This window comes from Rattus norvegicus, chromosome 2 (assembly GCF_036323735.1).
Source record: "Rattus norvegicus strain BN/NHsdMcwi chromosome 2, GRCr8, whole genome shotgun sequence".
NCBI lineage: Eukaryota > Metazoa > Chordata > Mammalia > Rodentia > Muridae > Rattus > Rattus norvegicus.
The window spans coordinates 118,208,092-118,352,270 of record NC_086020.1 but is presented as its reverse complement, the minus strand read 5'-3'; the positions used below and the strand labels follow the sequence as shown (position 1 = coordinate 118,352,270).

Sequence of the window (144,179 nt, the reverse complement as noted above, 5' to 3'; positions counted from 1 at the left end):
TGACGCCTAATGGGAAAGTCCTTTAAGCAACTGGATACAGAGCAGGAATGGCCTTGGAAATAGGGGTTTAGGAATCTTGGCGTCATAACTACAGCAATGTCATAGGAGCTGTTACTAGGGGAGCCTATCATCCTCCAGAGTTGTTGAGATCAAAAGGAAAATAAGCTTGGCTTTCTTGTCTGTGTGTCAACATCGTTCCTAAGATAGAGCCACCAATGCTGCCAATCTAGGATACATAGCCTGCAGTTAGGGTAGCATTTTAAAACATGAGTACCAATGATATGCAATGTTCTAGGTTATAGAAGGTCAGAGTTCACTGAGTAGAAGTATAGCAGAATGTGTTCTTTTATTATAGGACTTATTAATGCTTTACTGAATTCTTACTTGTCTCTTGCTTCTTCTGGGGATGATGATGACAGGAGGGAGGCTCTGTGGGAAATGCTGAGAAATCTTATCATAATCTGGATATAAGGGAATTCTGATAAAATCCCCCAGTAAACAAGGGATTGGGCAGCTCCTGTCACCAGGCCTACTATACAGCCCAGCTCCTCCCCTGGCTGTAGAGTCCCAAACTCTCTCTTTCTTCCTCCTAGATTTCTATATTCTTGGCTGGAAATTGTTATGTATGGAGTAACCCCTCAATGACTACCACAGCCTCAAAGAAACTGTCATTGGTATCTTGATATGGGAAGAGTAGGGAGTCTCTCCATTTCTTTCTCTTTCACCATGGCAGGCCAGATACCCCGATAGCCACCTGGGAAAGGTGGCCTCCATTTCCCCATTCCCAAGTAACCCAATGTCAGAACCAGATGTGAGGGTCTTTCAAACATTCTTTTTGAAGGGTCGTACCCTTGGTCACATCAAGATGGGCTTCTGAGTGTTATGGTATTGCCCCTGAATATGGGCTATCTATCTTCTCTTCTCTTCAGAACTGACTGTGTAAGAACCTGCTGGTTTTTAAGACAGCCAACAAACCCCTTACTTCTGTGAACCCAAGTGCCCGGTCTTTCTCCTACCCTGTCTTCCTACTGCTAAGTCCTTTCATAAGGGGATTTTTCTTATAAAACCAGACAAGCTTTTGACAATGTAAATTACTTTTGTTCACTCTGCTGCTCAGAATTGTCCCTCAGTGTAGTCTGCTTCCTCATCATGGTCCTTGGACATCTGACCTGCCCCTGCATAATTTCTCTGGTCCATTTTTTTGTTCCTTTCCTTAAACTCATTCTTCTCTTTTCCCTTCTTTGAATATACCGGGCATGCTCCTTTCTGTGTGTCTAGAATATTCTCTTCTAAGCACACATCATCTTCCCTCACTGGGGAATCACCTCTTTGGACCACTGTTTCTGAAATGGTACTTCAGTGGTCAGCTCTGGTTTTTAATATTTGAAGTTCCACCCATTTGTTTTTGTACTTGAATTTAACATGAATATGAAGGATTCTCTCTGGTTGGCTGGTTAATGCATCCATCTTCTTAGTTTACATGTTCATGAGATGGTAGGATCACAATGCTTATGACTACTTAATACAGGTTTCAGGTGGCCTAGAGAAAAGTCTGAGATACAAAATAGACTGCAGGGCACATTCTTATTGATTATATTTAATGATTATATAGTTGGGTGATTAAAAGTTATGATGAATTTGTTCTAGGCTTCCTATACAATCGTTTTTACTCTAACATCCTTCACAAAAAATGACCTTCAACTTTGTCTTCATTGGAAACATTTAAAATCATGAGTGTTGGTAATGTGTGTGCACATGTATACATATGTATGTGTCACATCAAGACAAAGCTTGCTCTCTCCCTTCATTCTCTTCTTCCTTCTTCTCCCTGTCTTCCTTCCCTCCCTCCCTTCTTCCTTCTTTTATCACTATCATTGGTGAGTAGCATTATAAACCAGGTCTGTTTCAGGTAACCTTCACACATTCTTGCACGAGTATTATTCTCATGTTACAGATGGGAAATATTAGGCTGCTAAAGACAGGTTGCTGCAGGATCCTTCCTGGGGGCAAATCTGACTGTTCCAAAACTTCTGTGCTAATGTCTTTTCAACTCAATAAGCTCAAGGGTAACTTTTGTCTATTTCTCGTATCAGCTTTATTTGGTTCAATTATTCATGGAGGTATAATATGGACACAGTAAAGCACAGAAACACTAAGTGTTTAGTTCAGTGAACTCATTCATTGTTGCTCATCTGGACAACTACCACCACCTGGGAAGCTGCCGAAAATTCTCAGTGCTTCAGGTGGATTCTTTTAAGGGGAAAGAATTTTTATTCACAGCTGGACAGTAAGGACTGGTTATTTTTTTTATTAAAATCAAGAGAAAATTATTTACAAACTCCTTGTATTTGCAGTTCTTATAATCACTAAAACACAGATTTAGTGTTAATGTAAATAAAACTGAAATTAAAAAAAAATCAATTAGTATAAATCCAGACAAAGTTTTCATAAAGCCAATCTTGACTTACTGTGTGCCATATTGATCCCATAAATCATATCTTTGCAGCCATTCTGGCTTTGTTGTCATGTATCACCTTCCCATTTGAATTTCTTTAGCATCTTTACTTACCAATTGCTTTCTAGTGGCATGTAGTCATTGTTGGTTGAATATACCATTTATATTTTCAATCAAATTTTCTTTGTTCTCAATAATTAAAGTAGTTGGTGCCATTATGTTCACATAATCCACAAATGCAGTAGGGAACTGAAATTTTTTATTTGTTCTTAGTAGTCATTTGGACATCTAGATAAGGTAATTCACAGTCCCCCGCCCTTCCCCCACACAAACATTTGCTTATATAGTCAAATGAATGAAATCATAGGATGTGCTATTCTATGAGTGGAGTACTGAAGCTATGTCAGTGGAGATTCCGTGTGTGCTGCATGATCCAGGCATACCCCAGTTTCTGAGCTTCATATTCGGTAAGTCCTTTTTATGCAGAAGACATTGCTGACACCATCACATGCTCTCTGTTCTTGCTATTGCTGTTCTTACTGTTGTGGCCTTAACTTTCCAGAAAACTTTTCTCAGAGTCACCACCCATCTAATGCTGAGCATTCTTACAGTCCCAAGCATGATGACTTTAATTAAGGAAACTGTTGTGTGTGGTTTTGCTTTACCTGCCTTTGCCCTGGGAACTGGGACCATGCTACTAGCCCCATCTAGCTGCCCTTGAATTCTTGAATAAAAGATACACACACACACACACACACACACACACACACACACACACAGTTGTTCACTTTCATCTTGACTTCTTGGCACAATTTCTGGGAGCTACTATCTCCCACTACCCCCTGTCAAACATTCCTGACCACCTGCTTGTAGTAGTGTCCACAGGCCCCAGCTTCTCCTGAGACCTCACATGGCTGATGGGGTCTTCTCTCTCAAAACATCTCCTCTCCTTCCTTGCATCTCCCTTTCCTCCAGGGACCCAGAAGTCCTGCCTGTATCTTTGGCCAAGCAATTGGCCCGGCCCATGGCTTTCTTTACTGACAGATCAAGAACCAATTGGGGAACAGGACCTTAGGATCAAAAACCACCCTTTCAAGGAACTATAGTTATGAGCTTTGCAACCTGCAGCCAGGCTGAAGTGTGCTCATATTTAAAAGCTGCTTTGAATATTCAGAGTAAGCACTTTGCTAAGAAAACCTCTAGTGACCTTAATGACAGACATTTATTCTGTGCTGAAGAAGAGTGTGTTTGTAGCTGCCTGAAGACATTTTAGGAATTCAGAGAGCTGACAGGACATTAAATTCTTAATCAATCCTTACTCTGTGATGCAGAAGGTAAGAAAAAAAAAAGCAGAAAATGGTCAGCAAGATGGCAGGTAAAGGTGACTGCTGCAAGTCTGATGACCTGAATTTGACTGGGGTATGACCAGATCCCACCCATGGAATAAAAGGAATGATTGCCACAAGTTCTCCTCTGACTCCCCATGCCATGGCACATGTATAACCACCTTCTTACAACCCCACATTTCCCACCACCTACACATAATAAATAAATTCTTGTATAAAATGCTTACAGATGAAATTTTGTAGAACTCAAGTAGTAAAGAAACCATGATGTTAAGAGCAAAATACTTGACCCGCGGTTCCCGGCCCGCAGCAGCTCTCTGCCCCCAGACCCTGTGAGAGAGAGACCCAACCGCCTGGTCAGGTGGGCACTCCTGAGGCTGCAGAGCAGAAGAGACCACCAACACTGCTCACCCCTGCCCACATCCCTGGCCCAAGAGGAAACTGTATAAGGCCTCTGGGCTCCCGTGGGGGAGGGCCCAGGAGCGGCAGGACCCCTGTGCCTGAGACACCACCAGAACCAGAAGGAAACAGACCAGATAAACAGTTCTCTGCACCCAAATCCCGTGGGAGGGAGAGCTGAACCTTCAGAGAGGCAGACAAGCCTGGGAAACCAGAAGAGACTGCTCTCTGCACACACATCTCTGACGCCAGAGGAAAAAGCCAAAGACCATCTGGAACCCTGGTGCACTGAAGCTCCTGGAAACGGCGGCACAGGTCTTCCTGGTTGCTGCCGCTGCAGAGAGCCCCTGGGCAGCACCCCACGAGCAAACCTGAGCCTCGGGACCACAGGTAAGACCAACTTTTCTGCTGCAAGAAAGCTGCCTGGTGAGCTTGGGACACACGGAAGCAGAACTCCTGTAGAACCGGGCACGTTCTGTGTTTACCGGAAGTCCCACACCCGCGGATCCCGGCCCGCAGCAGCTCTCTGCCCCCAGACCCTGTGAGAGAGAGACCCAACCGCCTGGTCAGGTGGGCACTCCTGAGGCTGCAGAGCGGAAGAGACCACCAACACTGCTCACCCCTGCCCACATCCCTGGTCCAAGAGGAAACTGTATAAGGCCTCTGGGCTCCCGTGGGGGAGGGCCCAGGAGCAGCAGGACACCTGCCTGAGACACCTCTGGAACCTGAAAGAAACAGACCGGATAAACAGTTCTCTGCACCCAAATCCCGTGGGAGGGAGAGCTAAACCTTCAGAGAGGCAGACAAGCCTGGGAAACCAGAAGAGACTGCTCCCTGCACACACATCTCAGACGCCAGAGGAAAAAGCAGACCCTAAGAGAACACAAATGCCAGCCCAGGTTACTGTATCCAGCAAAACTCTCAATTAACATTGATGGAGAAACCAAGATATTCCATGACAAAACCAAATTTACACAATATCTTTCTACAAATCCAGCACTACAAAGGATAATAAATGGTAAAGCCCAACATAAGGAGGCAAGCTATACCCTAGAAGAAGCAAGAAACTAATCGTCTTGGCAACAAAACAAAGAGAATGAAAGCACACAAACATAACCTCACATCCAAATATGAATATAACGGGAAGCAATAATCACTATTCCTTAATATCTCTCAATATCAATGGCCTCAACTCCCCAATAAAAAGACATAGATTAACAAACTGGATACGCAACGAGGACCCTGCATTCTGCTGCCTACAGGAAACACACCTCAGAGACAAAGACAGACACTACCTCAGAGTGAAAGGCTGGAAAACAACTTTCCAAGCAAATGGTCAGAAGAAGCAAGCTGGAGTAGCCATTCTAATATCAAATAAAATCAATTTCCAACTAAAAGTCATCAAAAAAGATAAGGAAGGACACTTCATATTCATCAAAGGAAAAATCCACCAAGATGAACTCTCAATCCTAAATATCTATGCCCCAAATACAAGGGCACCTACATACGTAAAAGAAACCTTACTAAAGCTCAAAGCACACATTGCACCTCACACAATAATAGTGGGAGATTTCAACACCCCACTCTCATCAATGGACAGATCATGGAAACAGAAATTAAACAGTGATGTCGACAGACTAAGAGAAGTCATGAGCCAAATGGACCTAACGGATATTTATAGAACATTCTATCCTAAAGCAAAAGGATATACCTTCTTCTCAGCTCCTCATGGTACTTTCTCCAAAATTGACCATATAATTGGTCAAAAAAACGGGCCTCAACAGGTACAGAAAGATAGAAATAATCCCATGCGTGCTATCGGACCACCACGGCCTAAAACTGGTCTTCAATAACAATAAGGGAAGAATGCCCACATATACATGGAAATTGAACAATGCTCTACTCAATGATAACCTGGTCAAGGAAGAAATAAAGAAAGAAATTAAAAACTTTTTAGAATTTAATGAAAATGAAGATACAACATACTCAAACTTATGGGACACAATGAAAGCTGTGCTAAGAGGAAAACTCATAGCGCTGAGTGCCTGCAGAAAGAAACAGGAAAGAGCATATGTCAGCAGCTTGACAGCACACCTAAAAGCTCTAGAACAAAAAGAAGCAAATACACCCAGGAGGAGTAGAAGGCAGGAAATAATCAAACTCAGAGCTGAAATCAACCAAGTAGAAACAAAAAGGACCATAGAAAGAATCAACAGAACCAAAAGTTGGTTCTTTGAGAAAATCAACAAGATAGATAAACCCTTAGCCAGACTAACGAGAGGACACAGAGAGTGCGTCCAAATTAACAAAATCAGAAATGAAAAGGGAGACATAACTACAGATTCAGAGGAAATTCAAAAAATCATCAGATCTTACTATAAAAACCTATATTCAACAAAACTTGAAAATCTTCAGGAAATGGACAATTTCCTAGACAGATACCAGGTATCGATTAAATCAGGAACAGATAAACCAGTTAAACAACCCCATAACTCCTAAGGTAATAGAAGCAGTCATTAAAGGTCTCCCAACCAAAAAGAGCCCAGGTCCAGACGGGTTTAGTGCAGAATTCTATCAAACCTTCATAGAAGACCTCATACCAATATTATCCAAACTATTCCACAAAATTGAAACAGATGGAGCACTACCGAATTCCTTCTACGAAGCCACAATTACTCTTATACCTAAACCACACAAAGACACAACAAAGAAAGAGAACTTCAGACCAATTTCCCTTATGAATATCGACGCAAAAATACTCAATAAAATTCTGGCAAACCGAATTCAAGAGCACATCAAAACAATCATCCACCATGATCAAGTAGGCTTCATCCCAGGCATGCAGGGATGGTTTAATATACGGAAAACCATCAACGTGATCCATTATATAAACAAACTGAAAGAACAGAACCACATGATCATTTCATTAGATGCTGAGAAAGCATTTGACAAAATTCAACACCCCTTCATGATAAAAGTCCTGGAAAGAATAGGAATTCAAGGCCCATACCTAAACATAGTAAAAGCCATATACAGCAAACCAGTTGCTAACATTCAACTAAATGGAGAGAAACTTGAAGCAATCCCACTAAAATCAGGGACTAGACAAGGCTGCCCACTCTCTCCCTACTTATTCAATATAGTTCTTGAAGTTCTAGCCAGAGCAATCAGACAACAAAAGGAGATCAAGGGGATACAGATCGGAAAAGAAGAGGTCAAAATATCACTATTTGCAGATGACATGATAGTATATTTAAGTGATCCCAAAAGTTCCACCAGAGAACTACTAAAGCTGATAAACAACTTCAGCAAAGTGGCTGGGTATAAAATTAACTCAAATAAATCAGTTGCCTTCCTCTATACAAAAGAGAAACAAGCCGAGAAAGAAATTAGGGAAACGACACCCTTCATAATAGACCCAAATAATATAAAGTACCTCGGTGTGACTTTAACCAAGCAAGTAAAAGATCTGTACAATAAGAACTTCAAGACACTGAGGAAAGAAATTGAAGAAGACCTCAGAAGATGGAAAGATCTCCCATGCTCATGGATTGGCAGGATTAATATAGTAAAAATGGCCATTTTACCAAAAGCAATCTACAGATTCAATGCAATCCCCATCAAAATACCAATCCAATTCTTCAAAGAGTTAGACAGAACAATTTGCAAATTCATCTGGAATAACAAAAAACCCAGGATAGCTAAAGCTATCCTCAACAATAAAAGGACTTCAGGGGGAATCACTATCCCTGAACTCAAGCAGTATTACAGAGCAATAGTGATAAAAACTGCATGGTATTGGTACAGAGACAGATAGATAGACCAATGGAATAGAATTGAAGACCCAGAAATGAACCCACACACCTATGGTCACTTGATTTTTGACAAAGGAGCCAAAACCATCCAATGGTAAAAAGATAGCATTTTCAGCAAATGGTGCTGGTTCAACTGGAGGGCAACATGTAGAAGAATGCAGATCGATCCATGCTTATCACCCTGTACAAAGCTTAAGTCCAAGTGGATCAAGGACCTCCACATCAAACCAGACACACTCAAACTAATAGAAGAAAAACTAGGGAAGCATCTGGAACACATGGGCACTAGAAAAAATTTCCTAAACAAAACACCAATGGCTTACGCTCTAAGATCAAGAATCGACAAATGGGATCTCATAAAACTGCAAAGCTTCTGTAAGGCAAAGGACACTGTGGTTAGGACAAAACGGCAACCAACAGATTGGGAAAAGATCTTTACCAATCCTACAACAGATAGAGGCCTTATATCCAAAATATACAAAGAACTCAAGAAGTTAGACCGCAGGGAATCAAATAACCCTATTAAAAATGGGGTTCAGAGCTAAACAAAGAATTCACAGCCGAGGAATGCCGAATGGCTGAGAAACACCTAAAGAAATGTTCAACATCTTTAGTCATAAGGGAAATGCAAATCAAAACAACCCTGAGATTTCACCTCACACCAGTGAGAATGGCTAAGATCAAAAACTCAGGTGATAGCAGATGCTGGCGAGGATGTGGAGAAAGAGGAACACTCCTCCATTGTTGGTGGGATTGCAGACTGGTAAAACCATTCTGGAAATCAGTCTGGAGGTTCCTCAGAAAATTGGACATTGAACTGCCTGAGGATCCAGCTATACCTCTCTTGGGCATATACCCAAAAGATGCCTCAACATATAAAAGAGACACGTGCTCCACTATGTTCATCGCAGCCTTATTTATAATAGCCAGAAAATGGAAAGAACCCAGACGCCCTTCAACAGAGGAATGGATACAGAAAATGTGGTACATCTACACAATGGAATATTACTCAGCTATCAAAAACAACGAGTTTATGAAATTCGTAGGCAAATGGTTGGAACTGGAAAATATCATCCTGAGTGAGCTAACCCAATCACAGAAAGACATACATGGTATGCACTCATTGATAAGTGGCTATTAGCCCAAATGCTTGAATTACCCTAGATCCCTAGAACAAATGAAACTCAAGACGGATGATCAAAATGTGAATGCTTCACTCCTTCTTTAAATGAGGAAAAAGAATACCCTTGGCTGGGAAGGGAGAGGCAAAGATTAAAACAGAGACTGAAGGAACACCCATTCAGAGCCTGCCCCACAGGTGGCCCATACATATACAGCCACCCAGTTGGACAAGATGGATGAAGCAAAGAAGTGCAGACCGACAGGAGCCGGATGTAGATCGCTCCTGAGAGACACAGCCAGAATACAGCAAATACAGAGGCGAATGCCAGGAGTAAACCACTGAACTGAGAATAGGTCCCCCGTTGAAGGAATCAGAGAAAGAACTGGAAGAGCTTGAAGGGGCCTGAGACCCCAAAAGTACAACAATGTCAAGCAACCAGAGCTTCCAGGGACTAAGCCACTACCTAAATACTATACATGGACTGACCCTGGACTCTGACCCCATAGGTAGCAATGAATATCCTAGTAAGAGCACCAGTGGAAGGGGAAGCCCTGGGTCCTGCTAAGACTGAACCCCCCAGTGAACTAGACTATGGGGGGAGGGCGGCAATGGGGGGAGGGTTGGGTGGGGGACACCCATAAGGAAGGGGAGGGGGGAGGGGGATGTTTGCCCGGAAACCGGGAAAGGGAATAACACTTGAAATGTATATAAGAAATACTCAAGTTAATAAAAAAAATAAATAAATAAAAAAATAAAAAAAAAATAAAAAAATATTATCATTAAATATATTTTAAAATATATTTAAATATGTCACTATAGATGAGACACATTATCTTTATATTTTTAAGGTATCCCTCTGTAACCCAGGCTTGGCCTGGAATTCCCTATGTAGCCCAGGCTGGCCTCAAAATTTTAGAATTCTTCCTGCCTCAGCCTCCCAAGGGCTGAGATTCCAGTTGTGAACCACTAAATCCAATATATACTTACTGTTTTAAATATATATCTCATTCTATGCTTAAAAAAAGAGCAAAATACTCATTAATTATATGATTGTACCATAATTGGAAATCCATACTACTCATGTTCTACCAAACACTCAGGAGACATAAATTTTTGGAAGAAAACAGTGGTATTCAAGATTAGCCCCAGGGGAGGCTTACCACTCCTGTTTCTATTTCAGGGACTTGGCAGGGGCCACAGTGATATAGTGGGCTAGATGGGGATCTTTCTTTCCATCTATATCCAGAGGTCAGTCCTATTTTTCTAATCTTCCATTTAGAATTCAATTTCCTGGGGCCAGAACCTCCATTTTTCATCTTAGAGAAAAGCATCTCCTTTCTGTAAGTCAACTCATATGACCAGAAGACAGAGGATACCTTGAGAAGGATGACTGTCTAAAAGACCAGCCAAAGATGGCTGGTGAGTAGGAGGTTAACATTAAGTGGGAGAGGGTCTTGAGACGTGTGTACAGATCATGGAAAACCTGATGAAGCAGAAGACCTGGAGGTGGGACTATCACTGTAGAATTTGATCCTTTGTGTTCTACAACTGAATTAGGGAGTAGCTTCTTTTCAGCAAAAAGGAAGAGGTTGATCATCAAGATACAGGGGAGGGGTAGAAGAACAACAATTAGTCTGACTAAAGCCTTGTTATCTGGTTGTGGATAACAGGAGGGGGCAGAAAGGTGTTGAAGGGCATCTTGCAAACCTGGAAGGAAAGCAGGAAAGATCCTGAATTTTTAGACAGTAGGGACATAGAGATACATTTAGCTGAGACATTGAAACCAGTAATATACAGGACATCACGTCTGACATCAGCAGATCATTAGTGGAAAAGATGTGTTTTTTAACTAGCAAATAAGGAAGGAGGCACTATTAACATGTTGGGCCTTAAGAAGTTCCATGCTGATGCACAAAACAGGTAATGATGGGAGGGGTCTTGACTTGTTAAGACAGCATAGAATAATTATCAGGAGATTCTGATGAGGGAGTAGTTGGAGTTCAGATGGACTGATGTCAAGTCCAAATGAATCCAGGACCTCCATCTAAAACCAGATACACTTAAACTAATAGAAGAAAAAGTGGGGAAGAGCAGAACACCAATAGCTTATGCTCTAAGATCAAGAATCAACAAATGGGACCTCATAAAACTGCAAAGCTTCTGTAAAGCAAAGGGCACTGTCATTAGGGCAAAACAGCAACCAATAGATTGGGAAAAGATACTTACCAATCCAATATCCAGTAGAGGGTTAATATCCAATATATGCAAAGAACTCAAGAAGTTAGACTCCAGAGAATCAATAACCCTATTAAAATAGGGTACAGAGCTAAACAAAGAATTCTTCACTGAGGAATACCAAATGGCTGTGAAGAACCTAAAGACATGTTCAACATCCTTAGTCATCAGGGAAATGCAAATCAAAACAACCCTGAGATTCCACCTCACAACTGTCAGAATGGCTAAGATCAAACACTCAGGTGACAGCAGATGCTGGTGAGGATGTGGAGAAAGAGGAATACTCCTCTATTGCTTGTGGGGTTGCAATCAGGTACAACTACTCTGGAAATCAGTCTGGAGGTTCCTCAGAAAATTAGAAATAGTTCTACCTGAGGCTTGAGCTATACATCTCCTTGGCATACACTGAAAAGATGCTCCAACGTATAACAAGGACACATGCTCTGCTGTGTTCATAGCAGTCTCATTTATAATAGCCAGAAGCTGGAAAGAACCCAGATATCCTTCAACAGAGGAACAGATACAGGAAATGTGGTACATTTACATAATGGAGTACTACTCAGCTATTAAAACAATGATTTCATGAAATTCTTAGGCAAATAGATGGAACTAGAAAAATATCACCCTGAGTGAGGTAACCCAATCACAAAAGAGCACACATGATACGTACTCACTAATAAGTGGATATTAGTCCAAAAGCTCAGAATACCCATGATACAGTTTACAGACCACATGAAGCTCAAGAAAAAGGAAGACCAAAGTGTGGATGTTTCAGTCCTTCTTAGAAGGGGGAACAAAATACACACAAGAGGAAATATGGAGGCAAAGTGTGGAGCAGAGACTGAAGGAAATGCCATCCAGAGACTGCCACACATGGGGATCCATCCCACATATAGTCACCAAGTCCAGACACTATTGGGGATGCCAAGAAGTGCATGCTGACAGGAGCCCGATGTAGTTGTCTACTGAGAGCCTGACAAATATAGATATGGATGCTCATAGCCAACCATTGGACTGAGAATGGGTTCCCCAATGGAGGAGTTAGAGAAAGGACTGAAGGAGCTGAAGGGGTTTGCAACCCCATAAGAATAAGAAAAACAATATCAACCAACCAGACACCCTAGAGCTCCAGGAGACTAAACCACCAACTAAAGAGTACACACGGAGAGACTGATGGCTCCAGCTGCATATGTAGCCAAACTGTCTGGATTTAGTATTTTCTCTCCCTTTCCCTCTCCCTCTCCCTCTCTTCTCTGTCTGTATGTCTCTGAAGGCATATTTCTGAGATGCATTTAGAAAGGAAACATTAATATTAGGGTGAGGATACATCCATTATGGCTGACACTGTAACACCCATATTAGGTCCCAAGGTGATGGCTAAAAGTTTTAAATTACATAAAACAGGACAAACAGGAAAGATGTTTCTTGTTAATGTCTGAAGCAAGCCATAAAGGATTGGGGTGATGGTGTCTGTTCTATAAGGTCCTGGTGCACAGAGGGCCTTCTTTGTGGCTTTTCTACATAGATATTATGTTAGGTTTTCAACTCTGCAACAGCTGAAAAAAAATAAAAGAAAAAGGTTTTGTTTTTGTTTTTCACTTGTGTCAACATTTCAGTAAAATGTCAGTCTTTGATGCACTCTTCCCATGAGGCTTTGAGGCTCAGAAAGAAACTCTCAGAACATGAGCTTTTGGGGGAACATTTCAATTTTAAACCACAAGAGACATCGTACTCAGTGTCACCTCAGGACCCAGTATGGGTGTGTGCATTTCAGGCCTCAGGCAGGTGGACAGCAGAAGGGCCCACCTCAACAAAAAAAGTTACTTCTATCCCCTTTGATTAGATTTAGTCAGAGAGCTACATCTAACTGTCATGACAGTAAGAAGGGCAAACTTTATATAGATATGTTTACAGCTAATATTTCAAGGTTTTTTAGCAAACAAAGAGAAGACTGATATATTTGGGGCAGCACTGACTTTGATTAACTTTTTTGGGTATATATTTAAGATAAGCAGAAAAACAAGGTGACAGTTTGTAGGTGGAAAAATCTTACATTAACAGGCGATAGGGAAAGAGCTGAATTAGCTCCTTGATTTGTTTTAAATGTCCTCTCTATAGAATGTCTAAGCTAGAGGACGAGAATGCTAATGGGGATACGCCCCACATAGAGCACAACTTGAAGCTGCATAATTATAATTTCTTGGAAACCTTGTTGAAGACCTTCTCACAGGCTGACATGCATTTTCTGCCCTCAGCCTTCAATCTCATTGCATGCATGCTTGTGTGCCATTTGTGTGCATACCCAAGTAGACCTGAAGAAGGCATTAGATGCCTGGAACTGTAGTTGAGCATCACTGTGACCTGCCCCGTGGGTGCTCAAACCAAACACCTCCTCTAAAAGAACGGGTGCTCTTAACTACTGAGCTATTTCTCCTGCTTTGCATTTCTCTTAATTCTCTGTGATTTATAAGGCTGAGTTCTTCCCTTACCTCCTTAAGTCTCCCCCGTGCCTTTTGAGTTTGTGGTACCCAAGTTGTTCTTGTTTTCAGGACACTAAACATATTAATCTTTGTGTATACATGCTTTTTTGCTTAGTGAATCACAGACAGCCTTTTAAAGCCAGCTCATCTATATCTATCTTTTATAAATGACACCCCTAGAACAAATACACTGCAGTCTTCTTAGTGCTGCTGTACATATGTAAGTGTGAGACAATTTACTAAAGCATGGGTATCTTCTCAGGGCCCACATCCCGAAGAAAATGCCTTTCCCTTCCCAGCAATCATCAATTACCAATACCTCCTCCATGCTATATTTTATCTGGATGATGTGTCCTGGGTCTTGTGCATGAAGTCACTGCCATTGTGACTTCCTGTGTGTAATGTCTGGAAAACACTGTTTCATTGCAGTCATTCATTGCATGTAGATGTGACAATCTTTTTACCTCCTCTTCCAATATGACTCCTGAGCCTCGGTGGGAAGAGTGTGGTACTGGTGTCCCATTTAGGGTTAGGTATCCCATAGTCTTTTATTTTATCTGTACTTATTATTATCAACTAGGAAAGGCTTCTTTGGTGAGGGTTGAGCAATGTACTAGTGTATGAGTGTAATGATCAGCCCCGGATGGCAGTTTAATACCATGTCCACTTAGTAGAATAATTGTAATAGTTTCTCCCATTAGGCATATCACCTACATAGGCACAGTTTATGCTCAATTTCTGGTACTGGATACGAGTTCTGCCTTGTGGAGATTGCAAAGGAACTAAAGATGAGGGAATGTAAGGTAGATTTGATCAAAGCACACCATATGTGTGTGTATGAAGTTAAGAAACAAACAAAAGCAGTTCAAAGATGATTGTTTCTCTTGTTATGAAGTAAATAAATATGCATTTATTTATATAATCTCTGTCTTTGCTGAGCTTTGAGTTTCCAAAAGGAAATAATTTTGACCATATTGCTTAACACTTAGTGAACGTTCAACATGTTTGTTGACTGATTGAGAAGACATGCAGATGGTCTACTTTAATTCAAGTCTTTAGGGTCAATTAAAATATACATGTTATAACAATACTAAATTCCATTTGTGATTTTAAGGCTATTGTTGGGTATCTGGAAGGGATTTTGGGTTACTGATGCTGGTTATAGGCATTTCCCTCACTTCTTTTCCCTCACTTTTTTCTTTTTCTTTTTTAAGGGTAATAGAAAATTTTACTAGAATTGCTTGATTGAAGGGCTTCATATTTTCACAGAAATTCACATTATTAAACCTCATAATGTTACATTGAAAATATTTCAAGTAGAAATAGAAACACAATTTCCCTTTCTTTCTTTCCTCTAGCTCCTGTCAGCTACCTTCTCTCAACCCCCCTTATGCCCCACACTCTGGAGTAGGAGTAGATAGCATACTTTTCTTTGATTAATATATTAATATATATTAATATTATTAATTAATTAATATAATTAATATATATTAATACAATAGATTAATATATATTTATACATATATGTTTATTATTACATATGTGTGTGTATGTGTGCATGTATAGATATATTTAAAGCTGAGTCTTCTTTTGTTAGTGGTATGTATATGGTTTCAAGGCTGAGTACTCTGCACTGGACATGGTACTGGAAATCTAGTGAGTTTCTCAGTGCTATTGAGCTCATAGACCTTACAAAAAATCTGCTACAGTAACTTTGCTAGACCAGCATAATTCCTTACTACATTCTAAATCTTATCCTAATACCTACAGATAAGTGCATCTCACCCCTCATCATATGGATACCATCAGATAAAACTACAACTGGGTACAATGCAGAGATCAACAGGCTGTGGGGATCCTAGCTCCAGCAGATACATCTATATCACAGCCCCTGCATCTCCTGATCAAGAATCATTGTGGTAAGAGTCTGGAACAACTTTAAGAGAATGGTAACATAGAGGGAAGAAAATCTTGAGAGTCTCACCTCCGGATAAAGAACTGCAGGGTACTAATGCCTCCTGGGAAAAGGAGAATTGTCCTATCCCAGGGATGAGCCTTATATTGATTGTCCTAATGTTTAGAATGGGTGCAAAAACACATCAGAGAAATCACAGACTCAAGTTTGGGTCCTGCATAAACACAGGAGAGTATCACACAGTTTGTAGGATGTTAGGAAAATAATACTGAAGGTGCATTTCCGTGGGTCTCTTTTACTTCTACCTACTTTTAGGAAGGATCAGTAACAAGTGTTGACTTCTTAGAAATTAGAGTTTTACAGAAGAGAAGTAAAGTTATGTGAAAAATTTCCCTCATTTTCCTTGAAACTTTCTGAACGAGGATCATGGCCATGTGCTCTATAAGACTTTGGTGGTTTCTTCTGTGTGCTCTCTATAGTGGCTTCATGAGGGCCACACTATATCCTTAAGTATTGCAAGGTATAGAATTCTATGATGGGCTTTCCATGACTTCAGTTGTCTGTGTGTTCATGATTTTTTCCATATTTGTCCATCCTCTGAATTTTTATACACTTATATTTATAGATTTTACTTAAATGAAATTAGCCTCACTCTAAGGTAAGAGAAAAGCCACAGCTCTGTAATGTTCCTGGCAAGTATTTCTAATATACATTATCATGAATGCATAATTATGATAAAATGCTATTCTATTATCATCTTGCATGAAACTACTCTATAAACTTAGCTTTGCATGCTATAATTGTTGTGGAAAACAAGAGACATTTGGGATAATTCAAAATACCAATGCAATTTTTATCTATTACACTCTTGCTTGGTACACAATGAGGATTGATTAATGGAAGTATAACTAGCAGGAGGGCCATAATCTTGTTTTGATATGCCTGCCATTTTCATGAGTGACCTAAAGACATAGAAGGTGAAGGTGCTTGATGTGACTTCACCTCATCTGGCAGCGACCGGATGATGGAACTGATTCAGATTAATTTTGACAGGCTTGTGTTACATGAAGAAAACAGAAACAGGATAGAAATTAGTGTAGAGGATGCACAATTAAGTAAACAGGTGTTTAAATATAGAAGGGATGCCCTGATACAAAGAAGATTCCATTGACTGCAAATTCATTAGGAGCAACAGCTTAGCGCCTTTGTTAGGCATGACATGCAAAGTTGAGTTCCAGGTGATACCCTCAACACACAGCAGTTTGAAGTCACACGCAATTAAGAGAATCAACTGGTCTTCTGTTAATTAGGCTCATCAGTCTGCCTCTGAAAAGTTGTATTCATGTCTAGAATGTCATCATCTTCGTTCCTGTTGTGTGAAAGACAACTAGACAGAGTGGGAATGTGGAATCTAAGGAACATAATTACAAGGCAGGTTTATTGTTGGTTTTGCATGTGTAGGAATGAAGGCATTTTTAGCCTTTGTATCACTGAACTGAGTAAAGGTCTCCCTTACCCCACCGTGTGTGTGTGTGTGTGTGTGTGTGTGTGTGTGTGTTGAATCTGCTGAGATTGTGAATAGAACAAGCTGATATGACATGGATTTTCCTTCAGCTTGACAGGGACCATCCATCCTCTGCCCTCAGCATCAGTGCTTCTGGTTCTCAGATTTTTAGGGACAGAAGGAACTTCACGCATTACTGATATTCCTAGTTCTACAGCTTTTAGAAAAACAAGTTTCCCAAAACACACAGGTACACAGACACACTGACACACAGACAAACAGACAAACACACATAAAGATGTGCACTCACACTAACACAAATGCGTGCATGCATGTGTGCATGCACACACACAATAGTTATATATAATATATAAGGTATATTTACTTTTTCACACCCAGGAAACATATGCATATATTTTGTGATGCTGTTTTTCTGGAGAACCCTAATGTTTCATTGTTTGCTCTTTGGAAACTTCAAAACACACACACACACACATACACACACACACACACACACACACACACACAGAGTATACATTGTATATAATGTATTCTAACTACTCTTATCACTACCCTCTCTGACCTCCCTTTCACTCCATATTCCTACAGGTCTGTTTTCCACACTCATGGTTTTTTGTTTGTTTGGTTTTGTGACCCATAGATTTTAACTAAGGTCTCTGAGACCATAGGTTTGGAGCTATCATTGAACTTAGGTTTACTGTGTATAAATAAAAGACAGTGACTGTTTCCTACATAGTCCACCAGTGGCCAATAGTTCAGTGACAGCTGTAGCTCCATGAGCTGCTCTCTGATCTGATGGGCCAAGCGGTGTATGGATCCAGGGCAGGCAATCACACCTTCTGTGGGATCATGTTTTCTGTGACTGTATCAAGCTCAGAAAATGGCATTTCTTGGCCTGTCCTACTTTGTAGTTCTTAAATTGTTTTCTGCCCTTAATCTTTAGTGTGCCCTAAGCCTCAGAAGGGGTGGTTAAATGTTCTATACTGGGATGATTGTTCAACTTGCACATATTCTTATTTTCTTAAGCAACCAAGTCTTTGTGTTCACTGCCATTTACTAAAAGAGACACTTTTCTGATCAAGGCTGAAAATAGCATTTGTCTATGAATAAAACCATAAATATTTGGAAGACAGTTTGGTACTGTGATGATGTAGTTGAACAAGAGAAGTAAGTTAAGGCTTATGACCTCTCCAACCATGGGTTTTGTTAATCAGGTATATAGTACTAAGCATGTATTTCCTCTTATAGAGTAGGACTCAGATGTAAGTTGACAGTAGTTGGTTATCCCCTGATAGTTGTGACACTATTGCACATAATACTTGATTGGCAGATTGGTATTGCAGTTTACAAGCCTAACATGATACCTTTTACCATTGATACCTTTTACCCTCAGCAGCCTGCTTATCCTGTGATACCATGAAAGCTAGTTGGCAGAGCAGAAATTTTCTGCTCAGTTCAATCTCGATTTCTCTATATTTTGTAATGCAGGTTTGTGACATCTTTACTAATAGGGTGTTGTCATCCAGTCCTGGTGAACAACCAGTGGGAATGGCAAACACTTTCTACTTTGTGAATTGGCTTACAGTGTAGTAGATTTCTATCTGTTTTTTTCCAAACATCCTTAGTTTTGGAGAACCTTAATTGATATACACTGTGACAAAACACTGTTTTCAAACACTATCTGAAAACCTATCAATGGAGAAGATATTTTTTCTGTATTGTCTTAAGAAGGAGACTTATTATAACGGTTAAAAGTATGGAAAAAGATCATCCAGCCAGGATTGTTGTATGATGGTGCTTAGTATGTGTGAAGTTGGTAATCAAAGAATCCTTTACCCTTATTTGTGTGAGTTTAATTTTTATACCAATAACATGTCATCAGAAAAGATAGCTTGTTTCTGTTAAAAAGCAAACCTTTAGACTATATGGGGGAAAATGTTTGCTTCAGACAAGACACATGTTTTCAACTCATTCCATGGGTTTTTGTTTTTTGTTTTTGGTATTTTTTTTGAGTCTGAATTTTTCTTCCAGTTTATTAAGGTAATATTTCTGCCATATATTGTTGGGAAGAATAAATTATTGTTATAAATGGGGATTCAAGACACAACAGGTCATCAACATGTATAGTTTTCCTTGACATGTGCTCTTGAATTCACTATTGAATACAAGTGGTAGAAAGGAGCAGAGGGATATAAAGATACAGCAAAGGTTACCTGGGGTGAGGGGAGAAGTCAAGGTAGAATATGGGGAAGGAGAATCAGCATTAAAGACTTTTAAAAATACTACATTGAAACCTAATATTGTATACATGTAAAAGGGGAACCTAATATTGTATACATATAAAAGGAGTTTAAATGGAGTTACTCTATTACAGGACACAATGTCTCCTTCAAACACCATGGACTATCAAATAAATATCCTGGTACTGGTTATGGGTTACTTTGTTTAGAACTGGTAGTCAGCAAGGTCTCATAGACTCTTCTAAACAATACAGGCATTACCACTGTTCTTGGTCACTTTCAAGAACTTGATGATAAGAAGTGATTGTTGAAGAACCATATGTAGCACGAAATATTAAAAAAAAACAAATCTATGCTAATGTTGGTTATTTTCTGGTCCTGGTGGTTTTGTCACCTCTATGGCTCGCTCCATGTGGTGGCTCCCCAACTCATGGTTTGTTTGTTGTGGAACCTGTTCACATTTCTAGCCATCTGACACCTGTGGTTAGCTGTCACAAATCCCTGCAACCCAGTGAAATTAAAACTCTAGAGGCTTGTAATTTATCAGTCAGATTTATGTTAGTAAATTCTCAACCCACACAATGCCCACACAATGAACTCAGAGCCAACTGATATTGATAGAAGCTGTCCACCTAGAATGGACAAATCATCCCATATTATTTCATCCCTTTAATGATATTCATAGCTATTTGTGACTAACACCATGTGGATTGGATTTGTCCTCTCTTTCCTCCATCTTCTCTCCTCTGTTGTGTTCTCTCTGCTTCTATCTCTTCTGTCTCTAAAACTCTCAGCCTGCCTTCATTTTTCATTGTCCAATCATAGGCTCTAGCCTTACCTTGTGCCTGCCCTCATCTATATATAGACAACAATCTGCAACCATATACTTAGGTTATAGGATAGGCTGGTACTAACCTAAAAGATTCATTCCTACAAGGTAGCCTTCATGGTACTCGAAGGTTCTATGTATGCTGCCTGGAGTGAAATGTAGTCAACTGTGAATCATGTTAACTACAATAACAACTATCCTAGCAAGATGTATTCACTATAGAAGTTAGGTCTGGTTCTTTCTCCCAGCTCCATGTTCTCAGAAATAAAACCAGACTCAAAATATATTTACAATTACTTTGGCCATATAGATAAGTGTAACAGTTACTATGAACTGTACAAAGATATGTGGTTAGCTAGATCATAGGCTCTAGGGGAGAACATACTACTAGGTTTTTGCTAAATGGATATAGTAATAAAATGCCCCCTAAGTTCTTATCTTTAGCATCTTAGTGCATCTCTCAGCCCTCCTCAGGGGAGTTTCTTTGTGCAGTAGATGGTAGTGAATTCAGAGAATCACAACTGGTCAAAGTTCAGAGAATGAGACTATGGAGGACCCAGCTAAACAGAGAAACAAAATGGAAGTGTGGGTGTGAGCTGAATTCACTCTATGGAACAGGCAAAAATCTGGCTGTCCATGGGAAACACAGAAGCAGCAGAAAGAGAGAAGGGTAGTCAGAGTAAGCAAAGGACATATAGCTTAATGAAACAGGCTGTTATCTACCATCAGATGGGAGAGGAAAGCATTTGTTGAGAGTCTACTCAGGGATAGGAATTTTGTAAGACCTCTGGGACCTCCTATTTTTCTTTTTCCTTCCTTTCTTTTCCTTTTTTAAAAATACTATCTTGCCAAAATGTTTGCACAGGAACAGGCCTTTTTATCTATGATGCTTTTTTCATGAGAAAGGATGCAGCTATCTTAGGAAGCCCATTCCTATCTCCTTTCTTTGTGTTTCTCTAATTTTCTAAAAAAAACTGTTATCAGCATTGTATTTATGTAAGGATTAGGGATAATCATCAAAGATTGAGAGAGAGAGAGAGAGAGAGAGAGAGAGAGAGAGAGAGAGAGAGAGAATATAGAAGCAAACTGTTTGCTGGATTTGACAGCATAGTTGAACACATGATCTCATTATGGGTGTGACAATTGCATGAACAAGGTTTGCACAAGATCAAGCCAGTCCAAATCCCAGGATGCATGAGAAAGGAGCCTATGAAGTCCCATTCCTATCTAAGGAGATATTAGCAATTGTGGGCATCTGGAAGAGGGAGAGTTATTTGGATCCTGAGAGGATACACACCTTTATAGATCGTCCCATATACATGTACATTCAGGCAGTACAAAATGAACTTAATGGGTATTATGGAGAAAAATAGAGCATAGACATTTAGGACAGGAAACAGTGAGGTGATAGAAGATAGAATAAGAATTGGATTGGGGACTATGGAAGTAAATTTAATCAAAACACATCATATACATGTATACATATTTTTAAAAATCAATAAAAAGTAATATATTCAACCTTAATGTTGTTTATTTTCTGGGAGATGGTTCTACTATACAGGCTAGGCTGGCCTGCAGCTTCTGGCTCCAGATTCTTCTGCATTACTCTCCTTGGCATCTGGGCCACAAGTGCATAGACCCACAGCTAGCCAACTAAAGTTTGGATCTCTGCCTGCTCTGCCTTAACTTGCAATTTAAAAGTTTTACAATATGGAAAAAGTAATATGGAAAAAAACTCCTAAGGCCTGTATTTTTTGGGTCACCATCTGATACCCTAACAGCTAATTTATATTATAATCTCCACAGGTGAGTCAAATTTTTATTGCTTGTCTTAATGGCCAACCATTGAGCAGTAAAATTGTGGACTACATGGCCTATTCGGTTTAATTGCAAATGGATAAAATGATCAGATCATCCATTTCATGGCTCTGTTAATTGAGTTTTCATGATAATTAGATTAGACAGTTGTTTAATGATCCAATTATCTGCTCCACAAATTGACCCTCAAATCACTTTGGAGTTTTTACCTAAGTAAACACACTTGGAGCTTTAGGGCAGTTTAGTACAATGATGTCAACTATGGAAGAAATATTTGGTCACACCATGCTGATATGCTGATTTCTTCATGTAGAATGAGGCCATGTTATGAGGCTGTGCTATCCTATATCTTTCTATAAATCTAGAATTAATACTAGGGTTATTGCATTCTTTGCATTTACCAAAACAAAATTTATAGGCTATGTGGACAGATATTCTTCTGAGAAGCAGCCATCTTACCAACCCTTTATTGTTCCTAATACTAGATCTTGTCTGAGGTGGTAATATATTTTCTTCTCTATGAAAAGGCTCAGATAACTCATCAGGAATAATTTTTGGCTCTGATAAGATCTATTTCTCATGGGCATGGTCATGCATGCATTCACTCTCAAGCTCTTAGGAGGCAGGGGCAGACAGAGACCAGCATGAATGAGAGGTCAGCCTGGTCTATACAGTGACTTCTAGATCATCTAGGGCTATATAGTGAGACCCTGTCTCAAAAGAAAGAAAATTATTCCATTTCAACCTTATTATACAATTAAGGGAATTTTATATGTCTTTTATCAATACTTATTAGATTTATTCTCCTTTGATCACTTAGGAGATGCAGATAACTACATGTCCACAGAAGATATTAAACCAGACATATCTAGTTTCTTTTTGCCTATGTAGGCCTATGCTCTAGTCCTTGTAAACTAGGTAGAGTCCTTGCTGTTGTGTTTTCTATACTCATTTTAACCATCATCCACATACTTCACATTTCCAAGTAACAAAGGCATCTGTTCTGACCACTTAATGGCCATCTGGTACCTGATCTTTTTATAGTAACTGGCATTCGAGGCAAGCAATTGAAACTTCTCTTTATTATCCTTGGACAAATAGTTTCTACCTCCTAATAATTAGCTCTAATACTCTTTGAAACTTACTCGAAGACAAATTCCTAAATGAAAGGCCTGGTAGCATAAAGCGAATGGAAGGTTTTGAGTGTATTAGTATCTTCCTGGGCCCAGTTGTACAGTGACCTACTGACCTAGAGTGCCAGACACTCAGGATCACCGAAGGTTGACCTGAAACAATGGCAGCAACTTTCTTGTTTCATGTACGTGAAGATTAAAGATGTGGACAGTCATGGTATTATGTGAAGTGGAAACAAGATTTGTTAAGGAAAAGTGAGAGTAACTTCTAGGCAGGAGAAGGCTCTCCATTAGAGGGGAAAGATGTGGAACTTCCTTGTCTGGGCTTTTAGAGTGCAATGGCAGACACTGGACAAATACTGGGGTAATTGTGATGGGACTGATCACCTTATCCTGCATGTCCTGGGTTCCGAAACCCTGACTAGGGGCAGTGAGGAAATAGAGAAAAGACAGACACAAAGAAACACATACAGTGAAGCTGCAGTTCTGCTAATGTTCCCAGCACAACTCAGAACCCCAGGAGGAGGTCTCTGTAGGCCAGCAGTCTTAGACTATAAACATCTGGGAGGTGGAGGCCATATTTGCTAGACTTTGCACAATTGCTAGACTGAGCAATTGTTCAGTAACACATTTGGACTACCACAGAAATCCTCATCATTCCTCTTGAGCCTGGTTCTTATGGGAAACAGCTTTGGTAAACTATCCCATGGGTTAGTGGCCTTGTAGCCTTCAGCAGACCAAGCCTAAGTCCAAACAGACATCCACTTAGAACACCACTCATTCTTCTTCCACTTCTTATAATTTGTTATCTCTCTGGACTATCATGGATGCCAATGGACAGCTTATACACCTGATGCATCTCTCCCTGGGCCAAATCATAAATAATTCATGCAATGCACACCCACTTAGGGGTGATCGAACTCCCTGTGTTCATCTCTGACTCTCGGTTGGTTATGTAGTTAGGTACTGATTTGCCTGTAGCAGTTAGTCCCTCTCTTTCATTGTGCTATGAATTATCCTAAGCTCTCTTTGCTCTTACTCACTTACCTCGTATTTAACTCTCTGTTCACAGGAAGGCCTAGGAGCCTGTTTACTGAAATAGGTGGAGACTTTCTTAGGAGCTATTATTACCTAGTTTGCTATAATTAGCTTTGCTGGGAGCAAGACTATATAAAAAGGCAATAGTGCTCAGTTGATGTCCCCATCTGTGTCCCTAAGGTGGGTCACAGAAAGCCAGTCAGAAATCTAGGCAGGCAGGCAACCCTAGTCTTTCTTCTCAGTACCTGTCTCTAACTGTCTTCTCTTTGCTGGCTTATAAAAAATTATAACTTCTTTGTTCTCATTCCAAGTGTTTTTGCTCTCACTGTTTTAAACATGACTGTGCTGGTTAGTTTTTTGTCAACTTGACATGGGCTAAGTCATCTGGAAGAGTATTGAGAAAAAAATACCTCAGTTGAGAAAAATATCTCCATCAGATTAGCCTGTAGGCAAGTCTGTGGTGTATTTGCTTGTTTAATGATTGATTTTGGAATACCCAGCTCTCTGTGGTTGGTGTCATTCATGAATAGGTAGCCTTTTATAAGAAAGCAGTTGAACAAGCCAGTAAGTCATGTTCCTCACTGGTCTTTGCTTCAGTTCTGATATCTAGGTTGCTGCCTAGCATTCTATCCTGTCCGCCTTTCAATGGTAGACTGTGGTTAAGAGATGTAAGCCAAGTCAAGCCTTTACTTCTCAAGCAGAATTTGGTCTGTTGTTTATCACAGTAACAGAGAACAAACTAAGAGAATAACATTTTTCTTAATCTTTTTAAATCTTTTAAAATATTAAATGGCTTTTATTTTTTCCATTTTTATTAAATTGGATATTTATATTTTAAATGTTATTCCCTTTCCCAGTTTCCCATCCATCAGCCCCCTCACCCCTCCCTCTCCCCTTCTATATGGGTATTCACCTCCCCATCCACCCCCCATTACTGTCCCACCCCCAACAATCTGGGGGTCAAACCTTGGCAGGACCAAGGGCTTCCCCTTCCACTGGTGCCCCAACAAGGCTATTCTCTGCTACATATGCAGTTGGAGCCCTGAGTCAGTCCATGTATAGCCTTTCAGTAGTGGTTTAGTCCCTGGAAGCTCTGGTTGCTTGGCACTGTTGTTCTTATGGGGTCGTGAGTTCTTTCAGCTTTTTCAGTCCTTTCTCTAATTCCTCCAATGGGGGTCCTGTTCTCAGTTCAGTGGTTTGTTGCTAGCATTTGCCTCAGTATTTGACATGTTCTGGCTGGGTCTCTCAGAAGACATCTATATCCAGTTCCTGTCAGCAGGCATTTCTTAGCTTCATCCATCTTATCTAGTTTTGGTGGCTGTATATATATGGGCCATATGTGGGGCAGACTCTGAATGGCCATTCCTTCAGTCTCTGGTCTAAACTTTGGCTCCCTATCACTTCCTATGGATATGTTTCCCCTTTTAAGAAGGAATGGGAGATTCTGCATTTTGGTCATCCTCCTTCTTGAGCTTCCTGTGCTCTGTGGCTTGCATCTTGGGTAATGCGAACTTTTGGACTAATATAAACCTATCAATGAGTGCATACCATGTGTGTTTTACTGTGATTGGGTTACCTCACTCAGGATGATAATTTCTAGTTTCATTCATTTGCCTATGAATTTCATGAAGTCATTGTTATTGATAGCTAAGTAGTACTCCATTGAGTAGATGTACCACATTTTCTGTATACATTCCTCTGTTGAAAGGCATCTGGGTCCGTTCCAGCTTCTGGCTGTTACAAATAAGGCTACTATGAATATAGTGGAGCATGTGTCTTTGTTGTATGTTGGGGAATCTTTTGGGTATATGCCCAAGAGAGGTATAGCTGGGTCCTCAGGTGGTGCAATGTCCAATTTTCTGAGGAACCACCCGACTGATTTCCAGAATGGTTGTACCAGTCTGCAATCCCACCAACAATGGAAGAGTGTTTGTCTTTCTACACATCCTTGCCAGAATCTGTTGTCACATGAGATTTTGATTTTAGCCATTCTCACTGGTGTGAGGTGAAATCTCAGGGTTGTTTTGATTTGCATTTCCCTGATGACTAAGGATGTTAAACATTTCTTTAGGTTCTTCTCAGCCATTTGATATTCCTCAGCTGAGAATTCTTTGTTTAGCTCTGTACCCCATTTTTAATAGGGTTATTTGGCTCTCTGGAGTCTAACTTTGTGAGGTCTTTGTATATTTTGGAAATAAGCCCTCTAGGGGTTTGGTAAAGATCTTTCCCAATCTGTTGGTTGCCCTTTTGTCCTAATGACAGTGTACTTTGCCTTACTTTGCAGCTTTATAAGATCCCATTTGTCAATTCTTGATCTTAGAGCATAAGCCATTGGTATTTTGTTCAGGAAATTTTCGCCAGTGCCCATGTGTTCGAGACTCTTTCCCACTTTTTCTTCTCTTTGAGTGTATCTGGTTTGATGTGGAAGTCCTTGATCTGACTGGACTTAAGTTTGTACAGGGCAATAAAGATGGATCGATTTGCATTCTTCTACATGCTGACCTCCAGTTGGACCAACACCATGTGTTGGAAATGTTATCTTTTTGTCATTGAATGGTTTTGACTCCTTTGTCAAAAATCAAGTGACCATAAGTGTGTGGGTTCATTTCTCTGTCTTCAATTCTATCCCACTGGCCTATCTGCCTGTTTCTGTACCAAACCATACAGTTTTTATCCTATTGCTCTGTAATACTACTTGAGGTCAGGGATGGTGATTCTCCTGTTTGGTTGTGTTTTCCTGTCGTTCTTTAAGGGATTTTGTGTTTCCTCTTTAAGGGTTTTTAGTTGTTTACTTGTGTTGTCCTGTATTTCCTTAAGGGAGTTATTTCTGACCTTAAAGTCCTCCATCATCATGATAAAATGTGATTTTAAATCTAGATTTTGTTTTTCTGGTTTGTTTGTATATCCAGTGTTTGCTTGGTGGGAGAACTGGGCTCTGATGATGCCAAGTCGGTTTGGTTTCTGTTGCTTGCATTTCTGTGCTTGTCTCTAACCATCAGGTTATCTCTGGTGTTAGCTTGTCTTGCTCTTTCTGATGGTGGCTTGACCCTCCTCTGAGCCTGTGTATCAGCATTTCTGGAGACCTGTTTTCCTGTTTTCTTTCAGTCAGTTATGGGAACAGAGTGTTCTGCTCTCAGGCATGTAGTTTCTCTGGAGGCTGGCTTTCAGCTCTTGTCGAGGCAGCAACCGGAAGTGTCCTGTCCCTACTGCTCTTAGGTCTCTGTGCACAGGGGCACAGATGGCAGTAGGTGTTTTCCTCTTGAGTTGGAACTGTGGGCAGAGTGTAGTCTCCTCTGGTTTCACAGGAGTGTCCGCACTTCTGAGGGTCTAGCTGCTCCCCCCAACCCCCACAACGGGATTTGGGTGTTGGGAGCTGTTTGACCAGTTAAGTTCAAATCTGGGAGCTGACTGCTCCTGTATTCCTGTGTCCAGAGGCATTATGGGCTTTCCTCTTGGGCCAGGGATGTGGGCAAAGGTGGGCAGAAGTGGCAGTCTGTCCTTTCCTGAAGTCTCAGGATTGCCTGCACTTCTGTGTGTTCAGCTCTCTGTCCCACCGAATTTGGGAGCAGGGAGCTGTGAGCCAGGATCAGAGAAGTTCTGGCCACAGTCAGAAACTGGAAGTGCTGGGTCCCAATGGACTTCAGACCTTTGTGTGTCCTGAGTCCTTGGAGAAGAAAAGTTGGCCTTACCTCTGCTCTCAGGCATGTAGTCACTCCTTGTGGTTGTCTTTCAGCTCTCTGTGAGGGCAGCCCATTTTTCTTAATCTTAATGTCCATTCTCACTGTAGCATTTATGAGCAACTCATTTTTATGATGGTTCTCTCCCCTTACTATTTACAGAAATCTAGCTCTGGCCTCAATAAGACAAATAATTATAGCACATATATAGAGCTTTAAGTCACTAGACTTTCTGTTGATAGGATATCACTATCCTAATGTATGCTTTTGTGTTTCTTTCTGTGTGAGGCCAACAGTCTGCTCAGGGAGGGTTCATTTCAGGCCAGCTCATTTGGCTTGGGAGTTTCTACTGTGGAAGAGGACATGGCATCTGAGTCTTACTTCAGAACAACAAAATTAAGACAAACCACTCGTTCCTTCTAAATACGATGTCATGGTAGACTAGTATCTAATGAACTTTTGACTATACAAACTATGGTATCATTCATTGAAAAGACAAAACAAAGCAGACTCAGCCTAGCTATCAAGATATTGATACATCCAGTTATCAGAAAGCCTGGCTTCCAATTTTTGCTTGTATAGAGTGTGGGGTGTTAATTATCGATGCTTGTTGAGCACAACTTTAATACACATCTATGCAAAACTGCATGTAAATGTTTTAACATGCACATACATGTTCATAACTATACATGTACAGATACATATACATGTATGTATTTACCTAAGATTCTGTAGGCAATTCCCAGACTTAATTACTTCTTAACATCAATCATTCATCTCTAATAAACTAAAAAACTTAAGTTTAATGAATTTTAGAGGGATCAATGAAAAAGAGCTCAGATAATCACATTATCATGCAACCCATGTCCTCCCAGAATACATCTTCATTCTGACATTCAGTATGAAAAGTGATTATGCTGTTACCTAGATAATGTGCCATCAGATTTAGTAATGGCTGCTGGCACTGCTGTTGTAGGAAAACAGGCTTAAATCAAGAGGATTCATTAGGATTTCTAAGTTCAGATGCTCATCTTCTGCCTCCGTGACTTTGCCATTGCCTCTCTCTATATATTATATGATGTAGATTATATTGAGCAATTGAGATATAAGAGCATAGTTTATTACAAGAGCGTATGGACAACAGCCTCAACTACAATGTATTTTGTTATCATTAATCCCTTGGTTTGCCACAGATCCACAAAAGTCTGCAATTGAAGCTTTTTCTAGCAGCAGCTTCCTTCTTTGAGTAGCTTTGTGTCTGCCTTGTTTATTTCAGTAGTTAGGTGGGTGCCTTAGCAACAGATGGCTCATTGGTCCTTTCTCTTCCCCAGACTACTTCCAGTGAACTTAAAATATTGTCTATGCCTTGCATTCTTCTGTTATTTTCCTTTGATGCATGCTAATAATGAACTGTAAAACATGTTCCTTTCTTCTAAAAACCAGACACATTAGGTAGAAATAGGCCACAGAGACAATGCTAGTCTTCCTTCATGGATTTCTTAGTTTATGTCTTAATCTTCATTTTCTTTGCAATCTAGAAAATGTATGCATGTTGCCAAAGATGGGTTATAGTAATTCACAGTAATTTCAGCAATGAAAACAGAGAACATTTGCTTGGAATTGCTGACTTTAACCATGCCTATTTATTTAGCTTTTTTGAAAGATAGTTTTACTCCATAGCCAAAACTAGCCTAGAATTTACTGTGCAGCCCAGTCTGGTCTTAAAGTCATGGTGAGCCCTGTATGGCACCAGGCCTTGTTGATAGTTCTTTTAGTGGTAAGGCTGTAGGTAGGCAGAGGAGAGGAAAAAGTGATGGTGAGTGTGTTGGCCCAGCACTAAGCCCATTTACTAAAGCTGTTTGTTTAGCACTTGGAAAATGTTGTAGAAAGGAACCTTGCACATGTATATTAAAGCATTCACAAAAAGTGGATATGCAAGCTGCCTTATCTATGTTCTGTTGAACAGACACCTAAGTGACCTCAATACACTAAGGTCCCTGAGTATATGCCACACTGGTGTGTGTGTGTGTGTGTGTGTGTGTGTGTGTGTTTATATATGTATGTATTTGTCTTGTTTGTTTTTACTTTACTTTCACTCTTTTATTGAAAATAGATTACTTTTTCATACAATATCTCTTGATAATAGTTTCTTCTCTGACTTCTTCCAGTTTCTCCCTATTCCCTCCCCTTTGGATCCACTCCTTTTCTGTCTCTTATTAGAAAAGAACAGGCCCATGTTAGTTTACTCTGTAGTCTTCTTGTACCCTTGACCCCTCTAGCTTCCTCAATCCCTCCCCACACACTTTTATAAGACTCGATGAGCTTTGCTCGCTTGGCTGTGGGTCTCTGCATGTTTCCGGGCTGGATGAAGCCTCTCAGAAAACAATTATGCTAGGGTCCTGTTAACATAGCAGAGTATCTTTAATATTGTCAAAGTTGGCTCTCTTCAATGGGGTGAGTCTCAAGTTGGGGCAGTCATTGGTTGATCTTTCACTCAGTCTCTGCTTCATCTTTATCCTTGCACATCTTGTAAGCTGGGCAAATTTTTTGTTCAAAGGTTTTGTAGGTGGGTTGGTATTGCCCTCCCTCCTTCTGGAAATCCTGCCTGGCTACAGGAGGTGGCCAATTACAGTTCCCAATTCCCTGCAGCAAGGGTCACCCCTATAGCCTCCCAGGAGCCTCCCCTGCCTAGGTCTCTAGCTTATACCCCCCTCCCCCAGATTTCTCTCTCCCAGCATTCCCTGCTCCACCAATCACTACCTCCAACTCCCCCCCCCACTCCTCTTCCCCAGTTTCCTTTCTCCATCCACTTCCATTGTCTATTTCAGTTCCCCTCTGACTGAAATTTGAGCATTTTCTCTTGGGCCCTCCTTACTTAGCTTTTATGGTCTGTGGCTTGTAGCATGATTATCCTGTACTTTTTGGCTAATATCCATTTACAAGTAAGTATGTACCTTGCATATCTTTCTGGGTCTGTGATACCTCACTCAGGATGTTATTTTCTAATTCCATTCATTTGCCTGAAAATTTCATGAAGTCTTTGTTTCAATTCCAGATGGGAATCTTTTGAGGATTCTTTATTCAGAATCAAGATTTTTTTTTGTCTTTTTCCTATCACCTCCAATCTAGCATTAAAATTTTTAGTCTTTTCTGTCTTTAAGTCTGCTTTACTCTGATCCTTCTTTAAAAGAGTATATAAAATTGTAATTATTACTGACAAACCAATTATTTGTATGCTGATAAGTGACACAATATCATATGGGATCTAGATGCATCGTAGCAGAGTGTTTTCCATTTTTTTAAACACAGAAAGTATTTTCTTTTTAATCTCCCTAACTCTCTCCTTCCTTTGGAGTCTTTATTATTTTCAAACTAAGCATTTTCTTCTCTTGCATTGTTTCCAAAGTTATATGTTACCAGTCTGGAAATTTGAGGCTTTTCAGGCATACTACAGCTCTGGTGAAGTGTTTCTTCTGCCCTTGTGTGCAGGCTCCTTCTGCCAGTATGTGTCTATGGTGAGTGTCTGTGTCCCTTTCTGAGGCTTCCCTAGCCAATTTTGGGGCTGTGGCCACTGTTCACCCTTCTGTGAGAGCCCCCTGTCCCAAGGGTATTGGCTGGGAGCCACAGCTCTAGGAAGTTGTTCACTCACAGGGTCCTGTACTGAGACTCATGATCTCCACTTGCTATCTGCTGCTCACAGACCTCTGCTTAATCTTTCTAGTATGCATTCTAACTTTTCTCTGGAGCTATGTAGCACTTGGGAGAAGTTGTGGCTACTGTGCCCTAAGGCTCTGGTAGAAGTGCCAGCTTTCCTATTCTGCAGGGGCTTAAAAAAAGACCCCCCCAATGTTTCTGTGTGGTCTTCTGTTCCTTGGCTATTAAACAACCTTCTGCTCAGTAGTTCTCAGGCTCTAAGCCTGGATTCTAAAAGCTCCACATTGGGCATCATTTGTAACCATGGGCTTTTCCACCTGTGCCCCAGTTCCCAAATAATGGCCTAGAGGCTGATTTATTTATGAATAAGTGCTTAGGCCATAAGCTTTGGCTCATTCTCTGACTAGGTCAGAAGTTATATAATACATTTAAACTATTCTGTGTCTAACACAAGGCTAGTTACTTCTCCTTGGTTTCACACATCTGTCTGACTTCCTCAGAGTTTGGGGTGAACTTCCTGCACTTGACAATTTTCCAGAGTTCCAAACTTTCTATAGGAACTCTCGGTTTCTACTTGCCCGCCTTTTGCTAATAGACTATTCAACTTTTTATTGACAGGAGACACTTCTACACAGTCTACAAGAAATTATTCCTACAGGAGTGTACTGTCAAATAGTTCTGGAGGCATCGGCAGGGTTGGTTCCTTCTGAGGACACTACAGGGATGGGTGTGGCTTGAGCCTTTCTCTTGACTCCAGAGGCTTTCTGACAGGAATTCTATTCCATCTGCCTTGGTCTCTGCTATATCACTCTTCTTGGCCCTCATCTTTATCCAAACTTTTCTTGTTGCTAGTTTTCTCTTTATCAAAATATGATTCAATTGGCAAAAGATTTATGGAACTTAATGTGACCTCATGGGAAGAACATTGAACAGCAAGTTTAAAAAAAAATGGCGATTCTAGTTTAGATGAAACAGTAAGAAATTTTTGAAGTGATAATTGTTTATTATGGACAGCCCATCAGAGTACAACAATGGCATAGAACAATTTTACATTTACATCATGTGTAGTTAGCAGAGAAAGGGTCCCCATGGCTTTCTTCTTTTGTCTACTTCATCTCCTTTTGATTTTTCGCTCTTGATATACTACTGCTGACTTTCTGGCAGGGTGGTTTTTCCCACAGGTAAGGTCCTGGAAATGCTTTAACTGAAGTAAGCTTCAGTCTTCCATGTGATTCTAAATCCAGTCAAGTAGACAATGAATCTCAACCATCACAGCATTCTGAAGATGAGCAACTATGAGCCTGGGGTAGAAGCTCACTCTACTTAACTATTGTTTAGCACTTGTTCCGGAACATCACTGTCAATAGAATATCTTCTGCTCCAAATTCCCGGTAGTCCCTCCTCATTCTGAAACTTCACTTACCCTTTTTACAGTCAGCCAAGAATTACACATTTATCAAAAACTAATTAAAAAGTCTTCTCTATGACTAGACATGCCACCTGAATAAAATACTTGCCAATCACAGGTTTCCGCCATGTTTCCTCTGTCAAACATAGTCTTAACTGTTTTCTGAAAATGCAAACTTCCAAAACAAGCGATGGGTTTCCTTGCATGTTTATGAGTAGGTTGGTAGTTTATATTTTGTTATTCTCATTTTAGACTTGAGTTTTCTTTTGATAACTCAGCGTTTGCAATGTGTTGGAATGAAAATGGCTCCCAGTCAATGAACTGCTTAGGAGGATTAAGAGGTATATCCTTGTTGGAGAAGGTGTGCCCTTATTGGAGGAAGTGTGTCACCAGGGTGTGCTTTGAGGTTTCAAATGCCCATACTAGGCCCAGTATCTTGCTCTCTGTCTACTGCCTGTGTGTGGAACAGGATGTAAAGCTCTCTGCTACTGAACCTGCTTCTCACCGTAATGATAATGAATTAACTTTCTGAAACTGTAAGCAAACCTCTCCTTCCCTCATCAAATCATCAGAGTTTCCTTGGCCATGCTGTCTCTTCACAGCAGACCAAGATGCAATGGATGTTAGATGAAAAGAAAAACTTTAGTAATTTTGTGTAAAGCTAATGTGGGAAAAACAAGTAGGAAGAGGCCAGTATTTAAGGTTTATAATCATGGTTAATAATCCAGTCATCATTTATAAGTGCTTTTTAAGTATTATTTTGGTGATGGCAGAGTGTCTTCAAATATGGAGCATCTAGCTTTGACTTCTGGATTCAACTATAAGGTGTAGGGCAAGTTTCTTAATAATGTAATCACTTATGGAGCACTTATTCTAAAGGTGCTCTGATAAGATTCCTCTGTGGATGATTTCATCCAGTACAAGAGGGTGGAATTGTTGTCAAACTGATTTAGATCCATTAGGAACAGAAAGTAATGTGTCCATTATATACCCAACAACTCTCACATTAGCAAATCAAGTGTTGCTAATAGCATATAGAACAAAATGTTGGAAACAATTACATGAGATAGAGCACATAAAATATAAATGCTTATTATTATTATTAATCTGTTAGTGTTACAAGGTACAGGTAATGGTCTACAAACAACTTCATCTGACCTTAAAGAAAAAAATATTGTGCTATTGGAAAGCATTAATGGCCCAGTACTGTTTCAAATCCAAGATATTAGAACTACACGAAAAAGGATTGTGGACTCTCTTTGAACCTGAGCTCTCTTCACTTGAAGTCTTGTCAAGGAAAAAAAGGCATGGATCAGTTCTGTTGGGAGACAACTGTGGAACGGGAGTTCACTACAAGAATGAGGGTGGGACACAGGTTAGGAGAAATCTCCATGCTCCAAAATTGTTCCACTTGAAGGGCCAACATTTAAAAGCTGAGATGGTGGCGTGCCTTATATGCCACCCTACTTTTGCCATAACATCTGAAATTCTAGCAAGGTACATATGAATGTTCTGGAGAATCGGGGGGAAATAGTGGACTCTATACATAGATGATCGGAATACAAGTTATATAAGTTGTCTTCTCAGCGAAGTAATATGGAAAGAGTTGAAGCACTGCTGGGAATTGAACAATTCAGTAGAGGTGGGAGGAATGCTGGAGGCATTTTCAGAAGCTTAGGAGGCTTCTGCAGAGAAAGCAATTGAGCCAGGGATACAGGAGAGGGAGAAATGAATATTTTAAAAAACAACTCCAATTCGTGCTTACCTCATTTTCTTAAACTCCAATTTTAGAAATATCCAGAAAAGAACAATGATTTAATTTACCTAATCTCTATTGATTAGTTAATAAAAGCACTCTGAGTGTAAGCATTTTGAAACCAAGGAGGATTTCAAAGCAAGTGGGAAAGTACTGGAATGTTGGGAGCCAGTGAAGGAAGTGCCCAGGTTCCTGCGGACCACACACTCTGTAGTCGTTCTCCATTCAATCTCTGATTGCAGTTATGTCTGCAACTAAGGGAAGTGATTATTTTTCTTTGGTCCCTAGAGAATCAAGAAGCTCATGTTTGCTCACGTGTCACACTTACACATTAAAAAATACCAATAACACTGGAACGAGTCACATGAACCTGAAGGAATTTCCAGCTGGCAAAGTGTTTTGTCTTTGTAGCATAAGAAAGAGCATAATGACATTACAACATAATGAAGCATAAGTTGCTTCACAGTCAGTGGTTTCCAGGCAGACCAATGTGTGGCCATTCATGGATGCACTGTTCAAACTGTTTACTGAGGAAATAAAAACACCCCTTTCTCTGCGCCCTACTGTCCTTACAGGCATGCGGAAACCATTCCTTAGGTTCATGAGGGGAGTTGGAGAGAGTACTACTCTTAGAACTTTTTTACTTTGTTGCATGTTTCTTTTTGAACAATTGAAGCCAACAAACTAAGCTTGCCCTTGAAAAGCATTTAATTAATTTTTAAAGATGCTCATTTACACTGGCAACTTCTTACATAAGAAGTTTTATGAATGTGAAGCCTTCGCTGTAGGCAACAGACCTGTGTTTCTTGAGGCATCGGGTCTTACCTAAGTGTGACGCAGCTGTTTCTTTTTTCTTTTTTTCTTTTTTTCTTTTTTTTATTAACTTGAGTATTTCTTATATACATTTCGAGTGTTATTCCCTTTCCCGGTATCCGGGCAAACATCCCCTCCCCCCTCCCCTTCCTTATGGGTGTTCCCCTCCCAACCCTCCCCCCATTGCCGCCCTCCCCCCAAAAATCACGTTCACTGGGGGTTCAGTCTTAGCAGGACCCAGGGCTTCCCCTTCCACTGGTGCTCTTACTAGGATATTCATTGCTACCTATGAGGTCAGAGTCCAGGGTCAGTCCATGTATAGTCTTTAGGTAGTGGCTTAGTCCCTGGAAGCTCTGGTTGCTTGGCATTGTTGTACATATGGGGTCTCGAGGCCCTTCAAGCTCTTCCAGTTCTTTCTCTGATTCCTTCAACGGGGGTCCTATTCTCAGTTCAGTGGTTTGCTGCTGGCATTCGCCTCTGTATTTGCTGTATTCTGGCTGTGTCTCTCAGGAGCGATCTACATCCGGCTCCTGTCAGTCTGCACTTCTTTGCTTCATCCATCTTGTCTAATTGGGTGGCTGTATATGTATGGGCCACATGTGGGGCAGGCTCTGAATGGGTGTTCCTTCAGTCTCTGTTTTAATCTTTGCCTCTCTCTTGCCTGCCAAGGGTATTCTTGTTCCCTTTTAAAGAAGGAGTGAAGCATTCACATTTTGATCATCCGTCTTGAGTTTCATTTGTTCTAGGCATCTAGGGTAATTCAAGCATTTGGGCTAATAGCCACTTATCAATGAGTGCATACCATGTATGTCTTTCTGTGATTGGGTTAGCTCACTCAGGATGATATTTTCCAGTTCCAACCATTTGCCTACGAATTTCATAAAGTCGTTGTTTTTGATAGCTGAGTAATATTCCATTGTGTAGATGTACCACATTTTCTGTATCCATTCCTCTGTAGAAGGGCATCTGGGTTCTTTCCAGCTTCTGGCTATTATAAATAAGGCTGCAATGAACATAGTGGAGCACGTGTCTTTTTTATATGTTGGGGCAGCTTTTGGGTATATGCCCAAGAGAGGTATAGCTGGATCCTCAGGCAGTTCAATGTCCAATTTTCTGAGGATCCTCCAGACTGATTTCCAGAATGGTTGTACCAGTCTGCAATCCCACCAACAATGGAGGACTGTTCCTCTTTCTCCACATCCTCGCCAGCATCTGCTGTCCCCTGAGTTTTTGATCTTAGCCATTCTCACTGGTGTGAGGTGAAATCTCAGGGTTGTTTTGATTTGCATTTCCCTTATGACTAAAGATGTTGAACATTTCTTTAGGTGTTTCTCAGCCATTCGGCATTCCTCAGCTGTGAATTCTTTGTTTAGCTCTGAACCCCATTTTTTAATAGGGTTATTTGTTTCCCTGCGGTCTAACTTCTTGAGTTCTTTGTATATTTTGGATATAAGGCCTCTATCTGTTGTAGCATTGGTAAAGATCTTTTCCCAATCTGTTGGTTGCCGTTTTGTCCTAACCACAGTGCCCTTTGCCTTACAGAAGCTTTGCAGTTTTATGAGATCCCATTTGTCGATTCTTGATCTTAGAGCGTAAGCCATTGGTGTTTTGTTTAGGAAATTTTTTCCAGTGCCCATGTGTTCCAGATGCTTCCCTAGTTTTTCTTCTATTAGTTTGAGTGTGTCTGGTTTGATGTGGAGGTCCTTGATCCACTTGGACTTAAGCTTTGTACAGGGTGATAAGCATGGATCGATCTGCATTCTTCTACATGTTGACCTCCAGTTGAACCAGCACCATTTGGTGAAAATGCTATCTTTTTTCCATTTGATGGTTTTGGCTCCTTTGTCAAAAATCAAGTGACCATAGGTGTGTGGGTTCATTTCTGGGTCTTCGATTCTATTCCATTGGTCTATCTGTCTGTCTCTGTACCAATACCATGCAGTTTTTATCACTATTGCTCTGTAATACTGCTTGAGTTCAGGGATAGTGATTCCCCCTGAAGTCCTTTTATTGTTGAGGATAGCTTAAGCTATCCTGGGTTTTTTGTTATTCCAGATGAATTTGCAAATTGTTCTGTCTAACTCTTTGAAGAATTGGATTGGTATTTTGATGGGGATTGCATTGAATCTGTAGATTGCTTTTGGTAAAATGGCCATTTTTACTATATTAATCCTGCCAATCCATGAGCATGGGAGATCTTTCCATCTTCTGAGGTCTTCTTCAATTTCTTTCCTCAGTGTCTTGAAGTTCTTATTGTACAGATCTTTTACTTGCTTGGTTAAAGTCACACCGAGGTACTTTATATTATTTGGGTCTATTATGAAGGGTGTCGTTTCCCTAATTTCTTTCTCGGCTTGTTTCTCTTTTGTATAGAGGAAGGCAACTGATTTATTTGAGTTAATTTTATACCCAGCCACTTTGCTGAAGTTGTTTATCAGCTTTAGTAGTTCTCTGGTGGAACTTTTGGGATCACTTAAATATACTATCATGTCATCTGCAAATAGTGATATTTTGACCTCTTCTTTTCCAATCTGTATCCCCTTGATCTCCTTTTGTTGTCTGATTGCTCTGGCCAGAACTTCAAGAACTATATTGAATAAGTAGGGAGAGAGTGGGCAGCCTTGTCTAGTCCCTGATTTTAGTGGGATTGCTTCAAGTTTCTCTCCATTTAGTTTAATGTTAGCAACTGGTTTGCTGTATATGGCTTTTACTCTCTTTAGGTATGGGCCTTGAATTCCTATTCTTTCCAGGACTTTTATCATGAAGGGGTGTTGAATTTTCTCAAATGCTTTCTCAGCATCTAATGAAATGGTCATGTGGTTTTGTTCTTTAAGTTTGTTTATATAATGGATCACGCTGATGGTTTTCCGTATACTAAACCATCCCTGCATGCCTGGGATGAAGCCTACTTGATCATGGTGGATCATTGTTTTGATGTGCTCTTGGATTCGGTTTGCCAGAATTTTATTAAGTATTTTTGCATCGATATTCATAAGGGAAATTGGTCTGAAGTTCTCTTTCTTTGTTGGGTCTTTGTGTGGTTTAGATACAAGAGTAATTGTGGCTTCGTAGAAGGAATTCGGTAGTGCTCCATCTGTTTCAATTTTGTGGAATAGTTTGGATAATATTGGTATGAGGTCTTCTATGAAGGTCTGATAGAATTCTGCACTAAACCCGTCTGGACCCGGGCTCTTTTTGGTTGGGAGACCTTTAATGACTGCTTCCATTTCCTTAGGAGTTATGGGGTTGTTTAAGTGGTTTATCTGTTCCTGATTTAACTTCGGTACCTGGTATCTGTCTAGGAAATTGTCCATTTCCTGCAGATTTTCAAGTTTTGTTGAATATAGGCTTTTATAGTAAGATCTGATGATGTTTTGAGTTTCCTCTGAATCTGTAGTTATGTCTCCCTTTTCATTTCTGATTTTGTTAATTTGGATACAGTCTCTGTGTCCTCTCGTTAGTCTGGCTAAGGGTTTATCTATCTTGTTGATTTTCTCAAAGAACCAACTTTTGGTTCTGTTGATTCTTTCTATGGTCCTTTTTGTTTCTACTTGGTTGATTTCAGCTCTGAGTTTGATTATTTCCTGCCTTCTACTCCTCCTGGGTGTATTTGCTTCTTTTTTTTCTAGAGCTTTTAGGTGTGCTGTCAAGCTGCTGACATATGCTCTTTCCTGTTTCTTTCTGCAGGCACTCAGCGCTAAGAGTTTTCCTCTTAGCACAGCTTTCATTGTGTCCCATAAGTTTGAGTATGTTGTACCTTCATTTTCATTAAATTCTAAAAAGTTTTTAATTTCTTTCTTTATTTCTTCCTTGACCAGGTTATCATTGAGTAGAGCATTGTTCAATTTCCAAGTATATGTGGGCATTCTTCCTTGATTGTTATTGAAGACCAGTTTTAGGCCGTGGTGGTCCGATAGCATGCATGGGATTATTTCTATCTTTCTGTACCTGTTGAGGCCCGTTTTTTGACCAATTATATGGTCAATTTTGGAGAAAGTACCATGAGGAGCTGAGAAGAAGGTATATCCTTTTGCTTTAGGATAGAATGTTCTATAAATATCCGTTAAGTCCATTTGGCTCATGACTTCTCTTAGTCTGTCTACATCTCTGTTTAATTTGTTTCCATGATCTGTCCTTTGATGAGAGTGGGGTGTTGTGTGAGGTGCAATGTGTGTTTTGAGCTTTAGTAAGGTTTCTTTTACATATGTAGGTGCCCTTGTATTTGGGGCATAGATATTTAGGATTGAGAGTTCATCTTGGTGGATTTTTCCTTTGATGAATATGAAGTGTCCTTCCTTATCTTTTTTTGATGACTTTTAGTTGAAAATTGATTTTATTTGATATTAGAATGGCTACTCCAGCTTGCTTCTTCTGACCATTTGCTTGGAAAATTGTTTTACAGCCTTTCACTCTGAGGTAATGTCTGTCTTTGTCTCTGAGGTGTGTTTCCTGTAGGCAGCAGAATGCAGGGTCCTCGTTGCATATCCAGTTTGTTAATCTATGTCTTTTTATTGGGGAGTTGAGGCCATTGATGTTGAGAGATATTAAGGAATAGTGATTATTGCTTCCCGTTATATTCATATTTGGATGTGAGGTTATGTTTGTGTGCTTTCCTTCTCTTTGTTTTGTTGCCAAGATGATTAGTTTCTTGCTTCTTCTAGGGTATAGCTTGCCTCCTTATGTTGGGCTTTACCATTTATTATCCTTTGTAGTGCTGGATTTGTAGAAAGATATTGTGTAAATTTGGTTTTGTCATGGAATATCTTGGTTTCTCCATCTATGTTAATTGAGAGTTTTTCAGGATACAGTAACCTGGGCTGGCATTTGTGTTCTCTTAGGGTCTGTATGACATCAGTCCAGGATCTTCTGGCCTTCATAGTTTCTGGCGAGAAGTCTGGTGTGATTCTGATAGGTCTTCCTTTATATGTTACTTGACCTTTTTCCCTTACTGCTTTTAATATTCTTTCTTTATTTTGTGCATTTGGTGTTTTGACTATTATGTGTCGGGAGGTGTTTCTTTTCTGGTCCAATCTATTTGGAGTTCTGTAGGCTTCTTGTATGCCTATGGGTATCTCTTTTTTTAGGTTAGGGAAGTTTTTTTCTATGATTTTGTTGAAGATATTTACTGGTCCTTTGAGCTGGGAGTCTTCACTCTCTTCTATACCTATTATCCTTGGGTTTGATCTTCTCATTGAGTCCTGGATTTCCTGTATGTTTTGGACCAGTAGCTTTTTCTGCTTTACATTATCTTTGACAGTTGAGTCAATGATTTCTATGGAATCTTCTGCTCCTGAGATTCTCTCTTCCATCTCTTGTATTCTGTTGGTTAAGCTTGTATCTACAGCTCCTTGTCTCTTCTTTTGGTTTTCTATATCCAGGGTTGTTTCCATGTGTTCTTTCTTGATTGCTTCTATTTCCATTTTTAATTCCTTCAACTGTTTGATTGTGTTTTCCTGGAATTCTTTCAGGGATTTTTGTGACTCCTCTCTATGGACTTCTACTTGTTTATTTATGATTTCCTGATATTCTTTCAGGGATTTTTGTGTCTCCTCTCTATGGGCTTCTACTTGTTTATTTATGTTTTCCTGGAATTCTTTCAGGCATTTTTGCGATTCCTCTCTGTAGGCTTCTACTCACGTCTTTCTTGAAGTCCTCCAGCATCATGATCAAATATGATTTTGAAACTAGATCTTGCTTTTCTGGTGTGTTTGGACATTCCATGTTTGTTTTGGTGGGAGAATTGGGCTCTGATGATGCCATGTAGTCTTGGTTTCTGTTGCTTGGGTTCCTGTGCTTGCCTCTCGCCATCAGATTATCTCTAGTGTTACTTTGTTCTGCTATTTCTGACAGTGGCTAGACTGTCCTATAAGCCTGTGTGTCAGGAGTGCTGTAGACCTGTTTTACTGTTTTCTTTCAGCCAGTTATGGGGACAGAGTGTTCTGCTTTCGTGGTGTAGTTTTTCCTCTGTACAGGTCTTCAGCTTTTCCTGTGGGCCTGTGTCTTGAGTTCACCAGGCAGGTCACTTGCAGCATACAAGTTGGTCTTACCTGTGGTCCCGAGGCTCAAGTTCGCTCGCGGGGTACTGCCCACCGGCTCTCTGCGGCGGCAGCAACCAGGAAGACCTGCGCCGCCCCTTCTGGGAGCTTCAGTGCACCAGGGTTCCAGATCGCCTTTGGTGTTTTCCTCTGGCGTCCGAGATGTGTGTGCAGAGAGCAGTCTCTTCTGGTTTCCCAGGCTTGTCTGCCTCTCTGAAGGTTTAGCTCTCCCTCCCACGGGATTTGGGTGCAGAGAACTGTTTATCCGGTCTGTTTCCTTCAGGTTCCGGCGGTGTCTCAGGCAGGGGTCCTGCCGCTCCTGGGCCCTCCCCCCCCCCCCCGGGAGCCCAGAGGCCTTATACAGTTTCCTCTTGGGCCAGGGATGTGGGCAGGGGTGGGCAGTGTTGGTGGTCTCTTCCGCTCTGCAGCCTCAGGAGTGCCCACCTGACCAGGCGGTGAGGTCTCTTTCCCACGGGCGACGCTGCTGTTTCTTGTCACTCAATGTGACAAGGCACACTAGGGTCTCAGAAGCAACGTCAAGGATTGAATAAAAAAGTGGAAAGGAAGAAAGAGAAAGAAGGAAAGAAAGAAGAAAGAAAGAAAGAAAAGAAAGAAAGAAAGAAAGAAAGGAAGGAAGGAAGGAAGAGAAGAAAGAAAGAAAGAAAAGAAAGAGAGAGAGAAAGAAAGAAAGAAAGAAAGAGAAGAAAGAAAGAAAGAAATGAAAGAGAGAGAGAGAAAGAAAGAAAGAAAGAAAGAAAGAAAGAAAGAAAGAAAGAAAGAAAGAGAGAAAGAAAGGCAGGCAGGCCAGGAAATTCACAGCTTGAAGCAAATAAATTGTTGGTGAAGTCCCAGGAAGAGATGGTGAGTGCTGAGGTTTCTGAGTAACAGAAAGTTACAGGGAGAAGCTGCATCCACAGTAGAAGGTTTCCCTATAACTTTTCAGAAATGCTCTGGTGTTCCTTCTTCTACACTGCCCCCAGATAGATACCCCACCCTAAGTTAACTCTTCCTGTTTCATTAGTCCCCATTAGCCCTTTACGTGATTGCGTTTGATCTCTCCTCTGCTGAAAACTCATCCCTATGACCTACCATCAATTTCCTGACCTCTGTGAGTATTCCCAGTGAAATGCACATACCTGAAGATTTAAAGCTAGTATCTGAACTGAGAGAAAATGTACATTTGTCTTTCTGGGTCTGAGTCACCTCATTCTGAAAGATTATTTCCAGCTCTACCTATTTGAGAATTTGATAAATTTCTTTTTTCTTGACAGTTGAATCATGTTCTATTGTGTAAATTTATCACATTTTCATTATCACTCATTGACTGATGGTCACCTAGGCTGTTCCCATTTCCTGGTTATTGTGACTAGAGCAACATGAGTGAACAAATATCTTTGTAGTAGAATAGCAGAGTCTTGGCTGCATGACCCTGAATGGATTAGATGGATGATGAGCTAGATTTCTTTCTGCCTATTTTAGGACTCTCCGCATTGATTTTTTTTTTTTTTGTAATGGTTTCACCAGTTTGCACTTCCACCAGCTTGCAGGACTGAGAAGAAATCTCAAAGTCATTTGAATTTGAATTTCCTGATAGCTAAGGAGGTTGCTCAGTGATTCTTGGCCATTTTTACTTCATCTGTTGAGATCTGTCTGTTTAGTTCCATGCCCCCTTTTTAGTAGTGTTGTTTGTTTTATTCATTTTTAGGTTTCTTTAGTTCTTTCTATGTTCTAGATACTAGCCCCTGCCAAATGTATATTTGGTAAAGACTTTTTTAATTTAGAAGGCTGTCTCTTCCCTTGAATGATGGTGTACTTTGCTCTACAGAGCCCTTTAGCTTCATGAAGTCCCATTTATTAATTGCTGGTTTTAATGCCTACACTAATAGGATCCTGTTCAATGAGTTTAAACATATTATCTACTTTCTCATTCTCCTTCTCCTCCTTCATCTTCATCATCATCGTCGTCGTCATCATTGTCAGATTCAGGTTATCAGGTCTTACATTGACGTTCTTTGAACGATTTATTTAGGGTTGAGTTTTGTGCAATGTAAAAAACAAGATTCTGTTTTATTTTTCTATATGTAACCATCATATTTGACCAGTACTATATATAGAAGCTTCATATATCTATATTGACATATAATTAAAATGTAGTTACCCTATAACAGTTGTCCCTACTAGATACTACAGGATAACAAATTAAAAGATTGGTACCAGGAATGGATGATTCCTCTTAAAGTTGTTGGCCTAGGTGCTATAGAATTCCCAATTACAGGCTATTATAAATGCCTTTGGTTACTCTCCAAAACTGACATTGCTCAATACACATTTGAGTTAAAGAACTTGGAGAAATCAAGCTGGTGCTAACGTGAAGAATCCATCCCTACTTATCTTTTGTAGTGTTGGAAGGCACTATGAAGTTTACCAGCAGAGAAAAGTAATTGGTCTTACTCAGATATGAACCCTGTGAGCTTAAAATAGCGACTGTCTGGCAAAGCATGCCTCCTCGTGTAGTAGTGGCATGAATGGTATGGGGAGACCTAGCTATTTTTTTAAATTTGGATTTAAGTCCCATTCTACAAGAAGTAACCCATATTTAGCATCATTAGTTGGCCAAATATTTGTTGCTGATTGGGTCATCGGGCCTAGGGAAGAAACTGCTACTAGTATTTTGATAGATGGACATGGTATTAAATTGATTCCTGATGACTTACTACATTCATGGAATAATGTACCTCTCAACCCTCATCAGAGAAGCTTCTAATAGTAGATGGCAAATGACACAGAGACCTAAAACTAGCTAAGGTATAGAGAATGAAACACTGTGGAACTCCCAGTCCTAACTGGGCCATTCATATCACAATCCCTCTCCCTGATCAGGGATCATTATAGAAGAGGATGAAAAGTTTGTCAAAGCCAGAGGTGGTTAACGACAGGGCAGTTGCACATATGAACTGACAAAGGTTGTGACAGTATGCATAAGACCTTGGCAAACTCAAGCAAGATAAACTTCTAGCACAGAAAGGGGTTGTGGGTATGAAGTCCCACCCCTACCTGAGGTGCTATCAGCCATTAATGTCTGCTGGGAGAAGGAGAGGTGGATTCCTTTAAGGGTATAAACTCTGGTAGGTTAACCACTCTCTGGTGGAAGGTCTTTGGAATAGAGAGGAGGAGAAAATTTGCAGATGAGCACAAGGCTAACTATAACAATAGAAGATCTAATGGGGAAGGCTGAGTAGTGGAGGGAACTCTTCGTCTGGCCTCATACAGTGGAAAGTCTCCATGTGTTCAGTACGACAGCAAGGCTTCTTGGGGTGGGGGGGTCAGAGGCTTAGAGAATTTTGGTTTTGTCTTTCTCCAGACCTAGTAATACTGACAGCAAAGATTAATGTGAAGCAAGACCTTTCCTGTGTTTATGATCTGCTTGCACTCATACATTAATTATCTCCACGTTAATAAACATAATCCAAGGGTCCTTTATATTACATTTGTATACTAACAGATAAAGTGAAGAAAACTGGTCTTGTCATGAAGAAGCTAAAGACTTGTGAAAATACAATGCCATGTATTTGTTTGGATCAGCTCGCCACATGGCTTTAAGAAAGTAGCACACAGAAAACCTGAAAACAAAACCAAAAGCAAAACAAGAAACAGGGAAAATGTTTCCCCTCTGGGATGCTTGAGGAGTTTTATATTAAAATTGACTAGGGGCTAATGCAATGTGTTATAATAGGCCATTAGAGCCAACTTTATTCATTTTATTCAGAATCTATTTTTGCTGTACAAGATTTTTCAATCCTAGAATTCATACAGCCTAAGGGGAGAGTGTCCTGGGAGCAGATCATCTGTTCTGTTCTGCAGTGTGACTGCAGAAGCCCCAAGGGTTGGAATACAAGTTTGCTTAAGCTCTTTGCAACGTCTCCTCACCAGGAGCCTTTCTGGATTGTTGTGACTGCTCCCCATCCTCTGTCCTTAGGGGAACACTCCAGGCATCTGTTAGTGGTGAGTGTACACAAATTCAAAGTAGATGATTTTTTTTTCTGTTATTAGAGCAAAATTCCAGTGTTCTAGCTTTGTCTGAGTGTGATAGACTGGTGGGGTTGGTACAGAATAGCTATGTTTTCCCAGGTAAAATGGAAGGCTGGTCAAAGTAAATACAGTGCTTCCAGACTCAAAGACTAGGCAGTATTAATAACCTTAAGATGACAGAAGCTTTTGCCATAACTGCCTCTCCAATGTACCCACCAATTCATTTTAAACTTTGTATGTTCTGTAGAGCCATTACTTTCTTTCTTCAGTAAAGCTATGAAACTACTTCTTCATTGGAGCATGGAATTTGGAACAAACAAAATCTGTATTCCTGGACCCTAATCACTCAGCCTGGGTCCCGAATAAACCATCTCTTAGTATCTTTAGTGTTGACAGTGCTAACGTTGTTTCTACAGGGGAAGAAAATCTTCTGGGGAAGCAAAGTATTTTTTTTCCAAACATCTGAGGTTAACATGCAGAGAAAACAGACAAAGCTGCTTCTTCAGCTCCAGGAAAGGAGTGAGGCTGCTGTGCTCTGAATGTGTCTGCCAATGTCCAGGTGTGGGGAATCTGATTTCAGCACAACAGCTCCAAGAGCTGAGACCTACTGTAAGAGGGGATTGGATCACGGGACAGACAGTCTCTGAGTGGACTGATGAGGTATTATCATGGGAATGGGTCAGTCGTAAAACCAATAAAAGACTTGAATTCTTTCTCTCACCAATTTACATTCATTGTTCTCCCTGCTTGATGCTATCTTTTGACCTGGCAAGGAGGCCCCATGTTACAGCTATGAACTGTTTTTATGGATAACTTATTTGGTCTATAGTATTTTACTAACTAAGGCAGAAAGTGGACTAAGTCAGGGGAGTAATAGGAAACAGATTTATGCTGAACCTGTAGAAGAGCCAGTGGCTATGTGGGAGAGGGATACTCCGGACAAAGAACAGCTATAAGAAATGTCTTTGCCAAGCAAGTGAAAGATGTGTATGACAAGAACTTCAAGACTCTGAAGAAAGAAATTGAAGAAGATCTCAGAAGATGGAAAGATCTCCCATGCTCATGGATCGGCAGGATTAATATAGTAAAAATGGCCATTTTACCAAAAAAGATCTATAGATTCAATACAATCCCCATCAAAATACCAATCCAATTCTTCAAAGATTTAGACAGAACAATTTGCAAATTCATCTGGAATAACAAAAAACCCAGGAAAGCTAAAACTATCCTCAACAATAAAAGGACTTCAGGGGGAATCACTATCCCTGAACTCAAGCAGTATTACAGAGCAATAATGATAAAAACTGCATGGTATTGGTACAGAGACAGACAGATAGACCAGTGGAATAGAACTGAAGACCCAGAAATGAACCCACACACCTATGGTCACTTGATTTTTGACAAAGGAGCCAAAACCATCCAATGGAAAAAAGATAGCATTTTCACCAAATGGTGCTGGTTCAAGTGGAGGTCTGCATGTAGAAGAATGCAGATTGATCCATGCTTATCACCCTGTACAAAGCTTAAGTCCAAGTGGATCAAGGACCTCCACATCAAACCAGATACACTCAAACTAATAGAAGAAAAGGTGGGCAAGCATCTCGAACACATGGGCACTGGAGAAAATTTCCTGAACAAAGCAGCCATGGCCTATGCTCTAAGATCAAGAATCGACAAATGGGATCTCATAAAACTGCAAAGCTTCTAAGGCAAAGGACACTGTGGTTAGGACAAAACGGCAACCAACAGATTGAAAAAAGATCTTTACCAATCCTACAACAGATAGAGGGCTTATTTCCAAAATATACAAAGAACTCAAGAAATTAGACCGCAGGGAGACAAATAATCCTATTAAAAAATGGGGTTCAGAGCTAAGCAAAGAATTCACAGCTGAGGAATGCCGAATGGCTGAGAAACACCTAAAGAAATGTTCAACATCTTTAGTCATAAGGGAAATGCAAATCAAAACAACCCTTAGACTTTACCTCACACCAGTGAGAATGGCTAAGATCAAAAACTCAGGTGACAGCAAATGCTGGCCAGAATGTGGAAAAAGAGGAACAGTCCTCCATTGTTGGTGGGATTGCAGACTGGTACAACCATTCTGGAAATCAGTCTGGAGGTTCCTCAGAAATTGGACATTGACCTACCTGAGAACCCAGCTATACCTCTCTTGGGCATATACCCAAAAGATGCCCCAACATATAACAAAGACACATGCTCCACTATGTTCAAAGCAGCCTTATTTATAATAGCCAGAAGCTGGAAAGAACCCAGATGCCCTTAATGGAGGAATGGATACAGAAAATGTGGTACATCTACACAATGGAATATTACTCAGTTATCAAAAACAATGACTTTATGAAATTCGTAGGCAAATGGTTGGAACTGGAAAATATTATCCTGAGTGAGGTAACCCAATCACAGAAAAACACACATGGTATGTACTCATTGGTAAGTGGATATTAGCCCAAATGCTAGAATTACCCTAGTTGCACAGAGCACATGAAAATCAAGAAGGATGACCAAAATGCAAATGCTTCACTCCTTCTTTAAAAGGGGAACAAGAATACCCTTGGGAGGGAATAGGGAGGCAAAGTTTAGAACAGAGGCAGAAGGAACACCCATTCAGAGCCTGCCCCACATGTGGCCCATACATATACAGCCACCAAACTAAATAAGATGGATGAAGCAAAGAAGTGCATGCCGACAGGAACCAGATGTAGATTGCTCCTGAGAGACACAGCCAGAATACAGCAAATACATAGGCGAATGCCTTCATTAAACCACTGAACTGAGAATGGGAAGGAATCTTAGAAAGGAGCTTGCAGGGGCTTGAGACCCCATATGAACAAGAATGCCAAGCAACCAGAGCTTCCAGGGACTAAGCCACTACCCAAAGACTATACATGGACTGACCCTGGACTCTAACCTCATAGGTAGCAATGAACAGCCTAGTAAGAGCACCAGTGGAAGGGGAAGTCCTTGGTCCTGCCAAGACTGAACCCCCAGTGAAAGTGATTGTTGTGGGGAGGGTGGTAATGGGAGGAGTATGGGGAGGGGAACGCCCATATAAAAGGGGAGGGGGAAGGGTTAGGGGGATGTTGGCCCAGAAACTGGGAAAGGGAATAACAATCGAAATGTAAATAAGAAATACCCAAGTTAATAATGATGAAGAAAAAGAAAAAAAGAAATGTCTTTGCTGTGAAGGTGTTGCTGATGTGTTCAATGGGAAGCAAACCTGAGTAGGGGAGTGTGTGTGGGTGTGGGCAGGTGTTGGGTAGCATGAGTGAAGATACAGAATCTGTGGATGCTGTCAGAACCATAGCTTGTACTCTCAAGGGAGAGTGTGAAGGAAGAGAGCATGTAGCTGACGATTAAAAGGTTTATTTGGAGCACTGTTTTAAAAGAAAATACTAAGCAATAAGAAACACTGGCCAGTGCAGCAATCTATAGAGGTGATGAGAGAAACTAAACCTTCTTGGTATTGAGAAAGAAAATAAAATGAGTAATTAGATTCTCAAACTATTTTTTAGGTAGATCCAATACAATTTTCTAATGCACTGGAAATTGGATTGGGATGTGGGATCTAGGAAAGGGGCATTAAAACTGGCTGTGAAGTTTTAAGATTCAGCAATCTCCAAAACTGGGATTAGCATGCAGTGGAACTTGCCTTGGGTCATGTTACATTCCCTGTATCCACTGGACCTCCGAGTGCAGAGTGCCCAGTGCAGGTAGATTTTTGCCCTCTGCTTCCTTCACACTAGTGTTTTCATTGTGCAGATGAGCATTTACCTGCAAATACATTTCAATAAGTTGCAGCCCTACAACTAAGGTATAGTCCATAGATGAAGGATGTCCCACAGACTCCTTTTCATCCTTCCTATTCTTTCTCTGTTTACATTTTCCCAGAACATGAAGCCACACTGAGGACTGACAACCTATACACAGCGGGGCAATGAAAGGGCTTTGCTTTCCAAACTAAGATTGTGAACTGGCCTCAGTTTTTGCTCTCACAAAACTTTTGGTTTCTTTTCTTTTTTCTTTCCTTTTTTCCCTTTCTCACTTTCTCGCTTTCTCCCTTTCTCCCTTTCTCTCTTTCTCTCCCTTCTCTTGATTTCTCTCCCACACCCACCTTCTTGTGCTGAAAAGTTCCATGACTGATGTCTTTGCTCTGATTCTTTTTGTGCTTCTCAAATTTCTCATCAGTCTCCTAGAAGACTAGCATTTGGTTGTTACTGACTCTCTTTTATCTGAATTGCTTGCCTCCTTGGAATCTTAGTACTTCAGGTGGTAATCTTTATCACTGATTTCCAAAACCTGTGGCCTTAAGTCCCAGTTTTCCAACATCCTGAAACAACTCTCTACTTGGCTATCAGCTCTCCTGATGACTCACATTTAGCAGGTTGAAATTTGAATCCATATTTCATTCAAATGAGACTGTCTTCTGGTGCTCTGTATTGATGACATCATTATCTCCCCTGTCACACGCAGTTTAGAATTGTCTTTTTATTTTCCAATAATTTATTTTTATTTACTTTATATTTCAATCACACCCCCTGTTCTCCTCCCAGTCCCATCCTTAAAAGTCCCTCTTTCCATTGCCCTTCCCCTTTCTCTTCAAGGAAGGTGGAGTCCCCTTGGATACCACTCCACCCTGGGACATCTGGTTCCAGCAGGACTGGGCACATCCTTTCCTGATGAGCCCCAAGAGGCAGTCCAGGTAGGGAGAAGGGATCCAATGGCAGGGAACGGAGATCAAAACAACCCCTACTCTACTTGTTAGGAGACCTACATGAAGACCAAGCTGCACACTTGCAACAAATGTGTGGATGGGCTAGTTCCAGCCCATGCATGTTCCCTGGTTGGTTGCCTAGTCTCTGTGAGGCCCAATGGGCCCAGTTTAGGTGACTCTGGAAGTCTTCTTATGATATCCTTGTGTCTTAGTTAGAGTCTTAATGCTAGGAACAGACACCATGACCAATTTAAATTTTATAAAGGACAACATTTAATTGGGTCTGGCTTACAGGTTCGGAGATTCAGCCCATTATCATCAAGGTGGGAGCATGGCAGCGTCTAGGCAGGCATGGTGCAGGGGGAGCTGAGTTCTACATCTTCACCTGAAGGAAGGCAGAAACAGACTGAGCATCCCCAGGCAGCTAGGAGGAGGGTCTCCAAGCCCACCCCCACAGTGACACACTACCTCCAACAAGGCCACACCTTCTAATACTGCCACTCCCTGGGCCAAGCATATGCAAACCGTCACACCTTGGCACCTCCAACTTCTTCACTTCTGCCTCCAACTCTTCCACAGGACTCCCGAACTCCACCTGATGTTTGGCTGTGGGGCTCTGTATCTGCCGCCATCTACTATTAGATGAAGCCTCTCCGGAGACAGTTATGTTAGTTTTCTGTCTGCAAACATAGCGGAGTATCATTAATAGTGTCAGGGTTGGCTCTTTCACATGGGATGGATCTCAAGTTGGGCTAGTCATTGGTTGGCTGTTCCCTCAGTCTCTGCTCCACCTTTCTTCCTGCACATCTTGTAGGTAAGGCAAATTTGGGGTTGAATGATTTGTGGGTGGATTGATGTCCCCCTACCTCCTCTAGAAGTCCTGCCTGGCTACAGGAGGTGGCCATTTTAGTCTCTATATACCCCTGTGATAGGAATCTCAGACTCACCCCCATACCCTCCCGGTATCCCTCACCTGTCCTAGGCTTCCAGCTGGTTATCAGAGATGCCCTACACTGATTTCCATTCTCACTCCCAGCCCTCTCATGCTTCTTTCCCATACCTGAACAATATCCCCATCTCTACCCCCCACCCAGTTCCCTCACTCCATCCATCTCCAATCACTATTTGTTTCCTCTTCTGAATGAGATTCATGCATGCCCCCTTGGGACCTCCTATTTACAATGTATTTGGGTCTATGGATTGTAGCATGCTTACCCTGAACTTTATGGCTAGCGTCTACTTATAAGGGAGTACTACTATATATATTGTTCCTGTACTGGGTTGCCTCATTTAGGATGACATTCTCAAGTTCTATTCATTTGCCTGCAAAATTCATGATGTATTTGTTTTTAATAGCTGACTGCTATTCTATTGTATAGATGTACCACCTTTATTCATTCTTCAGTTGAGGGTCATCTAGGTTGTCCATAGTTTCTGGTTATTATGAATAAAGCTACTGTGAACATAGTTTAGCAAGTGTCCTTATGGTAGGATGGAGCATCTTTTGGGTATATGATCAGAAGTGTATAGCTGGGTCTTGGGTTAGAACTATTCCAAGTTTTCTGAGAAACTGCCAAATTGATGTTTAAAGTGGTTGTATCAGTTGGCACTCACACCAGCAATGGAGGAGTGTTCCCCTTGTTCCACATCCTTACTGGCATATGCTATCTCTTGAGTTTTTGATGTTAGCCATTCTGACAGGTATAAGATAGAATCTAATGGTCATATTTATTTGCATTTCCCTGATGACTAATGATATTGAACACTTTTTAAATTATTCTTAGCCATTAGAGAGCTCTTTGTTGGGAATTCTCTATTTAGCTTTATGCCCCATTTTTAAATTGGGTTAATTGGTTTGTTGGTGTTTTTGAGTTCTTTATGTATCGTGAATATTAGCCTTCTGTCAGATAAAGGTTTCTAAAGATCTTTTTCTAATCTGTAGGATCTCATTTTGTTCTATGGACAGTGTTCTTGCCTTACAGAAGCTTCTCGGTTTCATGAGGTCCCATTTGTCAATTGTCGGACTTAGAGCCAGAAGTATTGATGTTCTGTTCAGGAAGGATTTCCTGAACCAACTCTTCTATTACATTTAGTGTTTTCAGTTTTATATTTAAGTCTTTGAGTTTTTGGTAGGATAATGAATATGGATCTATTTGCATTCTTCTACACGAAGACATCCGGTTAGACCTGTACCATTTGTTTAAGATGCTCTCTTTTTTTTCCGTTGTATGGTTTTGGCTTCTTTGTCAAAATTCGTATGTCTATAGGTATGTGAGTTTATTCAAACCTAATGGAGGTCAATCCAGCAGAGACCAAACAATAGAGCTCTAGGGAGAGTCCACAGCTGGCTGAGGGCAGCTGGGCATAACTTTGTATTGTCTTTTTCTTTCTCTGTCTTGCCTATTGTTGACATTTTAACTGCCCATTGAAGATGAAAATTCTAGCATTCAAAACACCTGAAATTCCTTCACCTAAATTGACCACTTAGTGGCTGGTTTCAGGGTACCTCTGGGAAACCCATTAAATAATGTAGGAAGTTCATTGGCAACTCTATTACATTCCTTTGTATGGACTATGGGTTTCCAGTCCTGCTGCGTCTGTTCTAGTATCATTCCTGACTAACACTTGCGTGCCCTTTCTGCTCATAGGTTCTAGCATGACTTTCATAAACCCTTCATTATCTGCCCATTTCTCTTTTGATGATGACTGATTACTCCCTTTTTCTATTTGTCTCTAGACATACTGCCACTCTTGCTCCCAGATCTCACCTCACCATGATCACTACTACAAAGTGATTGGATGCCCACACTCTGAACAATTTAAGAGTAAGGAACCATTTACTGAAGTGTGGTTTGGAGAACAATTAATATGTCCACTAACTCTGGCTCAACTCTTGGGTCAGAACTTGAAGTCTGATTGTGAGTAGGTTGTCAATGTCAACCGGAAAATGCTGGAGACTAGAGAGTTGTAGTTTTAAGATATATTTTTATACTTTGTAATATTTGTATATAAACAGTGAGATATTTTGGGCATTAACTCTGTCTAAACTTGAAACTCATTTGAGTTTCAAACAGTGTGTAAAGATAATTTTATGCAATATTTATAGCACACCTATCTTTCAACTGTGGCCAAGGTCAGATGAATTTTTTACTTGTCAATATTATGATGAAATTCAAAGAGCTTAGAATTAGAAGCAATTCTGAATTGGGATTTTAGGTTAGTGCTACTCCATGAATGTCAGCTTTCCTGTCCCTCATTTGTGTCCTGGCACTGGTGAATTTATTCTCATGCTTCATTCTATGTTAACCCTGAGCTCCAACAGACCTTAGGCAAAACAATTTTCATCTATACCTCTTTTGAAATGCCCCTCTTTTGAAACAGCATTGTTTAAGAACTCTGGTCACCATGGCAGCATGCTTTGCAGAGCAGTGCTTCCACCTTTTCTACATTTTCTACACAGCAATCTTGAGGTACTATTGCCTTCATTTTGAGAGCAAAGAAAAGTCTTTCTCTGTGGCTGTTATTGGTAAAAACTAAATAAGCACTCTTACTATGCTTCCTTGTAGCTAGCTAACTTAAATCTATAATACTGGTAGTTACAAAGTTGGGCAGCATGTAAACATCCCCAAAACTTCAGGACACATAAAACCCCTGCCACATGGGTCATCCAGAAACCTCAGTGTTGTGGATTTGGTTTATTGCTTTTATTATGTTAATTGGGTTCCCAAAATTACAGAAGAATTTACATGTCTGCATGTAGGACAATGAGGGTCCCTGCACCCAGTTGGCTTTGAATGGTAAATAAAGTTGCTGGTAGCTAATGAATGAGCAGAGAAACAAAGCCAGGACTTTTGGGATTTCTAGGTAAGAAACATAGGAGAGAGAGAGAGAAGGCGCCATGCAGGGGAAGAAGAAGGTCCAGGCCTGAGGAGTGTAGAACAGAGAGACAGAGGGATTGCCAACATGTAAGGGTCTGAGATCATGGCCCAGGCAGGCTGCAGGCTGGGTCTGGATTGGCCAAGATGGAATATAGGTTTTAGTAAGTAATAATCCAGGATATTAGAGGGGAGAGTGTGTTAGTTGCGAGGTGGCTTGGAAGGGCCTAGCCATTGAGCTGTTTAAAGCATATTAAACATAAGTGTGTGCATGTGCACATGTGTTTCATTTGAAAATCTAGAGCATTGTGATGGGTAGCAAGGAATGCATGCTACTGCCAATTGGGAGTAGAGTGGATTGATAAACTACCACTATACCTAAAGGTCACTGTTGCTGAAATGGCTGCCTCTTTCTACAGGCTGGTAGATGTCTAGTGGGAAAATGAAATGGGATGAAAATCCTTGTCTCTATCTTCATAACACGCCTGTCTCCTTAGCTGCTTTGGCCTTCAGTATAAATTCTACTCAACTCTATACAAAGACATTGATCATTAGGGGAGAGTTTTATTCCATTAGAATAACACATTAGAGAAATGTGCTACTCCAAATTATATGACTAGGATTAGCTTGACCCACATGCCTTTCTCTCTCTTGCTTCTCATCTTTAAGATTAAAAACATGGAGCCATCATGACTAGAAACCCTAAGTCATGAAAGAAATATAAGGTCATGACACCAAGCTCTACAATTCTTCTCTGGAAAGATTGGATTATTCCTCTCCTTTATTGGCCTGTCTCTTTCTCTGTTTCCTATCTTGTGTCTATAACTTTAGATCCTGATGTACAGTCACTGACATCATAACAAGGCTTCCTCTCCCTATTCCTTGGCCATTGAGCTTCTTTTATCTCCAACACTTGTCTTTCAGACATTGGTTTTGTCTAGGCATGAGTTTCTGGACCGATGTCTGCTAACAGACTTTCCTCCCATAAACCTCAAATTGTTCCTGTTTTCTTACACATTAACACATAGTTAAGATTTAAGTTCCTTTTTCACTTACTGACTGCTCTCCCTTCCTTGGTGTGTTATCATTTCTAAGGATATTTCTTCTGTAAAATACTTAGAAATGTCTAAGTCCTTTGTCTGCTAGTCAAAACTTAGTTTTGAGGCATGCAACTCCCTTTAAGTTTTCTTGCCTATCAAGACTCAGCAGCAGTTACCTGCCATGAGATTTTGGTGCATAAATTCTTTTCCAGTGAGGACAATCTTCACCCAATCATCTATTTACTTTTGCTAAGCTGGAGACCCCAGAGCTTCTCATAAATGCTTGATAAGCATTCATCCATGGATTCAAATCTTCACCCTAGCTCCTTTTTCCTTAGGGCATATTCTTCTTTAAACTCTACAGACAGAGCTTCAGAGACGGCTCTGTGGTTTAGAGTGCTTGCTGCTCTTCCAAAGGATTCAAAGAGAGTTTGGTTTTCAGCAACCATATGGATGGTTCAGCTCCAGAGCATTCAATGGCCTCTTCTGGCCTCTATGGGCACCCTTCCACACGTGGCACACACTCATACATATACATTAACACAGACACATATATAAAATAGGATATAATTATTTAAAAAACCCCACAGCTGTAAGTGTGAATTCCTGGGTAGGGTGGGATAGGTTTGATCAGGATGAGTTTTCTTCCTTTGTGTATAATCTGATTTTTTCTCTTCAATTTTGATATCTTAAGTGTATATAAACTATATATAGTTTATGCCAATTGTTTTAGAGTAAGTTGAGTTTTTCCTGTCTTTTTTTCATTTTTAAAGGTAAGAAAGATTAGTGGGTAGGAATTCTGGCTGTGGAAACATTTGGGCCTTAGTTCAGATCCTTAGCATCTAAATAAAAAGGGAATCGATGGGAACAACCCAAGGCCTGTTGACTGGCCACCAGCCAGCTCCAGGTTCAGTGTGATACTCAGTCTCAAGGGAATAAGGTAGAGAGTGATAGAGGACACCCACGTCTTCCTCTGTTCTTTGAACGTGTAGTCATAGACCAACATACCCACAGAAACACCTGCAACACACATGTAACAACGTATGAGTGAACAGTCCTATGCGTAAAGTAGATACGATCTGGAAAGTCTCCATTATTCCTCACATGAACCTAGGACCAGGATTTTGTAGCTTGAATATTAATTAAGTCACTGATGTATTTACAGTTGAATGTGCTGCTGGGATGTAAAGCCTAGTTAGAGGAAGTAGTTCAATGGAGGTGTGGCTTTGGAGTGTGTATCTAATCCTAGACACCTTCTCTTTCTCTACTCCTCGGTTACCATGAATCAGCAGCTTTGTTCTGTCTTGATGGGACATGTCACCCCAGATCTAATGTATTAGTCACTTTTCTATTATAGCCTATTTATGGTCCCTCTTCACCCCAGGTCTCCTATTCCATTTGTCTTTCTATCTCTCCTTGAATTTAACAAGTTTTCTTTCACTGAAATTAGTGATTACCTTACTGGCTCAGAAAATGTTTTATAGACCTCCAGGAACTGTCACTTTTCCTAAAACATGCTCTTCGGTTACTGTGGAGTGGTTCATCCTTTCAGTGCTGGTTCTGCCCTTTCTGGTTCTATTTCCCTTTTTCATAATTGCTAGGAACTACAAGTTGATTTCCTGGTTTGCTGACTTTCCTGACATTTCTTGAATATAATCTTAACACTGTTTCTTTTATTTGTTTGTTTTTGAGCTGGGAAGTTTCCAATCTGTTGTTCATGATCTTTGCTCATAATGATGAATGCCCTTCTCCTAGCTCGACAGGCTTTGTGGCTGGCCACCAGGATCAGAGGTAAGTTTTAGGTTTCAGCTATGGCTTCAACATTAGTGCTGTGACTAAAGCTTCTTCAGAGTGAAACTTTGTATCATTAGGTTTCTTATGAGATCCTTTTGTCTTCTCTCTTAAATATACCCCATTTTCTCACTGAGAACACATGTATCCCAATGACATTCTCTTCAGATATTCAAGGCCCTTTGTGAGTCTGTAATGAAGAGGAAGCCTCCATATGAGCTATCTATCAGAACGTCTTCTCGGTGTTGGCTGTGTGGGTCACCTTCACCTTCATTTTACAAAGTTACTGTACATTGTGAGCACACCACTGTTAATTTCTGTGTAGACTTAGTACAGGAAAAGTAATTAGTAATACTGCCACCAATTCTTGAAGTAATTCAGTTATTTGCCTCATTTACTGAGTCCTGCCATCTTTTGCAGTAAATAAAAGGTACATTTGTTTCTTCTATACTTGTAATACTGATAATACTGTAATTCTAACTTAAGAAACCAAATTTGATTAAATATTGTCAGAACACAGCCAGCCTTATGTTAGTTACTTTACAGATAAAACCATTAATTTGTAATATGTTTTCTCCTTCACTTTAGATAGACAATTCAAAGAGAACCTCACCAGCTATATTCATTATAAAGCTGCCTGAATATCCTTTTCCTCCTAACTTACCCTGCGGGTTTATCAGAATATATATAGTTTAAGATTCAAACTGAACAAAGGTCACAGAGATTTTATTTCTTCTTTTATTGGGTCCTGGACTCTTTGATCACAAATCTAAACTAGCAAGATGGTTTATATAACAGAGGTGTATAAGTTATTACTAAAAATATAAATTCTAAATGAGGTAAATGCTCAGAGCACTGAGAGGTCTCACTTGAGTCCAAGTTCTTGATGCTGTAACTTCGCTCAAGGTTCCTAATGCTACAACCTTTTAATACATGTAGTTGCTCATGATGTGGTGATCCACAACCATAAAATTATTTTGACTTTGTTCTCGGGTCAGTTTTAACTATGAGTGGGTTCTTTCATGGTGGTAAAGTCACAGTCATGAGCCTCTGCTTTGGCCTTTGAAAATACTGCATTACTCATACAAAGACAAGCAAAACATTGAGAGTCACCAGCTTGGGTCACATGCCTACTCCTCAAAACTCATCATGGCCACAGAAATGGATAGTGCCACTGACTGGCCTGAGTCACGTGGGTTGAAATAGCAAATAAGCATCCTTGGTGCTATCATCTTCCTTAAAGTGCACATCCAGGGCTGCCAGGACAGAAACCATTTATTCAACATATAACATAGGATCTGTAAACCAGGAGAGTCACTTGGGAAGTTCTTAAACTCTGAACGCTTGTTGTCATTAGTCTAATGTTAGGTTGTGCTTTTGATGGGCTTTCTCACCTACATTTCCATAGCTGAGAAAGAATGCTACCAATCATACCTGTTCTGTAAATTCCTGGAGCTTTCCTTGGACCAGATTTAACATTGACACTAATCAGGGAATTTAGGCACAAGCTCTTCAAAACCAACCTGTCAACAAGCAAGTTGAACAGATCATCTATGCCTTTAGATCAGTGGTTCTCAATGTTCCTAATGCTACAACCCTTTAACACACGTAGCTGCTCATGGTGTGGTGACCCACAACCATAGAATTATTTTGTTGCTACTATTTCATAATTGTAATCTTGATACTGTTATGAATTGTTATGTAAATATTGGAGATGCAGGATATCTGATATGTGTTCCCAAAGGGTTCACTACCCATAGGTTGAGAGCTGCTGCTCTGGATTCTTCCTTTTCTTCTCCTTTTCAGTTTAAACTTAGATCATTAGGAAGCACCACAACCATATGCTCTGATCTAACAAACTGTGGAGAAATGACTTCACAGAATAAAGAGTGAGAACTGTTCTAAGTAGAAGATCACTTGACTGGCCAAAGCATATATTAATTTACCCAGCATTCCCCCCTTACAGGCACATGCCACAGAATCTTCTTTAACATTGGTGCCAGTGACAATTTATTTTTGAAAAGTGACAATTTATTTGGAAAAAAACTAGCACAGTTTCTTTTACTGAAAGTAAAATCAATGAAGAGCACTTCTAATGCTTTCTTAGAGCTTAGCATTTTTCTTTTCCTTAGCAGGCAGAAGCAGGGTATCTAGACACTCCCCTCCAGTCCAGTGCCAGGGTAGCACCAGGAACTCTCCTACCCTGTAATAATGTGGTTTCCCATGGTGGATTAGCAAGTTTTTTTCAAAGACCTTGATGAAAATACGAATAGACTCTTAGTCGCATAAAAGACAAATATGTAGCCTTTTCAAGGAAAGCACTTTAAACTTTAAGGTTACTTCGGGAGCTTACTGACAGAGCCTGAAGTTTCAGCAGCCTTCCTTGCATGCTGGCTTCTGAACTATTCAGTCAGCAAAGCTCAGATGTGTTAATGGCTTTTATCCAGGGAACTGGATGGTAGCCTTAGAAAGCTGGCAGCCGCAGGAGTCAATGGGGAGGCTCTGCTGCTGGTAAAACCCCATGTCGCTGCCCACCAAAGTGTTAGGGTCCTTGTGTGCTCCACTTTCAGATGCTGAGGAAAGGTAAATGAAGCAGTGCCCCTTCGTGTTCTTTAAGTGCACATGCTCAGTATTTTCTTCTGGCGAGTTGTTTTCCTTTCCTACAAAGAACAAAGCAGACACAGTCTCCTTCCTTCACCGTAAGGTTCTGTAGAGTAGAATTCAGTGGGAAAATACAGAACTACATCCTTCCCATAAACATCTGGAGCAGGGGTGGGTGGATGTGGAAGCCAAACAAGTCATGGTTTCTCACTATACCATCATGGTAATAGGAATTTCTGTTTAAAATAATCTGATTTTCAGATTGGAAGAAGTCCAGTCATTTTAAAAATATAACTTTCTATTATGTTCTTCCTTTTCTTTTAATTCTCTCCCCCAGAGAATAAGATAAATTGACCTTAAGCAACCTGACTAGAGAGTATTAATTTTTAATTCTATTATATTGAGCACTCTGCAAGCTGCCACAAAGAACAGCATCATTCACTGTGTGTTACTGGGTTTGCTGTGAGTCAGTTACATAAGCTACATAGCCCCCTTTAAAGTCAAAGACAGGGATTAACCTCTTTAACCTTTCCCAGAAGTAACTTGTGTGGAAAAAAGTCAGCTGAAGAGATGAAGGTACAAAGGAGCAACTTGCTTAGTTATTTTAGACAATTACATTTCTTACCTTATTCATCTTGAAAAATTTTGTTTGTAAAATTTTAAACTCCCCCAAAATGGAAATGACTTTTCCATTTTTAGGTTGTAAATATTAAAAAGATGCCTTCATCTTATTCTATTTTTATTTTGTCATGTTTGGTTGTTATCTCTTAGAAGCCTGTTCTTCTCTAATGAGGGAAAGAAAGGGAGTGGATCTGGAGGGATGGGGAAAGGGGAAGAATGGGAGGAGTAGAGGGGGAAGAAACTATAATCAGAATATATTCTATAAGGAAAGAATCTATTTTCAATAAAAGGGAAAAAGTATATTCCATATAGTAAGAGCCAGGCCCCATCTCAGCCAAAAGGAGACTTCATGGTACATTAGTCACCTTTGTGTTAATGTGTTCAAAAATGCTTGACCAAAATGAAATGAAGAAGAAATATTTACTTTGGCTCCTGGTTCATGTTTATGTGCACTTGGTCTCATGCATCATGGTAGCAGCAGAGCATGGCAGAAGTGGGTCCCTTCCTACATGCAAAGAGGACAACAGGAAGTGAATAGAGATAGCAAACCCCCAAAGACCCTCCCTCAGTGAGCTACTTCCTCAATCCAGGCCCCACTTCCAAAACTGGCATCACCAGCTAAGGACCAAGCTTCAAAACATGAGCCTGTTGGTGCATTTCACACACTGATGGTTTGTATATTTTTGGCCCAGGGAGTAGCACTATTAGAATGTGTGACCTGTTGGAATAGGTGCGGCCTTGTTGAAGTAGGTGTGTCTCTGTGGGTGTGGGCTTTAAAACTCTCACGTAGCTGCCTGGAAGCCAGTATTCTACTAGCAGCCTTCAGATGAAGATGTAGAACTCTGAGCTCTGCCTATACCATGACTTCCTGGATGCTGCCATGTTTCTGCCTTGATGATAACAGACTGAACCTCTGATTCTGTAAGTCAGCCCCAATTAAATGTCCTTATAAGAGTTGCCTTGAGTCTCTGCTCCATGCTTTCTCCCTATATTTCTTTTAGATAGGAACAATACTTGGTTAAAAATTTGAAGATGAGTGGGTGGCCCTGTCCCCCAAACAGGGGCCTTGCCTAACCTCTGGATATGTTCTCTACAGGTTCTCCCTGCCCTTTGTTGGACATTTCAGATAATGTCATCCCTGTTGGGTCCTGAGAGCCTCTTGTTTTCCTGGCATCTGCTTGTGCTATCCCCAGTTCCCCATCTCCCATTGCTACACTCCTCTGTTCAATTTCTTAACTCTTTGTATATCATCCCTGTCTCCTCCCATACCTAATTCTGCCCCCTTTTCTCCTCCCCAGCCTCTGTTCCTCCCAAGTCCTCTCATTCTCTACCTCCTGTGAGTATTTTGTTCCCCCTTCTAAGAAGGACTGAAACATCCATACTTTGGTCTTCCTTCTTCTTGAGCTCATATGGTCTGTGAGTTGTATCATGGGTATTCTGAGCTTTTAGCCTAATATCCACTTAGCAATGAGTACATTCCATGTGTGCTCTTTTGTGAATGGGTTACCTCACCCAAGATGATATTTTTTAGTTTGATCCATTTACCTGTGAATTGCATGAAGTTATTGTTTTTAATAGCTTAGTAGTACTGAAGGAATGGCCATCCAGAGACTGCCCCACCTAGGGGTCCATCCCATATACAGACACCAAACCCACACACTATTGAAGATGCCAAGAAATGCTTGCTGATAGGAGCCTGATATAGCTGTCTCCTGATAGGCTTGGCCAGAACCTGACAAATACAGAGGCAGATGTTCACAGCCAACCATTGGACTGAGCATGGGGACCCCAAAGGAGGAGATAGGGAAAGGACTGAAGGAGCTGAAGGGGTTTGCAACCCCATAGGAACAACAGCAATATCAACCATCCAGAACCTACAGAGCTCCCAGGGACTAAACCACCATCCAAAGGGTATACACATGGATAGACCCATGGCTCCAGTTGCATATATAGCAGAGGATGGCCTCTGGAAACAATTGGAAGAGAGTCCCTTGGTCTGTGAAGGCTTGATGCCCCAGTGTAGGGGAATGCCAGTGCGGTGAGGCAAGAGTGGGTGGGTGGGTTGGGGAGCACGCTCATAGAAGCAGGGGGGTGGGGGATGGGATAGGGGGCTGCAGAGGGGAAACTGGGAAAAGGGATAACATTTTAAATGCAAATAAATAAAATATCCAATTAAAAAAAGAGTTGCTTTGGTCATGGTGTCTTTTCACCACAGTAAAACCTAACTAAGATCCAAACCTTTAATCCAAGACTCCTGAAGGAGCCATAACCCTTTCCAAACTGCAGCCTTGATGAGTAACTTGCAGGTCATGCAACAATTATCAGTTCTCCATTTTGTTTTTATTCCTTTTAAATTTATCTTTTTTTTATTTAAAAATGGAGCCAAGTACAAAGAGTAATGACTTAAAATCCAAGTAAATTTGTAATAATGACAGTTGTTCTAGGGTTATTTTAAAGCAGTGGTCTTGAAAGCCCTGACCCATAGGGAAAAAAGTCACATAAGTTAAAAAAAATTCTTAGTTTCCCAAATTATTATGGTTTGTTTCAGAGAAAGTTCCAGCCATTTCACTATGGCTTTACCATGAGAAAAGCTCATTCAGAGGAAATGTAGACCATACTGTGGGAGTGGTCCTACCTACAGTATTTGTATTTACAGTCACAAGGAAAAAGACCTGAGGAATACAGAAAAAACAGTTAATAGGAAAGGAGTCAGGATTTGCAATTTTTGTCTTATAAGTTGAGCTGCACTTAGTTTCAAATCCTGTTTCTTTAGCACATTTTCCTTAAACTGTTTTGATTAATTCTTCGGAGCAGATAGAAAAGAGCCAGTGTCCTGCTCTGACCTGCTCCCACTCCAAAGCCTTAAAGCCTTTGGAGCTCATCCATTTCCTCCATGCTTTGAGTCACTTGGTTGTTGAAAAGTCTCAGATTTATTTTATCTTTTTCTGAAGGCATGCCCCTGCCAAAGCGGAGGACTGTCTTAAGGTACCTTTTGACCTTTTGCTTTGGACCCTTGTCTTTGCTGTTCTTGATTAGGAAAACTCTGTTGTCTGATGCAAGGCTGAAGTTATCTAGATGCTTAGATCACCATCTTCAGCTTATAGTTCTGGTAGAGCACAGAGCAATCTTCCCATCATGGTTATGAAACTCCTGACAGAACATCGTCAGTGAGGGAAGATTAATTTTGGCCCATAGTTTTGTAGGGGTCAGTACATTAGGGTGGGGAAGGCCTGAGGGAGAAAGCACATCGTGACAAGCCAGGAGTCAGACAGTTTGTCAGTGCTCTGCTGGTTTTCTTCCCCAATTTCTTCTGTCTAGGCCCTCAGCCCATGGCATGATACCACCCATATCTAAGATGGTTTTCCTCCCTGATAATCTGCTTTGAGAATATCTTCTCAGATATGCATCCTTTCCAGTTCTACAGTTGATGCTGAATCCATCAATGCTGACAACAAGGACTTCTCATTATGCTAAGAATGTGAGTGTTAAAGCTACTGTCCTTGGAGCTGAAACAGGAGGGTGCTACCCTTTCTTGGTTTGTCTTCACTCTCACTGTGACACGGTATGGCATGGCTCTTCCCTTGTGTTGCCAGTTCCCTTCCATTTTCAAGACAAGAATGTACTGGGCAGAGTATGCTGTAATCATGTTCTACATTTCTGGAGCTATTTCTCTACCTTAGTCTGTCTGGACTTATGCATTGTTCTTACCTCATATGATATCCCTCTGGTCCTTTCCCTTAGCTGTCACTGTACTTTCCTCCCCTTCTGAAGAGGACTTCAGATTATTTCTCTTGTGCTTATAGCCTGGGGTTGAGTCCTGCCAGGTTGACAACTATTTCTTTTCAGTTTTGCATCAGTCACTTTAACAAAGCAAATGTTTTCTGGCTTAGACATTACATTAGCTCTGACATCTACAACATAGACTTTGCCTATCCATGGAAAATCCATGGATAGACATGTTATATTTTGCTATGTCTTTAAATGTAGGTCGAATTCTGCCACCAAGTATTTCTATAGAGTCCAACTCAACCTTTTCCCATGTGCCAATTTATTGATCCATCAATGAAGTTAAATGGTGGGTTGAATAATAATAGTTGAAGATTATCGTCCCCAACCCAAATTAGGTCACTGGGAATCTTAACCTCATGATTTCCCCACAATGGTAAGGAAGTAAATAATATGCATGAAACATTTAGGCCACAATCTGGCTTAAACATTTTCTAGATGGGCATAAGAACACACACACACACACACACACACACACACACACACACACACACACACACACACAATTAGGAGAAATGTCTGATTCACTATGTCGACTAATGTATGTGGTGAATCAGTGGCTATGAACTGTTTCTAGAAAATGTGTTAAGTATGCAGACCAACACAGTCTCCTTTAGAAAAACAAGCCCAGTGTTATCTGTAGGATCTCATTCTTGTTCCATTCACAAATACTTTTAAACAACTCCTTCAACCTCTACCCAAAGATAAATGTAACTCAACCATGTATAAGACTCAATTCCAATTACATGTTATTCCCATTATAATGCAAGGGAACTGCAGTCTCTGAGCAGCAAAACATGGATTGGAGAACTGATGGTTTCAGCTGTTCCAGGAGTGCCAACAGTGTCCTCATGGCACCTCATTGCATCTGGTTTTCTGCTTGTGTATCAGGGAGCCTCTAAGGAATCATGAAGTCTTGCTGGTTCCTCAGAGTACCTGAAAACCGGGGAATAGACTCTAAACTTGTTTTCACTTGAGTTGTTGAGCAGGTTTCCCTCCCATGATGACCTAAGCTGATTGTTCTCCAGCCAGGTTTTAATGTTTTAGCTTTCCCTAAAATATATGTGGGCTTTCCTTTTCATAGCAACTCTTTTCTTTTATTGTCTGAGTCCAAGGTGTGCTGGTTCAATTCTATCAACTTTCCCAGAGTCACTTGGGAAAAGGGAACCTCTGAAGAATTGTCTTATCTGAGTGGCCGCTAGGCAAGTCTGAGGGGGATATTTGTTGATTAATGATTGATGTAGGATGGGACAGCCCATTGTTGATGGTACCATTCCTAGACAGGTAGTTCTAGGCTGTATGAGAAAAGTAGCTGGCAAGCCAGAGGGAGCAAGGCAGGAAACAGCATTCCTCCATGGTTTCTGCTTCAGTTCCTGCCTTAAGTTCTAACATTGGCTGCCCTAGATAATAGCCTCTAACCTGTAAGGGGAAATAAATCCCCCCAAGCTATTTTTATCAGTATTTTATCACAACAGGTGCAGCAACAACAGAGCCAAACCAGTACACAAGGCTAAGAAATTAAAAAAAAACAGAAATAAACCCCTGATCTCCCTTTCTCTCCTTCCCATATCCCTGATCCTCATTCTTCTGTTCCTCTCTTCCTCTCTGTCCTTCTCCTCCCCCTCCCTTGACTTCAACTCCCTCCTCCTTCTTCATGTTTCTCCTTCTCCTTCTCTTCTGTCTTCCTCCATTTCCTTCTTAAGGTTTAGATGCTTTGCCACTAAACTGGTGGTAGGGCCAGATGTTAAGATATATCAATACATGCAGTGGGCAATAATTTAGTCTTGACCATTTTAGGTTTTACTAGGTAAACTATTCTATTTCATTTTCCTACATTTCACCCTTTTCCCTTTAATATTATACATTTTCTAAAACAATTTTTCTTCCATCTCCAAGTACATTCTTTGGCAGCTGGCCATGTTAAAGTGAGAATCAGGAATTTAATCTACTAGGTTGTGCAGCATATCATAAAAATGTTCTGGAGTAAATCGATCAGTCATTTAAAATTAACGTGTAAAAACATTCCATTATGTGGTATGTTTTAAAAGACCATAAAAAGGCATAATGAAACTCACTATGCAATCATCAGATCAGGGCATTGCTGGGTCATGAACTTAAATGTCTTCTTTCACCCAACTGCCAAATTACAATATTTCATTTTTACATATAAATTAAATTAGGACAGCTAGACAAATGTCCAGACTTTCCATTCTCTATTTATATAGATCTTAATGTTTTCGGTCCGACTCTAAAATATAGAATTTATCATCTATTTTGAGGGCTGGAGAGGTGAGTCAGGCGTTACAAGTACTTGCTGCTCTTTCAGAGGACCAGCCTTAGTTTCCAGTGTCCACGTGGCAGCTCACAACCACTTGTATCCCTTGTTCCAGGAGACCCAATGTCCTCTTCTGGCTGCTATGGACTCCCATGTGAACCTGGTAAAGATAAAGTCACACAGACTTGCACAATTACACACAGTTTTTTTTAATCTTAGAACTTAGCAATTGGGTTTATTTTACTATTTTAATTTTATATAACATTAATTTAATTTTATATAAACATTATATATAAACATCTCTGCAAACGTATCTCACAGAAATGTTTTGGTACTCAGTTTATTAGGAAAAGTTTTGTAAGACAGTAGCAATAAATTTAAAAGTATGGTTCAATCTATGTGGGAAATAAGAAATGTTGTAGGAAGGAAGACTAAGGTTTTGGACTTTTTGTTAACCATTATAATCATGGGTGTCTTGTATAATAGTCCAGCATCTAATGTGAACCTTCATCAGAACTGAAATGGGATATACGATGATAATTTTGAATTTAAATATTCAATCTGTGGTGATAGATCATCAGAATTCCTTTTAATATGCTGTCCGAATAGATTTCACTAACATGACATATGGTTTGTGGTCAGTCACACCAGAAGGCAGTGACACAGTTGAACCAGACATTTGTATCTTAGCCTGTGATTTTATAGCATGCTCATTAACTTCTTTTCATAAGTAACTGATATCAAAGGCTTAATGCATTCATGCTATCTGTATTTCAACAGCATTGACTCTTCCCATAGTGAACGTAGGTAAAGCAGGTTGGAGAGCAAAGACTCTTGCCAGATGATGAAGCTGTAGAACAGGCTTGTAGACATAGAAACAGTCACACTCACATTTTCTGCACAGGGTAGACATGTGCCCTTCTGTGGGCATCACCTGCTCAGCACCAGGAAAACCTGTCAGAAGTCATCGGACATGGAAAGAACATTAGATGTCATAGAATGTATCTTCCTTGATTTCTAGACACATGGGTTAAAAGGCTTACAGAAGTGCCAGAATGAGCCAAGCTACATTGGTCTCCACTCCCTGACTCCTATCTCCCTTTCTTTCCTAATTCTTCTGGGACTAAGACATATCTTTTCATAATTCTTCATATAATCACCCTTTACATTGAATGTTAAGACAGAAAGGCAATGAACTCAGTTCATCCTCTGAATATTAATTTAGCTAAAGTATTCCTTATGGTAAGGATTATAAAAATCCTATACTCCATACACTTCTAATAGTAGACTGAAAGACACGCTCACTATACCCCAGTCTTTCCCCTAACCCATTGTTACACATTTACTTTGCATAAATAAAATTGCATTACTGCCACTTCTTGTGTTCTTTCTGTAAACAGTGAGCTATGTGAAGTCTGTTATCATTTTTATAAGAAATTATAGTCTCAAGCCCCCAGCGCAATTCATGGTACAATGTAGCTCTGGTAAATGGATGTCAGGTAATGGCCTTGATTTGTATTTTTGATCTGTGTATTTACTAGGTAATCTAAGTTTTCAGTGGGTAATTACCAACATTCAGATGGTCCCTGTAGACCTACCTAACGAGGTACAAGACTGACTTCTCAAAGAAGTAAGCTGTACAGTTCAGAGTAAATATTGCTGTGTAAAGCTTTGTATGTGACAACTTTTCATAGTCACAACACAATGCCTGGGATAGTTTAATGGAGTGGCCATTTATGTTAGTTCATGGATTCAGAATCCTCAGGCCAAAAGTAGTTACTTATATTGCACATGGGCTGTCACAGTGGGGAGCATGTGACAAGGCAAATGGTTCATTTCATACTACATAGGAATCAAAGAGAGCAGAAAGGTCTGGAAACAAGTTATACACTTCTCAGGCATTTCCCCAGGGCCTATTCTGTGAATGAGTCTGATCTCTTAAAAGTAAGCTTAGCTATTAACTAACTCAATGGTTCATCCACTGCTATCTTTATCATCATTTTGACCCAGTCATATTTTAATTGCCTCCAGGCTGAGCCTTTAATATAAGAAGTCTTTTGGACATGAGACCTCCTCCAAAACAGAGGAACCAAGAAAAAGACCATAGCCCTAAAAATGCATTGTAAGACTAAAGTGTGATCCTCCTGCCTCCACCTCTTTAGTATATCCTACTAGTGTGTGCCACTACCTAGATCCTGTAGATGACAGTGAATATTATTATTTACCTCAGTTGACATAGCATGAAGCTGTCTTCTAAATATTTATGTTTATGCCTACAGACAAATGATATCTTTAGCCTTAATCAAAGAACCATTTCTTTTTCTTCAGCAGGGGTGAATGTAGAGACACTTGGCTGTCCTCGGTGCTGAGAATAAGTGATGGGTGAGTGCTTAGCACTAAACAAGACACTTACATGGTTCTTTCTAAGGCTCTAAGACACTGTAGAGAAAGAACAGAAAGAATATGAGTCATTGAAAGATGATAGTGATGTGCCTTCTGGACAAGATACAATCATTACAGATGAAAACTCAGAGTAGATGCAGATACCCACACCAAGTTCTGCAGGAGAACAGGCCTATCAACAGATGTGGATGGAGGGGGCCTTCCCCTCAATGCTGAACTATTCACTTCTGGTATACTCAGGGAGAAGAGGAGTAGTTTTCAATACTTGTATACTACTTACTGATAAGAAAGGGTGAGGGGATAGAGAGAGTAATCAGCATGCATTATATATATATATATATATATGTGTGTGTGTGTGTGTGTGTGTGTGTGTGTGTGTGTGTGTGTGTGTGTGTGAAAATGCCAAAGAACAAACTGGAAGAATGTGAAACAAAGGATTGGAATGGGACATAGTGCTTGATTGTACCTGACTATTGCAGAGAACAGAACTGGCTCGTTTATATGTTCTGATCACCAGTCCCATGCTCTAGACTTTCTGGGTCAGTAGTGTAACTGGCTAAAACATTATATTTTTAATACCAACTTCTTTTTTGCCATGATTAAAATCAACAGCTGAAGAGGTAAGACTAAGCTGAAAGGCCACAGAAAGTCAACAGACTTTAACAGACATGGGAGAGGCTTTTCAAGATTTAGACATCTTTCCATCCTCACATATCTTCCATCAAATGAATATATACATATATGTATATATATTCTATCTATCTATCTATCTATCTATCTATCTATCTATCTATCTATCTATCTTGATTACTGATGTGGGAGGGCCCAGCTCACTCTGGGCAATGCTACCCCTGGGATGGTGGTCCTGAGTGCTATAAGAAATCAGAGAAAGTAAGCCATGAAGAAAAAGCCAGCCATCAAGCAGCATTCTTCTATAATTCCTGTATCAGTTCCTGCCTCTAGGTCCCTGCCTTGAGTTCCTGTCCCCAGTTTCCTTCAGTGATGCACTGTGATATGAGGAACAGTAAGGTGAAGTAAACCATTTCTTCCTTGAGTTGCTTTTGAACTTTGTGTTTTATCACAGCAATAGAAAAGCTAAGACAACATATTTTCAAAATGTTGTTTATTTTGTGTGTACAAGTGTTTTGTCAGTTGCCTACAGAGGCCAGAAAAGGACATCTGATCCTTTGGAAGTGGAATTATAGTCAGCTGTTATCTGCCATGTGAGTGTTGGAAGAGAGAACTTGTCCTCTGCAAAGGCACGTCTACCATGTGAACTACAGTGAACCAAGGAATGCGGCCTCACTAGAGTTTCCTGATGCCTTGATCTTGCATATGCAGTATCTAGCACTCTTGAAAAGTAAAGTACAAGTCATCAAGTGTATATTTTATTACAATAGCATAAGTACACTAAGAAAATCAGTAGCATGTATTTGTTTTCAGTGCAACTAAAAGAAAAAATGCTACATCTTAATCAACTCCATGAGATGTTAAAATTTGGTATATATCAGTGTGTGTGTGTGTGTGTGTGTGTGTGTGTGTGTGTGTGCATGTGTGTGTGTGTGTGTAGGAGGTGGTTCTTCAAATGAATACATTTCTGGATTCTCTTCAGCATATATCTGTAGTATTAATTACTAGCTGCTATGATGTTATGCCTTTTCCTTATCATCTTCTCTTTCTACAGTAGAGTTTAGGGATCAGTTTGGTTTATTGTATTGTCTAGCTTCTCATTCCTTTCTCCCATTCTTTTTTGTCTTCCACTACTCTACCTTTTCCCCTACTCCTTTATTTGCAGCTACATTCCATCTGCTTTTCAGTTGTGTGAAGGTATAAAGCATATTTCTAGACATGAAATATAGATAAAAATGAGTAGATTGACTATAAGTGTGGCTATAATCCTGGTCTGTTGTATAAAAAAATGTCTTTGCAACTCTTTTTCCTTTTCTTGTCTCTTCATCTTTGGGAAGACATTTTTGTCTTTAAATGATAAGAGATAAATGAAGACCCCCCACAATCCCTCCTGCCACAGGGTTTTGATGAGTTTTGATGAGAGAAATTCTCATTGATTAAAACCATTTAAACTGGGATGCTTTATTTTGTTATACCAGCTAGCTTATGATGAAAACCTGCTCTATTTGAAGTAGCTGTACTTCAAATATGCCTGATTCTAATCTATTAATGACACATAATGATGGGAACTTAATGACCAACAGATTTGTGAGAGGAGAGACTCCTTTTAGTTTGTATGTAAAGAATGTTCGTGAGAGGCAGTATTTGTACTTCCTCTCCATTTCTGGACATTTCTATCTACAAATGAAATGAACCATCATGTGCACTGCTCAAAGGTCTTTCTTTTCTCAGTTGCTATCTGGCATGTAATAAGAAAGGGATTACAGCTAAAATTATCCAGTTTCCCTTGTGCCTGCATCTTGTTTTCTGTTGGTTATAGGGTGCCATTTATGAGACTATAGGTCTATGCTATTAGAGAGAGGACAATGCAACAGGAATAGGGAACACAACTTTGGTGTCCTCTTTCAGGGCCTATTCTGTCCCTGTCACCACTAAATGAACAGTATATCAGAACACATGGTAATTTCACCTTTACTGGACCAAGAAGCAGGCCAAAATTTTCTTGATAGAGAAATTATCTGCAGTGTCCAGTGACATCAAGCTCCATAACTTTGCCAGTTTTCTGAGCATGCTATAATGTATCCAAACTGCCACATTTGACCTTGCTTCTTTTTTAGGACTAGTGAAGATATTACTGTATTTCCATTGCTGGATCACATCACAGATGATTAGTACTCTATTAATGGAAATAGAGCAATAAATGACTTTTTTGAGTTCTGTTTATTGGATATATTTAATTTACATTTCTTTTTTTTTTGAGAAAACTTCAATTTTATTACATCTGTCAAACATGAGTTATGACATTCATGTCAAACATAGACAAAAGAACGTGTGGGTCCTGAAAGAGACTACAAAATAATTTCTCTTCTATCTTCAACTCTACTATAGTTTGTTTTGTTTTCCCTGTGGTGGATCTGTGAATTCAACTTTCTGGGTATTAAAGTATCAAGAACAATTTTTGCATTTCCAAAGAATGCAATATGTGTTACTTCTTTGAGGCAGTGTTTATACCCACTGATGATCAGCAAAATAGGAATTAGGTATAAGTAGTAAATTAACTTCAAGCATTGCCTTGACTGCTTTAGAAAAAGTGATGTTCTTTTTAATTTTTTTTTTTTTTAGGATTTTTTTTTTTATTAACTTGAGTATTTCTTATATACATTTCAAGTGTTATTCCCTTTCCCGGTTTCCGGGCAAACATCCCCATCCCCCCTCCCCTTCCTTATGGGTGTTCCCCTCCCAACCCTCCCCCCATTGCCGCCCTCCCCCCATAGTCTAGTTCACTGGGGGTTCAGACTTAGCAGGACCCAGGGCTTCCCCTTCCACTGGTGCTCTTACTAGGATATTCATTGCTACCTATGAGGTCAGAGTTCAGGGTCAGTCCATGTATAGTCTTTAGGTAGTGGCTTAGTCCCTGGAAGCTCTGGTTGCTTGGCATTGTTGTACTTTTGGGGTCTCGAGCCCCTTCAAGCTCTTCCAGTTCTTTCTCTGATTCCTTCAACGGGGGACCTATTCTCAGTTCAGTGGTTTGCTGCTGGCATTCGCCTCTGTATTTGCTGTATTCTGGCTGTGTCTCTCAGGAGCGATCTACATCCGGCTCCTGTCGGTCTGCACTTCTTTGCTTCATCCATCTTGTCTAATTGGGTGGCTGTATATGTATGGGCCACATGTGGGGCAGGCTCTGAACGGGTGTTCCTTCAGTCTCTGTTTTAATCTTTGCCTCTCTCTTCCCAGCTAGGGTATTCTTTTTCCTAATTTAAAGAAGGAGTGAAGCATTCACATTTTGACCATCCGTCTTGAGTTTCGTTTGTTCTAGGGATATAGGGTAATTCAAGCATTTGGGCTAATAGCCACTTATCAATGAGTGCATACCATGTATGTCTTTCTGTGATTGGGTTAGCTCACTCAGGATGATATTTTCCAGTTCCAACCATTTGCCTACGAATTTCATAAACTCGTTGTTTTTGATAGCTGAGTAATATTCCATTGTGTAGATGTACCACATTTTCTGTATCCATTCCTCTGTTGAAGGGCATCTGGGTTCTTTCCATTTTCTGGCTATTATAAATAAGGCTGCAATGAACATAGTGGAGCACGTGTCTCTTTTATATGTTGAGGCATCTTTTGGGTATATGCCCAAGAGAGGTATAGCTGGATCCTCAGGCAGTTCAATGTCCAATTTTCTGAGGAACCTCCAGACTGATTTCCAGAATGGTTGTACCAGTCTGCAATCCCACCAACAATGGAGGAGTGTTCCTCTTTCTCAACATCCTCACCAGCATCTGCTGTCACCTGAGTTTTTGATCTTAGCCATTCTCACTGGTGTGAGGTGAAATCTCAGGGTTGTTTTGATTTGCATTTCCCTTATGACTAAAGATGTTGAACATTTCTTTAGGTGTTTCTCAGCCATTCGGCATTCCTCAGCTGTGAATTCTTTGTTTAGCTCTGAACCCCATTTTTTAATAGGGTTATTTGTCTCCCTGCGGTCTAACTTCTTGAGTTCTTTGTATATTTTGGATATAAGGCCTCTATCTGTTGTAGGATTGGTAAAGATCTTTTCCCAATCTGTTGGTTGCCGTTTTGTCCTAACCACAGTGTCCTTTGCCTTACAGAAGCTTTGCAGTTTTATGAGATCCCATTTGTCGATTCTTGATCTTAGAGCATAAGCCATTGGTGTTTTGTTCAGGAAATTTTTTCCAGTGCCCATGTGTTCCAGATGCTTCCCTAGTTTTTCTTCTATTAGTTTGAGTGTGTCTGGTTTGATGTGGAGGTCCTTGATCCACTTGGACTTAAGCTTTGTACAGGGTGATAAGGATGGATCGATCTGCATTCTTCTACATGTTGCCCTCCAGTTGAACCAGCACCATTTGCTGAAAATGCTATCTTTTTTCCATTGGATGGTTTTGGCTCCTTTGTCAAAAATCAAGTGACCATAGGTGTGTGGGTTCATTTCTGGGTCTTCAATTCTATTCCATTGGTCTATCTGTCCGTCTCTGTACCAATACCATGCAGTTTTTATCACTATTGCTCTGTAATACTGCTTGAGTTCAGGGATAGTGATTCCCACTGAAGTCCTTTTATTGTTGAGGATAGTTTTAGCTATCCTGGGTTTTTTGTTATTCCAGATGAATTTGCAAATTGTTCTGTCTAACTCTTTGAAGAATTGGATTGGTATTTTGATGGGGATTGCATTGAATCTGTAGATCGCTTTTGGTAAAATGGCCATTTTTACTATATTAATCCTGCCAATCCATGAGCATGGGAGATCTTTCCATCTTCTGAGGTCTTCTTCAATTTCTTTCCTCAGTGTCTTGAAGTTCTTATTGTACAGATCTTTTACTTGCTTGGTTAAAGTCACACCGAGGTACTTTATATTATTTGGGTCTATTATGAAGGGTGTCGTTTCCCTAATTTCTTTCTCGGCTTGTTTCTCTTTTGTATAGAGGAAGGCAACTGATTTATTTGAGTTAATTTTATACCCAGCCACTTTGCTGAAGTTGTTTATCAGCTTTAGTAGTTCTCTGGTGGAACTTTTGGGATCACTTAAATATACTATCATGTCATCTGCAAATAGTGATATTTTGACCTCTTCTTTTCCGATCTGTATCCCCTTGATCTCCTTTTGTTGTCTGATTGCTCTGGCTAGAACTCCAAGAACTATATTGAATAAGGAGGGAGAGAGTGGGCAGCCTTGTCTAGTCCCTGATTTTAGTGGGATTGCTTCAAGTTTCTCTCCATTTAGTTTAATGTTAGCAACTGGTTTGCTGTATATGGCTTTTACTATGTTTAGGTATGGGCCTTGAATTCCTATTCTTTCCAGGACTTTTATCATGAAGGGGTGTTGAATTTTGTCAAATGCTTTCTCAGCATCTAATGAAATGATCATGTGGTTCTGTTCTTTCAGTTTGTTTATATAATGGATCACGTTGATGGTTTTCCGTATATTAAACCATCCCTGCATGCCTGGGATGAAGCCTACTTGATCATGGTGGATGATTGTTTTGATGTGCTCTTGAATTCGGTTTGCCAGAATTTTATTGAGTATTTTTGCGTCGATATTCATAAGGGAAATTGGTCTAAAGTTCTCTTTCTTTGTTGTGTCTTTGTGTGGTTTAGGTATAAGAGTAATTGTGGCTTCGTAGAAGGAATTCGGTAGGGCTCCATCTGTTTCAATTTTGTGGAATAGTTTGGATAATATTGGTATGAGGTCTTCTATGAAGGTTTGATAGAATTCTGCACTAAACCCGTCTGGACCTGGGCTCTTTTTGGTTGGGAGACCTTTAATGACTGCTTCTATTTCCTTAGGAGTTATGGGGTTGTTTAACTGGTTTATCTGTTCCTGATTTAACTTCGATACCTGGTATCTGTCTAGGAAATTGTCCATTTCCTGAAGATTTTCAAGTTTTGTTGAATATAGGTTTTTATAGTAAGATCTGATGATTTTTTGAATTTCCTCTGAATCTGTAGTTATGTCTCCCTTTTCGTTTCTGATTTTGTTAATTTGGACGCACTCTCTGTGTCCTCTCGTTAGTCTGGCTAAGGGTTTATCTATCTTGTTGATTTTCTCAAAGAACCAACTTTTGGTTCTGTTGATTCTTTCTATGGTCCTTTTTGTTTCTACTTGGTTGATTTCAGCTCTGAGTTTGATTATTTCCTGCCTTCTACTCCTCCTGGGTGTATTTGCTTCTTTTTGTTCTAGAGCTTTTAGGTGTGCTGTCACGCTGCTGACATATGCTCTTTCCTGTTTCTTTCTGCAGGCACTCAGCGCTATGAGTTTTCCTCTTAGCACAGCTTTCATTGTGTCCCATAAGTTTGGGTATGTTGTATCTTCATTTTCATTAAATTCTAAAAAGTTTTTAATTTCTTTCTTTATTTCTTCCTTGACCAGGTTATCATTGAGTAGAGCATTGTTCAATTTCCACGTATATGTGGGCATTCTTCCCTTATTGTTATTGAAGACCAGTTTTAGGCCGTGGTGGTCCGATAGCACGCATGGGATTATTTCTATCTTTCTGTACCTGTTGAGGCCCGTTTTTTGACCAATTATATGGTCAATTTTGGAGAAAGTACCATGAGGAGCTGAGAAGAAGGTATATCCTTTTGCTTTAGGATAGAATGTTCTATAAATATCCGTTAAGTCCATTTGGCTCATGACTTCTCTTAGTCTGTCTACATCTCTGTTTAATTTCTGTTTCCATGATCTGTCCATTGATGAGAGTGGGGTGTTGAAATCTCCCACTATTATTGTGTGAGGTGCAATGTGTGTTTTGAGCTTTAGTAAGGTTTCTTTTACGTATGTAGGTGCCCTTGTATTTGGGGCATAGATATTTAGGATTGGGAGTTCATCTTGGTGGATTTTTCCTTTGATGAATATGAAGTGTCCTTCCTTATCTTTTTTGATGACTTTTAGTTGGAAATTGATTTTATTTGATATTAGAATGGCTACTCCAGCTTGCTTCTTCTGACCATTTGCTTGGAAAGTTGTTTTCCAGCCTTTCACTCTGAGGTAGTGTCTGTCTTTGTCTCTGAGGTGTGTTTCCTGTAGGCAGCAGAATGCACGGTCCTCGTTGCATATCCAGTTTGTTAATCTATGTCTTTTTATTGGGGAGTTGAGGCCATTGATATTGAGAGATATTAAGGAATAGTGATTATTGCTTCCCGTTATATTCATATTTGGATGTGAGGTTATGTTTGTGTGCTTTCATTCTCTTTGTTTTGTTGCCAAGACGATTAGTTTCTTGCTTCTTCTAGGGTATAGCTTGCCTCCTTATGTTGGGCTTTACCATTTATTATCCTTTGTAGTGCTGGATTTGTAGAAAGATATTGTGTAAATTTGGTTTTGTCATGGAATATCTTGGTTTCTCCATCAATGTTAATTGAGAGTTTTGCTGGATACAGTAACCTGGGCTGGCATTTGTGTTATCTTAGGGTCTGTATGACATCAGTCCAGGATCTTCTGGCCTTCATAGTTTCTTGCGAGAAGTCTGGTGTGATTCTGATAGGTCTCCCTTTATATGTTACTTGATCTTTTTCCCTTACTGCTTTTAATATTCTTCCTTTATTTTTTGCGTTTGGTGTTTTGACAATTATGTGACGGGAGGTGTTTCTTTTCTGGTCCAATCTATTTGGAGTTCTGTAGGCTTCTTGTATGTCTATGGGTATCTCTTTTTTTTACGTTAGGGAAGTTTTCTTCTATGATTTTGTTGAAGATATTTACTGGTCCTTTGAGCTGGGAGTCTTCACTCTCTTCTATACCTATTATCCTTAGGTTTGATCTTCTCATTGAGTCCTGGATTTCCTGTATGTTTTGGACCAGTAGCTTTTTCCGCTTTACATTATCTTTGACAGTTGAGTCAATGATTTCTATGGAATCTTCTGCTCCTGAGATTCTCTCTTCCATCTCTTGTATTCTGTTGGTGAAGCTTGTATCTACAGCTCCTTGTCTCTTCTTTTGGTTTTCTATATCCAGGGTTGTTTCCATGTGTTCTTTCTTGATTGCTTCTATTTCCATTGTTAATTCCTTCAACTGTTTGATTGTGTTTTCCTGGAATTCTTTCAGGGATTTTTGTGTCTCCTCTCTATGGGCTTCTACTTGTTTATTTATGTTTTCCTGGAATTCTTTCAGGGATTTTTGCGATTCTTTCAGGCATTTTTGCGATTCCTCTCTGTAGGCTTCTACTTGTTCTCTAAGGGAGTTTTTCACGTCTTTCTTGAAGTCCTCCAGCATCATGATCAAAAATGATTTTGAAACTAGATCTTGCTTTTCTGGTGTGTTTGGATATTCCATGTTTGTTTTGATGGGAGAATTGGGTTCCGATGGTGCCATGTAGTCTTGGTTTCTGTTGCTTGGGTTCCTGCGCTTGCCTCTCGCCATCAGATTATCTCTAGTGTTACTTTGTTCTGCTATTTCTGACAGTGGCTAGACTGTCCTATAAGCCTGTGTGTCAGGAGTGCTGTAGACCTGTTTTCCTCTCTTTCAGCCAGTTATGGGGACAGAGTGTTCTGCTTTCGGGCGTGTAGTTTTTCCTCTCTACAGGTCTTCAGCTGTTCCTGTGGGCCTGTGTCTTGAGTTCACCAGGCAGCTTTCTTGCAGCAGAAAAGTTGGTCTTACCTGTGGTCCCGAGGCTCGAGTTCACTCGTGGGGTGCTGCCCAGGGGCTCTCTGCAGCGGCAGCAACCAGGAAGACCTGTGCCGCCCCTTCCGGGAGCTTCAGTGCACCAGGTTTCCAGATGGTCTTTGGCTTTTTCCTCTGGCGTCCGAGATGTGTGTGCAGAGAGCAGTGTCTTCTGGTTTCCCAGGCTTGTCTGCCTCTCTGAAGGTTCAGCTCTCCCTCCCACGGGATTTGGGTGCAGAGAACTGTTTATCCGGTCTGTTTCCTTCAGGTTCTGGTGATGTCTCAGGCACAGGGTTCCTGCCGCTCCTGGGCCCTCCCCCACGGGAGCCCAGAGGCCTTATACAGTTTCCTCTTGGGCCAGGGATGTGGGCAGGGGTGAGCAGTGTTGGTGGTCTCTTCCGCTCTGCAGCCTCAGGAGTGCCCACCTGACCAGGCGGTTGGGTCTCTCTCTCACAGGGTCTGGGGGCAGAGAGCTGCTGCGGGCCGGGATCCTCGGGTGTGGGACTTCTGGTCTAATTTACATTTCAAATGTCATCACCTTTCTCAGTTTCCTGTCCACAACCTCCTATCCCCTCCCCCTCCCCCTTCTTCTATGAGAGTGTTCCCCCATCCAGCCACCCATTCCTTCCCACCATCCCTCTTATTGGTGCCCAGCAAGGCCAACCTCTGCTACATATGCAGCTGGAGCCATAGGTCTATCCATGTGTACCCTTTGGATGGTGGTTTAGTCCCTGGAAGCTCTGGTTGGTTGGTGGTGTTGTTCTTTTAATCCTTTTCTAACTCCTCTAATGGGGACCCCGTTCTCAGTTCAATGGTTGGCTGCCAGCATCTGCCTCTGTATTTGTCATGCTCTGGCAGAACCTCACAGGAGACAGCTATATCAGGCTTCTGTCAGCATGCACGTCTTGGCATCAACAATATTGTCTGGGTTTGGTGGCTGTATGTATATGGGCTGGATCCCCAGGTGGGGCAGTCTCTGGATGGCCTTTCCTTCAGTCTCTGCTTTAAACTTTGTCTCCATATTTCCTCCTGTGAATATTTTTGTTTCCCTTTCTAAGAAGGACTGAAGAAGCATCTGCACTTTGGTTGTTGTTCTTCTTGAGCTTCATGTGGCCTGTGGATTGTATCTTGGGTATTCTGAGCTTTTGGGATACTATCTACTTTTCAGTGAGTGCATACCATGTCTTTTTTTTTTTTTTTTTTTTTTTTTGTGATTGGGTTACCTCACTCAGGATGATATTTTCTAGTTCCATCCATTTGCCGATGAATTTAATGAAATCATTGTTTTTAATAGCTGAGTAGTACTCCATTGTGTAAATATATCAAATTAAATGGAGAGAAACTTAAAGCAATCCCACTAAAATCTAGACAAGGATGCCCACTCTCTCCCAACCTATTCAATGTAGTACTCGAAGTCCTAGCAGAACAATCAGACAATAAAAAAAGGTCAAAGGGATACAAATTGGAAAGAAGAAGTCAAAATATCACTATTTGCAGATGATATGATAGTATAATTATGTGACCCCAAAAATTCCACCAGAGAACTCCTAAACCTAATAAACAACTTCAGCAAAGTGGCTTGTTATAAAGTTAACTCAAAGAAATTATTAGACTCCCTCTACTCAAAGGATAAACAGGCTGAGAAAGATTTTAGGGAAATGGCACCCTTCACAATAGTCACAAATAATACAAAATACCTCCATGTGACTCTAACCAAGCAAGTGAAAGATCTGTATGACAAGAACTTCAAGTCTCTGGAGGAAGAAATTGTAGAAGATCTCAGAAGATGGAAAGGTCTCCCATGCTCATGGATTGGCAGGATTAATATAATAAAAATGGCCGTCTTGCCAAAAGCAATCTATAGATTCAATACAATTCCCATCAAAATTTCAACTCAATTCTTCATAGAGTTAGAAAGAGCAATTTGCCAATTCATTTGGAATAACAAAAAACCCAGGATAGTGAAACTGTCCTCAACAATCAAAGGACTTCTGGGGGAATCACCATCCCTGACCTCAAGCTGTACTACAGAGCAATAGTGATAAAAACTGTATGGTATTGGTACAGAGACAGACAGGTAGATCAATGGAATAGAATTGAAGACCCAGAAATGAAGCCACACACCTTTGGTCACTTGATTTTTGACAAATGAGATAAAACCATTCAGTGGAAAAAGGATAGCATTTTCAACAAATGGTGCTGGTTCAACTGGAAGTCATCATGTAGAAGAATGCATTCTTATTGTCCTGTACAAAGCTCAAGTCCAAGTGGATCAAGGATCTCCATATAAAACCAGATACACTCAAACTAGTAGAAAAAAAGTGGGGAAGAGTCTCGAGCACATGGGCACTAGGGAAAATTTCCTGAACAAAACACTAAAATGGCTTATGTTCTAAGATCAAGAATCAACAAATGGGACTTCATAAAACTGCAAAGTTTCTGTAAGGCAAAGAACACTGTCATTAGGACAAAATGGCAACCAACAGATTGGTAAAAGAACTTTACCAATCCTACATCTGATCGAGGGCTAATATCCAAAATATACAAAGAACTCAAGAAGGTAGATTCCAGAGAATCAAATGATTTTTAAAAATGGGCTGCAGACTCATTGATAAGTGGCTATTAGCCCAAATGCTTGAATTACCCTAGATGCCTAGAGCAAATGAAACTCAAGACGGATGATCAAAATGTGAATGCTTCACTCCTTCTTTAAAAGGGGAACAAGAATACCCTTGGCAGGGAAGAGAGAGGCAAAGTTTAAAACAGAGACTGAAGGAACACCCATTCAGAGTCTGCCCCACATGTGGCCCATACATATATAGCCACCCAATTAGACAAGATGGATGAAGCAAAGAAGTGCAGACCGACAGGAGCCGGATGTAGATCGCTCCTAAGAGACACAGCCAGAATACAGCAAATACAGAGGCGAATGCCAGCAGCAAACCACTGAACTGAGAATAGGTCCCCCGTTGAAGGAATCAGAGAAAGAACTGGAAGAGCTTGAAGGGGCTCGAGACTCCATATGTACAACAATGCCAAGCAACCAGAGCTTCCAGGGACTAAGCCCCTACCCAAAGACTATACATGGACTGACCCTGGACTCTGACCTCATAGGTAGCAATGCATATCCTAGTAAGAGCACCAGTGGAAGGGGAAGCCCTGGGTCCTGCTAAGTCTGAACCCCCAGTGAACTAGACTATGGGGGGAGGGCGGCAATGGGGGGAGGGTTGGGAGGGGAACACCCATAAGGAAGGGGAGGGGGGAGGGGGATGTTTGCCCGGATACCAGGAAAGGGAATAACACTTGAAATGTATATAAGAAATACTCAAGTTAATAAAAAAAATCGAAAAAAAAAAAAGAAAATGTTTTACAATATAAAAAAAAATGGGCTGCAGAGCTAAAGAATTCACAGCTGAGGAATATCAAATGGCCTAGAAGTACCTAAAGAAGTGTTCAACATCCTTAGTCATCGGGGAAATGCAAATCAAAACATCCCGGAGATTCCACCTCACACCAGTCAGAATGACTAAGGTGACAGCAGATGCTGGTGAGGATGTAGAGAAAGTGGAACACTCCTCCATTGTTGGGGGAATTGCCAGCTAGAACAAATAACTTAATAAATTCAAATGAGACCCAATTCCAGAAAGTCCTCAAAGTATGTTAACATTCTAGGACCTTTTTGGTTCCTGTCTGGGTTCTTTGGAGAAACAGAACCCTTGATGGGAGTGTGTTTTTAGGGGTAAAGAATAGGAAGGAGATGGGGGCTTGAAGGAATGGGCTCACAGTTATGGCTGTGAAACCCAGAGCATCTTAGTATATGTGCTTGGTGAGATGGAGACCCAGGGCAACTGATGGGTGGTCTGGGGGCAAATCTATAGTCCTAAAAAACAGGAGAACTGCTGCAGTAAGTCATTGTCTTAAGTCCATGCCTGAAAGCAGGAGAAAGGGAGGCAGAGTCAAAGTTCCCCTTATGGAGCTTCCTGTTCCACTCAGTCTGTAACAGATTGGGTGAAAGCCATCGCCACCAGGAAGACAATCTGCTTTCCTCAGCTTACTAATTCAAATGTTAACGTCATCCAAAAACACCCTCACAAACACACCCAGAATAATGTTTAACCAGATACTTGGGCATGAAGTCAAGTTGACACATAGAATTAAACCATTGCATTCCGTGTTTGTAAGATCAAACTCCTATTTACAGAATTGTTTCACAAAGCTTAATGTGCAATTTGAATTTTCAATCCTTCTTTCAATTGGTTTTATAAGTTTCTGGTTCTTTGATTCCTAATAATGTCTATGCACATATGTTTCTCTCTCTTCTCTCTCTCTCTCTCTCTCTCTCTCTCTCTCTCTCTCTCTCTCTTTGTGTGTGTGTGTGTGTGTGTGTGTGTGTGTGGTGTGAAAGAAAGAAAGAAATTTCTCTAACAGTAAGTATAATTTGCTCCAAAATCTTGTCTTTGTCCCTAACTTACTTTTGTGGATACCGAGTTGGTTGATGGAGAAAGTGTTGGGCGGTAACTATAATATAGTTTATCTCTTCCGTCTTCATGTAATACCTGGGAAGCAGCTACAAGGTAGCAGAGTGTGGAAAGATAGAATTTATTTATGTTTTCTCCTCTTTTGTGATTTAACTTATATATTGTTTCTATTAATAAATACCAAGTAGAGTGTCAAGGCTGGGTTGAGCCCCTGTCAGTGATTGTCCCAATATCCCATGCTTTCCTGTGTATAAAGTCTGAAAGAGAAACACAGCCAGAAGCAAAGCCCTGTGTGTTTATCACAGCTCAATGAATATCTTCTGAACAAAGGAATAAGCAAGATTTTGATTGGACCATATAGCATCATGGGAGGCAGTGAGAAGTGCCTGTCAAGATACCAAGGCTCTCTGATCTGCTTTAAACACATTTCCTTTATTTTTGAGATTATAATATAATTACATCATCCCCCCTTCCCATTTCTCCCTCCAAACTGACCCAGACACCTCTCACTCCTCTCTTTCAAATGCGTTGCCTTTGTTGTCATGGTTTTTCAAAAGACAAAAAACTATTACAAGCAAGCCGCTCTAGATTGAATATTTATTTAGACAAATGTTCCTTTCCTTATTTTTATTCATTATTTCAACCTACTCTGTGTGAGTTTATGGCAATAGGCTCCCTTCTAATTTGTAACACACATTGAAGAGACATTTGGCACAGCTTCATGGCAATCCATTTTATCTGTGAAAATTGCCGACTTTATCATCCTTGGCTCTTCTTGCTTTTCAATTTAATGTGGTGGGCTCCAGGCCATTATAAAAATTTTTAGTCTTAAGGTGAAAGTTTGAGCTGATTGTTATTGTAAGATAGACTGTTATTATTCTGATGTTATAAAGCTATAAGGCGTAGTCCATTTCTTTTTTTTTTTTTTTTTTTTTGGTTCTTTTTTTTCGGAGCTGGGGACCGAACCCAGGGCCTTGCGCTTCCTAGGTAAGCGCTCTACCACTGAGCTAAATCCCCAGCCCCCCGTAGTCCATTTCTAATAGTTGGGAAAGAACAGCATCCTCTCCTTGAGTGACACTTGGTTTAGCTGTAGCCCCAAGGCTCTGATCTTCCCTGAGGAAGGGTGAAGGGCTGGAAGGATTCTATCTTATGGGTTGGTGTGAGGTTTAGGAGTTCAGGAACAGAGGGAAAGGGAAGAAGAAAGAGGGATCAGAGGGAGTGGGATCAAATATGGAAAACCGTACCAGATGGATCTCAGAGAGACAAGATTAGTAAGAGGAGCAGAACAAAATTAACGATGGCTTCCATTCTCTTATACACAGGACATCAATGGAATAACAAACACAAATGCTCAGAGATCAATTACCTCAGGATAGAGAATCTGCAGAGAGATGAGGAGTTGGCCCAACTTTATTTCAACGTTGACACAGAAAGAATCGCTGAGTCCAGCATGAATAATTCCAGGCTCAGGAAACCACAACGCAGCATGGTTCAGAGGACAGCATGGTGCCTAGCACAGCCCAGCTGTTCTGGGCCTGCTGGATGACAGTCTTTGAATTTTAAATAAGGTAGACTCAGAATTAAGAGCAAAAAGAGGAGTGTCTGCAGGATCAAGAGTGGAGCCTGCTCAGGGAACTAACCATAGCCATAATTTGAGTAAAGAACACTGCCCAGGAAAAACAGAAGGGAAAGGGGTGAAGAACTGGATAATTCCGAAACACACACCGCACAGCAACAAATGGATACTTTGAATTTATAATCACATTTAGACTACCGCATTTATTTTTCTCAGTTCATTTTTTTTTTTTAGTCTTCTTCTAAAGTCTCAGGTTAAAGAGCTTCATAGATTATTTAAAAGACCCAGGTGATATCACCTGCAGTGTCTAGGTAATATTTATGTCCCTTTGGTGCTGGCCAGGGACTGGCTCTGGAGTTATCCGGGTCTCAGAGTCATTGTCACTGCCCCAATATTAGTGATACTTTGAACACTTAGAGCACTGTGGCATTGTCTGCAGACACTGCTACCACCTAATTCCCATGGCTGCCATAACCCTTCACTGCTTCTTCATGGCTCTACATTGGACCTCCATGCTTTAAGAGAGAGAATATGTATGTATATTTTTCTACAAAATGGCAATGTTATGATCTATTTCTTAATTCCTGTCTTTCTTTTTATGATGAAAGTTTTGCTCAGAGGAAAATCAATCATTGCTTCAACCACAAGGATACATGGGTCTAACACCTTGCCAGCTGTCACACAATATTTTCAGATGAAAGTTGAAAACCAGGTTCAGCACCGTTGCTCCAAATCATTGTCTCCCTCTGAAAGTCCTGAAGAAGCCTTTTATATCTGTTAGAGTTTGCCTTTGTACATTTTCTTAACACTGTACAAATGCAGCACAAAAGGTCCGAGGTCAAAGCAAGTGTCAGTACAAGTGAGGACTTGTCACAACTCAGACAAACTTACCAAGTCAAATGACACTTTCTGCTTCTGGCTTTCTCCTAAATGGAATTCTCCAAAGAATTCTAATTTCATCAGTTCTTTTTGCCCCTGTAACAGTTTGGGATATATTCTGAAAATGTGACTCCCCATTTACCTTCAAATCCCCTTTACATGTCTGGTACCCTGAGGAAAGTCATGGGTTACCATTTGCTAACGATTCGAATTAAAACGAACATGGCTGTTTGCCATCAGGATTGAATTGCTGAGTCTCCCACCTCTTGGTGGTTATCGCAAACTGTACTGAAATTGGAAAATTAAGTTACCGAGAGAATTTTGACAAGGCCATCTCCTATCTTTGTAAATGGACGAAAGGACTTGCAGCAAAACAGAGAGATACGAAGGAGCGAATGGATTCAGTTGAAAAGGGGAAAAAAGCTACTGGTTCACCCGACAAAGGCACTTTTCTGGGCGTCTCCTCCACGCCTCCTGGATCCATCATTAAGTATGCTCACACACTGAACAATTAATTCCTGCATCTCACTCTGGAGACAGATAAGCAAACAGCTCAGCACTGTTCTGTTAGCGGCACAGCGCCTGACACGCTCACAGTGTTACAGTTAGGAAAGCTAATGATTAGGTTGGAAACTCTAAGGAATGGGGAAATTAAGAGTTGGACCCCAAACTGTAATACATGCCAACATAATTGTTAGCTTTGTGTTTGCAAGTTCTTGGCTCTCATTCACAGCACTTCCTCCTATATTTTTCCTTAAATTCCTGTTGAACTACTTCTATTTTCCATTTTCTGATACTGCTTCTCTTGTTCTAATTTCCTGACAATGTATTTTAATTTAAAATTCAAAATATGCTGCCTTAGTAAAACTATTCTTATTAGAGAAACTTTAGGCATCCATTGATAGCGTTTACTAGCCAGAAGGCAAACTCCCTCAGGACGCACCTGTCCTTCCTTTCACTTACCTCCATTCTTCTCCCTATCTGTTTTAGGGGTGTAAAACTGCTCTTCATTTCACCTCCCCCTTCCCTATCCTTCTGCTTTAAGAGTATAATTCACCCCCTCTTCCCTATCTGCCTTAGGAGTATAAAGCAAATGCACCAGCTCTGCTCAGTAGTGCTCACTCTCTTCCCATCTCCCCTCCTTTGTCCACACATGGACTTCCATCTCCCCATGGTAACCACGGCAGTGCATACAACTTCACTGTGGTTTTCTGAGAGCTGCTCTCTGTTTTCACAATCCCCACACTGCCGGAAAGTCATCCAAATCTATGGTGATCTCTCTTTCCCTGCCCACTTATTGAAACTAGGCCCATATTCCTGTCACCCTATTGCAATTACTTTGATAAAACACAAAGACGTGCTCTCTAACAACTGGATCCAATGTGTTGTTCTGCTTTCTTTTCCTGTAGCAGTGACCACTGTCAGTGATGTTCTCCTACACTAGAATTCTTCAGCCCTGGACAGGTTTGCAACTCTGTCCTGTTTCCTTAAACAATGAGTTCTTTCTTTCATGGTTTCTCCTCTCAGTAGTAACTCAACATATATTGGTCATCTTGCACTCCACTCTTCAGCTTAAATATATCATCCCCATTTTATTTTCTCTCCTGAACTTTATATTTCACTTTCTGTGGCCTTGCTCTTCAGGAGCCTTTAGAAGGCTCCATCTTTAAACCATTCTTAACGGGAGATATCATCCGTCTACTAGTACTAGCCATTACACTAGATTCACTATGTTCTTTAATAGTAATCCAACTCAAATCTAGGAGGAACAGTAGGCTTAAGAGTCACAAGCCCTGATCAACTCCTGGATCCAAGTCAGATCAGTTTTCGGATTAGTGAGGTTCTCACCCATGCCTCCATTTCTTCATATGGGAACGTGTAATAGTACTCTACAGAGCTTAAAACTAAGTCAATTAAGACTAAATGTGTAGCCACCACCAAAAGTAGCAGTTGATTGACAGCTTCCTTTAGTTAAGGACCAGTGATGATATCTAGAAGGATTCCTTCAGCAAGGCTATGAAGGGACTGTGAGACAGGCAGGAAAAATGGGGTCAGGGTGGGGAAGGTTTTCTGGAGTGGGCATAGTTGAATCAGCTATAGAAACATCGCCGCCCTTTATTTTCCTATGTGGTAGCCGGCGCTCACAGTCTGACACGTGGTTCTCTTGCTTCTCTCAGTCAAACTCTCACAGCCTTGTTTGATGGTAACAGACCACAGCATACAAACTTAGGAATTGACGTTTTTCACCAAATAATACATTGTGAGCATTCTTTCCGTCAACAGTGAGGGATCTAATTAGATTGCTTTTCAAAAGAACTATGTAAAATGTCATAGCGCGGATGTAGTGCCATTTTAGAAAAGAGCTGTATTTAGCTCACAGACTCGCAGGTTTCCTTATGGTGTTTTCATACACATTTCAGTTTGGTTGATGCTCCCCCAATCTCCTCACTCTCTCATCCCCTATATTCACTTGAACTCTTCCACCCTCAGTATCCCCCCTTCACTTTCTTCTGTCCTACGACCTCAGGAGCCTTTTGTCTTAGAGCTCACTTTTCCCTCCCACGGGCCCCTTTCTGGTTTCCTGACACCCCCCACCCCACATACGCAGTCCCACCTAAGCACACGTATATAAAGTTTCAAAGCCATAATATTCATGTGAGAGAGAATGTGCAGTGTGTCTTTCTCACCTCACCTAATACCATAATGTCTAGCCTCATTTGTTCAGCCATTGCCTGTTAAATACCCATGCTGTCTCTGTCTATTTGTTCTTGGTATCGGTCCACGCCCGGGCTTCCTGTTAGTCAAACTACTGGTTCTATTTACGTAAAGAAGGTTACCCAGAGTTGAATAGCATCGTTACAGGACATGTATGCTTTAGTTTTAATGGAAGACTATGTGACACAAATGTGCCTTTTCTTAATGATTTGGAATTCTCATCCTTCACCCACTTTCACACTAATTTATCCTAGAACAGGGATTCTTAGAAAATCTTATACATTAGCCCTTTTTGGCTTTTAGATTTGTAACTAATACTTGACTTTTTTCTTCTTCTTACCCTCTTCAATCAGTTATAATATCTTCATCCCAGAAATGTAATATTTATGAACTTAATTCTGTCTTATTCTTGGTGAATTTTTCAGGTTTCTTAATTTTTATTCTAAGTTTATTCTCCAATTTACAATGAAAATTATTGTATTTTTCTTCTAAGATTCTTACTCTTTCGTTTTCTATGTTTAAACAGTAAAAGGAAATAGGAATTTCATTCTGCCTTCTAAATCTAGTTGGAGGAGCCAACTGGGCAGCAGAATTTATGGCACACAATGTTCTCTCCCTCTGGCCTGAGCAGGGCCTGTGCTTGGTGTTGACTCATTACATATGCTTGGGGAAGGACTGGGCAAAGCATGGCTTTCTTCTCAGTGCTGTGCAGGGTGGGCAAGGGAGACAGAGACCAGAGTAATCTGGCCAGCACAGGGCAGGCCATGAGGTACACCATGGCCACAGGGACGACTCCAGAGTCTTTATTTCTCCAATGCGGCTATAAAATAGGAGAGATAAAAATAGTCTCCATCCTAAGTGTTTCACGTGTATGAGAAAAAGGTCTTAGCTAAAGACATTTCCAAGTTTTCTTTTATTAGGTTAGAATTCTAAATTTGTTGCAATTTTTTTTGAAATGATAAGTGGCATCCACAAGGAGATGAAGTTCAAATGAGTGAGTTGTCTGCCCTTTGGGTAAGTGACCTCCAGAGTGATCCTAGTCCAGCAAGGCTTTCAGCACTGTCTGAGGTCAGGTCTTTCTCATGAGGAAAGATCTATTTCCATAAAGTCTGTTATTCTACATCCATTGACTTGAATAACTCCTGATTCAGGGAAGTTTCTCCTCTTTTCTAGTTCTTTCTATCTGTACTGGAATTCTGATTTTGCATATTACTAAGTACCTAAGATCTTCCTTTTGCCTTTCCCGTGTATGGTACCATGATCTGCTCTCTTTGTTAGGTATTTCTTCCATCCTATCAGCTAATAACCTTTAAAAAATTATCTATTGGCATTTTAAGTTTAAGAATCACATTAGCAGATCTCATAAAGCAATAAAGTATAGGTATATATGTGTGTGCTAGTGATACGTGGCAGTTGTCAACGTTACAGTTTTCTTTTTGTATTAAAAGAACGTAATTTTTTACATTCTTTTTACATGCTTTATTTTTTATAGTTTTTGTGATCAAACATAGGAGGACTTGTACATATTAGGCAAATGCTTTGCCACTGAGCCACACCACAGCATCTTTAACTTTACAACCCCAGGACAACGTACAGCTCACAGTCATGCTTAATACACACTGCTAAGTTAACGAACAAAGGAAGAGCAAGTGCTTGATGCTTGAGATTGCGCCTGACATTAGACATAGCTGCACGGGAGCTTGAGAGGAATTAAACAGGAAGAAACCCTCTTCCTGTTCTATCTTAGGTGGGGGTTTTTGTTTGCTTGTTTATTTTGGGGGGATAGGGTCTCACTATGCAGCCTTGGCTGGTCTGGAACTTGCTATGTAGATTATGCTGGTTTTGAACACAGAGAGACCTGCCAGCCTCTGACTCTGTCTCCACTGCCTCCTAAGTGCAGGGATTAAAGGTATGCATCATCATGGCTAGGCTCTATTTCCTTTTTGGAATCACAAATTGTTTCCATTTTAATCTCAGGGCAACAACATAAAGGAGAGGGAGAAGGCTAGCTTCTGCAGTCATTTCATTGCTGCTGATTAGTATACACAAGGCTGAAGAATAGATAAAGCTAACACATGCATGTCATCCTGTTAGACTTTGTAACACTGGCCATGACAGTCTATTCCTTTGTTTATAACATGGAGTCAACCATAGGTGTTGACATGGGCAACCACCTGTGTTAGTTTATAATAGCTTCACTCCCACATTTCTGGGAATTTTTGTTTATTTGGATTTTTTGTTTATTTGTTTTTATAAGAAATGAAAGTCGAGTTAGAATATACAATGGACTGCTGGTAACTTTATTTAAAACAAGGGACACATAATTCTTCTGGTTCATACGGAATCACCAAAAGCTTTTAAGTCTGGCATCTTCACTTCCTCCCATGGAGCTGGAAGCTAGAAACATGGATTCTGTTTTCTTTCTAATAGGGGTGACCTAGTGTGCCCTGGATAGATGGAAAAATGTTTTATCTTTTGATGTAATAATTTGTGTATTTCAGAAAAACACACATGGTATGCACTCATTGATAAGTGGCTATTAGCCCAAATGCTTGAATTACCCTAGATGCACAGAACACATGAAACTCAAGACGGATGACCAAAATGTGAATGCTTCACTCCTTCTGTAAAAGGGGAACAAGAATACCCTTGGCAGGGAATAGGGAGGCAAAGTTTAGAACAGACACAGAAGGAACACCCATTCAGAGCCTGCCCCACATGTGGCCCATACATATACAGCCACCCAATTAGACAAGATGGATGAAGCAAAGAAGTGCAGGCCGACAGGAACCGGATGTAGATCTCTCCTGAGAGACACAGCCAGAATACAGCAAACACAGAGGCGAATGCCAGCAGCAAACCACTGAACTAAGAACGGGATCCCCGTTGAAGGAATCAGAGAAAGAACTGGAAGAGCTTGAAGGGGCTTGAGACCCCATATGAACAAGAATGCCAAGCAACCAGAGCTTCTAGGGACTAAGCCACTACCCAAAGACTATACATGGACTGACCCTGGACTCTGACCTCATAGGTAGCAATGAATATCCTAGTAAGAGCACCAGTGGAAGGGGAAGCCCTTGGTCCTGCCAAGACTGAACCCCCAGTGAAAGTGGTTGTTGGGGGGAGGGCAGCAATGGGGGGAGGGTGGGGAGGGGAACACCCATAAAGAAGGGGAGGGGGAGGGATTAGGGGGATGTTTGCCGGGAAACTGGGAAAGGGAATAACATTCGAAATGTAAATAAGAAATACCTAAGTTAATAAAGATGAAGAAAAAAATGATTTGTGTATTTGATGAAATAGAAATTTTGCACTTTCTGTCTTATTGTCTTTGATTCTGAATATTTTCTAACTTATGGCATCTACTGAAACCATCTTTCTAGAAGCAGTCACTCAAAATAATTTTTATATTTTTATGACTTTAACATGTGACATTTGTAATCTTTCTATAAGGTAATAGTTTGCCCTCTTTTCCATTCATTTTCATTTTGTTTTGTTTTGTTTTTGGTCAGGGTGAAGAGACATTTTATTTTTCCATCTTTTATTGAAGATATAGATTTTTCCTCATCCAGTATACCCTGATTACAATTTTCCCTCCCTCTACTACTCCCAGTTCCTACACAACTCCCATCCAGATCCACTCCCTTTTCTGCCTCTTGTTAGAAATGAACAGGCTTCTAAGAGACAACATTAAAATAAAATATAGTATGATAAAGCAAAAACATCACATAAAAGTTGGCTGAGGCAAACCAAGAGAAAGAAAACCTAAGAGAAGACACCTAGCAGCCTTCGGATGAAGATGTAGAGCTCTCCACTCCTCTAGCACCATGCCTGCCTGGACGCTGCCATGCTCCCACCTTCATGATAACAGACTGAACCTCTGAACCTGTAAGCCAGCCCCAATTAAATGTTGTCCTTATAAGATTTACCTTGGTCATGGTGTCTGTTCACAGCAGTAAAACCCTAAGATAGAGGGCATGGCCTCTTGGGGTGCTTCATCCCGCCCCCACCTCCCCACCATGGCTTTTATACTCTTTCTGCCTCCTGTTCTGTGGAGTTTTCTGGGTTTTTAAGGGAGGGAATTGATGGAGACATCTTATTTTAGAGCTGTGTATTACAGGGTATTTTCCTTTCTGGGTATTGTCTGGCTGTGGATCTCCATACTCCCATCTGCTACAGGAAAATGTGTGTGTGTATGTGTGTGTGTGTGTGTGTGTGTGTGTGTGTGTGTGTGTGTGTGTGTGACTAGTAGCATTTAGTTTTACCCTAGGTCTCTGGGATATCTAGTCTCTGGTTCTTGGTCACCTAAGCAATGTCAGGTATGGGTTCCATCTCTTGGAGTGGGCCTTGAGTCCAGTCATGTGTTTGTTGGTTATTCCCACAAGCTTTGCGCCACCACTGCCCTAATATATTTTGCAGGTCAAAGTGTTGTGGTTGAGTTTGTGTTTACATTTTTCCTCTGGTAGCCTGAGAGTTCTTTCCATGTAAGAGTGATGGCATAGCTGGTTCAGTGAGTTATATAGTTGTCTTCAGCAATGAGGCCTTGCTCTCAGTTTGTGGTGAACAACTTACTGTCTTGACAACAGCCTGGGTAGTTTGGTGGTTTCCATGGGACCTCTTTGACCAATAACTCAATTGAATGTAACCCAGTGTGATTACTGAATGTGTTGTTTGCGGACTAGAGATGACTAGCTGGGACTCTGTCTTTCCCATTATTTGGAGACTCCTCTAGGATCATCTTTCTGATTTAGGAGTTTCCCACTGCATTAGGTTTCAATATACCCTGCAAATGTTCCTCAATTCTAGCTGTTTTTTCATGCATTCTCTCCTCCAACCTCACCACATGATACTCCCATTCCTGCACCTCCATACACAACCAGTCCACCAATGAGTTCTATTCCCCCCTCCTTGGGAGATCCTTTATTCTTAAACACTAACCATTTGAAGTTTCCAGCAAAATGACACAGTTCTTCAAAATCATAGCAAAAATAATTCCATTCTTTGTTAAAATCATATCTAGTTGGTTTTAGTTCAATTCTGCCATATAAATTGGAAAACTGTTCAGGAGTGTCATTTTCTATGTTGAAAACATTCCCATAAAAACAAAATTAGAATACTGATTAAAACATGATTGATATTGAACAAAATACTCTTAGATTTATTATTTACATGAATTCTTTTACTCATCCATCAAACACAAGTTGACTATTTCCCATTACCAGGTACACTATAACTCCTATGTACACAATACTCATGACTCTAGTCTACTGCCTTTACAGGGATAATGTTTTGGTCAAGGAACAATAGGACACAGGTCCAGTCCTAGCAGATAGAGAAGAATCAGTTTTGCTGCCAATAATAATGGCATGCTTGAGAAGTTTCATTGAAAGGTTAATAGTTCGATTAGGTCTTACAAGGTAGATAAGAGTTCCTCTTTGATAAAAGACAGGTCATTGCAAACAGCTAAGAGGACTTAAAGACATCATATTCTAGACTCCTGACTGACAGGTTTGAGCTTGAACTAATATAAGGGGATTAGAGATGAAAGGTCTCGAGAGTTATTTGTCACATAACTTAGCTATGGGATTGATGTACCAATCCAAAGAGCATGTTCTCCAGTAGAAAATTTAATTTCAAAGCGTGAGGCATAGAAATTGGTTCATATACGACAATTATACATGTACTTGGATTTGTAGAATTTTTTTGTTTTATCTTTTTCTAGTGGCCAAGTTCCTTGAAACTCCTTATAATCCTCTTTCAGTCATAATCTGTCAGACTAAAATGTAGACTCCAGGAAGAAATTAGCACCAAGGAGAATGTCGGGGTGAAAAGGGAAATCTTATCACAGTATCTAAATTAAATATTCACATCATTCGTATTGATTTCATGAACATTTTGTAGTAGCCTGTGTGCTCCTGCTCTCAAAGGGCTCTTCAACTAAGTGGAAGAAATCTGTAAAGTAGAAGAAGAGATAGTAAAGGTGTGGCAGAGATGGAGAACAAAGCATTTTCCTTGGATGTAAAATGAGATGACAAAGTTGTGTGTGAGTACATCTGGGGAGAAAGCATGATGCTAACATCGCTGACTCATACTTTCAGTGCACTCAAGGACTTAACACTTGAAAGTTCTTAGCTCTCACAGAGAGACTGGACTCTTCAAGTTTCTCTACTTGGAATCCTACTGATTCCACCTCACCGTTTCTCCACATTTTCACAAAGGAGGAGAAGGAGACGGAGGAGGAGATGGGGGAGATGACGTTCAGCTACGACAAGGATCTTTCCATTTTATTAGTCTCTCTGAGCAGATGCTGTGAAACCCCGAAGCTGTGTTGCAGTCAATGGAAAGACAGGAAAAGCTGTTCCACACACTGCTCCTGAGTGGACAGAGAGGCTTCTGGGAGCCAGTGGGAGGATGACAATTTTTGTGCATCCCTGTATTGCATCCAAGCTTTGCCAGTAAAAAAGAATGTGGGTGCTGGACACTACATCTTTTATAGATTTATTTTACTTATGAGTATTTGTTTGAGTGTATGTGCACATATGCAGGTGGTTGAGGAAGCCAGAAGATGGTGTCAGATTCCCTAGAACAGGTAGTTGCAGACAAAATAAAACCCAAGAGCTAGAGAGATGGCTCAGTGGTTAAGAACACAAGTTGTTCCCCCAGAGAAACAGAGTGAATTAGAATTAACCTTGTAATAGCACTCTTGGTAAATATGTGTCCCTTCTGAAAGATCTAGAATTGGGATGTTTAAAGATCAATTATGCTAAAAACAATGAACTGGCATATTTCTCGTGGCGGCAAAATGAAGAAGTCACATAAAAGATTTCTGAGGGCTGAATTACAGAAATATTCTATCAATTACTTCACAAGCAAAGGCTGTGCTCACTGTATACATGGTTCAGTGTGCCCAAAATTCTAGAGGTCTCTGTCAGTATACATACAGACAGATAGACCAAAGGATACACACAGACACAGACAGACAGACAGACAGACACATGCTAGCCAGTTCTGGCCAACTCTAAAGCCATGGGTCTTCTTTAATATGAAGGATCCATGAAATGAGGTTTGAGAAACAGGAGAGTGGAATAACACTTAACAGAGCATATGTGCAATGGTGTAGGCACACAAACATGCCTAGCTCCAGACTCCACTACAACACAAAAATAAGGAAAGAAGGAAAAAAGGAAATAAAAGAGTTGAATGTTATGTTTTAAAAAGATTTATATATTTTATTTTTCATGTATGTGGATATACCTGTGTAGCACTATTTTTTATATATAAATCCTGGTGGTATGGTTTCATGCTACCTGCCCAAATGTTCTGGTTCCTGAATGAAGCACACACACACACACACACACACACACACACACACACACACACACACACACACACACACAGCCTTTATATTTTAATATACCTTAATCAGCACAATAGCTGGGCTACTTCCTAACCTCCATGTGGTTAATCCACCTTCCACGTATAATCCCGAGTTATCACTCAACTGAATTCTATATTCCGCTTTGGCTGCCTAGACCCAGTTGGGCAGCCCTCTTGGGCCACACTCTACCTGCTCCTTCACATGGCTGCCATGACCCCTGTCCTCCACCCTTCTCAGGCATGGCGTCTCGTCTCCTCTCCTTCATCTCTCCATGCACGTCCAATCTCCTTTTTTCTTTCCTCTCTTCATCCCAACCTGGGGAATTCTCAAGTCCTGCCTCTGTCTGCCTGACCAGCTATTGGCTGCTGGCATCTTTATTTACCAATCAGAACCAACTGGAGAATCCTGTGGAAGAGCGGGAGGAAGAATTGTAGGAGCCAAAAGAGTCAAGGACACCGAAAGAAAACCCACAGAATCAACTAACCTAGGTGCATAGCGACTCACAGAGAATGAGTAAACAACCTGGGAGCCTGCATGGGAGGATCTAGGCTCTAGGCACAAATGCTAGAGTTGGGTAGCTGGGTTTTTCTGTGGGATTCCTAACAGTGGAAATGGGGTTGCCACTGATTATTGCCTGCCTTTGGGCTTTTGGGGTTTTCCCTGAGTGTAGAGAACGTTGGCTTTGTGTTTTATCTGGGCAGGTGTGTTGAAGTTTTGGTCTTCATCCAGAGCAAGTCTGTATTTCTGGAGCTTCGTTTGTATTTCTAAGATGTGGTAAGACTGAGGTTTGAGCTGAAAACCAAGGTCTTTGCTAAGCTGTTCTACCTTGGAAGACTCGAGTTCCAAACTGTCTCATGTGCAATGGGAAGACCCAGGTTTGATATTCATACTGCAGCAGGAGTCATCTAGGTCAGCAAGTGACGACTTGTCGTGTTGGACCCTTCCAACCTGTTCTGCTCCCTGGGTCAGACGCAGTATCTTAGGCTGATCCACAGGAGGTTTTGTTGTTGTTGTGTTTGTGTTTCTATTTGTAGATAATGTGTAGTCCACGCTGACTTGGAACTTGGAGTCCTCCTGCCTCGGCCCCCCCAAAGCTATATTACAAACATGGGTTACCATCCCATCCCAGCACAGAACTTACTTTCTTAAATAATGCATTGAGAGTGGTTGCTGGGCAGTGTAGGCTTGGCACTGAAAATAGAGAACCAATCTTTCTGTTTGTTCTGTTCCAGATGATGCTACTGCTCTGCCAGATGTCCAAGGGAAGTGGACTGTTTCCTGTGCTCATCCATCACCTTGCCTACTAATTTCCCCAAAGGTTCCTGTAACTTCTGGTTAAGCTGAAATCAGGCTATGCCCCAGAAACTGCTCAGTCTATCTTCTCCTGGGAACTGTGCTCTACATGCAGCCTTTTCCTGTGGAACCTGATTTATTTGTGAGGTTACTGTTTTCAAGTCAAATTCAGTTTATGGATGCTTACCTGGCTGCTGAAACTATAAATAGCTACAGCAGTGGTGACCGCAGAAGACAGCAGTGACTTCTGAAGAGGACGAGATGGCTGTGATCATAGAGGGGATTACCAAGGATGCTGGAAGATGAGAGCATTCCTTCTGAGTATATAGCTGCTCCTTATGTTGAGGATCTTTGAACTTGTTCACTTTATAAACACACACCCTTTATATCTAGTGTTCCCAGAACATTTCCCAAAAGAACTTACTACACGAAAAAAGACAAACGAAATGGTTTCATAAGGCACTTGAAAGTGATTTCTAGTTAGGTTTCTGCTATGGGGTAGAAAGACTAGTGTGGTGTTCTCAGATGGTACTCCATTCAACACATAGTGGTGACAAAGGGAAAGATGCAATTAATTAAGTTAAGCTCCTCTCTATAAAAAGCATGGACTTTGAGCCTCAGGTGGTTTGCTTGTCAACTTGATTGGATTAAGGAACACCACTGAGATAAGTAAAGCATGCCTCTGAGTGTGTCTATGGTGATTTCTAGGATCAATTAGCATGAATTCCCTGATGCAGTCATTACATGATGGCATTATTTGAAGGTGGTTAGAGGAGGAGATGGGGCCACCTGGAGGAAGTGGGTCACTGGAGGAGGGGTCTTTGGACTAGAGATGCAGTTGAACATTGTAAATAGTGCTTAAGGGGCCATCCTAGACGTCACTTAGAAGACAACAGTGCTGAGTGCAATGTGGACTGTGAAGGCCCAGCTCAAGAGATTTCAGAAGGAAGCAATATTAACAACTGGGCAGATCATGCTTGTGATATTTTAGGGAAAATGTGACTGATTTTTGCTTTTGTACTCTGAATCTTCTTGGGGCTAAATTGAAGAGATTTCACTAATTTCATTGGCAGAGGAGACTCTAAGGTAGTCTAATATTGACCATGTGGTGTGATTTTTAATGATCACTTTTATACAGGTCTGTAATAAAAAATAGCAAGTGAGGCAAAAAGAAATAAAAAAAAATGTACAGTTCAAGGAGAAGAAAAGCAGTAGGAAAGTTAATGTTGGAGCCAGAGTTTGTGCTGAAAGAGATAAGCAGAAATAGAATAATGGGAGTGGTGCCCCTAGAGCAAGACTCCATTCAGCTAATCCTGCAACTTGTGAAAAATAAAAGGCCTAAAGAATTATCTTTTTCTAAAGAGCAACAACAAAGGAAGGCTTATCCAAATATAATTCAAGGAGGGGCAGGTTTCCCTTCTAATCAGTCAGCAGAATTTGGCAGCTTCAGCCACATGCTTTTGGCTTTAAAGTCATGAAGGATACAGGAGTAAAAGGGCTGGAATCCTCCTTTAGAGTTAAGGAGAGTTCCTGAGGCCAGGCATGTGGCAGAAGAGTCCCCGCTGCTTGGATGATTAGAGAGGCTACTGTCTGAAAGTGAAGTCTTGATTGTGTTTGAAACCTCAAGGTGTTAGAGGTGTCAAAGCCATGTAATATCTGCCAAGAAGAGCTGCACACAGGCCGTGGAACCATCTTAAAAGAGATAAATGTGTTGCAGTCAGCAAAACTGAAAGTGGGGAACCGTCCCAAGCCCTTTGACATTCAACATAGAGCTATAGGATTGGGAGTTTGCATCACTGGGTTTGGTCTGGTTTTGGTCCAGTATTTCCTCACTATGCTCTTATTCCTCTATTTTAGAATGGTAGTTGATATTATATGCCACGGTTTGCTGTAAGTACATGATTTGCCCTTTGCTTTTATAGGGAGTTACAATTATGAGATTGCCTTGAGTCTCAGAAGAGACTTTAAACTTTGAAATGATTCTGAGGGTGTAAAAGACTACTGGGACTTTGGCAGTTGGACTAAACACATTTTTCATTTTGATAGGGCCACAAGACTATGGGGGTCAGGGAGTAGAATGTATGTTTGAATGAGGATGGTCCCCATAAGCATATATATTTAAATGTTTGTCCCCAAGCATGTGGAACTGCTTTGGGAAGGATTGGAGTGGAAGGATGGAAGGATTATGGCCTTACTGCAGGAGATGGGTTGCTGAGGTTGAGCTTGGAGATTTCAAAAGCCCATGTCATTATCAGTTAGCTCGTCCTTTCTCTCTGCCTTGTGCTATGGATCAGGATGTAAGCTCTCAGTGCTCTAGCCCCATGCCTGCCTGCCTGCCTGCCTGCCGCAATGCTCTCTGCCATGATGATCATGGATCCCAATAAATTCTTCTTTTTATAAATTGCCTTGGTCACCATGTCTACACAAATAATAAGAAAGTAGCTAACCCACTCTGATTCTACAAAACCTTTAAATTGTACGAAGAATTTGATAATTCACCAACTTTTTGTTTCATGGTTATATTTCTTCAATGTAATTTGTGAGACTTCATAATTGATATATAATATAGAGATAATTTCCTGACAGAGATGATTTCCATTTTTTGTTATTTTATTATTTTCAATGCATATGGGTGTTTTACCAGCAGGTGGGTGCATGTGGTGTAGAGGTCATAAAAGAACTTTCAATCCTTAGAACTGTAATTGTAGACAGTTCTGAGTTACCATCTTGGTGCTAGGAATCAGACTCAGTCCACAGGAAGAAAAACTAGTGCTATTCACTACTGACCTATCTCGCCAGTCCTAGCAGAAAGATTCTATTGAGGATTTTTCAAATGAAGGAAGAGACTTTACTGTACAAGTTTACACAACCCCCTTTCCCCACCACAATCATGAACTTTTGTTGCTAAACCTTGAAGTCCTCCTGGTCCTTTGTCGTAGGTAGAGTGTGGACCATCACTAATTCTTGCGTGGCTTTGAATATCACAGCTGAGACTGTACACTAGAACATGATACTTTGGTCCCAGCTACATGCTCTCTGCCTTGTATAAATTCTAAATGTGTTCTTGGCTTTTCTAAATTTTATGGTCTCTAAAATGAGGATACCCCTCAATTACTCTATTTCACCCATTTTATCAGCAGTATATTGTGAACATGGATACATTCCCTTGAATTCACCAAATTAACCTATTTCTTTTCTCTGCTGGGTATAATTCCTTCCACCTATTCAATGCTACCTAACTCCACTAACACGCTGGGGTGAGAAACCACTCCATAAATGAAATGAATGTTCATTTCTCCTCAACTTCATCTATTTCAACTCCAAAACTCTTTAGGATGGAGATATGCCAATTAAAATCAGTGAAACTTGCAGAAGAAGCATGGTTAATTAATCTATTCTGCATAAGCAAAGTGAATCAGTTGAAAGAAAAGCCCATTTCCTGTGCAGCATTTTCAATTACTGCCATGATTAATGTTTTAAATACTTTTGTATTCCTTTTTATCCTAAAGAGAAATATATTCTTTTAAAAAATAGCCACATTGTCAAGAAACCAAAATGGAATCCTGTGGAATGGAAGAATATATCCACACACCATTATATGATAAGGTTTTACTATTCCAGAGTATGTAAAGAATTCATAAAATTCAACAACACAAAACAATTCAGTTTTAAAATAATCAAGGAAGACCCATGTCTCTCAAGAAGATAGACAAATTGCCAGTGAGCATACAAAAGATGCTCAAAACTACTAGTCACTAGGCATAAGCAATCAAAATCTCAGTGTAGTTAGACAGCTTGCTCTCTACAATGAGAGTGGCTTGTTTTTTAAGTTTAGAAAAATGTGTTATAAGGATGTGGAGAAATTGGAACTCTCTTCTTAGATTTTCATAGAAATACAAAATGTTATCACTAATGTATGCATAGTTCTTCAAAAAGTTAAGCATGGGATTGCAACATTATCTAGCATCCTTATGGTTAACTATGGATCTCATAGAATTGGAAACAATCTAGCAGTGATTTTTCATTCTAATGATATTACAGCCTTCATCACAGTATCCAGAGAGAAAAATAACCCAATATTCACCAACAAATAAGTGAATAAATAAAATACTACTGTATTCTGTCATATATGCCCATGTAATGAAGAATTACTAAGCCATAAGCAGGGATGAAGTTTTTACACATGCTATGACCTGTATAAACCTTGAAAATGTTATTTTAAGTGAAATAAATCAGACTCAAAAGGACAAACATTTTATGATTGTACTGACGGGATATCTAAATAGAGAAGATAATAGAGACGGAAAGCAGAGCTGTCCAGAAGTGAAGTAGAGAGAGGAGATATGAAATTATTATTTTTTTATTTTATGTATTATGTGTATAAGAGTTTCTTTTCCCAGGCACCAAAAAATGTAACTAGTTGTAAAAATTGACCATCAAAGGGCCTAGCGAGATGGCTCATTAGGTAAGAGTACTAATTGGTCTTCAGAAGTCCTGAGTTTAGTTCTCAGCACCCACCAACCATCAGAAGGTATAATGGCTATTCCTGGTTGTTAACTTGACTATATCTGAAATGAACTACAACACAGAATTTTAGTACTCACCTGTGATCCTGATCTTGAGGCTAGAAGAAACAAGTTTCTGACCTGCATCTTGGCAAGCTTTGGACCAGGCAAGGTAGTACATGCTTTTAATCCTAGGAGACTGAGGCAAGGAGAGCTCTGAGTTCAAGGCCAGACAGGGACAAAGCAAGTCCAGATCCAAGCTTGGTGGTACACAACTTTAATCTGGGCCACACTTTCTGCTGGAGACTACATAAGACATTGGAAGAAGGAAGATTCACTTGTCCTCACCTGATTGCTTTTACTTGCCAGCACATCTGCTGGAACTTACTCCTACGGAAGATCAGCTAAAACAACTAGCTTTGTGGGACTGAGCAACTATTAAGTTGGACTTGGACTTCCCATTAATAGCTGTCCATTATTGGGTTAGTTGGATTACAAACTGTAAGTCATACAATAAATTCCCTCAATATATAGAGACATTCTAAAGTTCTGTGACTCTGGAGAACACACACATACACACACACACACACACACACACACACACACACACTCACATGTCATTGGATTGCACGTGTTAATGAAATGTAGAAGCATGTACCATGTACCACCATTAAAAATTTCATAACAGGCAAAAGTTACATTAAGGATGCACTTCATTACCTAAGTGTTGAAAAGAATAAAAATAATTCAGGTCATTCATTATTCATTCTAAAGAATTCTAAGTTTTTGTTCTGAAGCAGTAATATGGTAATCTGCTTTATACTTCCGGGCTGGGCTGGCATGCTTCCTTGCCACCCGCCCCAATGCTCTGGAGATTAGAAATGAAATATACACAGGCATAGCCTTACTTTTTAATGTGCCTTGGCAGTGCAACCACTGGGCTACTCCTTCATTCCACATGGCTAACACACACTCCCCTCCAATAATCCCAAGTTAATAATTACTAAATCTATTTATCATCTTTGCTGCTCTGCACCCTGCTGGGTTGTCCTCCTGGGGCTGCTTTCCCCAGATCTTACATGATTGTTACTCTGTCTTCTGCAGCTCTCCTGCCTGAATCTTTCTATGTCCCCAACATGGTGGTAATGCCTTTTCCCTCCTTTGCTGTCTCTTGCCCAGGAATCCTAAAAGTGTGTGAGTAGCAATTTTATGAAGTCTGTCTCTCTGCACAGCCATTGGCTGCCAGCCACTTTATAACCCAATTAGAGTCAATTGGGGGCAGAGACCCTCAGCTCAGATGTACAATTCCCATGTGATTTCAGGATCCTAATTAACATAAATAACATTAGAACCAATCTACAACATTGCTCTATAGCCAACTTTCTCTAGTCTTGAAACATGAAAATCATCCCCAAATTCTTAAAATACTTCTCTAGGGGGTCTGTCAGTGGACCTTAGTTCAGATCCCAGTACCCAGGTAACAAGTCAGGAATGGTCGGTCATGTTCCTGTAATTCCAAGGATGTATGGGATGGAGGGGACATTAGCATCATTGGGGCTTGCTGGCTACTAGTATAGCCAAAACCTCAAGTTCCAAGTTCTAGGAAAGACCCTGTCTGAAAAGATTAGATGGAGATGATAGAGAAGGACACACGATGCCCTCTTCTAGCCTCTGTGCGTGGGCATGTGCACAGACACTTACTTGCATGTACATAGAGAGAATGCACACTTCCATAGTCTGCTGCACAATTAGAAAAGTAATTTCTTTAAAGAGTCACGTTCTCAGCACAACCTGAACATCCTCAGTTTGAATGCTGACTTTCACTGCGGCATGAGAACAACATACGTAACTCATGTGTCATGTGAGCTTCTGGGTCAGTAGCTGTCAGAGTTCCCTGTAGATGCACAAGGCCCCGGGGCCCAGCACAGTAGCACATTCATGCAGTAGGCACATGCCTGTATCAGGTGGGACCATTTTTTACCGAGCACTTCCTAGAAGAAGGGTTTATATTCCTCATTGTTTAAATAATACTCAGCATGACAATATGCTCTAGAATGCCATAAGGTAATACAAGATTGAACAGAATGGGCACTCAAGGAGCAGGTGCTCATCAAGTCTGGTAGACAACATCAAGTTTGAAACTGTGCTCTGTGTGATATACCTCACCGGAGGAAGTGGCATTTACAGACGTCTAGTGACTTATTTTGAAGAAGACTGAAGACAGAAATAGAAAAAATTGATAAAGTAGGAGTGTCTCACTTTTGTTTTCAGTTCACAAATACAATCCTGAAATTCTTTTATTATTCAGGATTGTTTTTGCTAGCCTGGGTCTGTTTGTTTGTTTGTTTTTCCATATGAAGTTAAGAATTGCTCTCTCAAAGTCTATAAAATATTGTGTTTGAATTTTGATGGGAATTTTCATTGATGGGATTGCTAATGGCAAGATGGCCATTTTCACTGTGTTAATATTACCTACCCATGAGCATGGGGGATCTTTCATCTTCTATATCTTCTTCAATCTCTTTCTTTAGGGACTTGAATTTTTTGTCATAAAGTTCTTTCATTACCTTGGTAAGGGTTATACCAAGATATTTTATATTATCTGTAGATATTGTAAAGGATGCTGTTCCCTAATTTCTTTCTCAGCTTGTTTATTAGTTGTATAAAGGAGGGCTATTGATTTCTTTGAATTAATTTTTGTATCCAGTCACTTTGCTGAAGATGTTAACTCAGCTGTAGGAGTTCTCTGGTAGAATTTTTGGAAGGTCCAAGTGAGAAAGCTTGAATCTCATGTAGAAGGGGGAATAAAATACTCAAAAGATGCAGAAGGAAGGAGAGTGGAAAGGGGAATGGGGGATTCAGGATCTGGTATGGGGAAGGACAGGAGAAATGGCTAGATGACTATGAATATGAATGAAAATTTGCAATTGCCAGTGGTGAGAAGGAGGCAAGGAAAATCCAGGATGAGACAGAACCTGGGATAAGGGAAGTGCTCAAGAATCAATGGGGGGGTGACCTTAGCTGTGGCTCACTACATTAGGGATATGGAACATGAAGAAGCCACCTCCAGTAGCTAGACAGGAGCCCCTGTGTAGCAATAAAGACACCAACCCCCCTACAGAACTTTCAACCCAAAATTTATCCTGTCTACAAGTAATACAGGCAGGGGGAAGGAAACAGAGGGAATGGTCAACCCAAAAGCAGCCCAACTTGAGACTCATCCCATGGGCAAACACCAATTCCTAATACTATTAATGTTACTCTGTTATGCTTGCAGACAGGAGGATGTTGTCCTCTGAGAGGCTCCACCCAGCATCTGACTCATAGACAGACACTCACAGCCAAACAGTGGATGGAGCTTGGGGATTCTTATTGAAGAACAGGAGGAAGGATGGGGGTGGGGGTAAGCACTCCACAGGAAGACCAGCAGAGTGAACTAACCTGGAGTTGGGGCTATCAGAGACTGAACCACCAACTAAAGAGCATACACAGGATGGATCTAGGCCTCCCCTATCATATGTAGCAGATGTACAGCTTGACTTTCAGATGAATCCTGAACAATTGGAATGGGGGCTATTCCAAAAGCTGTTGCCTGTGTGTGGGAAATGTTCTACTTGCTAGGCTTTCTTGTCTGACCTCAGTGGGAGAGGAAGGGCCTAGCCTTGCAGAGACTTGAAGTGCTATGGTGGGAAGGATCCCCAGGGGGTGCCCATCCATTCAGAGGAGAAGAGGAAGGGGGATGGGAGAAGGATTGTGGGAGGGGTGACTGGGAGTGGGATGTAAAGTGAATAAGTAAAAACAAAAACAAAACAAAAAGACAAAACAAAGAAACAAACAAAGAAAAACCCCATAAAATTAAATTAAAAAAATTCTGAGAGAATGCCTGTTACAGCTTTTGAAGATTCTTTAGATTAGCACAATGAAATATTGAGTTTCAGTAAATGGAGTGCATTTGTGGCTTCAAGGTCCCCTTTCCTGATATTCCTGCTAAAACAGGGGTTAGATAGCCCGCTCAGCATCTCATCTGATATTTTCCATGGGATGCTTAGGAGCAACAGAGACAAAGTCTTAATTTCCTTTCTCTTCTCCAGGCCTGGTCATAGCTAGTGTTTGCCTGATGAAGCTTCATCAGTCGCAAAGGAGGTGAGCCAGTGCCACTTGCAAAAGAAAGCTTGACTAGTCCAGTTGCTTCTCTTGTTATCAGGTTGGAAGCAAATAAGAACAATGAGGATGAACTTGAATTGTAAGTGCCTATATTTTTCTCCAGTGTCTTTGTAAAATAACAGACAAATTGAAGAAAGTCTCAAGGTTTCATGTTCTGAAAGCAGACTCAGCTGGATGGCTGGCTGAGCAAAGGTCAGGGAGTCGCACGCCCTACTTCTACACAAACAAGTCCATTTCTTAAGTGACATTTTGAGTTTCTTTCTTTTTTTTCCTGTCATTAGTTCAGACATCATTTCATTCCATGTATCAATGGCAGTTTAGCTTTGAAACTGCATTTTGTTTCTGCTACCTTTGACATTTTGGGGATGCTTAGGCTTTTATTTGAAAAACAAAGATCAGTATACTTTGTAAATGTTTTCAATGTATTGAAATTGTATCTGTAACTCTTACAACCCACCAGGACTACCTGACAGTACTATCTTCATTTTCTGTAGTAGTAGTGATGGTGGTGGTGGTGGAGAAGGAGGAGGAGGAGGAGGAGGAGGAGGAGGAGGAGGAGGAGGAGGAGGAGGAGGAGAACGAGGAGAACGAGGAGAACGAGGAGAAGGAGAAGGTGAAGGAGAAGGAGAAGGAGAAGGAGAAGGAGAAGGAGAAGGAGAAGGAGAAGGAGAAGGAAAAGAAATAGGAGCCTAGGCTTAGAAAAAGTTCAGAGCTGGCTTTACAGCTGGAGGCGGGAACCTTAGCAGCTAAACTTATGGGACTTAATGCAGGACTGTTACCTCACTCTGAGGTTAGTACATTTGCAGCCTGCATCAAGATTTTGTTCTTACCACACAGACAAACGACTCCCCTGCTGTATTAACTGTGGTATGCTCTCATTCTCAAGCACATATTCAGAGTCTGACAAGGCTGCAGAGAACAGGAAAGTGTTTCAGGAAGAAGTATAGCAGGAGAGAGAGAGAGAGAGAGAGAGAGAGAGAGAGAGAGAGAGAGAGAGCATTGTCATAGAGACAGCGAGGCTCAAGCTCCCTCTGCACAACTTATCCAGATCCTGAGAAGGAGATGAGCTTCATGTGCAGAGTCAGAAGTGTTGGCATTATCTTAAAATGCATTTAACTTCAATTGGTTATAATTTTTCTGTTCCAATTCCCCGTGTGTGTGTGTGTGTGTGTGTGTGTGTGTGTGTGTGTGTGTGTGTGTGAGAGAGAGAGAGAGAGAGAGAGAGAGAGAGAGAGAGAGGTGGGGGGAGCAGGAGAGGAAGAAAGAGAAGGAGAGGGGGAAGGGAAGAAGGAGAGGAGGAGGGAGAGGGGAGGAGAGGGGAACAGAGAAAAAGGGAGAAATTTAGAGTTGCCTGGGAGATTTTTTTGAGATCTAAGCAAGCTCTAATGGCTCTAACTGTGGAGCCATCTCTCTAGTCCTCAGCACATTCTGTTAGGTCAGAGCTAGTGTAATACCAAACCAGGAAGCATGATACAAGTTTAAAATATGCAACAACTACATAAAACTAAAACTAAAGGATTGCAAGCCCTTTCTTGTGACCATAGATTCTGAAATACTCAATCAAATACTAGCAAGCTGAATCTCATATTTAAAAATATATGTCGAGGAAAACACCTAATGCCATCTAGGACCCTGGTGCACGGGGGCTCCGGCAAAACATGGCACAGACCCTCCTGATTGCTGGTCTCACTGAGAGCTCAAAAGCAGCCCCCAATGAGCAACTTGAGCCATGGGACCACAGGTAAGACCAGCTTTTCTGCTCCAAGCAACCTGCCTGGTAGACTCAGGACACAGGCCCACTGAAACAGCTGAAGACCAGTAGACAGGAAAGACTGTCTCTAACTGTGTTCTGCCCGAAAGCAGAACACTCTGTTCCCATAACTGGCTGAAAGAAAACAGGAAAACAGGTCTACAGCACTCCTGACACACAGGCCTATAGGATGGTCTACCCACTGTCAGAAATAGCAGAACAAGGTAACACCAGAGACAACCTGATGGCAAGAGGCAAGCACAGGAACCCAAGAATCAGAAACCAAGACTGCGTGGCATCATCAGAGCCCAATTTTCCCACCAAAGCAAACACGGAATATCCAAAAACAACAGAAAAGCATGATCTAGATTTAAAATTACATTTGATCATGATGCTGGAGGACTTCAAGAAAGACATGAAGAACTCCTTAGAGAAACGCAGGAAAACATAAATGAACAAGCAGAAACCTACTTGAGAGAGAGTAATCACAAAAATCCCTGAAAGAATTCGAGGAAAACATAACCAAACAGGTGAAGGAGTTAAAAATGGAAATAGAAGCAATAAAGAAAGGACACAGGGAAAGAACCCTGGATATAGAAAATCAAAGGAAGAGACAAGGAGCCATAGATACAAGCATCACAAACAGAATACAAGAGATAGAAGAGAGAATCTCAGGAGCAGAAGATTCCATAGAAATCATCGACCCAATGGTAAAAGATAATGTAAAACAGAAAAAGCTACTGGTCCAAAACATACAGGAAATCCAGGACTCAATGAGAAGATCAAACCTAAGGATAATAGGTATAGAAGAGAGTGAAGACTCCCAACTCAAAGGACCAGTAAATATCTTCAACAAAATCACAGAAGAAAACTTCCCTAACCTAAAGAAAGAGATGCCCATAAACATACAAGAAGCCTACAGAACTCCAAATAGATTGGACCAGAAAAGAAACTACTCCCATCACATAATAGTCAAAACACCGAATGCACAAAATAAAGAAAGAATATTAAAAGCAGTAAGGGAAAAAGGTCAAGTAACATATAAAGGCAGACCTATCAGAATCACACAAGACTTCTCACCAGAGACTATGAAAGCCAGAAGATCCTGGACAGATGTCATACAAACCTTAAGAGAACACAAATGCCAGCCCAGGTTACTGTATCCTACAAAACTCTCAATTAACACAGATGGGGAAACCAAGATATTCCATGACACAACCAAATTTACACAATATCTTTCTACAAATCCAGTGCTACAAAGGATAATAAATGGTAAAGCCCAACATAAGGAGGCAAGCTACACCCTAGAAGAAGCAAGAAACTAATCGTCTTGGCAACAAAACAAAGAGAAGGAAAGCACACAAACATAACCTCACATCCAAATATGAATATGACAGGAAGCAATAATCACTATTCCTTAATATCTCTCAACATCAATGGTGTCAACCCCCTAATGAAAAGACATAGATTAAAAAACTGGATACTCAGTGAGGACCCTGCATTCTGCTGCCTACAGGAAACACACCTCAGAGACAAAGACAGACACTACCTCAGAGTGAAAGGCTAGAAAACAACTTTCCAAGAAAATGGTCTGAAGAAGCAAGCTGGAGTACCCATTCTAATATCGAATAAAATGGATTTTCAACCAAAAGTAATCAAAAAAGATAAGGAAGGACACTTCATATTCATTAAAAGGAAAAATCCACCAAGATGAAATCTCAATCCTAAATATCTATGCTCCAAATACAAGGGCACCTACATACATAAAAGAAATCTTACTAAAGCTCAAAGCACACATTGCACCTCACACAATAATAGTAGGAGATTTCAACACCCCACTCTAATCAATGGACAGATCATGGAAACAGAAATTAAACAGACATAGACAGACTAAGAGAAATCATGAGCCAAATGGACTTAACAGATATTTATAGAACATTCTATCCTAAAACAATAGGATATACCTTCTTCTCACCACCTCATGGTACTTTCTCCAAAATTGACCATATAATTGGTCATAAACATGCCTCAACAGATACAGAAAGACAGAAATAATCCCATGCATCCTATAAGACCAACACGGGCTAAAGATGGTCTTCAATAACAATAAGGAAAGAACACCCACATATACATGGAAGTTGAACAATGCTCTACTCAATGATAATCTGGTCAAGGAAGAAATAAAGAAAGAAATTAAAGACTTCTTAGAATTTAATGAAAATGAAGGTACAGTATACCCAAACTTATGGGACACAATGAAAGCTGTGCTAAGAGGAAAAATCATAGGTCTGAGTGCCTGAAGAAAGAAACAGGAGAGAGCATATATCAGCAGCTTGACAGCACACCTAAAAGCTCTAGAACAAAAAGAAGCAAATACACCCAGGAGGAGTAGAAGGCAGGAAATAATTAAACTCAGAGCTGAAATCAACCAAGTAGAAACAAAAAGGACCATAGAAAGAATCAGTAGAACCAAAAGTTTGTTCTTTGAGAAAGTCAACAAGATAGATAAACCCTTATCCAAACTAACAAGAGGACACAGAGAATGTGCCCAAATTAAGAAAATCAGAAATGAAAAGGGAGACATAACTACAGAATCAGAGGAAGTTCAAAATATCATCAGATCCTACTACAAAAGCCTATATTCAACAAAACTTGAAAATCTGCAGAAGACGGACAGTTTCCTAGACAGATACCAGGTACTGAAGTAAAAGCAGGAACAGATAAACCATTTAAACAACCCCATAACTCCTAATGAAATAGAAGCAATCATTAAAGGTCTCCCAAGCAAAAAGAGCCCCACCCAGATTGGTTTCCAGAATTCTATCAAACCATCATAGAAGACCTCATACCAATACTATGCAAACTATTCCACAAAATTGAAACCAAATGGACTTAACAGATATTTATCTGTTAAGGAATATTTATCTTAACAGGAATTTACCGAATTCTTTCTAGGAAGCCACAATTACTCTTTTACCTAAACCGCACAAAGACTGAACAAAGAGAATTTCAGACCAATTTCCCTTATGAATATCAATGCAAAAATACTCAATTAAATTCTGGCAAACCGAATTAAGAACACATCAAACAATCATTCACCATGATCAAGTAGGCTTCATCCCAGGCATGCAGGGGTGGTTTAATATATGGAAAACCATTAACATGATCCATTATATAAACAAACTTAAAGAACAAAACCACATGACCATTTCATTAGATGCTGAGAAAGCATTTGACAAAATTCAACACCCCTTCATGATAAAAGTCCTGGAAAGAATAGGAATTCAAGGCCCATACATAAACATAGTAAAAGCCATATACAGCAAACCAGTAGCTAACATTAAACTAAATGGAGAGAAACTTGAAGCAATCCCACTAAAATCAGGGACTAGACAAGGCTGCCCACTCTCTCACTACTTATTCATTATAGTTCTTGAAGTTCTAGCCAGAGCAATCAGACAACAAAAGGAGATCAAGGGGATACAAATCAGAAAAGAAGAAGTCAATATATCACTATTTGCAGATGATATGATAGTATATTTAAGTGATCCCAAAAGTTCCACCAGAGAACTACTAAACCTGATAAACACCTTCAGCAATGTGGCTGGGTATAAAATTAACTCAAATAAATCAATAGCTTCCTCTATACAAAAGAGAAACAAGCTGAGAAAGAAATTAGGGAAACGACACCCTTCATAATAGTCCCAAAAAATATAAAATACCTCAGTGTGATTTTAACCAAGCAAGTAAAAGATCTGAACGATAAGAACTTCAAGCCCCTGAAGAAAGAAATTGAAGAAGACCTCAGAAGATGGAAGATCTCCCATGCTCATGGATTGGCAGAATTAATATAGCAAAAATGGCCATTTTACCAAAAGCGATCTACAGATTCAATGCAATCCCCATCAAAATACCAATCCAATTCTTCAAAGAGTTAGACAGAACAATTTGCAAATTCATCTGGAGTAACAAAAAACCCAGGATAGCTAAAACTATCCTCAACAATAAAAGGACTTCTGGGGGAAATCACTATCCCTGAACTCAAGCAGTATTACAGAGCAATAGTGATAAAAACTGCATGGTATTGGTACAGAGACAGACAGGTAGACCAGTGGAATAGAATTGAAGACCCAGAAATGAACCCACACACCTATGGTCACTTGATTTTTGACAAAGGAGCCAAAACCATCCACTGGAGAAAAGATAGCATTTTCAGCAAATGGTGCTGGTTCAACTGGAGGTCAACATGTAGAAGAATGCAGATCGATCCATGCTTATCACCCTGTACAAAGCTTAAGTCCAAGTGGATCAAGGACCTCTACTTCAAACCAGATACACTCAAACTAATAAAAGAAAAAGTGGGAAAGCACCTCGAACACATGGGCATTGGAGACAATTTCCTGAACAAAGCAGCAATGGCCTATGCTCTAATATCAAGAATCAACAAATGGGATCTCATAAAACTGCATAGCTTCTGTAAGACAAAGGATAGTGTTGGTAGGACAAAACGGCAACCTACAGAGTGGGGAAAGATCTTTACCAATCCTACAGCAGATAGAGGCCTTATATCCAAAATATACAAAGAACTCAAGAAGTTAGACTGCAGGGAGACAAATAACCCTATTAAAAAATGGGGTTCAGAGCTAAACGAAGAATTCACAGCTGAGGAGTGCCAAATGGCTGAGAAACACCTAAAGAAATGTTCAACATCTTTAGTCATAAGGGAAATGCAAATCAAAACAACCCTGAGATTTCACCTCATACCTGTGAGAATGGCTAAGATCAAAAATTCAGGTGACAGCAGATGCTAGCGAGGATGTGGAAAAAGAGGAACACTCCTCCATTGTTGGTGGGATTGCAGACTGGTACAACCATTCTGGAAATCAGTCTGGAGGTTCCTCAGAAAATTGGACATTGAACTGCCTGAGGATCCAGCTATACCTCTCTTGGGCATATACCCAAAAGATGCCCCAACATATAAAAAAGACACATACTCCACTATGTTCATAGCAGCCTTATTTATAATAGCCAGAAGCTGGAAAGAACCAAGATGCCCTTCAATAGAGGAATGGATAGAGAAAATATGGTACATCTACACAATGGAATATTACTCAGCTATCAAAAACAATGACTTTATGAAATTCTTAAGCAATTGAATGAAACTAGAAATTATCATCCTGAGTGAGGTAACCCAATCACAGAAAAACACACATAGTACGCACTCATTGATAAGTGGCTATTAGCCCAAATGCTTGAATTATGCTAGATGCACAGAACACATCAAACTCAAGAAGGATGATCAAAATACCAATGCTTCACTCCTTCTTTAAAAGGGGAACAAGAAAACCCTTGGCAGGGAATAGGGAGGCAAAGTTTAGAACAGAGGCAGAAGGAACACCCATTCAGAGCCTGCCCCACATGTGGCCCATACATATACAGCCACCAAACTAGATAAGATGGATGAAGCAAAGAAGTGCAGACTGACAGGAACCGGATGTAGATCTCTCCTGAGAGACACAGCCAGAATACAGCATATACATAGGCAAATGCTAGCAGCAAACCACTGAACTGAGAACGGGACTCCTGTTGAAGGAATCAGAGAAAGGACTGGAGGAGCTTGAAGGGACTCAAGACCTCATATGAACAAGAATGCCAAGCAACCAGAGCTTCCAGGGACTAAGCCACTACCTAAAGACTATACATGTGTCGCGCGCCTAATGTCCCGCCAGTAAGAACGACGCGCGGCAACAGGATTCTTCTGCGAGCAAGCCTTTACTGTGTTACAGCTCTTCTTAGTGTTACAGCTCTTCTCAGTGTTACAGCTCTCTTGAACAGGGACTCCGAGCAGCAAAATCGCTCGGCTTATATAGACAACAGTATGCTAATTATCTCTCAGGGATTGGTGGGGCTTGGATCACCCCACTACTTGTCCTCCAGGGATTGGCGGAGAATGAATCACCTCATTAGCATATTAACGGTCAACTGACACCTGGTGCATAAACCGCACATGTGCAGTACCGCTGTTCAACCACTAGAGGGAGCCCTAGCAAGGGGACAAGCCTGCACATGCGCAGTAAGTCGTTTATATCCAGACAAGGCTGGATGTCGGCGCCATCTTTGTTTCGCCGCGCCGCTCTCTACATCTCCCCCTTTTTTGTTTAATAAAATGACTGGTCTAGATCTGGGTGTCACGTCAATCTTGTCATTGCTCCTGTCTTAGGTCGTTCTCATCCAAACTCGGCCTTACCCTTCATAGAGTTACCCTATCGCCACCGGGCCCCGTGTCTTAGGTTGGTCCGAGTTCGAGGAAAGTTGCCCGTCCCTGGATACAATGACTCCACATGACTGTGACAAAAATGATCTAGGGCGAACTCTTGATCTTTCAAAGAGGCCAGCCATATGTTGGGAGAAGTACCCTTTTTGATGGCGGTCATAGCCTGGTAAACAACCACTTTGTGTCTGGCATGTTCTCTTTTTAAACGGCCAATAAGCCAGAGACCTACTCTGCATCCCAGAAGGACAATAGCTCCCCGGGACAAACATGCCCGCCCACTCCTTGAAAAGGGAGAAAGCATTGGTAATCCATGAGGTAAAGTCTTCAACTGTGATGGGGTCCAGCCTAGTGCTGTTGAGGACAGCAATCTGCATCAGCAATTGTCTTGATAGTTGCTCTGCTTTCATGGACCAGTTTCCTTTCAGATAATTCGAGATTTCTTTGCTCTGTTGAAAATGCTGAGAAAAGTTAGCTCAAAAAGGAATAATGCATAAACCTCTCAGGGAGGAAACACAAGACAGCTGTGTCATATGATACAGTGCTTCAATTTGTTCTTGAACTAAATCTATCCTTTGATTGGCTAATAGAAGGCCAGATGCCAAATGGGTATTAAATTCTTCTTGTATCTCTAGTGCCACTGCAGTTCTTTCTACAATCTGATTGACAGTCTCAGCCGTCTGTATTTGATTGGTCATAGCGATTGCAGCTGTGGTAGCTGTGGCAGCAGACAGCACAATGGCTGAAATTATGGCTGCCGTAATTCCAAAATCTCTTTTGGCTCTCAGCAAATTAAGAATAGGAAAGCTATCTGGGTTTGCCTCCACTGGGATTGGCACAAAGGAGCGAATCTTAACCATCACTGCGGTATCATTAGTGCCATCCCAGCATTCAGCTAAATAGCAGACTACATCAGAGCTATTACAATTTAAAGCACCACTGCTTACATTAGTGCTTATCAGAAAAAAGGTGATCTAGCACATACTGAAGTACTAGTGGCAGTATTATTTACCAAGAGGTTATTATATTGAATATTGATCAACCTGGTATCACCTTTTTCTGGTAGCTGAAACATTATACAGCACGAAGTTCTCTCCCATCAACCTAGCAAAGGGGGTCAGGGATATATATGACCCTTGCTCATTGGACAGCACCCATAGAAACCAAGGCCAGAGATTATGTTTGTCAGTCTTATTCTCAAAACAGTAGAATTGCTATGAACTGGCATGGGTACTGGCCAGGATCTGGCAATAGCCCACAGGGTGAGCGAATTAACCTGTATTACCATTCCCAGTAGTAATAGTAGGGTTTGTAGTCTCATCTTCAGGAAGAGCAGAAGGCAATTTTCGAGTCAAACGCTCAGGTACCCAAATTGGATTTTCTTTTTTTTTTTTTTTTTGGTTCTTTTTTTTTCGGAACTGGGGACCGAACCCAGGGCCTTGTGCTTCTTAGGTAAGCGCTCTACCACTGAGCTAAATCCCCAGCCCCTGGATTTTCTTGATTCTGTGGAAAAACACAAATCGCTCCCCTAGATCTCGAAATCACGGGATCTGGGCCACACCATTCATCAGTTAAGACATCCGTCCACTTTACTTCTGCATTAGTTATAGGTGTAGTAGCAGCATGGCGATCCACAGCAGAGCGGCCATGCGCATCCAAAATTAAGAAATTTAGAGTAAAAAGAGCTAAAGAAAGTTGTTCTTTTGGTGTTCGGCTGCTGGCAATTCCCTCTTTTTGTTTTTGTATAAGCTCTTTTAAGGTACGATGTACCCTTTCCACAATTCCTTGACCTTGGGGATTGTATGGCAATCCTGTAGTATGTTTGACCTGCATTGTCTGGCAAAATGCCTGAAAGGACTTTGCAGTGTAGGCAGGCCCGTTGTCTGTCTTGAGACTATCAGACTTTCCCCAGGCTGCCCATGCCTCTAAGCAATGACTAATGGCATTACGAGCTTTTTCACCAGTCATCAGAGTAGCGTGTATAATACCAGAACAGGTATCAACAGAAACATGAGCATATTTTAAATTTCCAAATTGAGATATGTGTGTGACATCCATCTGCCAAAGTTTTAGCCGGATCAGACCACGAGGGTTAATCCCAACATGAGGAGGGTGGTGAAATTGAACACAATTTTGGCAACGTAACACCACATCACAAGCTGCAGCTCTAGAGATTTTTAAATTTTTGTTGAAGAGTAAAAGCAGGTACATGAAACTTTTGATGAAATCCTCTAGCGAGATCAACCAGAGTGGCATGAAAAATAAACTCTCTATGAGTACTAGCATCCACCAGGGTGTTATTACTGGTCATGGGACCAGGCAAATTAGTATGGGCTCGAATATGTTGTATAAAAATTTTATTTTTTCTGGCCCAAATCAAATTTTGTAATTCTAAAAGAATTTGACATACAGTACTAGTTGACCGAATTGGCCCTGCAATTTCAAGTGAGCACACCACATTAACTACATAAGCAGAGTCATTAAAAAAATCATGAAATCTTTTGAAAACTTCCAATACAATTTTACGTTCTGTAATTTGGGGGGTGCCTGGTCTATATTGAATTAATACTGGTTCTTGAGAATCAACCATATAGGCACCTACACCTGTTTTGGAGCCATCTGTATAAATATTTAATGCTCCAGACAAAGGCTCTGAGGCAGTGACCTTTGGAAAAATCACTGGATGTTCAGTAAAAAATTGTAGCAAAGGCATCCCAATTTAGACCTGTTTCCCTAGATTGGCTCATGCCACATGTTATCTAGAATGACTCCATCCAAATTTTCCAGTTTTATGTCAACTTTCTGTTACCAATGTTACATTTTTTTAACCATATCCAATAACTTAAAAGCCAATAGTCCATAACCAAGGCATGTAGAGAATATTTATAAATTTAAAACCAATCAGAAAACAAAATTGAAGTGGCTACACATATCTTAGCTACAGGTGCAAGGCTCCAAGGGCCGATTGAAACTGCTTTTTTAAGAGAAGCACCTTGTCACTTGCTAAATCTCCTTGAGACCAGGAATCCAAGTAGGCACACTCAAGTTTATCTTTTTGTTTGATTCTCCTGAATAAATTTTCAGGTGGTCTACCTCTATCAAATCTGATCAGTATGACTCTGTGAGGTTTCCAGAGCCTAATCACATACCTAGCAATAGCCTCAACTTGAGCCACAACAAAAGCTGTACTGACCCAATTTTTTATCTTTGCCTTCTCTCTGTTCCTTTTATCTCCTTTTCTTTTCTTTTTTTCTTTTGAGACCTTTTCTCCCTCTGACATACTTTCTTGTTGTTCTGCAAGGACCCTCTGACCTGTCCTAACAGCTCTAACGGCTTCCTCACATCGTTTATCCTCTAAGCAGGCAGGGACCATTTGCCAAAGAGGTTTTGGTCCGGGCTTAAGATTGCTGTCAGTGGCTTCTCTATCCCACACACACAAAAAAAAAGAAACAAAATTACCAGCCTTGCCCACAAAGGATCCATAACTTTAGGTTTCTTCACAGTGGCTCTCCACCTAGGCCCATATCTTTCTTCCTCATATATGGCTGCCTCTTCCTCTAATTCCTCCTCCTCCGACTCTGACAACTCTTGCTCAGAGTCACTGCCAGCCAGTTCTAAGGCTTCTAATTCTTTTAATGGATACAAAGTATCCTCTCCGGATGACTTGTACTTCATCCTCCGGGGTATACCTATTTTTTCCTCCAGCGGCATTTCTTCCGCCTTTTGTATCTCTTTCACTTTTGTTTTAGTAACCTTTTTCTTTTTTGCGCGCTCCTAATTTCTCACTCCGCTCCGTTTCTGACATGCTCTGTTAAATCCAAAAAGGGGCATGCCTCTCGGAAGCCTAATTTCTCACTCTGATCCGTTTCTGACATGCTCTCTTCCAAAAAGGGGCATGCCTCTCGAAGCTTACCTTTTAATTTACCTTCTCGCAGTTCTGAATCCTCTTCAGCACACTGAAGGGTCCCCTCAGCACCGACGATGTTGGTTTCCGGGTTTCAGCACCACTTGTCGCGCGCCTAATGTCCCGCCAGTAAGAACGACGCGCGGCAACAGGATTCTTCTGCGAGCAAGCCTTTACTGTGTTACAGCTCTTCTTAGTGTTACAGCTCTTCTCAGTGTTACAGCTCTCTTGAACAGGGACTCCGAGCAGCAAAATCGCTCGGCTTATATAGACAACAGTATGCTAATTATCTCTCAGGGATTGGTGGGGCTTGGATCACCCCACTACTTGTCCTCCAGGGATTGGCGGAGAATGAATCACCTCATTAGCATATTAACGGTCAACTGACACCTGGTGCATAAACCGCACATGTGCAGTACCGCTGTTCAACCACTAGAGGGAGCCCTAGCAAGGGGACAAGCCTGCACATGCGCAGTAAGTCGTTTATATCCAGACAAGGCTGGATGTCGGCGCCATCTTTGTTTCGCCGCGCCGCTCTCTACATCTCCCCCTTTTTTGTTTAATAAAATGACTGGTCTAGATCTGGGTGTCACGTCAATCTTGTCATTGCTCCTGTCTTAGGTCGTTCTCATCCAAACTCGGCCTTACCCTTCATAGAGTTACCCTATCGCCACCGGGCCCCGTGTCTTAGGTTGGTCCGAGTTCGAGGAAAGTTGCCCGTCCCTGGATACAATGACTCCACATGACTGTGACAAAAATGATCTAGGGCGAACTCTTGATCTTTCAAAGAGGCCAGCCATATGTTGGGAGAAGTACCCTTTTTGATGGCGGTCATAGCCTGGTAAACAACCACTTTGTGTCTGGCATGTTCTCTTTTTAAACGGCCAATAAGCCAGAGACCTACTCTGCATCCCAGAAGGACAATAGCTCCCCGGGACAAACATGCCCGCCCACTCCTTGAAAAGGGAGAAAGCATTGGTAATCCATGAGGTAAAGTCTTCAACTGTGATGGGGTCCAGCCTAGTGCTGTTGAGGACAGCAATCTGCATCAGCAATTGTCTTGATAGTTGCTCTGCTTTCATGGACCAGTTTCCTTTCAGATAATTCGAGATTTCTTTGCTCTGTTGAAAATGCTGAGAAAAGTTAGCTCAAAAAGGAATAATGCATAAACCTCTCAGGGAGGAAACACAAGACAGCTGTGTCATATGATACAGTGCTTCAATTTGTTCTTGAACTAAATCTATCCTTTGATTGGCTAATAGAAGGCCAGATGCCAAATGGGTATTAAATTCTTCTTGTATCTCTAGTGCCACTGCAGTTCTTTCTACAATCTGATTGACAGTCTCAGCCGTCTGTATTTGATTGGTCATAGCGATTGCAGCTGTGGTAGCTGTGGCAGCAGACAGCACAATGGCTGAAATTATGGCTGCCGTAATTCCAAAATCTCTTTTGGCTCTCAGCAAATTAAGAATAGGAAAGCTATCTGGGTTTGCCTCCACTGGGATTGGCACAAAGGAGCGAATCTTAACCATCACTGCGGTATCATTAGTGCCATCCCAGCATTCAGCTAAATAGCAGACTACATCAGAGCTATTACAATTTAAAGCACCACTGCTTACATTAGTGCTTATCAGAAAAAAGGTGATCTAGCACATACTGAAGTACTAGTGGCAGTATTATTTACCAAGAGGTTATTATATTGAATATTGATCAACCTGGTATCACCTTTTTCTGGTAGCTGAAACATTATACAGCACGAAGTTCTCTCCCATCAACCTAGCAAAGGGGGTCAGGGATATATATGACCCTTGCTCATTGGACAGCACCCATAGAAACCAAGGCCAGAGATTATGTTTGTCAGTCTTATTCTCAAAACAGTAGAATTGCTATGAACTGGCATGGGTACTGGCCAGGATCTGGCAATAGCCCACAGGGTGAGCGAATTAACCTGTATTACCATTCCCAGTAGTAATAGTAGGGTTTGTAGTCTCATCTTCAGGAAGAGCAGAAGGCAATTTTCGAGTCAAACGCTCAGGTACCCAAATTGGATTTTCTTTTTTTTTTTTTTTTTTTGGTTCTTTTTTTTTCGGAACTGGGGACCGAACCCAGGGCCTTGTGCTTCTTAGGTAAGCGCTCTACCACTGAGCTAAATCCCCAGCCCCTGGATTTTCTTGATTCTGTGGAAAAACACAAATCGCTCCCCTAGATCTCGAAATCACGGGATCTGGGCCACACCATTCATCAGTTAAGACATCCGTCCACTTTACTTCTGCATTAGTTATAGGTGTAGTAGCAGCATGGCGATCCACAGCAGAGCGGCCATGCGCATCCAAAATTAAGAAATTTAGAGTAAAAAGAGCTAAAGAAAGTTGTTCTTTTGGTGTTCGGCTGCTGGCAATTCCCTCTTTTTGTTTTTGTATAAGCTCTTTTAAGGTACGATGTACCCTTTCCACAATTCCTTGACCTTGGGGATTGTATGGCAATCCTGTAGTATGTTTGACCTGCATTGTCTGGCAAAATGCCTGAAAGGACTTTGCAGTGTAGGCAGGCCCGTTGTCTGTCTTGAGACTATCAGACTTTCCCCAGGCTGCCCATGCCTCTAAGCAATGACTAATGGCATTACGAGCTTTTTCACCAGTCATCAGAGTAGCGTGTATAATACCAGAACAGGTATCAACAGAAACATGAGCATATTTTAAATTTCCAAATTGAGATATGTGTGTGACATCCATCTGCCAAAGTTTTAGCCGGATCAGACCACGAGGGTTAATCCCAACATGAGGAGGGTGGTGAAATTGAACACAATTTTGGCAACGTAACACCACATCACAAGCTGCAGCTCTAGAGATTTTTAAATTTTTGTTGAAGAGTAAAAGCAGGTACATGAAACTTTTGATGAAATCCTCTAGCGAGATCAACCAGAGTGGCATGAAAAATAAACTCTCTATGAGTACTAGCATCCACCAGGGTGTTATTACTGGTCATGGGACCAGGCAAATTAGTATGGGCTCGAATATGTTGTATAAAAATTTTATTTTTTCTGGCCCAAATCAAATTTTGTAATTCTAAAAGAATTTGACATACAGTACTAGTTGACCGAATTGGCCCTGCAATTTCAAGTGAGCACACCACATTAACTACATAAGCAGAGTCATTAAAAAAATCATGAAATCTTTTGAAAACTTCCAATACAATTTTACGTTCTGTAATTTGGGGGGTGCCTGGTCTATATTGAATTAATACTGGTTCTTGAGAATCAACCATATAGGCACCTACACCTGTTTTGGAGCCATCTGTATAAATATTTAACGCTCCAGACAAAGGCTCTGAGGCAGTGACCTTTGGAAAAATCACTGGATGTTCAGTAAAAAATTGTAGCAAAGGCATCCCAATTTAGACCTGTTTCCCTAGATTGGCTCATGCCACATGTTATCTAGAATGACTCCATCCAAATTTTCCAGTTTTATGTCAACTTTCTGTTACCAATGTTACATTTTTTTAACCATATCCAATAACTTAAAAGCCAATAGTCCATAACCAAGGCATGTAGAGAATATTTATAAATTTAAAACCAATCAGAAAACAAAATTGAAGTGGCTACACATATCTTAGCTACAGGTGCAAGGCTCCAAGGGCCGATTGAAACTGCTTTTTTAAGAGAAGCACCTTGTCACTTGCTAAATCTCCTTGAGACCAGGAATCCAAGTAGGCACACTCAAGTTTATTTTTTTGTTTGATTCTCCTGAATAAATTTTCAGGTGGTCTACCTCTATCAAATCTGATCAGTATGACTCTGTGAGGTTTCCAGAGCCTAATCACATACCTAGCAATAGCCTCAACTTGAGCCACAACAAAAGCTGTACTGACCCAATTTTTTATCTTTGCCTTCTCTCTGTTCCTTTTATCTCCTTTTCTTTTCTTTTTTTCTTTTGAGACCTTTTCTCCCTCTGACATACTTTCTTGTTGTTCTGCAAGGACCCTCTGACCTGTCCTAACAGCTCTAACGGCTTCCTCACATCGTTTATCCTCTAAGCAGGCAGGGACCATTTGCCAAAGAGGTTTTGGTCCGGGCTTAAGATTGCTGTCAGTGGCTTCTCTATCCCACACACACAAAAAAAAAGAAACAAAATTACCAGCCTTGCCCACAAAGGATCCATAACTTTAGGTTTCTTCACAGTGGCTCTCCACCTAGGCCCATATCTTTCTTCCTCATATATGGCTGCCTCTTCCTCTAATTCCTCCTCCTCCGACTCTGACAACTCTTGCTCAGAGTCACTGCCAGCCAGTTCTAAGGCTTCTAATTCTTTTAATGGATACAAAGTATCCTCTCCGGATGACTTGTACTTCATCCTCCGGGGTATACCTATTTTTTCCTCCAGCGGCATTTCTTCCGCCTTTTGTATCTCTTTCACTTTTGTTTTAGTAACCTTTTTCTTTTTTGCGCGCTCCTAATTTCTCACTCCGCTCCGTTTCTGACATGCTCTGTTAAATCCAAAAAGGGGCATGCCTCTCGGAAGCCTAATTTCTCACTCTGATCCGTTTCTGACATGCTCTCTTCCAAAAAGGGGCATGCCTCTCGAAGCTTACCTTTTAATTTACCTTCTCGCAGTTCTGAATCCTCTTCAGCACACTGAAGGGTCCCCTCAGCACCGACGATGTTGGTTTCCGGGTTTCAGCACCACTTGTCGCGCGCCTAATGTCCCGCCAGTAAGAACGACGCGCGGCAACAGGATTCTTCTGCGAGCAAGCCTTTACTGTGTTACAGCTCTTCTTAGTGTTACAGCTCTTCTCAGTGTTACAGCTCTCTTGAACAGGGACTCCGAGCAGCAAAATCGCTCGGCTTATATAGACAACAGTATGCTAATTATCTCTCAGGGATTGGTGGGGCTTGGATCACCCCACTACTTGTCCTCCAGGGATTGGCGGAGAATGAATCACCTCATTAGCATATTAACGGTCAACTGACACCTGGTGCATAAACCGCACATGTGCAGTACCGCTGTTCAACCACTAGAGGGAGCCCTAGCAAGGGGACAAGCCTGCACATGCGCAGTAAGTCGTTTATATCCAGACAAGGCTGGATGTCGGCGCCATCTTTGTTTCGCCGCGCCGCTCTCTACATACATGGACTGACCCTGGACTCTAACCTCATAGGTAGCAATGAATATCCTAGTAAGAGCACCAGTGGAAGGGGAAGCCCTTGGTCCTGCCAAGACTGAACCCCCAGTGAATGTGATTTTTGGGGGAAGGGTGGTAATGGGGGAAGGATGGGGAGGGGAAGCCCATATAGAAGGGGATAGGGAGGTGTTAGGGGGATGTTGGCCCAGAAACTGGGAATGGGAATAATAATCAAAATGTAAATAAGAAATTCTCAAGTTAATAAACAAAAAAAATATGTCACAGAATTTTACTATATATATGTATATGTGTATATATATACATGTATATATATAATCATTTTGAATCAATTAATCTAATTTATCACATCACCAAGAAGAAAAGGAAAAAAGATCACAGAAACATGTCTAAGATGGAGAAAAAACAATGAACAAATTCCAGCATCCAATTCCTGATTAAAAACTCTTAGCAACCTAGACATGAATAGGAATTTCCTCAACAAAATCCCAGGCTAAAGCCTTAGCTAAGAAGGAGAACGCAGAAGAAGTCTTTTTCCTCAGATCTGCAACAAGGCAGCACTGATCTTACAGTCATTATCACAGTCTAGAACTGTGCTCTTTAGTATCTACGAAGGTGGTGAAATCTAGCAACCATGTAAACATCTTTACATGGATGTTCATGGCAGCTTTTACCATGATTTTGAAAACTTGGACACAAATAAGATATCACTGAATAGCTGCACATGTAAACTGTGTCATATTCAGATCATGGGTTATCTCTCAACACTGAGAAGGAATGAGACATTTAGACAGATAAACATGGAGGAATGTTAATGAGTCTTACCAAGGGCAAAAACCCAGTTTCAGAAATCTGTGCTTGTGTGATTCCAGCTACACGAGGTTCAGCAAAGGTACAATCTGTGGAGAAAAAGGACGACAAATAGTTACCAGAAATTTGGGAGGGCGGAGTCTTAGTTAGGTTCATATTGCTGTGATTAACTCTATGCCTTGGGAAGAAGATTTATTCTGCTTCCAGTTGTAGTACATCATGAAGGGACATGAGGGAAGGACCTAAAGGCATGAAGCTGGAGGCAGAAATTGATGCATAGGCCATGGAGGAATGCTGCTTACTGGCTTATCTCCCTTCCACCCAGATTGCTCTGCCACCTTTCATGTATAACTCAGGGCCACCTTTTCAGTGTTGGAACCACTGCAGCACACTGAGCCCTCCTAAATCAATCTTCAATTCTAAAAATGCTCCACAGATTTGTGTCCAGGCCAGTATATAAAGGCATATACTCAAATTATGTTCCTACTTTCCAGATGGTTCTAGCTTATGTCAAGTTTACAATATACTCTCCAGCAAAATAGGTCTTTTGTCAACATGGCATACAATGACATTTCTTGTAAACTATAACACAGTATTTCTCATTTGTCTTCAAGATGCCATATTAATATTAATATCACAACATAAAACACAATATAACTTTAAAAGTCCCACTGACTTAAAAAAATCAAATATGTTAAAAGTTCAGTCTCTTTAAAATATCAAGTCTATTAACTATGGATTCTGTAAAACTAAAAAGGAGATGAATTAAATACTTTCTTAAGCCATGAGGGAAAAATCAGAGCACAGTCACAGTTAAATCAAATGAAAACCAAGCTCCAGAGGTGTAAATAGGTCAGTGCTGGATGTCTGGGACTTGCAATCTGCTAGGTTCCAAAAGGTCTGAGCAATACCACTTCTCCATCTTGTCTATCCAGGGTACACAAAGCTCCTTCACAGACTCAAGCAGACTCCACCCCATGGCTGCTGCCGTTCTTACAGTACTAGCATCTCCATTATGCTGGGGTCTCCACAACTGCTTCATTCTGAGTCCTCAACTGCAACTGAGGTTGCACCTTTACTAATGGCCTCTTTAGGACTCTCATCGTGCCAAGGCTCAGATGCTCTCCACGATCCCTTAACACAGCACTTTTCATCGTTCCCAAACCAATAACATGTGGTTGACTCTTTCACTGACAAGTCTTGGCCACCAGTTCAAGATGTAGCACTGACTTTCTTCTACAGCGTCTGTGAGCTAATGACCAGAAACATTTCCCAGGTTTCACCTCCACAATGCTGAATCTTCTAAATCACATCTAAATCACAATCTTCTAAATCACATCTGATTTCTTCAACTCCAGCTGGCCAGAAAAATCTGTAATACCAAATACGACATAAACAGTTCCCACAGAGCTTTTAAGGGAGTCTCAAACTCCCATCTGAAACTTCATAAGCCAGGCCTCCATCCTATGCTCTCAACGTTTCTTTCTCTTCCATGATCTCACAGAACAGTGCATAAATCTCCAAGCACTCAACTACTTTTCTAACCTAAAGTTCCAAAGTCCTTCCAAATCTTTCCAAAACCAATGGAGTCAGGTTTGTCACAGAAACATTCATGACCCTAGTATCAACTTCTACCTTAGGGTTTCTTATTGCTGTGATTAAAAACCAAAAGCAAATCATGGAGGATGGGGTCATACTCCATGACCCAGGTCATACTCCATCATGGAGGGAAGTCAGTGCAGGAAACTGAAGGCTGATACCTGAGAGCAGGATCTGAGGCCGAGGTCATGTAGGAATGCTGCTTGCTGGCTTGCTCCTCATGGCTTGCTGTGCAGCTGCTTTTATGTCAACTTGACACAGGCTAGAGTCTTTTCGTAAGAGGGAGTCTCAAATAAAAATAAATGCCCTCTGCCAAATTGGCCTGTGGGGCAACCCTGGGGGGCATTTTTGTTGTGAGAGAGCCCAGCTTACTGTGCAGGTGCTTCTTCTGCAACAGTGGGACTCAGTGCTATGAGAAGCCAGCCTGAGCTTTGTGGAGTTCAAGTAAATCCTCTTCACAGCATCTGTGGTATGAAGTTCTTCCTGTGAGAAGGACTTACTTGAACTCCACAAACTATTTTAGATCTAGTTGAGTGTTTAATAAAACAGTCTAAACTTAGGCTTTACAAGGGTGAGATTCACAACCCTTCACATAGATGGCAAAGTGACTTGCTTATGAAGTACAGAGAACGTGTACATGAGAGTGAAGGGGAAAAGGAGGGAGCAAAACAAGCTGTTTCTAGGCACTTTGCTTTAGTTTTACATGATAAAGCTTCCCCTGGGTGCTCACTCTCTTTAGCTTGGCTGGCTACATTAGTACCTGAATCAAGCAAACACAAGAATAGAATAATGTATGTGACCTTCAGGGGGACAGGATTTGCCTGTGCATAGTGTGTCAAGTCATCACAGCATCATGTGACAGGCTAAGTTAATACCTGTTCAGTATTTACTACATAGTTGCTCCTGTTCTCAAATTGTGTGTATGTGTGTCTGTGTAAGTTTGTATGCACTTCTATGCATATATGTGTGGGGGGTGTCAGAGGTCAACATTGATTATTTATCTTTCCCAATCACTCTCTAACTTGCTTTTAGTGATAGCATCTCATTGATTCTAGGCTTGGCAATTCAGCCAAGATGACTGGCTGGAGAGCTCAAGGGATCATTTTCTCTCTCTTCTCTGTACCAGGATTCCAAGTACTCATGACTTGCAAAACACAGATTTTGTATGGGTGCTAAGATCTGTACTCAAGTCCCCATGCTTACATAGCAAGCTCCTTATTGTCTCCCCATCCCCTCCCGCCTCAGTTCTCAATTCTTTTACAAACCCTGGCACATATGATCTTCACACTGATGTCCTGAGGTTGGCATTAGGAGTACTTTCAGTAAAAATAGGCATTAAATAAGTTTCTCAAGGCTATTAATTGACGAAGTACAAATAAATAACAAGGATGAGACTGAAACCTAAACTAGTGTCTGAGTTCTGAAACAGACATTGCCCTACTCTCCAGACCTCTCTGCTTTCATTGCCTCCCCTGGGTATCTTAGCTCAGGATTAGGGGGTGAGCATTGCATCCCCTTATCACTCTGCATTTGCAGTAGACTCTGCTTCTTTATCTCTGTCAGCTAGAAATCATTTGATTATAATAGTTAGCTTTTACAAAGGGCACCATTTGTTAGCTCCTTCAATATGAGCCCAGATTTCAGACACCTTATATATCCAAAATAATGAGGGAGTTTTCTACTTCAGTCTATCATCAGCATTCTAAAAAATTGCTAAGCTAGCATTGCCTTGAAGGCTCTACCTGAGAGACATGAGCATTGCCCCCGATCTTCTCTTCATATGTCAGCTACTGTGGGCTTCATAGCATACCTTCTGTTGTATGACTGTGATTTAACTAAAGGTAAATACCATTTATTTCTCTGACAAGCACTGGAGACAACCCAAGCCCTTAGCCATTGAGTTCCCTGTCCTGATGCCTGGCCAACATAAAACCCTGATGTCCCCAGTTCTGGCAGCAACACTGGCATTTGGCTAGAGGAAATAGACTTGCTTATGAGACATGGATATAGCTTTGATGCACACAGCTTAAGTTTGTGACTATGCACTGACACTAGCCGTAACATTGTTATATGATGACTCATTATATACCATTTTCCCCATTTTTAAAAAACCCACTGTGATCAGCTGTACTTTGAAGTTAACATCCATCAGTGGAGAAAGAAGTCCTGTTCTCATTGCCAGCAGGCTGAGCAGAACACCCCAGGGAACACTGCCCTGACTCCCACTGGCCAGCATGCTCCCCCTTCTTTGCGCCCCATACTCTTTCTTCATCCTGCAGTTTGGTTCATGCATTTATCTGTGTCTGACATTGATTTATCTATCTGTCATCTTCTAACATGTCAGACTGATGGGGCTGGAGATAGCTCAGTGACTGCTGAGAAAGCACTTTTTGCAGAGAAACTGAGTTTGGTTCCCAACACCCACATGACAACTCACAGTAACTTGTAACTTCACTTTTAGGGAATTTAACACCCTCTTCTGACATTCAGGTATGCAGGCATGTTTGTGATGCATAGACATATACATAGGCAAGCATACATAGAAAATAGGTAAATCTTTTAGAAGAATAAAATATTAAGTCAAGCCACATGAAATATTCATTTTCTAGGATCACAGTTATAAGATTTCAACTGAGTAACAACTTACTTTGGTTTATCATGTGTTTCTTTCCATACACTATCCAACATCACAAAGATGGGGTATTTTTATCAACTTTCATTAAACCAATGTCTCTATATACAATAAAAGTTTGATAAATAGTAAGATTATATATTTAATCCATGTTGTTGCCTTCAGTATTGCTATTTGCACGTCCATGCTGCCCTCCATGACAACAGTTAAGAACTGGAGCCAGGCTTGATGTCCCCTACAGATGAGCAGATGAAAACCAACATGTGCACACAACAGCCTGAGAATGTGGAGCATGGGGAATGCCTCTCCACTGCTGCTGTGAGTGCAAACTAGGCACAGCCACTACAGAAACCAATAGGGTGGTTCCTCAGACCTAGCTATATCTCTCTGGGTATATTCCCAAAGGATGCTCCATTCTACCACAAGGACCCTTACTCAACCAAGGGCTTACTCATTGTGGCTTTATTCATAATAGCCAGAAACTGAAAAACAACCTAGATTTCCCTCAACCAAAGAACAGATAAAGAAATTGTGCATTTACACAATGGAGTATTACTCAGTGGCTAGGAAAAAAATAACGACATCATGAATTTTGCAGGCAAATGGATGGAAGTAGGAAAAAAAATTCTTGAGGGGCGTAACCCAGATGCTGAAAGATAAATATGGTGAGTAAGTGGACATTAGCTGTAAAGTAAATGATAATATGCTACAATCTACAGACAAGGGTAGTAACAAGGAGGGCTCAAGGAGGGCATGCATGGATGTCCTTGGGAAGGGCCAATAGGGTAGATTTTGTGGGTAAGGGCATGGGGATGGGAACAGGAGCAATAAGGTGAGTGGTGGAAGACATGAAGGGAGTACTGGGAGAGATGCCTAAAAATAGGAGGCACTTGGGGGGAGACATGGGGGGTCATGTAGAACCCTAATGCAGTAGAAGCTCCTTGAAATCTATGTGAGTGACCCTAGTAAAGTCTCCAAGTAATGGGAAATATGGAGCCCTAGGTGGCCATCTTCTATAACCAGGCAAGGCTCCTAGCAGTGGAACTGGGACACTCACCCACTCACAAAACCTTTTACTTAACAATATGCCCTGCCTGCAAAATGTGTTGCAGCAATGGGGGAAGGGGGAACAGAACTGTAGGAGTGGCCAAGTAATGACTAGTCTTAACATGAGGACCACATAATGAGAAAGAATCCACATCTGACACTGATTGGATGGCCAGGAACTAGAATCTGGACAGCTCAGAGACCAAGACAGAACCAAACAGGACTGACAAAAGTCAATGAAATGATTCCTAATGACATTCTGCCATACTCATAGATTGGTGCCTAGCCTAACTGTCATCAGAGAGGATGCGTTCAGTAACTTATGAAAGTCGATGCAGAGACCTACGGACAAACACTAGGTGGAGCCAGGGGACCCTCACAGAAAGGGGAAAGAAGTATTGTGGGAGCCAGAGTGGTAGATGACACCGCTAGAACAGGCCCACAGAATCAACTAAGCAGGCTCATAGGGCTCACAAAGACTGTAGAGTCAACCACAGAAATTGCGTGGGTCTGCACCAGGCCCTCTGCATATATGGTTGTGGTAGTGTAGCTTGGTTTTCTTGCAGAATTCCTAACAGTGGGAGCACACCCTCTCTGACTCTTTTGCTTGTACTTGAGACCCTTTTCCTCCTACTGGGTTGCTTCATCCAGCCTTGATATGAGAATTTGTGCCTAGTCTTATTGTAACTTCTTAAGCAGTGTTTGATGGATATTCTTGAGAGGTCTGCTCTTTTCTGAAAAGAAATGGAGGAAGGGTGGATATGGGAGGGGAACAACTAGGAGTGGAGGGAGGGGAAATTGTGGTCAGGATGTAATGTATTAGAGAAAAGTAAAAATAAATAAGAAAGAAAAGAGCATGATACTTTTGAAAAAGTAGATAGAACTAGAGATTATTATATTAAGTGAAATAAGTCAGTCTCAGAGAGAGAAGGTCATAGGTATTTCTCACATGCAGAATCTAAATTTCAATGAGAGAGAGAGAGAAAGAGAGAGAGAGAGGGGGGGGGAGGTAGGGAGGGAGAGAGAGAGAGAGAGAGAGAGAGAGAGAGAGAGAGGAGAGAGAGAGTTTATTTATAGGTCTTGAAAAGGACCATGAGAGGGGAAGAAAGAACTTAAGGAACAATGCGTGAAAGAGAATATCACAGAATCCCTGTGATGGAGTAGAAAGTGGGACAATTTTGGAAGAACGAGAGGAAAGCCCAGGAAGGTGGCCAGGTAGGGGAATGCATATGAAAAACCTAAAGAAGATATGTATGTATATAAATGCCATAGTAAATCCCATCACTTTGAATACATGTATGAAGTAGTTTTCTAAGAATCCAAAGACCTCAATGTAGCTGATGAAGCTTCTACCAGAACTCCTGAAGGATTTCTCTGTGTCCAGAGATCCCCCTTGTTACACTCACTGAAATCATACAGTTGCAGTCTGAGCATATATTTTTCATACAGTCTTGTCCCTGAATTTTTTGAGAAGCCACGAGTCCAGATTATCACACAACGTTTCTGAAATTTCAAGGGTCTCACAAAAGTATAATGGAAAATGAATAACCTCCAGGTTTTGGACAGATGCCTGGCAGCAGCTTGTGTGTAGTGACTTGAACACCTGAAGCGAGGCACATCTTTCCAGGAGGCTGTTCAGTAAATGATGCCCAGTCGGTCCGTGCGATAAGGGAATTTTCTTTGGAGCTCATTATTTCCCTGTGAATGTAGCATCGCTGACATAGCTAGATTACACCTCTCTTATGAGAGATTCAACTGCATCTTCTCAACCAATTTCATGATGGGAAGACTATGCATTCATTCAGAAAACTGTTTCTCAGACCAGAAGGGTCACTGTGCTTTAGAAATAAGAGTGTTGCCTGTAGGTGGTGTTTCCTGTAGAATCACAGTACACAAGACCTAGATAAATGGTGCTGGCTGGCTCTGTCCTCAGAATCATCTGCCTTAAGCTATTTCTAAAATTGCAACTTGTATTCTCAAATATATGGAAACATTCAATTTCTACATTTGGACCGAAATGCTGTTTACATATTTGATGGGCAGACGTTTGTCATTTCCTTCGTTATCACTTTTATGCCTTTCTGAAACTGGGTAACTAATTTATCTTGTTGACTAGAATTCTGGGATGATCAATCTACAATCCTCATCTGACTTGTAATACCAAACATGCACTGTTAGAGGCTGGTGCACACTTTCAACTTTATGGTTATCCTTGTGCCTTTGAATGTTATTTAAGGAAGTAATTATCGAAAGAAGTAACAGTGTTTGTAGGTGAGTGAAATCAAGTAATTACTTTACTTCCAAAACTGCCAAACCACCCAGGGCCTATTGACGGTGTGCAGCTGTTGAGGAGGGTGCAGCCTCGGGGACCTGGGGAGGGGGCCCTTGGTGTAACATTTAGAAAGTTCTGTGGTGTAAATGCTCCCACTAGGGCTAATTTTCAGCTTCCTCTGGCTTCCATGGTTCTTGGATTCTTTACAGCTGATCCTTGCAGGGTCCCTGCCAGCACACCACTGAGGGAAACATGCATCTCATTGGAAAGTTCTGTCCCTGGGGAGGCAGGCACAGAGCAGCTCCTGCAGAAGAGGCATGCAGTTTAAATGGAAAGATCTCCTTTATCTCAGCTTAGAGTATCTTACTTAGACAAGATTGATTACAGGTTAGGAAGAAAGTCCAGGTTTAGAAATGAAAGTAAGTCTTAAAGCTTTGTTTTTATTAAACATGTGAGTATAGGTGATTGGAGCTAGAAGTCTATCACCAAAAATGAGAAATCAGTGTGTACTGCATTCAATTATCCCCACAAAGATAAGCCTGAATTCTAGGTCTGCTTTTATATCTGTGATTGTGAGTATATTAGAAATAGGAAATATAATCAATTTATAGATATCAATAAACGTAAGATTCGTTGAGCCTTAAATCCAGTGAGTAATGTCTTTAGAAGAGCAAACTTATTTAACCTTAGGCAGAAGAGAGGACATCTGAGGAAGGCAGATATAGAGATATGGCTGCCACAAATCAAGGAGGACTAGGGACTTGAGGAATCTAGGAGAGACAAAGAAAGATTCTGCCATAGAACCTCAGAGAGACTGGTCCTGCTTGCTTCATGATTTCAGACACATGGTCCCCATAATTCCAGATAACAAAGTTTTATTGTTACAAAGTAACTTTGGTTGTGGGCATCTGTGGTGGTTTGAAAGAAAATGGTCCCTATAGGCTCATAAGGAACGGCACTGTTAGGAGGTGTGGCCTTATTGGAGTGTGTGTGACCTCTTTGGAGTTGGTATATCCTTCCCCAGAACCATGTCGTCCTGAACTGCTGCCATGGACTAGACCTCTGAAACTGTAAGCTAGCCCTGATTAAGTGTATTTTTTTTTCTTTGTAAGAGTTTCAGTGCTCACTTGAAACAGTATTTGCTCAGGACTGAAAGACCAAGTTCTCAGCACAAAGGAGATTTATTTGCCACAGAGAAAAAGGACAGTGAATAAGAGACAAAGACAGGAGATAGAAAACAAGGGAGAAAGTGAAGGGAACAAGGGAGATATGGAAAGGGTATTTGTCCTGTGGAGAGGAGGCAAAGGACTGCCTCTGGATAGAGAGGAGACAGACATAGTCCATAGGAAATGGCAGTATATAAAGATACTAGGGGAAACCTTGAGTTAGGAGGAGGTGTTTAATTTTGATTTGGCATGTTAATTAGGAGAGTTAAAGGGGGCTTTTGATAGCTGGACTTCAATATTTTAAAAGCTGGATCTTGGTAGTCTGCCAAATAAGGGAAAGACTTTGGTGGTTAGCTTTGGGAATGCAATCAAATGGTTTTTAGCCAGGCAGAAAGAATGAGGGAGAATGGCAAGTCCTGTGGGAGTTATGTTTGCTGTACTTGTGCTGGTCAGAGTCCCTTCAGCCATGGTGTCTCTTCACAGCTGTAGAAATGCAAACTTAAGATAGCATCTGTTGTTGCTGTTCTGTGGGAGACCAAGGCACTAGCTACTCGATGCATACATAGTTCAACAAGCAAAAACAGTTCTGTCAGTTGCAAGCTTTCAACTGAGTCACACAAAGGTTAATCTTTTTGTTTGTATTCTGTGGGGAAAAATCTACTTAGAGATACAGTTAATTTACATACAGAAGAGCTATGAGTTGATGTATGGTGATTACCATGAATCTGAGTTCTTGTCCCTGTGGTGACTTCCTGTAAGTACGGAACAGTGGCATTACACTGTAGCTGGTCCTCTAAGCAAGTCACTTCTTCGCTTAGTGAATATAGGAAAGCATGAAGGATCTCTGCAGAACTGAATGTTCCCACTGCACCCAAAAGAGACACAACTGTCTAACCCTACTTATTTGTCAATGACAGAAATAGGAGTTGCCTTATTCTCTGGGATGTTTTTGAATCTAAATTTTCATGTGATAATCATGAATTTTCAAGTGTCTTTTAAAATGGAAAAAGACTAATGATTAAAGTTTAGGCAAATATGATCATTTGTATGTGGCTATTTGAATTCTTCAAAGTCTGTGGAAATTTGCTACTGGCCATTTGCAAGTTTTTTTTTACTCCCCTATCCTTCCTTCCTTCTTTCTTTCTTTCTTTCTTTCTTTCTTTCTTTCTTTCTTTCTTTCTTCCTTCCTTCCTTCCTTCCTTCCTTCCTTCCTTTCTTTCTTTCTTTCTTTCTTTTGTCTTTTTCATTAGTTTATTTATTTATTTTACATCCTGATCACAGCTTCCCCTCTCTCCTCTCCTTCAAGTCACTCCCTTTCATCTCAACTCCCCACCAACCTCCCATCCTCCTTTTCTTCTCAGAAAAGCCTCAAAAAAAAAAAAAGAGGCCTCCCATGGATATTCACCATGGTATGTAAATTTGCAGTAGGACTAAGCCCATCTTCTACTATTGTGGCTAGACAAGGCAATCTAGTTAGGTGAAAGGGATCCAAAGGCAAGAAACAAAGTCAGATATAGTTTCTGCTCTTGTTGTTAGGAGTCCCACATGAAGACCAAACCGTACATCTGTTACATGTGTGTAGAGAGCCTAGATCCATCCCATACATGCACTCCAGTTTTTCAGTCTCTTTGAGCCCCCACGGGCCCAGGTTAGTTTATTCTGTAGGTTTTCTTGTGGAGCCTTGACCTCTCTGACTCCTTCAACCCTTTGTCTTCCTCTTCCATAGAATTCCCCCAAGATCCACCTAATGCTTGGCTGTGGGTCTCTGCATCTGTTTCCATCAACTGTTAGAAGAAAGCTCTCAGAAGACATTTATGCTAGGCTCCTGTCTGCAAGTATAGCAGAATATCATTAGCAGTGTCAGAAGTTGATCCTCACGTGGGATGGGTCTCAAGTTGGGCCAGTCATTGGTTGACTATTCCCTGAATTTATGCCCCATTTATATCTCTGCATATCTTATAGGCAGGAAAAATTTGGGGTCAAAGGTTTTGTGGTTGGGTTAGTGACCCCATACCTCCATTGGAAGTCTTGCCTGGTTACAACAGGTAGCCTTTTTCAGATTCCATATCTCGTTATTAGGTGTCTTAGTTAAGGTCATCTTTATAAATTGCTGGGAGTTTCCCTTGTCATCAGTTTCTAGTACATCTCACTGATGCCTCTCCTTCCACTGCTTCGATTTCAGATGTCTCTTCCAGGTCTCATTCCCTCAATTCCCCCACCTGAACCCTTCTCCTATTCTCATGCTCAAACCTCCCCCACTGTATCCCCTTCCATTCACCTGCAATATCTAATCTATTTCCCCTTCTCAATGAGATTCAAGTTTCCTGCCTTGGGCCCTTCTTGTTACTTAACTTCTTTGGGCTCATGTTTTGTAGCATGGTTACCCCATACATAATGGCTAATATCCACTTATAAGTGAATACATACCATGTGTGTCTTTCTAGGTGTGAGTTACCTCACTCAGGATGATTTTTTTCTAGTTCCATCTGTTGGCCTGTCAATTTCACAATGTCCTTGTTTTTAATAGCTGAGTAATATTCCATTGAATAAATATACCACATTTGCTTTATCCATTCTTTGGTTGAGGGACATCTAGATTGTTTCCAGTTTCTGATTTTTATGAAGAAATCTGCTATGAACATAGGTAAACAAATGTCCTTGTGGTATGGTGGAGCATCTTTTGGATTTACAGCCAGGAATTGTATAGCTGGATCTTGAATTAGATCTATTCTTAATTTTCTGAGTAACCACCAAATTGAGTGGTTGTACAAGTTTGCACCCCCACCAGCAGTGGAGGAGTGTTCTGTAGGCATACATTTTTGCATCCTATTTTAATAAATGTTCAACATCCCCTTTTGCCCAAATCCCATCAGACATTGTAGGGGTGATTCTGATGCTAAGGTCCTAGTCCCCAATTGGTTCTTGATGTATCAGTAAAGATGCCATGCCAATTGAAGATTGGAAGGAATAGGCCTAGGAATGTCCACAAAGGCATGCTAGCAGATGCAAAGAGAAGGGAGTTTGCCATACTTCTGAAAGAGAAAAAGTGAGATCTCAGACTGAGTGACCACAGGCCAGTCCTACAGGTGGGAGGTTGGGGATGTTGAGCTGGAACTAAAAGTAACTGAATATCTAAAATTGAGGACATATTTAGGATGCTAAGCTAAGAATATTGGGGAGGGAACACTAGTTGTGGGGTGAGCCAATAAGGCAAGTTAAAATTAAGCAATGTGTGCATCTGTGTTTTTCATCCATGGAGCCAATGTTCTCTGGTCAGGGGCTGGTAGTGTTGCCTGCCCAGAGCTTAGGCAGGGTAGCAAAAGCTATATGAAACAAGAGGTAGCAGAAAAGAAAAGTTATAAGGATCTGGGGGAAGTGGACCTGTTTAACAATAGCTCTTTGGGGCAAGCACAATCTTCTTTTTTAATAGTTCAGTCCCATAGCAAACACCAAATATCAATCACAGTTACACTCCAGTCCTTTCAGCAGGCAGACACCACACACAAACCAGCAGTTTTAGTTCAATCCTGAAGAAACTGCAAGACTTGCCAACCAGTCTGAGGATGCCAAAGTGGCAAGAAGCCTCAGGGACCTCATGGGTATCAACGTTACCACAAGTGGAGTTCAACAACTATGCAAGGCAAACCAATACATGCAAGTTGTTAGGAAAGAATAGCAAGGTGGAAAAACCAAGCCAACAATCCAGCTTCCACTGTCTGTGGGTCATATTTATACCCCTTCATTATATGACCTTTCATAAGTTTACTATAACAAAACATCCTTTCACCTGTGTCTGCTTCAGAAAAACATCCTTTCCTGTATCTGCAGCAAACACCTTTTATCTATGTCTGCTTCAAGCAAACAATTTTTTTCACATATCTGTTTTAGCAAGACATCCTTTTACCTGTGTGCCCCAGCAAAACATCATTTGACATAACTGACTTCCCAAAGAAACTAGAAGTTTCCACTTTAGTGTTCTTCTTACCCCACCTCCTCATCAGTATGCACTGTCACATGAGTTTTTGATCTTGGCCATTCTGATGGGTATAAAATGGAATCTCACAGTCATTTTGACTTGCATTTCTTTGATAACTAAGGATACTGAGCATTTCTTTAAGTGCTTCTTGGCCATTAGATTCTCCTTTGTTGAGAATTCTGTTTTAGATCTGTACCCCATTTTTAATTGAGTTATTTGGTTCATTGATGTCTAATTTATTGAGATCTTTATATATTTTGGATACTAGCACCCCATTGGGTGTAAGGTTGGTGAAGATCTGTTCAGAAAGCTGTTTCCTTGTCAATACATTCAAGGCTATTTCCTACTTTCTCTCCTATCAGATTTAGTGTATCCAGTTTTATGTTGATGTTTTTGATCCACTTGGATTTGAGTTTTGTGCAGGTTGGTAGATATGGATCTATTTGTATTCTTCTATATACAGATGTACAGATAGTCCAGCACCATTTGGTAAAGATGCTTTCTTTTTTCCATTTTATAGCTTTGACTTCTTTGTCAGAAATGGTGTGTCCATAGGTATGTGGGGTTACTTTTGTGTCTTCAATTTAATAAATTGATCAACCTGTCTGTTTTTATTTCTATACCATGCAGTTTTTTATTACTATGACTTTGTAGTATATCTTGAGATCAGGGATGGTGATAACTCCAGTTCCTTTATTGTACAGGATTGTTTCAGCTATCTTTTTTTTTCTTTTTCCATAAGATGGTAAGAATTGTTTTTTCAAGATTTGCAAAAAATTGTGTTGGAATTTTCATGGGAGGGGAATCTGTAGATTGTTTTTGATAAGATGGCCATTTTACTATGTTTTACTACTGACCCATAAGCATGGGAGATCTTTCCATCTTCTGATAGCTTCTTCAACTTATTTCTTTATGAACGTGAAGTTCTTGTCATACAGGTCTTTCACTTCCTTGGCTAGAGTCACACCAAGATATTTTATATTATTTGTGGCTATTATGAAGGGCATTGTTTCCCTTATTTCTTTTCCTTTAAACACTGAATAATTATTCTAGTCAGTAATTGTTTCTTAATGTCCTCAGCTAACATTGCTTCATAACATTGTGACTTGAAAGTCTCCAGCCTTCATCCTTGTGATGAAAACAGCCAAAGTTGTCCATGGTGGGGAAATCTTGAGTCCACAAGGGACAGGTTATCTAGAATGGTTTTGAAGTAAATAATAATGAAAATGAATAACACTGTAAAAAACAATGCATGAGCCTGCTTTTGGTTTTTAAATGTGTATACTATGCATTAGTCTGTTTTTTTATATGTGTATACTATGCTGTAAGATAGGAGACAAATATTTTCATTGCAAAAATCATCATTTTATAAAAGATTCTGTCTCTATTTTCCCATTTAGGGATTATAAAACTTTTAGATTTAGTTATTATGCCTTTAAAAGATCAACTGTCCCAGCTGAAGAAAAGACCATTTTCTCAATTGTTGACCTATATGTGGAGCATGTATTTTTAGCTGTGGGACAAAGGTGAAGTGTTTTGCTCTGCCTGGTGTCACGATGTTCTTAAGTTTCATGAAAAGGAGGAATTAGGAACAATGCACTATAGGACACAGAGGCTGGAGTTAATTTCCTTTGATACTTTATTGCTACCTCCTGTGAGGTTCCAATGGATGGGTGACAGTTCACATTATTCAGAGGCTCAGCTCTCAGCAGAAGGGTAAAAACTGTCATAGTAGCTGAGTCCAAATGCTCAGACAGACAAGGCTTTCTCAAGAAAATAAATGGAACTGGATGTTGAGCTCATAACCCATGCTGGCCATTTCTATAAAAACCAGCCAACCAACCAAACAAACAAAAAACTTGCTGTATATCAAAAGTGATGAGGAGTCTGGTGAACCACATGGAGCAAGATGGTAGGAGCAACTATGGAGATAACATTCAAGACTTTATACATAAAATTAGTCAACTGGGAAAACATTAAATACTTGGAATTTTAGGTAAACTCAAATACATATAACCATAAGAAAAAATTTTGCCTAGCTCATTGGTGTTCTCGGGAAAGTGGGTTAGCATAAGATCGGGCTTAGGCAACAAAAAGTTGAATATAGATGTGACAATAATCAAAAGAGGGAGATTTTGTGTTAACATTTTTCTTTATAGGAAAAGATATAGTGACACTTTCTTTCTAGGGAAATTAGTTTAGTATTTTTAAATTAAGAGAAAAAGGTCCCATTAGAGAAGCTATTCTCTGGAGAGGGGCTAGCATTCCAAGCTACACAAAATATAAAGGAGTTAATCCAACTGGGTCAGTCAATCACCTGGTTTAAGAACCACTTCCTTCCAGGAATCACCTGAAGTCATACTAAAGAGATCAGAGTAAAATTATGCTTTTAATTGTACTTTTCCTTAATTCATGGCCCTAGCACGGTCATTTCAGGGTTGTCATGATGCTCTGTTGAATCTGCCTAACTTGGCGTCCTGACTCAGAAAGGTATAACTTTCTTTTTCCTTCTTTTCTTTCTGTGGAAGTTGGCCCAGTTTAAGTACACCTTTTCCGGTGCTTTCTTCCTCTTTCTCTGAGGTCACCCATCCACTTTTATTGCCTAATAGCTGCTTGTCTGCCATGTGGCTGATCTTGGTACCTGATTGATGCCCTGTGGCTCTCTCACTTTCTGGTCCTCTTAAACTTTCATCTGTGAATTGAAAGAGAGATAGTAACTGAAAAGAGGAAGGGTGTGCATATCAATTTTGACTTACCCTGCCTTATTCATGAGTTAATAATCCTCATCAGCTAACATTTATTCTCGCATATCTGTTTGTGGTTATTTGTGTTATTGTTTTGTGTATTTCAATCATTATTTTAGAGTGCACTCAGGTTTATTTTTTTTAACATTACTGTAAAATGCACAGCAGGTTATGCCAGGATGAGCCCCATTCATCTCAGGTCTACCACATTTCTTGATTATGTCAAGAGGCCTTATCAAGTGATTAACATACACTTCTAGGTTTGTGTAGATACTCTATGATACTCATACAATGACAACAGTAGAACATCCTCAGCGTTTTAATTTGAAAAAAATCACAACAGTATAAAGAAAGTTCCAATTATGCCATTCTGTTTCCTAGTCTATGTCCCTCTTCTTTCCGGCCTGGGTTAGTTGGCCACTGATACCTAACTAGCTGTTTCAATAGATTCAACTGATTGGTTTTCAGCATGAGTTTTAGAAATATAGAACCTACATGAAGGTGTATGCAATTCTTGCAACACAGTTATTTTCCCTAAGGAAGGGCCATAATTCTTGGATGATGCACTTTGCATCTGGGTTACTGTATATGTATACTAACTGCCCACACATCATGAGTCAAGGTCATAGAGCAGAAATAAATCCCTCATAGAGGGCACACCAGAGCTGACACCAGGCAAGGCTGAAATATGAAATCTTAGTTAGCACAGACAAGATACATACATACTTTCATCTTGAAATCTTGAAGATTTGGAGGTAAATTTTTGAATAAAATTTACATGACTGCTCCAGTTTTACTCCTAGAAGGCTTTATAGTTTTATGATTTTATAGCTAGATGAACATCTGTGTGTATATTTGTGTGGTTTTCCTAAGAAAATTAATTCCATTTTAACAACAAATAGGAACTACTAAAGTCAAAATTTAATTAAAAATTCAATTAAGTTTGTGAAAATTTCTTAGCATTTAAGTATATGTTGCCTGAGTTTACGTGATGATACAGAATTGCTTCCAAAGTGTAATAAATGGAACTACCCGGGCCCTTTATTCTGGGAGAAAGAACTATTTTCTTAGGTGTCAACTGTGGGAAATGATGTCCCTAATAATGTTGGCTTTCTTGAGTGACAAACGATGAAGTTACATTTTATACCATGTTCAAAATCTACCAAAAGCTTTTGCTTTTGCATAGATAAATAGAATGTGTTGTCTTTCTCTTTACAATAAAAAAATATTCTTTTCTAGTGAAAAGGACATCTGAAAAGATGTTTCCATAGAAACCTGTGAAGATAAAATAGGAACATCTCCAGTTCTACACAGAAGGATCTGCAGTGCACAGAGCTTAAAACTGGGCTCAAGGTAACATGGCCATTACATGACTTGTTGGGACATGTATCTATACACTTTCTCAGTAGTTAATTCATTACTGTACCAATCTGATATCTCAGCTCCATGGATTTCTAATGACATTAAGATGGGGGGAAACATGAAGAAGTTTTTTATGCACAACTGCAGCAACTGTATGATTTTAGAACCAAGTGTTGGGGAGAAGTGTGTCAAGGCTCACTCCTTCAACCTCTTACACTCTTCATTGTTCATTTTCTCTAGAAAACTTCCCTTCTCATGATTGTCTTTCTAGTTAGGTTCATAACTACTCAAACATTATATTAAAACTGTGGTGAGTTCATTTATTAGTTTTCTGTTTGTTTACATGTTTGGTTGATTCGTTGGTTTTTGTTTTTAAGCTCCACACTTATTTATTTTCCTTCATATTTTTAAAATGTAATTAAAAAGTTAATTTGCCTTTCTATTGGATATTTTAAATTTACATTCAAATGCTAACCCCTTTCCCAGTTTCCCTGTCTGTAACCCCACAGTCCATTCCCCCTCCCCCTTCTTCTATGAGAACCACCCCTTCCTGCATCCCTGAACTGACATTCACCTTTACTTAGCCTTGGCAGGACTAAGAGCTTCTCCTCTTATTAGTGCCCAACAAGGCCATCCTCTGCTAATATGCACCTAGAGCCATAGGTCTGTCTATGTGTACTCTTGGGATGGTGATTTACTCCCAGGGAGCACTGGCTGGATGGTATTGTTCTTATGGGGTTACAAACCATTTCAGGTCCTTCAATCCTTTCTCTAACTCCTCCAATCCTGTTCTCAGATCAATGATTGGCTACAAGAGTCTACCTCCATATTTTTCAGGCTCTGGCAAAGTTTCTCAGGAGACAGCTATATCAAGCTGCTGTCAGCATGCACTTCTTGGCATCAGCAATATTGTCTGAGTTTGGTGGCTGTATGTATAGGGGTTGAATACCCAGGTGGCACAGGCTCTGAATGGCCTTCCCTTCAGTCACTGCTCCAAATGTTGTCTCTGTATTTCCTCCTATGAATATTTTTGTTCCCCTTTATAAAAAGGACTGAAGCATCTGTACTTTGGTTGTCCTTCTTCTTGAGTTTCATGTGGTCTGTGGATAGTATCTTGGGTAATCTGAGCTTTTGGGCTTATCAGTGAGTGCATACCATGTGTGTTTTTGTTTTTGTGATTGGATTACCTCATTCAGAAAGATGTTTTCTAATTGCATCCATTTGCCTATGAATTTCATGAAGTCATTGTGTAAATGTACAACATTTTTGTATCTATTCCTCTGTTGAAGGGCATCTGGGTTATTTCTAGCTTCTGGCTATATAAGGCATCTATGAACATAGTGGAGCAGGTGTCCTTGGTATAGGTCGGAGCATCTTCTGGGTATGTGCACAGGAATGGTATAGATGGTCCTCAGGTAGTGCTATGTCCAATTTTCTGAGGAACCTCCAGACTGATATCCAGAGTGGTTGTACCAGCTTTCAATCCCACCAACAATGGAGGAGTGTTCCTCTTTCTCTACATCCTTGCCAGTATCTGTTGTCACTTGAGTTTTTGAACTTAGCTATTATGACTGGTGTGAGGTGGAATCTCAGGGTTGTTTTGATTTGCATTTCCCTGATGACTAAGGATATTGAACACTTCTTTAGGTACTTCTCAGCCATTCGTTATTCCTCAGCTGAGAATTCTTTGTTTAACGCTCTATCCCATTTTTAATAGGGTTATTTGATTCTCTGGAGTCTAACTTCTTGAGTTTGTTTGTTTTTGGGTTTTTTCATATATTGGATATTAGCCCTGTGTCAGATGTAGGATTGGTAAAGATCTTTTCCTAATCTGTTGACTGCTATTTTGCCCTAATGACAACAACCTTTGCCTTACAAAAGATTTGCAATTTTATAAAGTCCCATTTTTCGGTTCTTGATCTTAGAGCATAAGCCATTTGTGTTCTGTTCTGAAAAATTTCCCAAGTGCCCATGTGTTCAAGACTCTTCCACTTTTCTTTTATTAGTTTGAGTGTATCTGGTTTTATGTAGAGGTCCTTGATCTACTTGGACTTGAACTTGTACAGGGGAAAAAGAATGTTTTGATTTGCATTCTTCTACATGCTGATTGCAGTTGAACTAGCACCATTTTTTGAAAATGCTATCTTTTTTACCCTGGATGGCTTTAGCTTTTTTTTTTTGTCAAAGATCAAGTCTCCATAGGTGCGTGGGTCCATTTCTGTGTCTTCAATTCTATTCCATTGATCTACCTGCCTGATTCCCCCATAATTTCTTTTACTGTTGAGGATAGTTTTCACCATCCTGGTTTTTTTTGTGATTCCAAATGAATTTGAAAATTACTCTTTATAACTCTATGAAGAATTGAGTTGGAATTTTGATGGGGATTGCCTTGAATCTGTAGATTGCTTTCAGTAAGATGGTCATTTTACAATATTAATCCTGCCCATCCATGAGCATGGGAGATTTTTCCATCATCTAAGATCCTCAGTTTCTTTCTTCAGAGACTTGAAGCTCTTATTGTACATTGAAATCTTTTGCTTCCTTGGTTAAAGTCACGCTGAGGTATTTTATATTATTTGTGACTATTGTGAAGGGTATTGTTTCCCTACTTTCTTTCTCAGCCTGCTCATTCTTTGCATAGAGGAAGGTTACTGGTTTGCTTGAGTTAATTTTATTTCGAGCTACTTTACTGAAGTTGTTTATCAGCTGTAATCTCTGTTTATCAGTGTATCCTCTGGTGGAACTTTGGGGGTCACTTAAGTATATTATCATATCACCTGCAAATAATGATATTTTACTTCGTCCTTTCAAAGTTGTATCCCTTTGACCTCTGTTTGTTGTCTGACTTCTCTGGTTAGGACTTTGAGTACTATATTGAATAGGTAGAGAGAGAGTGCACATCCTTGTGTAGTCCCTGATTTTAGTGGGGTTACTTCAAGTTTCTCTCTATTAAGTTTGATGTTGGCAACTGATTTGCTGTATATTGCTTTTACTATGTTTAGGTATGTGCCTTGAATTCCTGTCCTTTCCAAGACTTTTAAAAGGAAGTGGTGTTGAATTTTGTCAAATGCCTTCTCAGCATCTAATGAGATGATCATGTGTTTCTTTTTTTCCTTTGAGTTTGTTTATATAGTGGATTACATTGATGTTTTTCCATATATTAAATCATCCCTGTATCCCTGGGTTGAAGCCTACTTGATCATGATGAATGATCATTTTGATGTGTTCTTGGATTCAGTTTGTGAGAATTTTATTGAGTATCATTGCATTCATATTCATGAGAGAAATTGGTCTGAAGTTCTCTTTCTTTGTTGGGTCTTTGTGTAGTTTAGGTATCAGTGTCATTTTGGCTTTATAGAATGAAGTGGGTAGTGCTCCATCTGTTTCTATTTTGTGGAATACTTTGGACAGTATTGGTATGAGGTCTTCTATGAAGGTCTGATAGAATTCTGCACTAAACCCATCTCGTCCTGGGTCTTTTTGTTTGTGAGACTTTTAATGGCTGCTTCTTTTTCTTTAGGAGTTATGGGACTGTTTAGATGGTTTATCTGATAATGATTTAACTTTGGTATCTTGTATCTGTCTAGAGAATTGTCCATTTCATCTAGATTTTCCAGTTTTGTTGAATATAGACTTTTGTCTTAGGATCTGATGATCTTTTTGAATTTCCTCAGATTCTGTTGTTATGACTCCCTTTTTACTTCTGATTTTGTTTATTTGAACTCTCTCTCTCTCTCTCTCTCTCTCTCTCTCTCTCTCTCTCTCTCTCTCTCTCTCTCTCTCTCTGTCCCCCTAATCTGGCTAAGGGTTTATTTATCTTGTTGATTTTTCTCAAAGAACCAGCTCCTGGTTTTGTTGATTCTTTGTATAGTTCTTTTTGTTTCTACTTGGTTGATTTCAGCCCTGAGTTTGATTATTTTCTGCCTTCTACTCCTCATGGGCGTATTTGCTCCTTTTTGTTCTAGAGCTTTTAGGTGTGCTGTCAAGCTGCTAGTGTATGCTCTCTCCAGTTTCTTTCTGGAGGCACTCAGAGCTACAGATTTCCTTCTTATAACTGCTTTCATTGTGTCCCATAATTTTGAGTATGTTGTGCCTTCATTTTCATTAAATTCTAAAATGTCTCTAATTTCTTTCTTTATTTCTTCCTTGACCAAGTTTTCATTGAGTAGAGCATTGTTCAGCTTTCATGTGTATGTGGAATTTCAGTCATTTTGTTGTTATTTAAGACCATGGTGATCTAATGGGATGCATGGAATTATTTCTATCTTTTTGTATCTGTTGAGGCCTGTTTTGTTACCTATTATATGGTCAGTTTTGGAGAAGGTACCATGAGGTGCTGAGAAGAAGGTATATTCTTTTGTTTTAGGATGAATTTTTTTGTAAATATCTGTTAAATCCATTTGGTTCATAACTTTTGTTAGTTTCTCTGTG

At 40.5% G+C, this 144,179-nt stretch overlaps 1 long non-coding RNA gene across 1 annotated transcript; it reads right to left on the bottom strand.

Moving 5' to 3' along the window:
* Nucleotides 1-65,949: 65,949 nt before the first annotated feature.
* On the bottom strand, nt 65,950-122,117 carry LOC134485896 (uncharacterized). The gene is made up of 3 exons (XR_010064222.1): nt 117,014-122,117; nt 67,339-67,401; nt 65,950-66,607 (listed from the first exon to the last, which is right to left on the bottom strand). It is a non-coding gene; the product is annotated as an uncharacterized LOC134485896 (long non-coding RNA).
* Between the last annotated feature and the right edge of the window lie 22,062 nt (nt 122,118-144,179).